Here is a 144,179-nt window from a genome sequence, read left to right on the forward strand (position 1 = left end):
TAATGCTGTTCAGGTTTGCACTAAGCACGCATAAGAAGAATACTATCAAAACCTATTCCACCATATAATGCCATAAGTATTTTCTCGAGGACAGAAGATTCTAGCATAGAATAGGAGACTGAGAAGGCTTTGGAAGTTGACTGCCCACTCAAAACTAATACTGACATGTCCTCCGAGTCCAGCCAACACAAAAACTCCAAAATGTAAAGTCAGATAAAGGCATAGAGGAAAAAGAGTGCACATTTGTAAAATTATAATCTTAAACCTTATTACATTTTAATCTTGTATTTATTACTGGCAATGCAGAACAGTTGTGGGATCCAATGAGAACTTGACTTCTCCATGTGGTTTGACATTCATAGAAGAAGCTCAGCTCTGAATTCCCAGTGGTCAAAAGCTAATGTGGGCTTTCCTGGCCTCAAAGATAGACCTGTATAAAATATTCTCACACCCCTCTTGGGCCGATAAATTAAAGCTGCAATTTCATAGCTAATCATATGCAAAGGGACTATATGAACACTAGAAGTGAAGGCCGCTGTAGATTAAGAAATACAGCAGGCCTAGATAGGGCAAGGGATGAGGGCAGGTAGGGGCCCGGAGGGCTTGCTGGGTATGTGTGTGTGTGTGGGGGGGGGGGGGGGGGGGTGGGGGGGGGGGTTTTTTTGAAGCCCAGGAGGGGGAAGAATTAATAGGTGAACATTGGAGGAACCACATGCGGGCAGGAAAGTGTGAAGAGAGTGGCAGAAAATGGGGGAGGAGAAAGGTGCCTGGAGTGCCTGGGATCCACCAAAACCTGGAATGGGCACTGGCTTCAGAGATACTAGGCCAGACCAAATGCTGATGTAATGCATGCACAACTTCTCCAGAGTCAGAAGTGCAATTTTATAAAGCACCAGCATACCAGCACCATCAAGCAATCACCATCAAGCAATCATATACCACCTCTCATAATTCTGCCACCACTCACCAGTCATGATGCTGAACGCTATTAACGTTCTGCATTAGTCATGTGGGGAAAGTATCAGTGATGGCCTAGTGCAGGGGTAGGGAACCTGCGGCTCTCCAGATGTTCAGGAACTACAATTCCCATCAGCCCCTACCAGCATGGCCAATTGGCCATGCTGGCAGGGGCTGATGGGAATTGTAGTTCCTGAACATCTGGAGAGCCGCAGGTTCCCTACCCCTGGCCTAGTGAATCCATGATGTAATGCCATTTAGTACTCACATGCCTTACACAAACTGCACGTAACCAGGCAGGCAGAAAAAGACTTACGTGTAGTCATGAAATTGCTGTGAGTCATGCCTAGGTGGGTGAAATAGCTAGTCTCCACCAACATGTACTTTATTACTGTTACTGTTTGTTATTGCTATATTGTTGAAGTGTATTGTTTATCATGTTGTTAGCCACTTCGGGGATAGGGCGAGGTACAAATATAATTGAAATGAAATGAAAAAACATAAATATCTATTGCTTTCACTAGTATACTGTGAGGGCTAATCTGTTTTGAGAGATTTGCTGCCCTCCATTTAGCACATTGCATCCTCTGAATAAGAAATGTGCTGTAACCTGTTGGACAATAAAGAACTGTTAATACATAGTTTTCCACATTGTAGTGTGTATAGGAGACACACTTTGTCATGAGTGTCTGAATGATCTGCATACTTTAAGAGTTTGGAAGTGAGAAATGGAGAGTCTGTTCAGGAGCATCTGATTTCCCTCTTGACTTAACTGTGCAGCTCTTTTTGCAACCCCAATAGTGCAGTTTGACTCCTCTCAAGTATTTGTTCCTGATGACCTGAGGCTGGGAAACTGTAAGTGTCCTGAGAACACAAACAGTTAGCAAACAGTTTCTTGGCTGTGTCTCATCCATCCATCCGCCCGCCCACCCGCCCACCCGCTGGGTGTCATGATTTTCTGCAGATTTAGTTGGGAATCCTTTCCTTCATTCTGGCTACTAAAGCAGGTAGCGGGGCAGTAATTTTGGCAGTCCATTAACTTTGGAGTGTGTGTATTAGCTGACATCATCTTTTTTGTAGGCATAATATTATAGTGTCCTAGGGACTGGAACAAGGCCTGAATAAGCATGGTAATTTTACTTTTCTTCATCATGCCTGTCTTTCCCTCATTTTCGTACTGGGAATGTGTTTGCCAATGTGTTCTATTAGTGTTCGGTGTTGCCCGAACAACAGTGGTGATAAATTGGCACAGGTTTTCATTGCTTGCATGACTCCTATTCTAACTTCTTCCAGGCAGCAGGAGCTATGCCAGTTCTCTGCATTGTGATCAGCTATGCAGCCAATGTGCCATCTTTACTAGGCTCATTTAACTTCATATCCCTTTTACAGAGTCATAGAAAGTGATGTCATCATAAACAGTGCCAACAATCTTGACATTGCATTTTGAATAGACAGCTGTAAAGTACTTGCTGGTTTATAAGAACTATGCAGCTTTCTCTAAGGAAGTTAGAACTGGAAATTTACACATAGTCTACTCTTGGCTGAATAATGAGAGAAATGCACAATGCTCCTCACGAGGGAGAAACACCCCCTCCCACACATCTGTGGCAAAAGACACAAAGAGTCATTAGGAATAGGAATAACAGGGAATGAGCATTGTAGATGGTAGAAGAAAACCTCTCTAGGACCTTCTGAATGTGAGAAAAAGTTCCAACGGTATCCAGACTACAAAGTATCCAGTGAGGAGAATCTTGTTCAAATCAGGTGGAAGATGAGTGTGATTTCAGGATCAATATTTGACCAAAGAGGTATATCTGTTTGACATTTTAGTATATGAGAAAAAGACAAGAGGCTCAGAAATAACACAAAAGACAAAGTGATTGACTGCATGAAGAACTGGGTAAAGAAAGAGAAGCATTTGAAGTGGGGAGGCTGAAGGTCTCTATAATTCGTCAAGTAGCAAGGGTGATAGCAATCACACTTGAAACAGGGTGAATGCAAAGTTCTACTTTTGTCCTGCTCATTTTTCATCACTGGTTCCAGGTTTTGTGGGGCCCCAGGCAGAGGATTCCCAGGATCCTTACCCCTCCCTTCCCTTGCCGGCCCAGGGTCTCCTCTTACACCTTCCTTCTCTCCATATGCCTCTCACTTGTCTGCATGTCCTTCCCACCCCCAATGCTCATGGCTGCCTATACTGCCTATAGCTGCTTCCCCAATAGCTCTAGCAATGAAAGCGTCTAGCTAGGTCTGCTAGGAGTATTGGTGGTAGAATGCTAGTCAGTGAGTAGGTGGATGGGGTGACACTACTGGGCCCTACTGATGCCTGCCCTGCCTGCCCTTATAAATGGCCTTCACAATTATTCCCTGACTTAAATGGTCTGTTTCAGCCAGGAGCAGGCAAACGGTGAAGGTGTAAGAACAATTACAGTGCAATCCTGATTTCACTGGGTTGAAGTAACTCTGCATAAGAGTGTACTTCTTTTAAAATATGGAAGAAAATAATGGATTTTGCTTGGACCACACTTCCTTTGTGACATGCAGATGTTAACTGGTGACTGGTATAAGCGAATCCATTAAATGAAATCTCCGCAGCTAACCCTAAAACCAGTGGTTAGTATAATTTGAACTATAAAATACTTCTTTATCTTATTGAAGAAGTACCAGTTATTCTCACTGGCATATTCCCCTGCATTAGGTTTACATGTACCATCTTAAAACTTGTAAGAATGGTGAGTCTCTACCACGATTGTTGACATATCACCTACATCATTGATGAATCCACCCCTGCCCCAGTAATATTTAACCTATTTTTTAAAAAAATTCTGTATGTTGTGTATTACTTGTCCTTGCTGTGTTCAATTTGAGGAAATTTAATCTAGGAGGAGGGTGTGAACTATCTCCAATATCTTGCCTTCCATTTACCAATTGTGTTGGAATTGCAGTTCTTAAGATGAGCAATTATTGCAGATTGGGGAGCAAAAAAGTAGGGCTACAAAAGAGATTCTTTCCTGCAGTGAAAGAAGAAAGTGGAAATAGTGATAACTTGATACAACTGAACTGGAACACAGTCATATGGGAAGGGACCCAAAAGGCCTTCCAATGAAGTTTTTAAAGGAGAAAGCCATCCTGGGCATGGAGTTTAAAAGCATCATTGCTCTGATGGCTTTTGCTTTTTATATATTCCCACTCTGCCATGGAAGCTCACTGGCTGTCCTTGGGTCAGTCATTATTCATCAGCCTAGCCTACCTTGCAGGGTTGTTGTTCTTTTAAGTTGTCAACTGCCTCAAACAGGTTTTGGAGAGTCAGCGTTCAAACTATGCAAATAAATAGCAAATTCTGAGGATATAATACAGGAAGGGAAACAAAGTTGTAAGTTGCTTAGGGCCTCCCACTGGAGAGAAAAGCATGATATGTAAATGAAGTAAATAAATAATAAAGCCCCAGTCTATAACTGATGCAGTTCCTGTTTTCCCATAGCAGCTCTTCATTTAGTTCATGCAGCCTCTTTGAGATTTAATTCATACAGCCTCTTTGCTGCCGCTCTCACACAGCCACTTTGAGATTTTTTGCTGTCAAGATGATGATTGGCTAGGAGTATGTGGTACCAATGCATTAGTAAAGAACTGCAAATAGGATCCAAAATGTTCACTGCTTCCTTGCCTGCTCTTATGAGTGGCTTCACACAGGTCCCTGGCTTTGAGGCCACTGAATCATGGAGGATGGATGTGAGAATCCTGGCTCCCCATCAGTGGTTGCTGATTGGCAAACTGACTTTCCCTCCAATCTGCAGCACCTTTATCCTCAGTATCTGGGAGCTCACCTCTAGCCGCCTCAACTCAGTCCCAGGGGCTGCATTAATGCAGCTGGGAGACTGAAAGAACGAAAGAGAGCTTGGGCAGGCTATTCAACTATATCATTGACATCAGTAAGAAAAATATGTGGCTTTTTTTTTTTAGAAGGAGGGGAGCAGAGGTGAAAATTAATTTGGGGAATAGATTAATTGAAGGGAAACTGATTTGTGGGGATCAAGATGGAAAATTGATCTGGGGTAAATTAATTGAAGGGGGATTGATTTGGGGGGATCTGGGTAGAAAATGAAGTGTGAGATAAATAAACTGAAGGGGAAACCTGTGCTGGAAATTAACAAGTTTGCCTTTGCTAAAATGGTGCTGTGTTACCTACTCAGTTTTGAACTCAGACTCCACCTCTGCCTTGTATGCAGTTAGTGGTCCTAAGGAAGTCATTCATTTCCATTTGGTTCAGCATTCTGTTTGCAGCAACAGTGGCTACAGATTACTGTGCTTGCAAGCTGGATTTGATAGCAATTGTATCCCTCAATTTTTTTTTGCCCCTAGCATGTGGTACCCAGTAAGAGATGTGGGGAAATATGCTTGTCATACATGATTTTGTGATAGTGTTAAGGAAGGTGATGTACATAGTCAACTCTCAGGGGCAAAACTACCACATAATCCTTTCTAGGGTACTTTTTCTTTTTTAGATAAATTGGAGCTACCTGGGTTGCAATGCAGGGGACAGAGGTATTTTGTTTTGTAAATATCCCTGAATCAAACTGTTGTCTCACTGAATACTGCCTTACTGTTTTTATGTTTGGGTTCACCACCAAGGGCAAAAGGAATTTGGTGGCAGTAATTTTCAGATGAAAAGTCACACAAGGGGGGAAATTTACCACCACTCCCATTGCCAGTCTCACTCTTAAAATCACAGCCCTATCAGCTAACTTTATTAAAAGAATCACAGATGGAACTACATATAATAGATTATTTCACCATCAGAACTGGGTGTCCTGCCCCATCCCTAAAATGTTTCAGCCCCCACCCCCCGAAAGTGTTCTTCCTGCTAATTCCTTGATGTTATAATGCATGCATACATCTGTCTTGCCTTGTGACCTCCATCTTGACTTACTTTTTGAGGTAACTTCTCTGTGTATCGATTATTTCTGCTTTCTGATTGCAGCACAGGTACAGTTTTACTATATTGATCTGTGAGGGCCTGATAGAAATGCCATAGCTGTACACTTGAGATGCACAAAACTCTCCTTGTGGGCTCCACCTTTTAACAAGTTAGTGTCATGTTCCATGACCTCCCAGAACTTGAACTGGAACACTCAGAAGATGAGGCCCTCTGCATTACAGCAGCAATACCCCATCCTACAGGATTCAGTACTAACAGGGGAGTCACCACCCTATAAGGAGGACATTAAACAACTTGCACCCATCTGTATTTATTTAAACATTTATATGCTACCTCTCCAGAGACCTAGTGACACAGATGACCATAACCATACATGGGATGAACATACAAATGGGAATCATGGTGGAGAGTTCTATCAAGGGCTACTAGCCATGGGGATGAAAGGGAATCCCCATATTCAGAGGCAGTAAACCTCTGAATATCAGCACTAGGAGACAACATCAAAATATATCCTTGGCCACGTTTTCTATGCTATAGTACCATGTAGTTCAGAAACAGGAAATGCACATAAAGTCCCAGTTCCGAGAGAAAGATGATAAATAACTGATATTTTAAAGAACTTCTTACCGTGAAAAAATATGATATCCCTCCACCTCCTTTTTAAAGGCCATAAATTGTACATGTTTGTGTTTGGTTAAACTCTGGAGTGAGCACCTATTTTACAAAAGTAAGTACTCACTAGGGCCTTTCTGGCTATAGTTGACGAAGCGACATTTGCCCGTTTGTTGGAGAGAGCCGATTAGATTTTCCGGCACCAGCAGGGGGGACTTAAAGGTCCTGTGGGCAGTGTGGATTCTCGTAGCATGGGAGCCACCTAGTGGTCAAACTGTTGAACAAAACACAAGCTGAAATAAGTTGGAAAGTGCAAAGCTGCTTGACAGAGAGCCTCAGTGACAATTTGGGGTCTGTTTCCACATAGGAGATCATGGTTGCTGTTATTTTTTTACTATTTTCTTCCATATTGCATCTATAAAACTTGCCTTAGACATAATGCTCATCATTACAAATGTCTTTTAGCTTCAACTTCAACCATACGTTCATATAAAGAGCACAGAAAAGGCTTAATAGCGACTGTAAACATTATGGCCCCGATCCAGTTGTAATCCCCTGCAGCAACTAGCAGCTTTGCCAATTTGTAAGGCCACTGTTCTCATGCCTTTATTTCTAGATTTCCAGTTAGGTGCAGAAGCCTGGGAAAATTTGTCTCACTTGCTTGCATGATCACAGTAAACGATCATGTGTACCTATCCTATTGCGTGCTTCCTAGGAGTGAATGTAAAAGAGATGGACTGGAGAAACTAGGGCTGGAGACAAGTGGTAGTTCCTCCCTCCCCTGCAATTTGAAGGTGATTTGAAAGAGAAATTGGTGTTCAAGGAGAGTGCTCTGGTGAACTGTTCTTCAGGTTTCTGAGTTGTTCCCTCCAAAATCGACAAATTCTGGAAACAGAATATGAACATGCAGTGTATGCCATGGGAAGCAAAGCTTCTCTGAAACCTCTTACAGCTGGGGGGGGGGGGAGCAGCAACAACAACAAAACACACGGGTTTGCCTGTCTGTGGCCTAGAATTTCCTTTGATCTATGATTCCCCACTAAGCCTTACTAGTTTGAACTCTTCTGCCCTACAACATCCTCTACTGAAGCTTTAAATAACTGACATCTCCCTACACACCAGAGGGGCTCAACCTATTTTATATACGGGATCAATCATCCAAGTCAGTTTACCCTCTGAAGCCACTGCATTACAGGACCAAGCTGGAGGAGGACCTAGGGCAGGATTAGGTAGCCAGCTTCAGATGACAGGTTTTGGGATGCCACTAAAGGGCAGCAAATTGCCAATTCCTGCATTCATTTGCATTGTTTATTTTCAGCCTCAAAACATCTTGACGCATGACTCAAATGTCTTGAGCAATACTGCAAAAGATCCTGAGATTCACCACCCATGCTACTTCAGGGTACTATCACCCCCTTGACCCCAAATAAAAACCCATTCCTAAACACACCTGTTAGACAACAAGCACTGTTGAGCTCAGTGAGATTTACTCCAGGGGGGGAAAATGCTTCAGCTCATTTGTATTTCCTAACAAAACACCAGCGGAGCCACATCGTGAGGGCACGAGAGGAACCGTCATGTTTATAAAGGTTAATGCAGACGCGTTCCCTTTTCCCGGGGAAGGGTCGTTTGCTTGCAGCCTCCACCCCGGCGGCTTCCTCGCTGTCCGCCCAGCGGAGTCATCAGAGGGTTAAGCTGTCAGAGCTATAATGTTAAACAGGTGTCAAAGGCGCCTCCATATATCTGCAGATTGAAATCAAATGCTTCGCCGTATAAAAAGATAAATTACCCAGGCGATTCCCGCCTCGTCCCACTCATCAGGGCAGCGCCAGACGGCGAGCCATTTTTTACAAAATGTGCTAACGACCTAATCAGGCAATCAAGCCGGAGAAGATTGCGGCGTGACCCCCCGAGCATCCATCTGCCCGCCAGCCGCTCCCCCCGCCAGCCATTTCCATTGCACCAGGGACCGCGGCTGCTTTCCCCGGAAAGGGAAAGGAGATAGCATAAGAGAAAGGGGGGGGGAGGGAGAAGGGGGGGGGGTTAGTGTTTTTTTTAAAGGATTCCTAAACAAATTAACACCCAATTTTGCAGCCTAATTAGTTAAATGAGAAAAAGCCGATGGCGGGAGTGTGCGGGGATATGTCGGGGCGGCTGCCTCGCGGAGCAACTCCACCACCACCCCGGCATTAATTAGCGCGGGTCAATGGCGCCGATCCCCTGGGAGCAGCCGCTTTAATTTCCCGTGATATTTCAGTGCCTGAGGCCCATCGATTCAAACTGAAATTAACTTATTTTTCAATCAGCCGCGGGCTGCCCCTGGGGCTGACTCTTCCTTTGCCTCCTCCTGAATAGACCGCCAGCAATTTTTCATCTCAAAGCTGATGCCTCTCTCCGAGGCGGGAAAAGAAAAAGGAGGGGAGGGGAGAGGCGAGAGGAATGGGGAATGGGAGGCTTGGGCCGAGCCAGCAAGCTAGCTAATAGATTTCTGCCAGGTAGGTTTGCACCGCCCGGGTGGAGTGGAAGTGGGGGGCAGGTGCTTCTTAAATAGGGGAGTCGGGGCTGGCGATGACACCCCCCCCGCCGCCTTTTTGTGACACTTTTGGAAAAGGCGGCCTGCCTTGTCTCTCCCCCACGCGAGCGATGCTCCCACACTAGCTTCCCTCTGGTTGTGACTTCCCATTAAATAATGAAAAGGACTCCAGGTAGGGAGAGCCAGAAGCCAATTGCACAGACACCAAGGAAATTAATTATATCCCTGTCCTGAGCTGTGAAATGGCAGTGTCTGCCAGGATTGTCAGAAAGGAGAGGCGAAACGTGCCAGGCTGGAGAAAGGGTGGGGGGTGGGGGGCGAAGTAGAGAGGTGCTGTGGTTTGTTTATGGTCTAAGTTAATTTATTTTAAAAACTACACTGATCAAAATTTGGTCATGGAATAGATAATGTTGATTATGGGGGCTAGAGATGACCTGTGCTCTAGGTTCTGATAGCTGATGTAGTAAACACCGGGGTACTCTTAAGGGTATGCATTAACGCTTGGCTTGATTTCTCCTCATGAGTCTTAAATAAAAGCTAGGTAGCTCAAAGCATGAATTGAATTCATTTTTTGAAGTGTTGTGGTAAGGATGTTAGAAACATCTACCTGTGAATTCAAATCTGTGGTCATTTACATGTTTAAGTATGACTACAACATCAAGTTATGAATGTTCATATGTATTATCCCATAATTTTATAAATGCATGTGACTAGAAGAAAGGTACACTAAGTTTTCACACTACAGGATGTGATGAGCATTAGAGAGAGAGAGGGAGGGGAAGTATTATTTTAAGAAATCAATAGGGCCTAGATTGTATTCGTAACAATATGAAGCTTTGGATCAGTCTTCAACTCTGGAACCCCTGGAGCCAAGACAACAAGAGATGTGTGAGTAGACAAGATGTCTCTCTTACTTCTCTTGTCATGTCAGAAGTAGCTCATTTCAATTTAGGGTCATGATGGAAGCCTTCCCTACATTTGCTTCAGTTATGTGGTTAGTGGCTACAGCATGTGAGCAAGGAATGAGGCGTTTTGGTAGAGAGGAGGTGGGACTATCTTCTTTTATCCATTTGTATAGCCCTCTAAGCTTTTGATCATTTGCTCATTTATTTAAAAAAAGTATACTCCACTTTATCTCCTGAGATTCCAGCAAGTAACAAGACAACAAAAGCTGCAAGGACACACATATTCAACCAGTAACAAGTTAAACATTAAAAGCATGCAATTTACCCTCCCCCAAATGTCCTCTGTAAAAATCACAGCTTCATTAAAATAGCAGGTGAAGGTTGTTTCTGTACCTGTACTGGTAGGCTTCTCACAGAGTAAAGCCTGCAGTCTCAGTGTTGCCAAATGAATACTTCTAGCCAAGAATATCAGGAAGGCTGGCTGAGGAATTAACTGGCACATGGGGATGTAGTGGGACATTTGCTTTCAGTTTGAGTGGTATGAAAGCCCCAGGCCATGAAGGCTTCATGCCCTGAGTGTAGCAAGAAATAAGATAGAGAGATGAAGAGTTGATTTTTATACCCTGCTTTTCTCTACCATAAGGAGTCTCAAAATGCCTTGCAACTTCATTCTCCCTCCCCAACCGGTACCTGGTGAGGTAGGTGAGGCAGAGAACTCTGAGAAAACTGGTGACTGGCCCAAGGTCACCCAACAGGCTTCATGTGGAGGAGTGGGGAATCGAGGAATCAAACTCAGTTCTCCAGATTAGAGTCCACTACTCTTAACCACTAAACCTAGGTTAAGTACTAGGTGTTAATATCGTATATTACAAGAAACCAGTCTTGGTTTGGCCTTTGATTCTTGTGTGCAAGCAAACATATCTGTTAATTTACGTGAAGGAAGAAGTTCCATTTCTAACAACTCATTTTAAATCCTGACTAAATTAATGTGTAGCAATTGTAGGGCGGTATAGTTCAGCCTGTACATAATTTACATGATTTACTTTGCAGGTCTGGTTTCAGAATCGAAGAGCCAAATGGCGGAAGAGGGAGAAATGCTGGGGCAGGAGCAGCGTAATGGCAGAATATGGGCTGTATGGTGCAATGGTACGTCACTCCATCCCACTGCCAGAGTCCATCCTCAAATCCGCCAAGGATGGCATAATGGAATCCTGTGCACCTTGGCTATTGGGTAAGAGACCAAACTTGGGCATGGGATTGATTTTGTCTAGCCAGTTTCCCCGTCAGGATCCTGGCAGATAGAGTGGAACAGGGGTAGGGAACCTGCGGCTCTCCAGATGTTCAGGAACTACAATTCCCATCAGCCCCTACCAGCATGGCCAATTGGCCACCATGCTGACGAAGAAACGGCTGATAGAGATTATAGTTCTGAACATCTGAGAGCCGCGAGGTTCCTACCCTGAGTGCGGAATTCCTGAGCTGTCTGAGCAGGATTCTGGAAGTGGAAGACAGAATTAGACCATGTAACTTAAGGGCACAGGAATTATTGCTGCAGGGACTGAAGTTTGCTGTTTTTTTCTTGGAATCCAGGGACTGGACTCAGCATTGCAATGCAATGCAATGCAATGCTAAGCAAAGGACTGAGAGAACTATTCTGAGCAGATCTGCTCAGAATCCTACTGGTGTACTCAATGGGGGTTACTCCCAAGAAAGTAATTGAAAGGTCCCAACTCTGCTTAGGATTGTAGACCAGTAGACTCTGACATTTGTTATTTAAAGGTAAAAAAGTGCGTTATTTCAGGGTTTAAAATATATTGGACTTATGCAACACAAGTTCCTAAATGCCTGTATTCTTATGCCTGGTGCTTGTGTCACACACCCATGGTGATGCTACTGCAGAAAACAGGCTCTCTGTGGTAACCCTGTGGTAACATCTTGAGTTAACTCTGCCATGCAGTTAACTGATACCATGTCAAGGGTCTTAGCGCACTTTTCAAGATATTTATACTGGTTACTAGCTGAGTGTACAGACTTCTGGAATGATAACAAAAATATTCCAACACTAGCACATTTCTCATTATATGATTTATGAAATGTTGTTGGAAGCTGTCTGTCATAGATAATGACCCAATATATTTGCTGTTCCGTAAAATACCACAGAACATTGATTCCTGTGCCCAGTTTTGGATACTAACTTAACCTGTCTTTCGGTGTATGGTTGCCACAACCAATATGACATGCTGCTCTCAATGTTATAGAAGGCATCGAGAACTCACCACAGAGAAGCTGCTCGCAGTTGCATTCCTGAAGTTAGTGTATAGTGCTGGAGCCCTTAGAAAAACAACTCTGGCAACTCCAGGGAGTGAATGGCTGCTTAGGTGACCAGAACCTTGAGGAAATCACATCACATCAGGCTGACAGTGTAGTAAGCAGAGTTACTCTCATCACCTTCCATGAATTTAGAAGGGTATAACTCTGCTTAGGACTGTGCTGCAGGAATCTCCGTTTCTCAGAGGATGCTGATCCTAAAAACAATTTGCCTGATATTTTTTGTTCGTGCTTGTGAGGGAAAAAAGTGGTTGCTGCTTCATGTTTGACAAAATTCCTAAACAGGAAGCACTTTTGCTTTGAAAACTGTGCAAGCTGTGGATAGAACATCAAGTGTATCAGTTGCAAAGGCAAGAATTTAAATCCAGGTACACATGATATGCATGTACTGAATACACTTCTGGCTCATAAGTGCTGGAATCATTATCTACAGGTGTAGTTGGTGTTCCCAGAGGCACTTCCCCTGAAAAATGTTGTCATGTTTTAAGCAGTTGTAAGCTTCTTGGTGTGGCTGTGATGTCTCAGGTGTTTTTAGCACATCTGAGAGAGCTGGTTCCAGAAGTTCACTTTACCCCTGACCTTTCTTGATTGAAGAATTTGTTCAGATGTAAGCAAATAAGGAAAAACTTCTCAGATAAAATAAGAGATCCAGCCTATTGTCTCTAGCAGTGACCAGCTACCTCTAGGGAGGTTACAAGCAGCTCATGAAGGCAACAGTTGTTTACCTTAAGTGTGTGATATGCAAAGGTATAATAGCTGTGCATATGGAGATCTTATTTATTTAGCAATCATGGTTAATAGACTTGCCCTTCTATGAATATGTCTAACTGTTTTTAAAAGATGCCTAAACTACTATGTGAAATTAGGAGAGTTCTCATGCTCCTGCTCTTTGCTTGGCTATTGTCTTCTGCTTTTTGTGACTAATATTACAGCAAAAGTTAACTTCTGGCTTCTTTACATGTGTTCTGCCTCATACTTCTGTCCATGTGAAATCCAAAGATGAGAGGGAGAGAGGCAGAGGAGTTGAGATGTGTGAGCAGAAAATTAGCCTTGGACTTAGATTTGTATTTAGATTTTCCTCACCCAGGCCTTGCTTATATAAGAGTTGCTCAATGAGGCATATATCCTCCACCATTTTGTATCTGAGAATTATAAAGCCCAGCAATGTTGTGTTCTTGCAACTCTAGGTTCTACTCTCTGAAGGTTGTGGTCTACTAAGTAGAGCGGCTCCGAAGGAGAGCACTTTTCTAAAAATACCTTAAAACTGTCGCTTTTTTAAAATTAGCCTTCTGTATACTTTTGAAAATTATATATTTAGATCTAATTTTAAGTGTGGATTAAGAAATCTACACAATGGGATCATGTACAGATAGGGTGATTTTTCCCTCCCTATAAACCCAGGGAAAATTCAAGGGTTGCAGAAAAATGCAAAAAGATTTTAAAACAAAACAAATAAACTAGAGAGGTGATATCTGCACTTGTAAGCAAAGATTCTCTTCCCAGCTCTGCTGTTATCTTCACTTGTAGAAATCCCTAAAAAGGGTTATGATTCAGGTATAGACTTACCTTAATGTATAGCACTGGTTCCTGTTTCTCACCCAGGTCTGACCTTTCTCTGTCAGAGAACTGGCCATGCAGGGCCCAGTACAACGGGCTCTCTGTGACTGCTGTTTGAAGCAAGGCTTTCTGCTTTTCCTTAATTCTGGCCTCTCTTTATCTTTACTGTTTTCAGTTCAAGATGGCTTTCCCATGCCCAGGCGCTTTTCTAAACCCGAATACCAACAATTCTTTTTAGGGATGCACAAAAAATCTCTGGAGGCGACTGAGGCGGGGAGGAAGCCAGAGGTGGGCATGAGCCTGCCCAACTTGACAAAGGTGACAAGGAAGGGCAGTTCCAAGCCACCATTTCCAGGAAGAACTGAGAGAGAACAGCGTGCCCCTCGAGGCCAAAGAAACAAGGAGCCACCGGCCTCCAAAGTCCTGGGGACCATTCCCGGAGATCCTGCTACCCCAATCAGGAAGTCAGAGAAAGAGGAAGAGGCGACCACTGCAGAGGACCAACAGCAAATGGAAAAATCAGATTCATCACAAGAGGAAGAGAAGCTGATTTAGAGCGAAGGGAACAATGGGAAATCAGCCATCTTCTCAAAGACTAACTCTTCTAGGAACTACAGTCTCCTCTCAGACCAACAGGATTCTTCCTGCAGCCCCTACTAAAACAGGGAGGTAGTTCCCCACTTGGTCTCTGTGGATTTCAGGAAGCCACAGGCTCAAGACCATTCACCAGGTGTGTCTAGAAATCTGATTTCCCCCTCTCAGGGAACGCGTTAGACTCTCTTACCCTATGGAGCACTTTTGCTCTACTTTATTCCCCTTTCCCCATTTTGGGGAGAGGAGGGTCATAAATCACCACAATATTTAGTCCCAGGAGGAAGATTAAGCTAGCGAGGACAATGATTTCCTCAATGCCAGTCACTAAGCCAATGTTGGGTCTTCTTTTTTTCCTCTTTTCACCTTATTCAGTCATTTTTTCCCATTCTCATCCCACTCTTAGAAGACGACTATCATTATCACCTCTCACTGTATCTCATTGAAAGAACACATCTGTCTCTCCCTGTCTCGGTCAGGTTATTATGACTTTTCCACAGAAGGAAAAATAAAACTACCCTGCTCATTTTTATATGTTAATTTATGTAAATATATAGTATTTTAAACTGTCCGTTGCCTAGCATTGAGGCTGAGTTTAAAAACAAAAGGAAGCCATTCCCTCCTTTAAAAGTTGGGCCAAATTTACAACTGGCCAGGTGACAACCCTACCTCAGAGATAGTCTCTTCCTCACTGCAAAATCAGCCAGCATTGCTGTTGATGAGAGAGTCCCAGCAGGCATCCTTCCAGTGCAATGGTGAATTTCCCTTGCAGAACATGCCTGTTTTGTGGCTTGTTTGTGGCACCCAATTCACAGCATCCCGAAATCTTGATCTAGTATCCTTGAATGTCTGTGTGAATTTCCCCTTTAGCTCACATAACTTTGTGGGGGGAATCCATGGAAATAGTTGCACATGACACTGAGCTCTTTCTAATAGCATTTGACACCTTCCACATGTGTCTTTCCTTATAGAGTCCTGGAATGTCATGAGATCAGAAAGGAACACTTAGCTACTAAACGGAGAGGTGCCAGTATGTAAGTCTGCTTGGGTGTCATGGCATCCAATCTGAAAGCTCTTTCCTAGAGAACTTGGGTCAAGCTAAGCCTGGGAGAGTCTTCTGAATTCAGGATGGATTGGTTCTGAAATGGAAGTGGAGAAAAATACTGTTGGCCCCTAAAAGCCAAATTTCAGGGATGGAGCTTAATTTTTTCATGATTTTTTCAATCCCAAGAATTAACGAGCTCGTTCACTTATGTACACATCACTGGGTTATTCAGCACTTGATTATTGTTGGATCATTGTATGAACTGACTACGTTGGTAAGAAGCTGCCTTTAAGGTGATATGGAAGCCTTGTCAGATTTGCAATTGCTCATTCACATGGAAAGCATCCTTTGATGCTGCTCAGATGATGAGGATGAATGTGTGAAATTGCCCATGTCATGCACATTATTTGTGTGCAACTTTAGCTGTCCTTATGTGCAGTAGTGCAATGTGAAATAAAGCACTTATGGACATCTTGGAGTCCACCAGTAAAAGAGGTATCAGGTGACTTTTATAACCAATTAAGTCAGAGGTTCTGACCTGAAGTCATGCCCACATAGTCATAAGAAACCTCAGTTTCATAGTAACCTTTTGTTTTTCTTCAGTGAAAGCCCCAGGTTAGCAAATCCCCATGTTCCCTTTCCTGTTCTTGTTTCCAACAAGAGGTGTTTTTACCGGGTTGCTGTTTTGTTTATGATTGATCTGCCAACATAATCCTTCTCTGTCTTTGTTCCCCAGTTCTTTGGCGTGTTAGATTATAGCCCATGGTGTGTAAATAATGTACATATGGTGGAAAAGTTGTTATTTGAGGTGTTTAAGATACAAAGTTGTAACAACTTCTAGTCATTTGAAACCTGTGATTTTTGTGCCATTTTCTGTAAAGGTATAAATCAAAATAAAACAGAACTAAAGATGGGCAGAACCATTCTGTTGAGACTTTTCTGGATGTAAGGTAGATGTGATATATTTGTATAAATAAATATGGTCTAGACTAGTGGACTTCCATCTTTTTAGACCTGAGACACACTGAGGGAAGTTACAAATATTTGTCCCCTGTCTTCAGACCATCAGTTCCATTTCAAAAAGAGTCTAAGTTCAGAGTTTTTATAGCATGATGAGATTGTGCCTGGTTGCAAAAGGACCTGTGCCAAACAGTGTGGAGGTACATGACTACCTTGAGGAGAAAGGAGGCTTGCTGGAAATATAAAAGCACAACAGCCTGGCATTCCTGTTGCAAGACATCTTGTTTCTCTATTGCCCTGGTCACCAACTAGATTTACAGAGTGGCAGCCAACTGTTGATTCTGTTCTTTAAGTATAGGGTGGATCTGATTATATACCGATCAACATAATGGAGACTACTTTGGTATAGGTATATATTGTTCTGGCACAATTATTTGAAGTCCCAGCATAGACCCATGCAAACATGTTAGGGCACAGAGAGAAAAGGAGAGGGCTTTATGCTTTAAAGTTTCGTTACATACTAGAAGTTGAGTATTTTAATATTTGTAAATTCTCTTATCTCCATCCAAATCCTGTGATTTTGAGTCAAGAAACTAGACTATCTGAGCAGCAGAGTCCTGTAGTATCTTAAAAGACTAACCAGGGCAGGAGCGAGGGGGAACTGCGCCCGGGGCACACCTGTCACTCCTCCATGCTGGCCTGGAATGCCCCACCGCTGCATTACCCTGGTCATCCGCCCCACCCTTGGCACCCCTACGCCCACAGAGACCTTAACATATGTATTTGGTAGTCCTGAAGATGTGACAGTTCTTTGAGGTTTTCACCATAACTGGCTTCTTGGCCAAAATTTACTTCTGCAGTTTGGTGCTGATAGCTCCTCCTTATTTATGTAATTCCCCATATTTGTAGTCCACCTTTCTCACTGATCCTTTCTGCATAGCAGAAATAAAATGTCCTGCAGACATTTTTAAAAGATCTGTTTTAGCTTTTTGTGTTCCTACAGAGTGGAGATCACAGACATAGCCAGCCAAAATCATTATTTTTTTCCCACCAGCTGGCTGACGGAACTCTGGTCAATTTCAGAGTTGTACCCAGCATTTTGTGTGCTGCTGCAGAGATTCTCCTGCCTCTGTCATTTGGTGAAGATTCCCCATGGAGGTTTCCTCTGCTTGCAGCTCATTTGCTTACAATTTCCATGTAAAGGTAGATGAATAACGTTTGTTTTGCCTAGCAACCATGTGATTCTTCCTTTTTTTTGTATTGAGGGGTATGCCTGCAAAACTACAACTATGCGCATATTGCAGCTTCTCTAATTGTGATGTAACTTCTGAGATATACACCTCAAAACAAAACTAAAAGGAAAAAATGACCGCGTCGCGGGGATTGTAGCAAAACTAACTGTTCATCTACTTTATGAAATGCATTATTACAAGAAATGAAGCTGCAAGCAAGAAATTCACAGAGAATCTCTGCTGCAGCACACAAAATGGTGGGCATGAGTGGTGAAAATGAAAATAAGAGTTTTGGGCAGGAGAAATAAAGCATTTCCTGCCTGCTTTTGTTTGCTCAGCAGGCAGGAAACGTCTTCAGTTCAGGTTGGGGGGGAAAGATGGCTTGCTTAGTGATGTTTGAAAAAATCCAGATTGAGAGAAATAAAACGTTCTGAAGACTTTTTTTGGGGAGAGAGCTGTGTGAACTTCTTCCCCAAAACTGTCTTTAAAACGTTCTCAAGATGTTTTATTTCTGATGTGTGGAAATCACCATTGAGACTCAAAGCTCAATATACAATGTGAATCGATGATAGTCCACACAGAGAGAGACATCTAATAAGCACAGGAGTAGGCTTATGCAATCAATATGAGGAGATATCAAATGACCAATGTACTAGGATTAGAATATTAGGCATGATATACAGAGTGGACATAATAAACAGAAGCAGTATTGCATCAGTAGAAAAAAATAAATGACAGCACGGTAATGTGCAGCAAACTGCAAATACAGCCAGGGCACAGTGGTCCCTTTCCTTTTACAAAGCATCTTACGGAACTATTCTGTTACAGTATAGCCCTATTTATGGTTTATGGCAGTTCACAATATATAATTAAGCACCTGAAGATAATAAAACCTCATCTTTCCCGCACCTACCTGCAATCTACACTCAAGTGAAAGTGCAGATATGTGCAGTATCTTACAGCACCTCCTAAAAGTTTACAAGGATGGTGCTCCTTTCACCATCCCATTTATTGCCCATTCCATAAAGTGGAAATGATCACAGAAAAGGCATGAGCACACGATGCTGCCAAATAGGCCGCCTTTAATGAAAGAACAACCAGAGGCTGGCCATTTCAAGACCATATTTGGTACTCAAGGATGTAGTGGGGAGATTAACAATACAGCAACCCACTCCCTGCCTCTAAAAATCACAGCTTTCTGCTCAGCAAAAAATTTTTTTCAGATGCATACTGGTGTCGGATCCCACCTGGTAGCTTGATTACCTATCAAGGAAGCATTCACATTTACTAACACAAATCCACAGCTAACAGAACAAGATGCTTCCTCATTTGACTTCAGACCATAGTATTTAATTTAGCTTACAAAGCTTAGCATTTATCTATCTCTTTAGAGCAGTGGTAGCGGAACCTTCTCTGACATGCTGGGTGCCAGGGGTGGCACTCAGAACCCTCTCTGTGGGCATGTGCAAACAGAGTCCCCCCCCCCCCCACATATCTAGGCTGACCTGGGCTGCTGGGCTTGATTATTAGCATTAAACCTAAGACCTAGTTTTGGGGAAGTAGTGTAGAAGTAACCCCTGTTAAAGCTGTTAAACCCCACACTGATTTTTTCATCACGAAGAACTGAAGCGCAGTCCTTTACCTGGGAATAAGCTTGGTTGCTGGCAATGGGGCTTGCTTTTGAGTAAACCCTCCTAGGGTCATGATTCACCTGTTGGAAGAGTTGCACGGTTGCTTCAAAGCAAAGCCACTGTCTATTACCAAGCTTACTCCCAAGTAACGCATACCTTGGAGCCGACCGTTTTTTCTAAACTAAAACCTCAGTATTCAAGTTAAATTGCCGTGTTGGCACTTTGCGATAAATAAGTGGGTTTTGAGTTGCAATTTGGACTCTCAGTCTCGAGAAGGTTCGCCATCACTGCTTTAGAGAGTTTGAAGTGCACATCACCTCAAGAGTCCTTGGAATAACCCTGTCGGGATAGGTCAGTATTATTGTTATTCTTGTATTGCAGATTGGAAAAAGATGAGCCTGAGAGAGAGAGTGGGTTGTTCAAGTTCCCTTGTTCCCTTTGTTGAACAGGTAAAGTTTGTAGACTTGGTTTCTTGGTTTGAAGACTCTTAATCACTAGGGCCGTTTCCGTATGGGCCAAAAACAGTGACCACAGAGGCCGATAGCGTAGCCACCCCCCGGGCGCCCGTTCGCTACAAGCGGCGCTGCTGAAAGCGCCTTGGCGCCGACCACAATGCCCTTCCCTCCCTCAGAGGCGGCGTCAAAAGGCAGCCCACAAAACAACCCTTTAAAGGGTTGTTTTGAGAACAGCGTCTTCAGCGATGCGGGAACCAGCACGCGGGGTGCCACGCTGTTCCCTCTCCCACTTACCTGCGTCCCTGTATGCGTCCTGCTGGCCTCCTAAGCTTCCTGGTCCTCCTGCGCTGTCCTCCGACCCTGGAGGTGGGAGGCAGCGTATGGGCCGAGGCAGCAGGACCAACAGGGACGAGGTAAGTGGGAGAGGGAAGAGGGAAGAGGCGGCTCCGTGCGGAGCCGCCTCTCCTGCGGCGGCCTCTGCTGGGCCCGCTCGCATGCTTGCGTGTGAACGGGCCTCCACCCCCACGCCAGCAGAATTCTTGCCGGCGTGGGGGCGCATAGAGGCCATGTGGAAACGGCCTAGCTTTTAGAACCTCCCTTAAAAAAAGCAAAGACTCTTCTAGGCATATAGCATTCAAGCATATAAAAATGTACAATGATCAATTACAAACAAAAGGAAATTATAATTACAAATAACAAATTAGCTAGAATTGCAGGTTGTCCACCTTGTCACACATTCCAGGTAGGTAAAGGTAGCAGGTTAACATAAGTACAAGAAAATGTGGAATTGGCTTTCACACGGTCAACTTTATACCAAATTGCTGCCACCATTGAGGTTAAGGTAGGTAATGTCAGCAAGGTGCTTTGGTCATGCATGAAATGTGTGTATCCTTTTTCATTTAAGATGGGATTTCCAAGCAATACTGTTCACCTTCTTAATAATTCTGAGGGGGTGCCAGGACCAAAGGTCCCTAACTAAAGTTAGGTCAAAGAGTCTGAACCTAAAAATGCAAAAGTGTGTTCAGAAAAAACAAAGGTGTCTAAGAAATAAGTCAAATAAGCAAAATAAGTCATATAAGCAAACCATAATGGCTGTTGTGGGTTTTCTGGGCTGTGTGGTTGTAGTCTGGTAGTTTTTTGCTCCTAATATTTTGCCAGCCATAGATGTGGGTGGAATGTTAGGAGCAAAAACTACCAGAACATGGCCACACAGCCTGGAAAACCTGCAACAGCCAGTTGATTCAGATTGTGAAAGACTCTGACACTACAAAACCCCAAATGCTAGCTAGTAATAGCTTGGCTTAGATGTTAAAGACTGAAAAAAGTCACAGTTTGCAGAAGTTATCAATCCTTCTCAGACATAAGTCATGCCAGCCTAAATAGGAAGCATACATTTTATACCATAGCAGAGATTATGAAAGATGCCCACAAATGGATGTGAATAACTGAAGGAGAATGAAGTGGGAGGTATAATGCCATGTAGTTAGGAGCCACTCAGATGGGTTTGGATATTACCTTTCAGTCAGACAAAGGCCTTTTATCTGAACTGCATGCAGAATAATTCCAGGTGGGAGTGAACTATCATTTATCAAGAACTTTTTTCAGGAATGGCTGGCACCAGGTCAGGGGAGGCTGGTCATTCACAATATTATTGGCAGACAGTGCAATCCTAAGAAGACTTTCTCCAGTCTAAGCTAATTCATTTTAGTGGGATCAGACTGGAGTAACTCTGCAATAAGACAGTGTTTATTGCTCACATAAGGTTAGACTCAGTACAGTTGGATTCACTGGGGAAGATGTTGCATATATATTTTTCAGGCAGAATGGTTTATTCCAGCATTCTTAAATTCTAGCAGCTATACTTGGATTCAGTATGTACATACTGCTTTCAAGCAGAAGTTAATTCCTGTTCAAACTTCTAATGGAGGCAAAAGTCTGAGCTACCCAAATAAGCTCTGTGTGTGTGTGAGAGAGAGAGAGAGAGAGAGCCAGAGATCGTAAAAGATTCTGTTGACTGTACTAGATTTTGTCCTGGATTTTTTCTACATCTAAGTAGACCTGCTCTCATAGTTGTACTGTATATACCGGCGTACAAGACGACTGGGGGTATAAGACGACCCCCCCCCCCCACTTGTCCAGTTAAAATATAGATTTCGGCACATACTCGCCATATAAGACTACCCCGTGGCAGAGGCAGCGGCGACACCCTGTGTGGCCTCGGCCTCAGGAGAGGCAGAGCCACGCATCGTCGCAGGGTGGGACAAGAGCCCTCGCGACTTGGCCTTGCACACCTCGGATGGCCCTTCCTTGGCCTCGCCGGGCGGAGAGCTAGCTGATGTGTCCTGGGGGGGTGCGGACCAGAGCAGAAGCTGGGCGGCACCCCAGGCGGCCTTCCTTGGCCTCGGGCGAGGAGGCCCGACCGATAAATGTGGCCGAGGCCGAGGACAGAGCAGCGGCTGCACCTGGTGGCGCTTCGCGCTTGGCCCTCGGTGGGAGGCCGGCCTTGATTGTTGCAAGGGATGGGACACAGGGCGTTTCCACAGGAGGCTGCCTGGCTGGCTGGGGAAGAGGAGATGTCTCCTTCTTCCCCATCAGCCAGGCAGCCTCCGTGGAAACGAGGGGTGCCCCAGCCTGCAGATCCTCGTGATGGGAAGCTGCTGCTAGCTGGGAGCTCCTCTCTCTTGCATGGGAGGCTGCCTGGCTGGATGGGGAAGAGGGAGATCTCCGCCAGTCTCTTCGGCTCCTGAATTTCTTAAAGGGGCAATTCCCCAAAGATTGCTTAAAGGGGAAACTTTCCCCTTTAAGCAGTCTTTGGGAATTGCCCTTTAAGAAAATCATAGACAAGAAGGCTCAGGCCTGACTGCGCCTGAAGAGCGGCAACCTGGAGCCAGCCTGAGCCTTGAGGGGCTAATGTGTGAGGAGCCGAGTGGCGGGCTGGCCGGGCAGGCGGGCAAGAGCCGCACAGCAAGCAGGAAAGAGCCTTGGGCTAGGCGGTGGCAAGTCCGAGCAGGGGGTGGGGGGTGCCTGGCCTATAAGAGCTGACCCCGGCTTTTTTTTGTTACTGCAAGATTTCCCTCTCTCGCGTTAAAGAGAGTCGTCTTTATAGGCGGTATATCTGATTTATATGGGAAACCTTTTATCAATAACATTAATTTGTGTAAAAAGCAAGGGGGGAGGGATATAATGAAAAACATACAATTAATTGCTCAATTACATTTATGTATTCGGAACTTGCTTTTATGTCATTAAAATTACACCAAGATGGTTCACTACATAGCAGTTTACAAGTTAAGACAAGGAATTGTACAAATAACAAATAAAAATATCAAACCAATAGCAGCAGTCAATAATAAATTCAGCAATAATAATCAGTCAGCAGTAAAACTAATTCTTTAGATGGAAATAATGTAAAATATGCCCAGAATTTAGGAACCATGTAAGAGTAATCATCAGTATATTGAGTTGAATGTAATGGCTGCTTTATTGACAATCAGACCTTCAGGTCTTAATAAATAGGGACAGTTGGAAGATACAGGTGGCTTTGGGTGGCATGTGTTTGCGTGTGGTTTCCCTAAATAAGGCTTAGAAGTGCCTACTTCCCAACAATATGGGATCATTATGAGATCAGAGTCTAATACTGTTAAAAGACATCTGGAATCCTTTCCCCAAACAAAATGAAGGACTAGTTGAGAAATTAAGGTATTTGAGGGTTTTTTTAAAGGTCATATTGAGGCCTTTACAGCAGATCCATGTTTAAGAACTTTATGGAATGGAATAATAAAACAGCATACTTTTAAAATAAACCAAATGTTCAAATATTTAACAAATAAAATGAATTGTTTTCTGATTCCTACGCATTACAGAGAACACTTACTCCATTAGCCTACTATAACGTAAAGCACTATATATATAGGAAGGATCCCCGGTAGTTGGTTTTAAGGAACCCTTCCTATTATTTCTGCTCATGTTGTCAGCAGCAGTCTCTTTTAGTTCTTTTAAGTTCTGTTGGAGCTCTTGAAGGTAGGTAACAACGTCCTGGCTCTCAACAGTCTCTCTCCTGGCCCACACTTCTTTTAAAATGTCCAAAGGACCTCGCGGTTGACGGCCAAAGAGTAGTTCGAACGGGCTGTAGCCGGTACTTTCTTGTGGTACTTCATGATAACCAAACAGGAAATGCTGGAGCTTCTGGTCCCAATCGTTGGGGTGATTAACAGCATACGTCTTGAGCATGTGGGTCAAGCAATGATGAAATTTTTCGACCAATCCATTAGTCTGGGGGTGATATGGAGTTGTCTTTAGATGTTTTATTCCACACGCCTTCAACAGTTATTTCATTAGGTTGGACATAAAGGCGGTTCCCAAATCTGTGAGGATTTCTTCTGGGAAACCTAGCCTTGCCAACACAGTTAGTAAAGCACTGGCAACAGTTTTAGCTTCAGTATCTTTCATAGGAATTGCTTCCGGATACTTTGTGGCATGGTCCATCACTGTTAATATGTATTTGTTCCCACTTCTAGTTACTTGTGAAATGGGACCGACTATGTCCACTCCAATTTTGGAAAAGGCTTCTGTCACGACAGGGATTGGTTGCAGCCTCCCCCTGGTCTTGTCTCGGGCTTTCCCCACAAGTTGACAAGCTTCACAGGACTGACAGAAAGCTTGGACGTCTTTTCCCATGCCTGGCCAATAAAATCGGGCCTGGATTCTATCTTTTGTTTTCTTTATGCCTAGATGTCCCGCAAACGATGTGTCATGGGCTACTTGCAAAATTTTCTGGCGGTATTGGTGGGGGACTACCACCTGCTTCTTTGTTTCCCAAATAGCAGCACCTTTCCTGCGCTTGGCTATTCTATAAAGTTTGTTGTCTAGGATCTTATAGATGCAGGGAACCTCAATGGTAACTTCTGTTTCATTTGAGGTTTCTGCCTGAGTCCAGAGTTCTTTCAAAGATTCATCCGCTCTTTGATTTGTTAGGAATTGGGACGCCTGACTGCCTAGACTTGGTATGTCAAATTCCTCAACTACAGTTTCAGCAAAGTTGGTCTGAGACTGAGATTCACTGGCTGGAATCTCACTCATAGGAGGTTCACTTCTGGTCACCAAGTTAATCTTTTTGCATTGCTTGGCAAGGTCATTGCCGATGATGACTGGAACCTCTATATTGTCCCACACCCCTAAAGTATAGGTCCCTGTATAGTTGAGGTATTCAATGGGGACTTCCACCAGTGGGACTTCAAATTCTGGGCCACTAATTCCCTTTATCCGATAATATCTGTTTGGCACATATTGCTCTTTGTGCACTAACGTGAATTTTATCAGGGTTACTTCAGCCCCCTTGTCCCTTAATCCAGTCAGCTTTTCCCCATTAATGTTAATGGTTTCTAAAAAGTCTTCATCAAGGTCTTCCTCAACCCTCCAGATCTGCAGGATTTGTGCAGGTTTCTCTGCTGGTTGAGCCTCTGCACCCCCAGTTGGGGTAACATCATGAGTGACGGTTTCACTCCTCTTAATGATTTTGACAGGTTTGGGAGCTGTGGTAATTTTAGGCTTTACTAGCTTAGAGCAATTGGTCCTGACATGGCCCTCTTCACGGCAGTAAAAACAAATCACTCCTCCCCCTTTTGTTTGGGCTGGAGTGGTCTGCCTCGCAGGGTTGTCGTACAGGCCAGCTTTCTCTTTAGGCCTCCATTCCTGCTGTCTCTTATAGGGATTTGGGAAAACAACGCCCCCTATGTCTCCCTCTATGTCATCCTACGCAGTTCAGCGACTTCTGCCACGGTTTTTAGCCGCTTGTCTTTTAGGAACCAACGTAATTGAGATGGAACTTGTTTGTAAAACTGTTCCAAACTAAAAAGATGTTTCAGCTCCTCAAAGGTTTTAACTTTACTCCCTTCCACCCACCTATCAAGGGCTTTGTCCATGCGACAACCTAACTGGGAGTACGTTTCTCCTGGCTTGCGCTTTATTTCCCTGAAGGCTTTTCTGCTTTGTTCAGGGGTTAAACCAAATCTCAGTTTTACTCTCTCTTTGAAGAGATTGTAGCTAGCAATCTCATCTCTGAGATCTGCATAGACCTCACTTAAAACTCCACACAGCAGTGGACGCAAAGTGGACATTCTCCTGTCCTCAGGGATTTGCAAGTTCAGACAAATCCTCTCAAAACCGGCTAAATAAGCCTCCACATTGCCCCCTTTCTGATATTTAGGGAATTTCTTATGTTCAGCTGAAATTAACTTCTCACACTTTGGCATGTTGATGGGGGGTTGGGGCAAGTGTAATGCTTCGCAACTGATACATTTCTTTTTCATGGGCCATTCTGGCCAACTCGGTTTCCCGCTCTTTTTCTCTCTGTGCCTGTTTTTCTCTACGTTCACTCTCTGCCTGTTTTTCTCTCTGTTCACTTTCTCTCAGTGCCTGTTTTTCTCTCAGTTCACTTTCTCTCAGGTCTTTTTCCCTCTCTCTCTCTGCCTGAAGCCTAGCCAGTTGTATTTCTTTTTCAAACGCCATTCTAGCTTTTTCATTCTCAGAAGCTATCCTGGCTTTCTCATTCTCTGAGGCAAGCTTTTTCATTTCCAGTTCTATCATCAACTTCTCTAACTCTAGAGAAGTTGTCTGTGTCCTGCACGGCTCTTCCTCCTGTGTCACCACAGAGTCACCAGTCTCCTGAGCCTTTCCCTCAGCTACGGCTTTTGCGCCTTTCGGTGGTGCCATTTGTGTGAGGAGAAAATTATGGTTTTACCTCACAAAAACCAGAAAAATAAAATAAAACGAAATGAAATGGGCTTTCCTCAGCGTGTTGGTACTGGATTTTGGATGTTACACGAATCCCGCCGCTTGCTGCCAATATAACATAAAGCACTATATATATATAGGAAGGATCCCCGGTAGTTGGTTTTAAGGAACCCTTCCTATTATTTCAGTTGTTTTGTTCTTCGCTGCCACCAATATAAATTAAAGCCCACAAAAACTGATTTTAAACGGTCACCACCCTTCTTGGGAAAACACAGACACAGACTGAAAAATAAAAGACTGGAACGGGTTTTAAAATGATCAAAACTCAAAACTTTTATTGCTGGCTTAACAGAGGCTTCTCAGGTAATTTTGAGAGGATGTAAGCGTATTGGTTTCAGAGAAAGTTTGCTTAAGCTTAACGGTTTCAGAGTAAGTTTGTTTTTAACGCTTAACGGTTGCAGAGAATGGTTGTTTTAAAGCTTAAAGGTTGCAGGCACTTCACTTCAGTTACACAATGAACACTCGCAGGTGTCACTTCACTCCAGATTTTACTTCAGAAAAAGATGTTTCTTTAAAGATGTTACTGTGGAGGTTTCACACTCCCTCATAAAATAAACTTCAGTCCGCTGTACCTCACCACAAAATAAAACACCCAGTCTACGCCCAGTGGGATTCAGGCATAACAGCCTCCCTCTCCCACACTCCCAAAATCTGGCTTCTCTGCCACAGGAACTGGGCCTCCCAAGACTGGTGTTCACTGTATTGGAGGACAGACCTATAGACTTTTAGAGGTTTCCCTCACAAACAAAACAAAACACCTGAGGGCAGACACTCTCCTCCAAATCTCAGGGTTTTAGCTGGCTTAATAGCTTCCTCAGCTATTACTCCACAACAGCCATGAGAGATCTGGCGGATTCTCCTCACGCTGCTACAAAAAGCACCCGAGGGCACACAAGCTCACACCGAGCCCAAAAAGTCAAAAGACTCAAAAAAGAAGAACCAAGATTCAAGAACCCTTCAGCACTCTCGCTGACAGTATTTATAGTATCTGCGTTTTTTCTCTGGCCAATCAGGGCTGGCCAGGGCTTAACTCTTTCAGGGGCAGCTCCACCCTGTAACCTGAATGCAGGATAAATGCATTCGTCACACCTACCGTTGCTCTCCCCAGTTTAAGATGGCCTGCTTTAATTAGGAAACATCAACAACGTAGACATAAAGCACAGAGGAAGTCTTTTCTGTTTCTCAGATCTGTGTCTGCTAATCATGGAACCGCAGAAAAGTGCAGCTCAAATGTTATTTCTTTGCTTTTAATTTTCAAAAGTGATTCTGAGAATTAGCACGGGTATTTCCTACAACTGTACACTGAAAAAAAGTATTGTATTGATTAAAATATACTTTCATGTATTAGCCTTTTATTGGCCTAATCACAAACCTGCATATAATCGTGTCTGGGTAGAAAGGCTGAGTGGGACTGGACTTGTTGCTTAAAGAAAACCTCATATGGGAACAAAGTGAACATTTTCCTTTACACTGCTGCCCTCATGTACACTATTGCTGGACAGAAATAGCATGTTTCTTGACAGAAATAGCATTGCTGGACAGAAATAGCAAGTTTCTGGGCAGAATTAGCATGTTTCTGGACAGAAATAGCATTGTTGGACAGAAATAGAAGAAATAGCACCTCCCACCAAGAGGAAAGGTAAACATTTTTTTTTAAATTGTAGAGATATTCAAAATGGCATGGTGGACCATTGCCTGTATGTTCCATCCCCCCATCAAATAGCTATGCAGCACTTGTAGTGTGAGAATGTTTCCTTTTTACTAACTTCAGTGAGTATAACATACAGCTGGTCCCCTTACAATGCATGCAGTTGCTAGAGACAAGTTAACAGTGGTTTTGCATCCAGTCTGAGAAAAGAATAGGACTTCTTAATATCACTTGTAAAAGTACATGAAATCTTATTCTCCATAACTACCCCAGTTGAAATCTCAGCAATTGGGCATTTTGTCGGATGAGAAATTTATAAGTGCTGTAATTTTACAGCCTCAAAGGTCACTGTTGCTCCAAACAAGAATGATCAAGGTCATAACGGCTGCAGATGGTTCCCACAGCTGGCTCTCACACACTACAGAGTCTCCCCAAATGCTTCCACTTGTGCCTGGCTTCCATATGCAGGTTGGAAGAAGGTAGACGAATGCAGTAGTGGTAGAATGGACTGGACAACTTCTGGTGGCAGAGGGAGAATCGTGGAGGTTCACATTTTGGAATCCTCCCCCATGTTTAAAAAAATCCCTGAAAAATAGCAGACCAGTGCAATAAGCAAAGAGGGTAACTTTCCCCCCCCTGCTGTGCTACTTTTGTATATGCAAAAGATTTTGTTCATGAAGGCACAGGAGAAGGAATCCATGATCCACAGTCTAAATTGATGAATTCTAGCCTGCCACTTCATTCTTTAATTTGTGTTAACTGGGCTTCAGTATTTGAATGACATCTTCTCACTCTTCCAACCCCCCAACAGTAGTGATTGGTCCTGGTGCACAAATGGCAGACTGGCAGCATCCTTCTGATTCCCTTGCATGCCACTCCTCTCCTCCCCCCACCAGGGTGGGTGGGCCATGTCCAGATGCCAGGCCCCCTTTCCCCTCTCCCTTGCATGCCACCCCTCCCCTCCCTCCTCTAGGGTGGGTGGGCCATGTCCAGATGCTGGGCCCCCTCCCCTCCCTTGCATGCCACCCCTCACTACTTCCCCTTCCCTTGCATGCCTTCCCTTGCATGCCATTCCCCTTCCCAGTGTCTACAAGGATACTGAAAAAACAATGTACTTTGCGATGCTGGGAGCAAATGAGAAAATGGCCATCACCTTCACGTCCTCCTTGTGAGCACACTGTTGCTGTTGGATACAGGATGTTGGATCACTAGACCAGGGGTCCCAAACATTTTTGAGCCTGTGGGCATATCTGAAATTCTGAGATAGCATGGTGGGTCCAGGAACAAAATGGCTGCTGCAGGAGGTAGGGCCAGCCACAAAAGGATTGCCACAGCTGAATTTCACTAACACAGTGCAGATTCTTGCATTGTGGTGGCAGCTGCTGCCAAAGCAATGTTTTTTAAAAAATCTGCACAGTCAATCAAATTTCCAGTAATCAATCAGAAGCCTTGCTCAACAAATGCCTACCTGGCCCCATCCACTTGCTAAAAATACTTGGCAGGAACCAGAAAAGTGGTTGGTGGGCACCATAGTGCCCACAGGCATTGCATTTGGGACCCCTGCACTAGACAACTGACGCAGCAAAGCAATATATTTGACAGGCAGAGACAGCTGAGGCCCTGTCCGTGCCCAACAAAACACCACACTGTAGTTACAATAGCAGTAATATTCATGCTATATTGAACACCAGTTAGCTCAGGAGCTTCAGGCAACAGTGGTGGTACTTGGTTGTGTAAGCTTTTCTCTATACAGATTTCTCATGGGAGTTCACAACACTGGTGTTTTGCCCATAAAATTGTACCTACAGAACTATGATTTGGGTTGCATTGCAGAGAGTAGTTTACTGAGAACAACTTGTTCATCTCTGAAATACCATGATGGGAGAAGAACTGCTTGTTGGATCTCACCCACTTGCATAGCTGCTGCTAACACAGGAAACTTTTTTTCACCTAATGGAAAATGTCATTCAGGGTAACTCATTTGTCCTTGCCTTGCTAGAAGTAGGGATGGTACTCACCCAAAAGTATGTGTGATCAGCATAGAAACTGGTCTGGCTGGTTTGATGATACTTGTAAAACAAACTGGAGCTGTGGAAAGTATGCAATTGACAGAGGCTGCCTGGCAATGCTTAACAGACAAAGGTAGGGTTGCCAGCTCTGTGCTGGGAAATATCTCAAGATTTTGAGGATGGAAAGCAGCCTTTTTCTCAAGGGGAAATGATCTCCATAGCCTGGGGTTCAATTGTAAAAGGAAGAGATCTCTAGGCCCCACTTGGAATTTGGCAGCACTAAACAAAGGATTTCATCGCACAACTTCTTGTCTTGAGACCACTGATCCTGATCTGTTCTACTCCATTGTTTGATGATGGTGAACAAAATGTCCTTGAGGGAAACTTGCCAGTCTTTATGGGGTTTGAGGAAACTGGCAAGCTTCCAGGAATCCCTGAGTGTTTCTGTTGGAAGTAATAATGTCTCGGGTGCAAAGAAACTGAGAAGAAAACCTAGCAGAGGGTAGGCAACAGGTCATCTGAATAGAGCTGCAAGGACTTTTCCATCCTTTTGTATCACCTCTTGTCTGTCCTGAGACTGATAAACTCAGGTCTAATTTCCTCCTTCTTTTCGGAAGTCTCTCTCCCTCCTTCCTTAGCTAGCAAAGTAGCTGAAGCTGTCCCTGTCTCTCAGCTTTCCTATTTGAAATTTAGTTCCTTAATAAACATTTAACTTTACCTTTAATTAGCGAGTCTGCCACTTCTTGGCTTGACAAGTGTTCTGCCAACAGTTTCCTGGAACACAGCATGAAAACTGTGGAGTTCGAGAAATAGTGTCCTTTGGAAACAACTGTGTCCTCTGTTAATTCACAGTGCCGGAAAATGAAACACATACATCTGATCTACTGAGCCAAACACTTTCTTGTTATCACAGGCTGCCACATGGCTGTCTATACACCCCACGTGACACAGAGCATGCCAACATTTATGAACAGTTTAACTTTATTTCACAATTGTATGGGCTGTATTTGAGATAAATGCAGTGCTCTTTCCTTCTTTGAAGTGGAGATTCAGACTGGCTACTTCTTTCCTCTGAGATAAAATAGTTACTGTGAATCTCCACTTCAAGGAAGCAAAGAACACCACAAGAATGTGAGCGAGCGCAGTTCGGTATGGATTGAACACAGCTATGCATATGAGCCACTGCAGAATCTGGCTTCAGTTCAGGAGCTGATTGAGATCAGCATGAAGTTTATTTCAGTTGGACATTCCTAAAACACACCCCCTACTCCTCCCATAAAAGGAATCAAATTTCCTTTGCGTATGCTCCTTAGGAAGAAGAATATACATGTTTGTGTTATCCAGAAAGAGAGTGCAACCTTCTTTCACTGTATTCACGCCGAATGTGGATGTACAATTTGGTGCTAAGGGAAACCATGAACACACATTTTGCACTGCCAGGAAAACAGGAACAGTGTTTCTACTAGGATGGGTGCTTAAAGAAGATTTCCTTGGCTCAGAGGTGGGGAGGGGCTGCTCTTGTACCCCAGGATTATGTCTTGGCTGCTTGCTAGAACTTGCTTTCCAAAAATTGCACCCAAAGACAGATTCTTATCTTGCAAAACCAGAGCATGGAGCCGGGGACCTCTGACTGCATACATGCCAGAAGCCGCAGCCTTTCCTGGACCAAGAGACCACCAAGGATTGTATCAGCTGTCTGTGGAACAGTCAGACACATTTTGGGGGACACTGGCGAGAAGCAGGCTCACATGGATCAACCCTTTTCACTGTGTCAGTTCCTGCAACCTACAGCAAGGACATCTGTCCTGGTTCCTTGGAGGGCAGCTGAATGTATCAGGTAAGTAAGAAACCAGCTGTTGTTTGCCTCTGTCTGCTTGGAGGAACATTTCCTTTCCAGGTGGATTTTTCATTTCCCCCCTTTTCCCTACAAAAATCCTATACTTTTCTCTCAAATTTGGCTAAATATATCAATCAGTGTTTTGACTACACAGATCTCTTCTGATGAACACAAAAGATCTGCTCGGGGAGCTGACAAAAACACTGGGAGGGAAAAAAGGAGAGAGAGAGAGAGAGAGAGAGAGAGAGAGAGAGAGAGCAAGTACAGAGTAGTCTGGAAATAATACAGCAATATTTCCCCCTTGATTATGAAATTAATATAATGCAGTAATCAGCCGTATCTCATTTGAAGTAATGTTTCTTGTACAAAACATTACCTTTATCAGATTATCAGCCCCGTCTGGGGTGGGGTGAGGGAATCCACTGGTGGGAGCAATGTAGGGTCAGGTTGGCAGATTTGCTCTCCCTGGGGAGGGGCAAATTTACTGGCAGCAGGTGGCCGTCTTGACCCTCCTTGTGGTGGGACATGGTACCGCCGGCATAGGAGGGGTGATCTGGGAGAGTGGCTCGGTCATTGGCCCCCTTGCACTGCACGCCAGGGCTTCAGATGTACGCCACCAAATCTATTAAGCCCAATGAGGGCTTTCCAGCAGCAGGGAGGCTTTTTTGCCCTTTAAGCCTCCCCACATTGCCAGGAAGCCTCCTTGGGGGCGGCGGGGGAACACAGCTACAGAACGTAGCTGGGTGCGTGACCCATTGGACGAGTCTGTAATGCTCACAATTCATTGTAGATATGTGTGAACCTTGAACGAAGTACACATGGAGCTGATGCCTGACTATTTATAATAATTTGATTCCCTCTCAGTGGCCCCGAGCAATTTTTCCTCAGCCAAGCTCCCTTTTAGTATCAGAGCCCAGTTGAGAAAAAATTAACAAATTACCCTTTCATGTCTTCTTTGACTATATGAACTGTGAAATGATAGACTCATATTTGGATGTGGCATCAAACCTGAAAACTTTCCTGGCAAGTCTTTTTGAAAAGTTATCAGCTGTGGTTCATGAAGTCTCTGGATGAGCAAGATTTCCAGGGCCAACAACAAATATGAAATCCTTCAATTACACTACAATGTGAACCAGCAATACATAAAATCAGTTAAAGCTAGGCAGTGGCTGGTTGCCAACCTATTTTAACTCCTGTGCCCCTTGGCAACTCATTTCCCTAAAATTGTCCCCCATGTTAACAAACTCATTATGTAATTTTTTTCACATATCCCCAAATGCTCTGGCGCATACTCCTGGGGTACGCATACCCCAGGTAGGGGACCATTGAGCTAGGCATCTGATAAAAAAGGGATATTAAAAATCCCACTGAAGCAAGAAAAGTAGGGTTTGTTTGCATAAAGGTATTCAAAGAGGGAAAAAACAGTTTACAACAGCAATACACAAAAACATGAAATCACTAAGATTTCAAGGTAAACGAATATGTTTGGTATTGGTGTCTGAAACATATTAGATTAGAAGAATGTCCAAGTAGAGGGCATTCTCCAGATGAGGAGCCCTCACAAAAAAGGTTCTGCATGTGGAAGGGGGTTACACAGAGACGAACAACAATGGATGACTAAGTTGATACATGTACAGAATAATCAGTTTTTCCAAGACTTAACTCCATCATCTTTATATTATTTCCCATATTTGTAATAGCAATTAATAATTTTATAGCATTTATATACTGGTCTGTCTGTTGCATTGGCCCCCAAAAAGACTTACAATGCACTGTAAGTGGTGTGTGCAACTGCCTGAGATATACAACTAATCTACTCCAGACAATGCGATTAATCTATCTGGGTTGTGCAACTGGTTCATTCTGGGGAGTTTCAAATGATTAACTTGGAATTGTACAACGTTACGTTGAGTACACTGGGTCAGGCTGTGCAACAGATCTTACAAAGTAGGGATGACCCTAGGGTACACAGTTTGGGCCACGTACTTTCAAGTTGTACTGTTTGCTGTTGTAGGCTTGTACAAACATGAAACAGAAAAGTTCAATAAGAAATGCCCATCTCAATAATTTAGACACTGTTGGAACTCCTGGTTATGATTACCAGCAGGACTAACTCATGAGGGGTAGGGCTATAACCCATTGATTTGGCTGCAGATAGAGATCAGCCACTAGAGCGGTGAGGACTTTTTGAACAATGGGTATACTATGACCTATTTCAGAGGCTTTGCAAAGACCCATTCTTATAGGGATCTACTACTGAGATCATTTTACCTATAGATACCAGGGACTGGACTCATTTTGACAGATACCAGGGAGCCGGTCATTTCCCCACTGATTAATATTATGGGAACAACACAAAAACTAGGAAAGAGACAGTGGTCTCTCCTCTTCCCATCTTTCAGACTGTGAGTGATCAAGAGGTTAGGGTGTCATGTGTGTATTTGGGAGTGCCTGAACTCTCTTTGCAGAGAAACCCTACCCCCCCCCCCCAATCTACTTTTCAAGGAATTACTGCTAACAGTCAGACAACGTTGCCCCTTCTTCCATTCCTCCAGTGATCTGACTCATTGAAAGAATCGGGTATGAGGAATGACTCTCTCTTCCTTCATCCCTAGCTATACCTCTAGCTTGACCAGATTTTGGGTGTATCTGTGTGGATAAGCAGCTGGGCCTGTGAGAAAAAACTGTGTGAGCAGCCTGAAATCTTTAAAAGGAAGAGATCTTCATTAACTAGCATGCATCCTAAACAAAGTAAAAACACATGGAAATATATCCGCACACGGTTACAGATGTTGCAGAATACTAGAAACAAAACACAAAAAGAGAAGGCTACATTTTACTCAGTATTGCCCTGCCCTGCATAGCCCCAGGCTAGTCTGATCTTGTCAGATCTCAGAAGCTACGCAGGGTCAGCCATGGCTAGTATTTGGATGGGAGACCAGACCTCCAAGGGTTACCAGGGTTGTGGTGGAGAGACAAGCATTGGCAAACGAACTCTGAATGTTTCTTGCCTTGAAAGCCCTATGGGGTGCCAGAAGTCAGCTGTGACATGACAGCACAAAAACAGCGCTACACTAGTCACTCCACTGCCTTGGCATTTCTCCCAGATGAATGGGTGCAAGGCAGCAGGAACTTTTTAAAAACATGGTCTCTTGCACACACAGAGGCACAGATTTCCACAGTGTTTCTCCCTTCCCTGCCCCTTGTTCTTGGCAGATTATTGCTGAGCAAGCTGAACATATAATCTGTTGCTTCCCAGTTGGGAGGAATTTTCTGGACTAATCCTTTAGTGGGGAGGGGGCAAGCTATCCAATTCCTGCTGGGCCTGCATATAACCATGTTAAACCATGCACTACTTCCCCCCTCAGTGACAGTATAACCAAATGATCTTCCTTCCACTTGTAACCATACAGTCTTCCTTCCACTTGTTGCCATACAGTGTACTTGCTTCCTTCCCTGAGTATAATATGAAGATTTTATGGCAGGGCTTACAGATGACTGTGTATTTCTATGAGGCAGCTGGTCATCGGTTCACTTCAGCCCATCCAATTACTAGCTGACCCTGCTTAGTTCTGAGAGCAGACAAGATCAGGCTATTCTGGTCAATCCAGGTCAGGGGTTGTCACAAATTAGTGTGCTGTTAGCATAAAATTATTCAGCTGAATATCTGGTTCCCTAACTAGAGAGATCTTCAATGGGAGAACTGTGTTGCTGAAATTTCGTCCCAGGGAGGAGTTATGAGAACATAAGAAGAACCCTGCTGGATCAGACCAGTGGTCCTTCCTGTTCAGTATTCTGTTTCACACAGTTGCCCTGGAAGGTCAACTAACAGGGTGTAGAGACCAAGGTCTTCTCCTGGTGTTGCTTTCTGATACTCAGTGGTTTACGACCTTTGAATATGATGTTCCATTGAATCCCCATGGCTAATAGCCATTGATGGACTTATCCTGCATGAATCTATCTAATCTCATCAGGAGAAGTGTAGAGGACAAAGTGGGGGTCTGAAGTGGGAAGAATTGGTGGAAATCACCCATGAACAGAAATTAAATTGTGTTGGAGGAATTGGTCTGACTGCAGATCAGGATGCTAGTGAAATCTTGCATAAATCAGAGAGAACATTAGGCTGAAAGCATAACTTGCTCTCTCTCTCTCTTTGATCCTGTATGTTTGGGCTATTAGATATAGTAAGCCATGAGCTGCACTTTGGTCAAGAGAAATATCAGAATTAATATACTGGGTAAGCCTTTGTCCAAGAGTTGTCTACAACAAAAAAGTACATGAGAGAGTCACCAATTTTACTAACAATTTGGGACTAGGCTCTCAGATGTGGCTTTGTGCTAAAGCAGAAAAAATGGCCCAGTCTGCAATAGTGAGAGTCTTCTTCTCTTCCAGTGAACTGTTTGGATCGACATGTTCACAGTGCCCCAAATAAAGTGGCCCTGATCTGGGAGAAAGATGAGCCTGGACAAGAGGACCAAATTACCTACAGGTAATTAGTTATTATTGTTAATTAGTATTATTATTGGAAGCGGGGTGGGGGAGGAGGAATTTTCACATTTGCTCATTATATTTGTAAGTAATGAAAAGATCGTGATCCAATAAGCTTATAATCCTCACATCATGGGAAAAATTATTTTGTACATCTCAGCATTCCCTATACTCTGCCAAGGAAAATCATTTGTGGAAACATCAGTGTGGGAAGTCCAAGAACAATTCAGAATCATATGATACTTGTTACTGGGACTAATAAAAATATCACCAAGAAGTGTACAATCTTTTAAGTTTTGTAGAACTCACAGCACACATCATTTAAAAGATTAAGGAGACAAAGAAAACATCTAAATCCTTATATTAGCAAACTGACAAATCAACAGAAGCCAAATTGGGTGTTATCCAGTTGTGGGGAGGGGGAATGAAACAGTGTGCAAACTTTTTTGAGTTCTCCAGAATTCTTAATCAGGCTCTACGTTAAAAGGGAGGAGGAGAGATGTTTCATTCTATGAAGTTAAAGGCCTCTGGTATGCATCTTGTGAACATTGCAGTGGAATAAATGATGTGTTTGTTGGTTCTAATAAAAGCATCTTTGTTTTTGGGGAATCAGATGAATCAATCTGACTCCTTTGAAATTTAGCCTTCAAATAAAGGTGTGGGGGTTTTGGTGGGAAGAAGGTGATATGGGATACTGTTTTGCTTCCGGGTTGTTTCTACCCACCTCTAGATATATTACCTAATTTGGCTTCTGTTCTCCAGTTCTGTTAATATAAGGACTTCCACATCTTCCTTCCTTCTGTTCTCATGTTCTAAAGGGACTTGTATATTCCATCTGGTGTTGAAGAGACCTTTACCATAGGCTTTTACAGTCTTAAATGGAAAGTGCCTTTTGATTTTCTTCTCAGCAAGTGTAGATGCAACTTGAAACCAGCTCTGCCAAATATCACATAACGTAATTTATTCTGTACAGTGTTCACAATATTCTGGCTTAACATCATGGCTAGGAACATCTTTTTCACTCTCTTCGCCGCCCCACATTTTTCCTAACATCAGCCAGATGGAGAGTTCTAGAACACCTGAAACCTTGAACCTTGTATGAGTTTTGATTGGTCCTAATAATATTGTGTGACTTTGTCTTTTGGATTTGTTGTGGCCCAACAGGGTAACCTAGGATCCTAGCACATAAAGTTTGATAAATACTGCATCCACCACAATACTGTCAATCCTGAGTGCCAGTCAGGTTCCAAGTCTCATATACACAACATTCCCATGAAGTTACTTTCAGTGGAAAGCTTCAGAACCTGAACATGAGTATTCAAACTGCATGCATAATATTTGCCATCTGTGAATATGATTGTAGCAAAACTATCAGGTGATTTCATTGGACAGAGAATTGCTGGAGATGACATGTCGCCTTGGAAACACCTTGAAACGAGAAGGAGTGAAGAAGGGGGACAGGGTTACCATCTACATGCCCCCCTGTCCAATGGCTGTGGCAAGTATGTTGGCCTGTGCCAGAATTGGAGCCATACACACGGTGGTATTTGCTGGGTTCAGCTCTGTTGCATTGGCGGAGAGGATCCAAGATGGTAAGTGCTTCCTATTTTGAGATGAGTCCAGTGCAAAGGAGCTATTTTTCTTCTTTGCATTCTTTTAGGAGCATTGGCAGTCTTGTCATAAGCTCTCAATGACCAATTAAGATGTCAAAAGTTGTGATTATACACAAGTCTTTCTATTGCTTACCACAACTGTCCTAGCACAATTTGGCGTACTTTGCACTGGACTCACAACTGTCCTAGCATAATTTGGTCATAAATTATGACCAACATTTGGAGCAGGGGTTAGAACTTTGGGCTTGTTCTGCAGTAGGAAGGGTTTTGGGTCTGTGATGTTGTATGACTTTTGCTTGGCTCTGCATAACAACCCCGAGTTACCATCCTCCACTGAGTTACCATCCTCCAGGTGGGGCATGGAGATTTCCCAGAATTATAACTCGTCTTCAGATTACAGAGATTAGTTTCACTGGAGAAATGGCAGATTTGGAAGGTGAACTCTATGACATATTACCCCACGGAAATCCCTCCTATCCCCAAACTCTGCTGTCTGAAGGATCCATCCCAAAATATCCAGGAAATTCCCAACTCCTATGAATGATACAGCCATTTGCCTCCCCTGCTGGAGGGCATTTTGTTTTCTCTAGTCAGCAATTGAACACTGTTATATTGTTGTAATGTTATAACACTTGGTCTATCATGTTCTGTGTTTGGTATGACTTTGGTTGCCAACTCTGGCCTGGACAGTTCTTGGAGTGTCAGAGTGGTACCTGTGGAGGAGAGAATTTAGAGAATTTTCACTTTGAATCTATGGTATATCATAGAGTTTGCCTTCTGAAAATGATGTTTCTCCAGGAGAACTGGTATCTGCAGGCTGGAGATCAATTGTAATCTCAGGAAAATACCAGGCCCTACCTGGATGTTGGCAACCTAGATGTGACACAGTTTAGGCCATTTGTGTGCCCTTCAGCAGCTGAAGACAAATACACTAGAAAATCTCTTTCTTTACTCAGCCTAAGATGCAGTGGAGAGTAGTTGGGTCGAAGGGGAAGTCTACAATGAATTGCTTGCATTTTCTTTTCTTTCAACTTTTCCAGCTCAGTCTGAAACAGTGATCACAGTGAACCAGGGCTTGCGAGGGGGTAAGGCTGTTGAACTAAAGCGGATGGTGGATGAGGCAGTGAAATTGTGTCCCATAGTGAAACGAGTTTTTGTTTCCAAGAGGACAGAAGGAAAGGTTCCAATGTCAGCCTTGGATATACCATTGGAAGAGGTGAGATCCGTGTCCCCAACGTGGGAAAGTGATCTTCTGAACTGTTTATAGAATCCCCACATTCCTTGTTCCATCAGCATTTCTCCCACCTGCATTATGATGAATGTAGTACAAGCACCAGAACTCCTGTCCTACCCATAAAACAGTCAGGTAGTGCACACTGGGAAATGGTGTCTTATCTTGGCACAGTGACAACAATGGAACAAGCATGACTTGGGCTGGTTCAAGAGCATCCTAATCCTGAGAAGGGAAACAAGGCTCAATGAATATATGATGATGAGGTGGGCATACAATTGCTCTCACATCTGTAAGCAGAACGATTCATAGGATTACACAAAATGAGACACATCTCCTCTGATGTATCTTGGTGCATTACTGCTGTACCACATCAACTGCAGGACTAGATCATTTGGCTGTCATAACTCTAAGGGCTGTGGTGGCATGCTAGTGGAGGAATGTTTGTGTCTGGTTTTATGTAATGCTATGCTGTTTGCAGTTTGGAGCCTTAAATAGTGACGCTCATCCTGCCAAGTTGGTTGCCCCATGTCCCTATAGGCAGTACGCCCCTGGGCCAGGGCAAGGGAGCAATGGTGGGCAGTTTTGAAAAGGAAATTCACTGTTACCTGAGTTCTGATATACGGGAATGCAGACAATATCCTGGGGCCCATGAAGAGGACCCACTGAGAGTGTTTCTCTGCTTCCTGTGATAGGCGATGATGAAAGAGGATGTGACCTGTGAGCCTGTTGCTATGGAGAGTGAAGATTTTCTGTTCCTCCTTTATACTTCAGGCAGCACTGGAAAACCCAAAGGCTTGGTCCACTCCCAGGCTGGCTATTTGCTGTATACTGCCATCACACACAAGGTAAAGGTGCTCAAATATATTACAACCGACATATTTGGAAACTTCACAGAGAACAAACAAGACTGTTAATCTGCCATGATGTGGCATTTCTTCATATACACCCTCTCCAAGAATCCTTGCTCCTCATGATCTGTTTCCCTTTCTGTGAAAGGGATCTGTTTAGTCACAAGCTTTAACAGTGGCTACAGCCATAACAGATGCAAGGCCTGGTAGGCAGCAATGAGCAGTTGGTTGCCCACATCCAGGTGGGGCATGGAATTATCTCAAAGTTACAACTGATCTGGTGTCTGCCTCTATCCTTAGACTGCTAGCCTCAGGCTGGCAACTTAACAGGAGACTCATGGGTGAGGGAGGGCTCATTGGCAACACAGGTGACATAGTCATGTTGCCAGCAGTACCCTAGCATTCTGCCAGAACTCTGTCGTTTAAACCAGTTTTGGACACATGCTAGAGCATTGCCTGACACAATATCAGTTTTTGGTCTCACCAGAAGTGATGAGATGGTATCAGGACACTACTGATCTTCCCCTCCCCCCAGCTGAGTGTTGTGGATCTGGCGGGTGGGGAGTGTGGTACTCCCACCAGAGCAGGAGTCCTAATAAGCCTACATCCTCTTCCCAAATCTCCAGAGAAGAACAAATCCACCATTTACTAGAAAACTTCCTTTTCCACATGCAGCCACTGAATCTACTTTTTGGACAGGAAGAATGGAATTGGGGGGGGGGGGAGTGTGTTTAACTCTTTCTTCCCCTACCATGCCCTTATATAAAGCAGTGGTGCGACCGCACTTGGAGTACTGTGTTCGGTTCTGGTCGCCACATCTCAAAAAGGACATCGAAGAGATAGAAAAAGTGCAGAGAAGGGCAACGAGGATGATTGAAGGATTGGAGCACCTTCCTTATGAGGAGAGGCTGCAGCGTTTGGGACTCTTTAGTTTGGAGAGGAGACGTCTGAGGGGGGATATGATTGAAGTCTATATGGGGGGGGGGGGTGGGGGGGGGGGGGGGTGGGGGGGGGGGGGGGTGGGGGGGGGGGGGGGTGGGGGGGGGGGGGGGTGGGGGGGGGGGGGGGTGGGGGGGGGGGGGGGTGGGGGGGGGGGGGGGTGGGGGGGGGGGGGGGTGGGGGGGGGGGGGGGTGGGGGGGGGGGGGGGTGGGGGGGGGGGGGGTGGGGGGGTGGGGGGGTGTGGGGGGGGGTGTGTGTGGGGGGGGGGGGGGGTGGGGGGGGGGGGGGGTGGGGGGGGGGGGGGGTGGGGGGGGTGGGGGGAGGGAGGGAGGGGTGGTGGGTGGGGGGGGGGGGTGGGGGGGTGGGGGGTGGGTGGGGGGGGGGGGGGGAGGGGTGGGGGGGGGTCGCGGGGGGGGGGGGGGGTGGGGGGGGGGGGGGGTGGGGAGAAAAATCACCCGGACAAAGCTGTTGTAGGCCGTGTCTGCAACTGGGTGTAAATGGGAAGTTCTCACAATGGAGAGATGTAGGGAGTGGTGTCCCCCAAGGATCCGTTTTGGGACCAGTGCTCTTTAACTTATTCATAAATGACCTGGAAGTAGGGGTGGGTAGTGTGGTGGCCAAGTTTGCAGATGATACCAAATTATGTAGGGTGGTGAGAACCACAAAGGATTGCGAAGAGCTCCAAGCGGACCTTGATAAATTAGGTGAGTGGGCTAAGAAATGGCAAATGCAGTTCAATGTAGCGAAATGTAAAGTGATGCACATAGGGGCAAAAAATCCAAACTTCACATACACGCTACAGGGGTCAGTGCTATCAGTCACAGACCAGGAAAGGGATTTGGGCGTCTTAGTTGATAGTTCCATGGGAATGTCAACTCAATGCATGGCAGCGGTGAAAAAGGCAAACTCTATGCTGGGGATAATTAGGAAAGGAATTGAGAATAAAACTGCAAAGATTGTCATGCCCTTATATAAAGCCGTGGTGCGACCGCACTTGGAGTACTGTGTTCAGTTCTGGTCGCCACATCTCAAAAAGGATATCGAAGAGATAGAAAAAGTGCAGAGAAGGGCAACGAGGATGGGGGGGGGGGGGAGTGGGGGGGGGGGGGGGTTGGGGGGGGAAGGGGGTGGTGAGGGTTGGGGGGGGTGGGGGTGGGGTGGGGTGGGGGGGGGGGGGGGTTGGAGTACTGTGTTCAGTTCTGGTCGCCACATCTCAAAAAGGATATCGAAGAGATAGAAAAAGTGCAGAGAAGGGCAACGAGGATGATTGAAGGATTGGAGCACCTTCCTTATGAGGAGAGGCTGCAGCGTTTGGGACTCTTTAGTTTGGAGAGGAGACGTCTGAGGGGGGATATGATTGAAGTCTATAAAATTATGCATGGGGTAGAAAATGTTGACAGAGAGAATTTTTTCTCTCTTTCTCACAATACTAGAACCAGGGGGCATTCATTGAAAATGCTGGGGGGAAGAATTAGGACTAATAAAAGGAAACACTTCTTCACGCAACGTGTGATTGGTGTTTGGAATATGCTGCCACAGGAGGTGGTGATGGCCACTAACCTGGATAGCTTTAAAAGGGGCTTGGACAGATTTATGAAGGAGAAGTCAATCTATAGCTACCAATCTTGATCCTCCTTGATCTCAGATTGCAAATGCCTTAGCAGACCAGGTGCTCAGGTGCAGCAGCAGCAGAAGGCCATTGCTTCCACATCCTGCATGTGAGCTCCCAAAGGCACCTGGTGGGCCACTGCGAGTAGCACAGTGCTGGACTAGATGGACTCCGGTCTGATCCAGCAGGCTATTTCTTATGTTCTTTTGTTCCTGCTGAAAGGCACTGTCCCTGAGCTGCTTTTGCTCCTGCCGAGGAACATTTACATGTACCCATAAACTTCAGTGAATTCCATGTACCTTTCATCTACAGCTGATTCTAAAAGAGTTTATCTGGATTGAAATCCATGTGTTCAGATTTATTTGTGAGTAAATTACAACCTTCCCTGGAATTGTTTGGCGCAGGTCAAACCCTAGAACTTAATGGAAAGTATTTCAGCAATATTACTATGACTGGGTTCTGATTTACCCTTCAGTCTATGCCAGATATGGACAAGACCCAGGAAGCCTAGCAGAACAAACAGACAATGCTTGCTGTACAATGGGCACTTTGTTAATTGCTGGTGGGGTTGTGGAAGACAGGTTCTGAGAGTACAGGAGCATATGTAAAGACATATGAACACAAAGAGCTTTCAAAATAGTAAAAATGCAGCACAGTTTGTTCCAATTACTTTTGGAAACTATGGAACAAGTTGTTGCTTCTTTCTCCCAGCTGGTAACAGCAGGCTGGCGGTGCCTGAAACAATTCAGGGAATGACATCTTTCTATTGCAAACCCTGTAATACTCCCTCCCCCACCTGCCCCCGGAATCCTCATCTGTCAACATCGGGAGATCATTGCTACAGCAACCTCTATAATGGACTCGAAAGTCAATGACAGCTCCAAATGCAACAACTAGAAAACTGGAGAAAGGCTGTGGGAGAGCACTCTGGCATTAAAACAGGCAGGGAGTGAACTACAAAGGATGGCCCCAAGAAAAGCAGAGGACTTGCTAATGAGTTCAGATATATAATCCAGTCATTATTGAACACGCTGTAATGGTTTTGACTTGAAGGCAGGACTAGAAGACTGACAGCAGCTACAGTCAGAAAAGTGAAACTGTGAAAGATCACACTGCCTGGCCAGGGGAATGTTTGTGGAATTTTTAAACGTAATGACAGGCAATGTAAGAGTTGGAAGGGTGGCAGAAGTCTGAATAACGTACTGAGTAATGTACTGAAAACTGATCTGGAGAACAGAGTGATGAGAATAATAGATTAATTGTACGTTATATTACATTTTATTCAACATTTTCAGGTTTTCTGCTTCTCTCTTAGACCTTCAGACAGTGGTGGGATTCAACAGGTTTGCACCACTTCGGCAAAACCGGTTGTTAAAATGGTGCTTGTAAACAGCCAGTTGTTAAATTATTTGAATCTCACCACCGGAACCGGTTGTTAAATTATCTGAGTCCCACCACTGTCTTCAGACATACTTTTTTTTTTTAAAGGGGGGTATTCATTCACTGTTCAGATCATATTATTATTTATTTATAATTTGATTGATATGCTACCCTCCCCTGTAACGGATTCAGGGTAGCTTACAGCAATAGGTCTACAATTAAACTGAAGCTGTCAATACTACAGCATACTGTAGTATTGTGGCATCACAAGATCAGTCCCTAAGGTGAATGAATTAAAGGGAAAGGGGAGAAAGGGGGAAAGGAAAGGAAAAGGGGAAAGTGAGGCCAGCTATGTTGAATGTTGCTGCTCTTAACTGTCTTTTTGAGAGATTTTTGCACAAGCTTCATCTTTCATGAGTGTTAGCGATTACTACCATCAAGATGAGTTCAAATCAACAGAGGATAAGAAAAGCACAACCTAAGCCATGAATGAGATTCTTGCCTTGTCCCAGCACTTTCTGAGAAATATGAACGAAGCTGTATTTATGGCACCACTTGAGAGAACAGCAGTGGACAGCATGAATGACATTTTTACTCATTAACCAGCTGTGTTGGCTGCAGGTTACAAAAGCAAAATAACTCATAAGTGACTGGCAAGACTCTCATGCTATCCTATAAAAAGAGATATATGTGATGTTCTGTGTCTTTTTTCCAAGAGAGGGAAAGAAGTCATGTGAATATTAGTGAGCTTCCCAGTAGCAGAAATACTATTATTTATTTTAAAATTTTCTATGCTATCTTTCCAACTGAATAGGATCCTCAAGGCACCAAACATTACAACATTCAAACAGCAGTTGATATATAAAATTATTCAGTAAAAAACATACAAACACACATTATAAATAAATAAATAAAACCAGGACAGAGACCACTACAGGATACTCCAGCTCTAAATGGCATTTTCTCAAGATGTGAAGCTGTTGGGATTGGTGGAGAAGGCTAAACTTACTTCTTTGATTAGAGAAAAGAATATAACTAAATTTATTGATGATTGGATTTTTTCGTAAATCAGGAAAAAAATGAATGATTTGTGGTTTTGAAGGGTAGATTTAAGGATTCAGTCATATTAGAAAAAGGTACGAATCTTTTCATGGTTAGCATTTAAGATTTAATGTTTCATTTGGTTATAATTAAGGAGCAAGTGGTAAAATTTAACTATATTCAGTGCAAAAAGCTGGAAGTTTTTTATTTTATTCTTTTATATTGTGCCTGTCTAGCATTGGATGCTGTTGTTATGGGGCATTTAAAAGGTCATAGTAAATAAAAAATAATGACAAAAAGAGTTATTCTGTACTGAGTCCAGAAGAAAGCTGTTATTACCTTCTCTCCTGCAGTATGTGTTTGACTACCATGATGGAGATGTCTTTGGGTGCGTTGCAGACATTGGTTGGATCACAGGACACAGCTATGTGGTATATGGACCTTTGTGCAATGGAGGAACTACAGTCCTTTTTGAGAGCACTCCAATATACCCCAATCCAGGTAAATCATGTGCATGGCTAGCCTGACTAACTGGTCACCTGTGACTGGATCCAGCCCCTAGACCAGTTTAGTCTTTTCCCAATGTACACTGTCCAATTTTAATCATGGTGTAGTTAAAAACAAACACGCTCCCATTGCTCACTGTTCCACTTGTAAGGAACCTTCTGGTGAAGCAAAGGGCAATTATTAATCCACCTCCAGAGAAGATCTTGCCAGTATAGGGGAGCTTTCTTCAAAATTCATGCTACATTCTCAGTCTGAAATGAGAATGGACAATTCAAACATTACAGTCCTTGGCTCGCTCGCAATTTTGCCATGGTCCTGTTGATCAAATGTGGCTTGGGAGTTCTGTGCTTGCAGCATAATTTGTAGGGATGCACAGACCCAGTTTGGATCAAGACCACGGTGCACAAGGAAGGGAGGCTTAAGCTTTCCCCCTACACTGTTTTCTCAACCAGGAATGGTTGAGCTACAATTTGTCCTTTCGGCTACAATTCGTCTTTTTGAGGAAACCTGCTTGTTGATGTTAGTGCTTGCAAATTTCCTCCAAAAGACAAAAAGTGTCTCCCAGGTGAAGTTTTCGATTGATAATATAATATAATGTTAGGAGAAGGAGGTAAAACTACCAGATCATGGTCACGCAGCCCAGAAAACCCACAACACCAAGTTGATTCCAGCTTTCAAAACAAAACAACACAAAAAACAAAGGCACTGAACAATTGTGCAAGTGAAGGTATCATCAGGCAGAGGTGGTTTAAAAAAAAGATAAGGTAGGTGGCTTGAAGCAGGAGGGAAGGGCATGACTAATTTGAATTACCCCGAGGTAACTGGAGCTGTTTCACATTACAGGACGTTACTGGGAAACTGTGGAAAGATTGCGAATAAATCAGTTCTATGGAGCCCCTACTGCTATTCGCCTGCTACTCAGATATGGGAATGATTGGGTGAAGAAATATGACAGATCTTCACTCAAGATCCTTGGATCAGGTCTGTACCAAGCCAAGCAACTGGTCTTGGCTAGTGTATTTACAGCTAGATCATATCAGAATCACTATTTACTCTGGACCAGGGCTTCTCAGGAAATGGGATGGTGGAATCCAGAATTGAAGTTTCAGATGAATCAGAAATATTAATACAACACTACTTCATGGAGAACATGCGGAAGACTGAAAAGGCTAGTAGCCACATATTTCTATGAGGGTCAATTCCAAGGCTAAAGATGGAAGGTTTATATGTTGCTTGCCTTTTTTTCTCCCTCTTTAGTGGGAGAGCCTATCAACACAGAAGCTTGGGAATGGTACTTCAGTGTGGTTGGAGATGGACGGTGCCCTGTAGTTGATACCTGGTGGCAAACCGGTAGGAAAATAAGAGTAATATTCAAGTCCTTAAGAAAGCAATTCTCATTTAGACAGGGATCATGTACACAATTCCGCAAGCTTGGTACTTTCAAACAAGTGCCTGAAAAACACAGTTTGTTATTACAATGAGTTCAGATGTTTAAATGTGGGAATCTTGTATGATACAATATCATTCCCAGTTCTTGAAGTATTTGATCTATGAGTTTCCAAGACTTTGTTGACTACAGGAGCTTAGGAGAGGAATGTTTCCTTTTCCCAAAGTCAAAGATCATATAAAAGAGGCTTTTTTCCAGAGGTGGAGCTACCAGGGGGCCAGGCTCTGTGTTTTCCACCCCCGTCCCCTGCGGCACCCCCCCTGTCCCCACACTTACCTTATTAAAACAGTGCAGGCTGGAGAAGCGGCCTGTTCCCTTCAGGATGAAACCGGCCTGGTGGGAACTACATTTCCCAGGAGACCTTGTGAGTCTCAATGTCTCATGGGAAGTGTAGTTCTCACCAGGCCGTTTTCAGGTTGAAGGGAACCGGCCGCTTTTCCAGGCTGAAGTAAGGCAAGTGTGGGGATGTCGGGGGCTGGATAGGGTGCTGTGGAGGGGGGACGGGGCGGAAAACACAGAGTATGTACCTGGTGCACTCTGGCCCAGCTATGCCTCTGCTTTTTTCTCTAGTTAAGAACCTGCTCTTGTCCAGATTTTAAGAGTATCACTATTTTGTTTTGCCTTATTTAGAAACAGGAGGCATCTGTATTGCGCCTCGCCCTTCAAACCCAGGAGCTGAGATTGTTCCAGCAATGGCCATGAGACCCTTGTTTGGCATCAGTCCATCTCTTATGGATGACCAGGTACAGTTTATTTGAGGCCTTATAATGCACTTTTCGGCTCATATGACTTCTTTAAAGTGGAGAAAAATGTTTAAAATCTTTTTCTCCCTCACACACATACATATTAATCAGAGCAAACAGTTGAAATGTGACTTCTAAAACAGAATTATCTGATAGAATCAAGTAGAATCATACAGATGAAGTCTTCCAGACTGCATGAAGCAACCTTATACCAAGCTAAAACACTGGTAGATGTAGTTCATTGTTGTCTAGTCTGCCTGGCAACAGCAATCCATTGTCTCAGATAGAGGAAGATCTTTCCAAACATCTGTTGAGAGATCTGGATAGCCTAGGCTAGCTCAGTCTCATCAGATCTCGAAAGCTAAGCAGTGCCAGTCCTGGTCAGTATTTGAATTGGAGATGACCAAGGCACACTGGGTCATAATGAGGAATCACTGGCATATTTAGGGTGAGGCAAGCCAGGGCGTGTGCCCTGGGCACCACTTGTCTGGGGGTGCCCTGGCAGCCCCTGGATAAGGCAGGAAGCTGCCACATCCCTTCTTCCAGGCAGCACCCCACCAGCATTTAGCTTCTGCTATCACTTAGAGAGTTAGTCTACCTGTCAGTCAGAAGATCTAGTAGACCTGGCCTCCAGCAGTCAGGATTACCCATTACTGTCTACCACAGGTAGAACAGCTCTCCGGAGGCCAGCTCTCAGTGGTTTGCCCTGGGCACCATTTTCTGTAGATAAGCTCCTGTAAGGATCCAGGAAATGGCAACCCCCTTCTGAACATCTCTTGCTTTAAAACCCCATGGGGTTGCTGTAAGTCAGCTGTGACTTAATTTTAAAAAGTTACCAGAAGTAATTTAAATTCTGATGCCAGAGATTGAACCTGAGTCCTTCAGCATGCAGAGTGTGCACTCTCCCACTCAGCCATACTGCCTCCTGATTAGACTTTTATTAGTTCCCTAAAGATCTTCCAACTCCATGGGGTGACTGTTATGGTGCTATGTTTCTTACATTGCTGCCTGTGGTCCTAGTTTTGCATATGAAGATACGCTCATTGTACCACTCTTGTTTCCACCTGGACGCACAGAGGAGGAGGAGATGGGCGTGACTGGTGCCTGGGTAGTTGCTTATGCTTTCTCCTGTGTTGGGAGGACTTACAAAGTGTAGCAATTCTTCTTTCCAACCACTCTCTGCTCTCTGAAAAAGAATTACCGCTCTCCAGCTTTGCAGGAAGATAAGGTGTAAAGTAGGATAAAAAAAAGTGGAGGAAAAGAAACAGACAGCCACGCACCAAATATAAATCAAGAGCATGTAAAGGGATGCAGAGTAAAGGGCATATACGCAAAAACTAACACTGCAATTTTAAAGACACCCTGCGCCTACCACAAAGACTTTTTAAAAAAGATATAGCAGAATAGTACACAGCTCCCAAATGGCTGTTTTAACTGGGGAAAATGAAATGGTGGCGTAGGAGGCAGGAGTTCCTCCTCTTCACATGCCACAGCCCCAATCTGCATTGGTCCCATGGGGACCTTTAAAATGCTACTTCACACAGCTGTGTCGAGCTTGCTAACCTCCAGGTGAGGCCTGGAGTGAGAGGTTACAACTGATCTCCAGATGACATAGATCACTTCCTCTGGAGACAATGGCTGCTTTGGAGGGTGGGCGGCAGCAGCACTATATCTTGGTTAGCTTCCTCTCCAAGCCTCACCCTCCACAGGCTGCAGCCCAAAACTCCCAGGAATTTCTCAACCCAGAGTGGGCAATCCCAGCACTACCTGTGGGGAATGCATGCTGAGTCTGGGGAATTCGCAACTGACTCATTACATGTAATGTGTAAAGTTTTCAGAATTCAAATAAAATTCCTCAGTCAGCACAAAAGTGGAATGGCTGTGCAGTGAGGAACAAGAATGTTAGGCTGTTGCTAAGTTTGATAGAGAATCGAACTATCAAAGAAGGAATTGTCACTTTTTTGAGTTTTTTTTAAATTTTTATCCCACCCTTCCCAAAAAGGGCTCAGGGCGGCTCAACAGTAAATTTAACACAGATAAAACAGCCAGTAAAATAATTGTTAAAAACAGCTACAGTTGGCGAAAATCCCCCCCTCCCCCCCCCCACCCATGGCAGGCCAATGTTAGTACTGATTAGGCCAGCTGGCTAGATGGAAATGCCTGGTGGAAAAGCTCCGTCTTGCAGGCCCTGCAAAACTGATTCAAAGTCCAGAAGCATATAGCTTTGTGGAGTGAGTAGAATGGACTAGGCTAAGTGCCTAGACTGCAGTCCTGTGGACATTTACTTAGGAGTTATCTTTACTTAACACCTAAGCAAATTTGTTCAGGACTCGCTAAGAGCTTTTTTCAACCTTATTGAACTATTATGTATTTCTCCATCAGGGAAAAGTCTTAAGACAGAATGATGTCTCTGGTGCTCTCTGCATCTCTCAGGCGTGGCCAGGTATGGCAAGGACCATTTTCAATGACCACCAGAGATTCCTGGAGACCTACCTGATGCCTTATCCAGGTACAGTCTTGATGGGAAAAGGGAGGGATGAGAACAGTGTGTTGCTGTGGATGTGGGTTTGTAGGCAAGGGCTTGTGGTGTCAGAGAAAGGGCTCATGACACTCAGCTACTTATTGTACTGCAGACCTTTTCTGAACTATTTATGCTCCCCCTTTTCTATATGTACACAATTGCCCTAGTTAGACATTCAGGTGTTGGAGGCCTCTGATGCTCCATAATGGAAATACTTTTTTATTAGCATGGCTCCTTTAATGTGCACAGTGCTTGACAGACAAGAAGTCAGATCCCTGCCCTGAGGAGTGTGCAATCTAAAATTGTGGTAAAAGGAAGGGATTTGAAGGTGGGAAGAAACACGGTGAACATTTTTAAGCTTAGGATTCCTTTCAGAAGGGAAGGAGCAGAGAACTTAAACTGTGAACTTTGAAAAAAAAATGAAGGAGATAAGATGGCACAAACATCCTGAGGAAAAGTTCAGGCATTAAAGACAGCAAGGGAGAGAGGGGAAGCAGGTGAGATCCTGAGACAGATGATGGTGGTAGAGCTGGAAGAATGACGGTCAGATGTGACAGCAGAGGGTCAAGGGGGTATGCAGGCATCTCAAGACATTCTTCTGGAATGAGGAAGGATTGCAACAATTATCAGAATGATGAGGTGAATGATTTGAGTGGTGAAATGAAATGGGGGTGAGATGCATGACAGAAGACCAGAGAGAAGGAAGTTGCTGTAGCAAAGACAAAAAAAAAAGTTTTTTAAAAAAATAACAAATGATCAGAATGCAAGACAGTTTTCAATAAGGAGAAAAGGGAGGAAGGGGCGTAGTTTCCCAGTTTTGGAAAGAGGGAAGTGATATGATTTGGCAACAGCCTGGAAATTGGGAGCAAAAGAGAAAAGATAAAACCAAAATGTTTTGCCTGGTCTATTGGGTGGATGAAGGTAGAATCAGGTGTCATTAACATGAAAGTCTTATAGACTGATGAGGTCACCCAGGAAATGTAGGACAGGTGCATATTTGGGGAACATTTTCCAACTGGCTTGATTGTTTTAGGGGAGTGGACCATGTGAGCTCCCACTAGGAATCTGAAGTGGTATACTCATGACACAGGTTTACCAGTTCATCTACTCATGAAAATTGAGGAAGCCAGATTGGATCTGGAATATTCAGGTTCAAACCCCTGTTGGGTGACCTTGGGCCACTCACACACACACACAGCCTAACCAACTTCACAGGATTTTGTGAGGATTTTAAAGTAAAAAAAACACAATGTAAATTTGGGTCCACCTTGAGGAGAATGGTGGGGTATAAATGAAATAAGTAACTATATGCTAATATGCTTCAAAGAGTTGTTCTGAAGATAAAATGGAGGCAGGGAGATTGATGTGGTAAGCTGTTTTGAATCCCTACTGAAGATAAAGCATAAAGATAAACATACAAATAAACAAATCCTGGCTAACACGCAGAGAACAGATATGTCTACTAGCCCCCTGTAATTACAGACTGCACAGGAACTTCCACCTGAAGGACAGGCTGTTTCTTAGTGAAGCTTATCTCTTCTTTAAAGACCTCTGATAAACATCTGAGAAATGCTGAGGTACCACAGAACAAGTTGAAAAACACAGTAAAACACTAAAGTACAACCATTGGCTTTGTTTTGATCACTCTAGGATATTTCTTTACTGGGGATGGAGCGTATCGGACAAGCAAAGGGTATTACCAGTTGACAGGCCGCCTGGATGATGTCATCAATGTCAGCGGGCACAGACTGGGCACTGCTGAGATAGAAGATGCTGTGGTAAGGCTGGGGCAGACCCACAGAATTTATTACAAGACACAGAATCTTTTGATGTCATAGAAGTCCATGCAGAACCCCAGGACTTGCTAAATCAAATGAGCAAATGTTATTACTTTGCAGCTACCAATAGCTGGGTTGGTGTTCTGTTGTGGTTGCATGCCATTTCTATCTCAATGCTCCTTTTTCACTGATTTGGGAAAGAAGAGCCCCTTAGCCACTGAAAAACCATTGCAAACCCAGAAGAATGTAATTAACATTTGCATTTTAAAAATAATTAAATAGTGAATTCTGATTTGCGATTTCCACTCACATAATTTTTTTTGATGTGGAATCAGGAATACTTTGATGTGGAACTAGAAATGCAAAACTCTGACAGGGATAGCTCCAGGCTAGCCTGATCGTTTCTGATCTCAGAAGCTAAGCAGGGTAGGCCCTGGTAAGTATTTGGATGGGCAACCTCCAAGGAATAATGGCAAACCACCCCTGAACATCTTTTGCCTTAAAAACACTACAGGGTTGTCATTTGTGACTTGACACCGCAAAACAAACAAACAAAACATCTTTCTCTCCTTGGATAAAATGTACCTGTGATACTTTTGCAGATATGGAAGTACAGGAACCTCAGAGAATCAACTAAGAATCTACTTTAGTCGGTTTAGGGAGTTCTTGGGGTTACACCATAAGGCATAGGTTTCAAACTCTTGGCCCTCCAGATGTTATGGACTACATCATGCTGGCAGGGGATGATGGGAACTGTAGTCCATAACATCTGGAAGGCCGCGAGTTTGACACCTGTGCCATAAGGCAAAGAATGGACGGATGGATGGACCTCTGTTCAATTTTTTGAGGGAGACCCAACAGCACTGAAGAATAGCATGGCAAACAATCATGGTTTCTTCCTGCAATTATCCCACACTGCTTTTCCAAAGAGGTCACCTCATCTATCACGAAGTCACTTCAAGCAGCCATTGCTTAAGTGTCTCCTCCCTCCTCTTTTCTGGGTTGTGTAGCTTCAATGTGGAAACTTCGCTCACACAGTTGTCCTACAGCATAAGACACCATGACATGTTTTGGTTTATGTCTGCTGTTATTTACTAATGCATAATAGTAAAGGAAGGGTTTAACCATTAGGGTCTTTCTATGCTGTTCCTTTTATTTTGACTTCACTAAAGTTAGTAAGCTACATGTTCCTGCCAGCCTATCAGTATATCTGAAGTAAAACAACAAGCATGTTTGTGTTCCAGAATACCCATGGTGCCGTGGCAGAGTCAGCTGTGATTGGATTTCCTCATGAAATCAAAGGAGAAGGTGAGCCTGACTTCTAAGCATATTTACCAGGGATACGCCATTTGAGTTCAAGGGTGACTTTCTTCAAAGTAAATATGCTTTGAGTGGACCTGTCAGCCTAGTTTCACTACTTCTTGTGTCCGCCCCCTTCCACTGAGAGAGCGAGTGAGCATTCCAGTGGAATATTGGCTAGTATGTTCTACATTTACTGCAGATACAGAAGGGAAGGAACAACTCATCCCATTCAGCAAGCAGGCATTTTTTGGAATGGGTGCTGGAGTGACTGTTTATGCCCATGACTAGTTGAAGCTGAAGAAACTGGCTGTTTTAAAATGAAGAGAGAGGCAGGCAGATCTGTAAAGCCCATTTTGAGTCAGAACAGTGGGGTAGGGGTGAAGCCAGCGTGGTGTAGTGGTTAAGAGCAGGTGCACTCTAATCTGGAGAATCGGGTTTGATTCCCCGCTCTGCCATTTGAGCTGTGGAGGCTTATCTGGGGAACCAGATTAGCCTGTGCACTCCCACACATGCCAGCTGGGTGACCTTGGGCTAGTCAAAGTTCTTCAGAGCTCTCTAAGCCCCACCCACCTCAAAGGGTGTTTGTTGTGGGGGCAGGGAGATAAAGGAGATTGTAAGCCCCTTTGAGTCTCCTTACAGGAGAGAAAAGGGGGATATAAATCCAAACTCCTCTTCTTCTCCTCCATACCATGGTTCCAATCCAAATTGGACACTGGAAGTGCTTGGGAATTTAGTTAACTGCTCTACTTCTGAAGAGAATAAGCAAAAATTGAGCCTACCTTTTTTTAAAAAAAGTAATGTTTAGCATGGGTCTTACTGTTCCAGGAAACCAGGGCAATATTTTTGCACGTGGAAAGCTCAACAGAGGCTGCACATGCATGGCTTGGATAGCTCAAAGCAATCTTAACAAATTACAGTTCCTTGGGGAGATTTTATGCAGAACTGCACATTTCTGCCATTTTCTCTGATGATCTAATTGCTGGATGTTGGAAACTTATGATAAAATCTGATGAATTCTTTATTGCATGAGAAGAGGGCTCTTGTAACAGGTAACAACAGAAGTGGCCCTAATTGTGAGCAGTGTAGTCTCTCCTATGATATTCCACATGCCCAGCTGTTCACTCCGTTCTTGGCTTCACTTTTTGCAGGCGCCTACGCATTTATTGTTCTGAAGAAAGGCTCTACTCTGTCCCATGAAAAGTTAGCTTCCGAGCTTCGAGAGCTGGTCTCCAAAAAGATAGCAAAATATGCTGCTCCTGAATATATTCAGGTAATAACCTGAAGACTGTTTCTCTTTCCATTGCATTCTTTTAGCACATCATTGGATATTCATTGAGGGCAGGAGACAAGTTAAAAACCGATCATGTCTGCTGAGCAGCTAAATACAAACTTAAGTCAAAGGTTGGGAAAGGTTGGGAAGAGAGTAGAGACGGTTTTTGCCTGAGACACAGAGTCACTGCTAGATAGGCCAACGGTTTAATTTTGTTTATGGCAGCTTCGTATGTTCTATGATCAAAATACAGAATTCTAAACACAAAACAATACATTATGTGAAGGGTAGTGATAGGCCAAAAAAAGCAAAATGCAGAAGATTGGGGAGTGAATTCTCACTGCCCTGAGTAATGAGCTACCACCAGCCCCTCTCAGGTAACCCTCAACTGACAGACTGAGGGACCACGTCTCCAGACTTACCCGATATTAATCAAGAAGTCAGTCCTGCAAGGTAGGATACTTGTAAGTTGTAACCAAAATAGGGCAAGGTCCTGGGTTTATACTGAAGCCCCAAAATCCAAGTAACACCACCGAATACGATTAATAAAGTGTATTAAACGAAACATAGAAGAATATACAACTATATAAACAATGCAGAAACAGCAAAGAAAACAATAAAATTATATAACAAATGTAGGATACTCAGTCCAGAGAGCTTTAGTTCTCTGACTTAGGCCCCTTCCGCACACGCAAAATAATGCATTTTCAAACCACTTTCACAACTGTTTGCAAGTGAATTTTGCCATTCCACACAGCTTCAAAGAGCACTGAACGCAGTTTGAAAGTGCATTATTCTGCATATGCAGAATGAGCCTTTGATAGCACCTGGTCCGCCAGGAAGGTACAGAATCCAGATAATAGTTTCACAGTCCAAAAGCAGGTATTTTGGTTAAAGTACAAACCAGAATGAATGTACAAATATACAAACCAGAATGAATGCTCTTGTTTTATGTCACACTGCCTGCAGCTGGCCTGAACCTATTTGACCAATTAGGTGTGATTCTAGGGCCCCTTCCGCACAGGCTAAATAATGCACTTTTAGTCCACTTTCACTTTGCAAGTGGATTTTGCTATTCTGCACAGTAAAATCCAGGTGCAAAGTGGATTGAAAGTGCATTATTCTGCATGTGCAGAAGGGATCTAAGAGACGTGACCGTGAACTTCGGCAGTCAGTATGTGCTCAAGCAAGCACTTGCCTTCTGCCCAATGCTCTTTGCTCTAATGAGGTGGAGTGTGAGTGCAAAACTTGCTCCTGGTCTCAACCTGCTGTAACCCTTCCTATTTTTCTGGCTCAGGTGGCTCGGCGGCTGCCTAAGACTCGTTCAGGAAAGATTATGCGGCGGGTTCTGAAGAAGATTGTAGAAAACAAAGCCAACGAGCTGGGGGATCTAACAACCCTGGATGATCATGAGGCGGTGAAGGACATCATTGAGGGACACAGGAAACTTCTGCCGGAAAAGGAGGGCCAGTAGCCCAGATACCTCAAGTGGCTCCCAAGTGTCCTGCAAACAGCAACAGTTTGTCCTGCTTCAAAAATCCCTTACTGAAGAGGATGGTGGCTTATTAGCTAGGAATGATAAACCACTGAAAAAGCCACAAAAACGTATTTCCCCAAGAGTTGTGGGAGCATACTATAGGAAGTGGCAACATCTAGCCTGCAAAGGAACTAAGAAGATGCAGCAGGGGGCAGGCAAGTGGTCAACTAGATAGGCTGTAAAGCTAGAGACCCCTCTGTCCTTTTGTATCACCTTTTGTCGGTTTTTAGACTGATACTCTTTGGTCTAATCTCCTCCTTCTTAGAAGTTAAATGTCCTCCTTCTTCCCTAGCTAGCAAGGTAGTGGCAGGTAATGGCTCTCTCTGCTCCTCCTCTTTCCTATCTGAAATGTAGTTCCCCTAATAAACATTAACCTTTTAATTCTTTGGTCAGTATGCCTGACACTTCTCTGCACAGTAGTCTGCCAACACATACTGTGGAAAAGCAAGTGTGGACTACTTAATACTGGATATCAGATTCCTTCTCCCACCCCCTCCCCACCCCCCCAGAAAACAAAGCCATTCTAGTTTTGGTGTAAGGCATTATAACAGAAATGCAGAGTTCTGTATTGTCTACCTCTAAATTCCAACTCAAAAACCTTTACTTGTCAAAATAAGACTGGCTGGTATTTGTCTCTACGCCATCCCACATTCACACTCATTTCCGGATTTTACCTCTTGATGTTTTTAAGATGTGATGAAAAGGAGAACAGGGAAAGCGCTACAACTGTACTAATGGAGGAAACATTAGAATAGGATGCTGTGTGGAAGTTTGATCTAATAACTGTCAGAAGCTTCAAACCATACTGGGGCTGGAGATAGAAACGTTTGGATTCTGAACTTTTAAACCAGTATATAAAAAACATACATTTTCAAGCTTTAATTCTAATTTTAACCCAAATAAGGACCAGAAAGCCATTTTAAAAAGCAAACAGAATAAGAAAAAAGACAAAACACCAAGAATCCTCTCTCAGCAGTATGCACGAGTTCCACAGGTTCTCCATTATGAAGCTATACTCTGCAACCTGCATGCCGCCCTCATCCTGGGCAGTCACAGGGCAGGAATGTCCATCTGCCTCAAAAAAGAGGACTTTCAATTATCACATCAAATCTGCTGCATCTGCAGGAGTCTGGCAACGCACACCCATCTCCCTGGCTGCGGAGTGTGCATGCATATCACCAGCTCTGAGATTTCCAGCAGCCCTGAGAATTGAGATTCTGTCCCTCCATGGAAAACACATAATTAAACCTACTGCTGTAATACAAAGAGCTGGCAGGCATGCAACACTTACAACCTAGAATACTTTCCTTAGTCCCCCCCACCCCCTCTACTGGTGAACTCCTTGAGAAAGAAGAGGTTGCTGTAGTATCAAGGGAGTCAAGACACTGCACCAAGAGCAGACAGGGTCCTGTGCAGAGTAGAGATATTGTCATTGCCGTTCAGATGTTCCTATCCAGGCAGCAAGGCCTTAGCCTGAAGCCTAACACACACACACCCTCTTTCAGGCACAGATGAGAACGGTTCATGTTCACATTGTGGAATGTTCAGAACAAGTCTTCACTGCTTCATTCTGTTCTCTCCAACACCAATTAGTTATTCTATCTGAAAGGAGGTGCAAGCAGAAGTGTCTTGTTCCTTCTAAGTAATTCCTTCTGATTGAATACCTACGTAATACCTTCTTTCTGAAGAGGCTGGAGGAAATTTTCTATACAAGGCAATGATTTGCCCTTCTGGCCCTATTGTTTCAGCAGAAGAGGACTGTCTTTAGTTAACGGAAACCTCATTAGCACCTGTTGATTCTGAAGGTACGCCTCTTTCAACCCCAAAGGCACACCGATTCCAAGGCACTTTGGCAACTGTCCCGTCTGAACTTTTCATTCCGCTTTCTGTCATCCACGACTGCCTCAGTCTTTCTTGATTCTTGTCAGTTCCCATTTTCCTCCTCCACACAGTCTCAATATCCAGCTATGGAACTGAAATGCAGAAGTCAGTACAAACTGAGAACCATGGCTTTCAGAGGATATTCCCTTTCAATCCATTCCCCCTTCAGTCCCCAATAATCTCTTCTCTATGAAGGAGAACTCAGTTGCAAGAGAGCCTCCTTGTCAGAGCTGGCAAACCTGTCTGCCATTTCTTACAGCAGCAATTTTGCTTGGACAGACAGATCAACTGGCTTTTCATCCTCTTTCCTACCTTTTCTAGGCTGCTGCGGTGGCCCACGCTAACCAGAGTCATTCCCAGCTGTGCACAGATCCTGTACAGCTCGTTCTCAGCGTCCTCAGTCAGTGCACTGGTTGCTTCGTCCAACACTACAAGCAAAACAACAACAGCTGGCTCCTCAATATGAATCATCTGAGGAAACCCATGAGTTCCAGTCTCTTCCTCTTGAGTGTAGTTTGGCAGTGGGTGAGGAAATGCACTGCATCCATTACCTTGTCAAATCATACACCAGAGCTGGTGAACTATTCCCATTCCCCACACAATTAGTGTCCATTTTCAGGGCCTCCTCCAAAGAAGCTAGTCCACTGCTGCAATCAAACCAAACTTTCCACTAGCTGACAATGAAATTCGGGATACAATTTGGTACTGTTCATCCCAAACTCAGTTGATTGGCTGCAATGTCAGAATGAGATGCAAAGAGCTGATCAACAGCTTTTGCTGGTTGCTTATTGGTTAGAGCATTGCAGCATAGCAAGGAGACAGGAAGGACAGACACTCCAGGAGCTCAACAAAGTAATCCTTTATATTTTGCTGCTGGGAAAAGGTGAACAAAAGCAAGATTAGCCCCTCATATCCCAGGAATCAGTACTGATGTTGCAAATTGCTGTTGTCACGCAAAAGATGGCCAGGGACACCAATACCCTTGCTGCAGGGGGACCAGCCGATCAGATGTTTTAATAAAACATTTTTTTTAGGCTATCAATTCTCAACAGCTGAGCCAGTGGCAAACTAGATGCCTTCTTTGTGTCCCCCTCCAAGTCAGCCAATCAGTGCCAAAGGCTTCACCATCATCACAGTTCTCATAAAAGTCTGAGATTGTTACAGTACGGATACTGCACTATCCCATTCCCTTGCTCACCTGCGTACTGGGGCTGGAGATAGAAAAGACGGGCAAACGACAGCCTCTGCATCTCCCCTGGGGACAGGACATCATACCTGTAGCAAGAGGAAAAAAAAAACAGCAGTTGGTGATTAAGCCCATCTTGTGGGCTAGTTGAACTTTAGATTAAAGGGCAGCATTTGTTATTCCACAAGGAACCTCTCACTGCCGTTAACAGAATTAACCAGCCATTCTCCCGAGTCCTTCAACATGCAGCAGGACCTCCTGCTTGCTCTGTTCAGCATCTGCCTCAGGACTCTGCATCCTGCCCAGGGAAATCTTAAGAGGATCTTGGCAAGTGGTGCCATGGGGGAAGGGAGGATATCTATTCTTGGAACTTAACATAGTTATACTCAGGACTGGGGCTCTCCCATTACTGACTAGGGCAAGCGTTCAAAGCTATCATAACCAGCAGTGGAAGAGTGTTTGCACGGTTCTGAATTGCAGCTGTCGCATGTGACTTCCCTTCCCCCTTTCAGCAGCTATCAAATCCCTGTGTGAATGGGCCCCATCCCACCCACTGCAGAGCCTTACCAGTTCCAGTCCACTGGCTGGTCCAAGCCTCCTGTCCTCGCGAGCAAATCAGACTGCATCAGACAGAAAACAGATGAAAAGCAAAACTTATTCCAGAATTCTTCAACTAAGGTGAATACAGCCAACAAAAGCATTGTCTATTTTCCTGCTCCAGTCCTGCCCCAGCATTCGCAGTCCACAACCAACACCAACCCTGCTTTGTGCTCCGTTCCTGTTGCTCTCTTGAACTATGCCTTTGCTCTAATTGCCATCAGCAGAGTTTTCTCTGGTTTTGTTCATATGATGGACATTAATTTGAGCCAGGGCTCAGTCTTGAGACCAGTTTCACGTATCCATGCCCAATCATGAAATAGAGAAGGGTGTACCTCTGAGAATGTACCAAGCTAATTTCTCTAACTCCAGCCTACCTAATGTATTTGGAACGAAAAGGAAGGATTCCCTAATCAGAGCGTGCTTTCTTGGCAGACAGAAGCACCCTCTTCCAAGCCAGCACCTCTTTCTAGGAACTGACCACTGACATTAACATCATACCTGGATAAGGATTTCTAGCTGCTTTCTTCCTTCAGTGTCCCACAAAAGTAGGGCACGAAAGTCCACACATTATGCATTTTAGTCTCTCGCTAACTTACCAAGCCAGCCAGCTCCAAGAATCTCAGTATCCTTTCAACATCTGCAGACCCTGTTATGCAAGAAATCACACTCAATAAAAAACAGTAAAGGTTGCACCATCTGAGGAACTGTAGCTCTGAACACAGCTCAGCAAAGGTTCAAAGCCTCTCAGCTTTTCAGGGCTGCTGGGTCAGACTAAAGGTCCACATAGTCTTGCATTCCAGTGGCTAATCCGATGCTTCCAGGGAGCCAGAAGTGGGGCAGAAAGACAGTACCTCTCCCTCCACCACCAGCAAAAGGATTCAGATATATTGTTGAAGGCTTTTCATGGCAAGAATCAAGTGGGGGTTTTCTGGCCTGTACAGCTATGGTCTGGTGGCTTTAGTTCCTAATATTTCACTCACATCTGTTGCTGGCATCTTCAGAGGCATGAGAGCCAGCATGCAGTGGTTAAGAGCAGGTGCACTCTAATCTGGGGAACCGGGTTTGATGCCCCACTCTGCCACTTGAACTGTGGAGGCTTATCTGGTGAACTAGATTAGCTTGCCAGATGGGTGACTTTGAGCTAGTCACAGTTCTTTGGAGCTCTCTCAGTCCCACCCACCTCACAGGGTGTTTGTTGTGGGGCAGGGGGAAGGGAAAGGAGATTGTAAGCCCCTTTGAGTCTCCTTACAGGAGAGAAAGGGGAGGAGATAAATCCATCCATCCTCCTCCTCCTCCAGCCAACTAAGCCAGTGCCCATCACCATTTCTTTTGACCGTAAATTCCAAAAACTGACAAGTTACATGAGAAAGACTGTGTGTCTTAGCCTATATTAAAAGTTGCACCATCCAGGAAGAGCTTAACATTCAGGAATAGTGCTTATAGTGGAATAGGTTGGCCACTGCTGTCTACAGGCCTCAGATCTGGAACTACAGGGCAAATCATAAGGATAAGAAATGGAGGAGCAGGATGGGGGAATCACTGCTGCCTACATGGCACAGAAGCAAACCTTATGACCAGATATCAGCAAATTAAAATCTCTACATTTCAGACCTATGAAAACAAGACACAGACAATGGCTTATCCCCAGTTATGCAGTTGGCAGCAGACCACAGCTATCTTTCCCCATCCCTCACTCCTGGTGTTTGAATTCCTGCCGCAGAGCTTAACTACACTTAAATATTTTGTCAGCACAAACGTTAACTGCAGTTAGGGTTAACCCAGGTTCTTACTTTATCTAGCATCTGAACAACAGTGGATGAGCATTTGGTACTGTTCCATCTATAGCAGCTCTTTCATTTGGCACTCACAAACATGAACTCCCAGGCAAAGGCAGAACAAGAGTCAGCCCAGCAACTGAGGCAAGTTCAATAGGCTGGTATCTGAGGAAAAGCTCAGGAGGGCCCTGGGAGCCAATAATGATTGCGACAGGAGCAAAGTATAACCAGGTAACAGCTGGCTTCCATTTACCATAAATGAATTAGATTTGTATTAGAATGATCTTCCAGACAATTTGAAAGCACAGCACAGCTGCCTGCTTATAAAGCATCATTTTATTTCAGTGATAATTTTCTCTGATTCCTGATTAGATTAAACTTCATTTTCACCAACAGGAGCACTGGTTGGTCATTTCTCTCTCTCACACACATATACACACTTAATCACTTGATTTTTTTTGCCACATCCAGCAGCAATCTGCACGTGTCAAGGAACTACTGCAAATCGGACACAGTATATTTGTGTGACCTCATGTTGCATCAAATACAATGCCTTTTCCATGGTATCGATCCCATATTTATTCTCTGATGCCTGGCAGCTAATCAAGTGATGTTCAAGCACAAGTGAAGCAACCCTTGGAAGCATGTGAAGAGATACCCTCTCTATTCCTTTTTATGAGGCTGATTTATTAAAACCAAGTGCCTTGCATATCAATTATGCTGTTTTGTAAGCTCCTTAATAATCCATGGTACATAATTATCAAGACCTTTTCTCTTTTGTGTCTCCTACATATGTAAAGCCCTTCCCTGAACACATACTTTGTACCATCTCTTACTTTTCCCTCCAAATCCCTCCTCAAAACCCACTTTTCCCCATGAGGCCTCTGGCTCAGTCTATTATGTCCTCACCACCACCCATCACAACACTTAAGTATGTGTAACAGTTTGAGCTTTTGTCTCTTCTATTACCTTTCCTATACTCTTTTTAAAACTGTAAGCTCTGTAAAGTATTATGTACAGCAATGGTGCTATTCAAATACTAATTAAAAACACCCCCAGCAACCTAAAAATAACAATTTCAAGGATGCCAAGTGCTCAGAGGTGTCGTACCTCTGAGGTGTTGTTTTGCTCTGCTAGGCCTGACTTTTTAAAATTAAAAACTATGGCAAGCCACATTGCTTCATGTGCATGTAACTTTATTTACAACATCTGTATTCTAAATTCGAGTTAACATGCAATTCTGCTTGAATAATTTTACCATAGACTCTTTCTAAGAAAAGTAGCAAATGGATAAAAAGGTAAAAGGAATATGAAAAGGGCACAGAAAGTCAGCAAAATTACTTCAGTCTATTGAAGACAGCTATTTCAATGAATTCCCACTCACCTGAAACTGGATAGATCTCCTTCAGAGGGTAAATCACCTAATCGAATAAATCAAACACAAACTCAACTTTGGAGGCTCCCAATCATATTACGCAGGCTGAAAAGAATAAGAAGTCCCAGCCCCCACTCTTCCTGTCAGCTCCCACTGGGCCACTAGCCCTAAGTGGAATTTGCTACAGCAGAACGGCCATACTAGCTTGAAGGCAGGAAGACGACCTGGAGAGTCCAGTGCCTAAGCAGCTCACCTGTTCGCGCAGTGTCCCATCTGTGAAGAAAGGCCGTTGTGGCAAGATCACCAGCCCATGGGGGCCAAAGCAGGTTAGCATGTGGACATCCCCTGAAAAGATCCAACAGAAAGAATCCAACAGGACCATGGGCCCAACACTTCCCTATCAATGCAACATACTCAGGAGTTATGTAAGAACTTGGGTGTTAAAAGCATGTTATTTTATTGGTCTGTACTACAGCCGCACAAGAGGCCAATGCTATCCACCCGCTGTTGTAAATGGGAGGAAAGGGAGAGAACAGTCCGAGAAGCAACAGTTTGCCAAATGCCAAACATGAGGGCAAGAGTAAGGAGGACTTCTTGGCTCATGCTCAAAGCTACTATTGTTCAAAGCAGATGTCACGACTGGTTTTTCCTAGAATTTTTAAAATGCTAACAAAAGCTATGTGAGAACCTAACCTGGAGTGAAGCCACATGTGGGGGTGAAGGGGAGACGACTCCCCCATGCAGTTTTGCCAGTTGAAATCACCCCTCCTGAGCAATTATTTATATATCAGATTTAATATACCGCCCCATCCCCAAAGGGCTCTAGGTGGTGGACAACCAATAAAACTACACATTAAATCATGATCACTAAAACAACATTTTCAGTTAAACGCAATTAACAATCAGCTTCAACCTCCATCTTAAATCAGACGATGACATAAACAATGGACTTTTTGCTCACAAAAGGAATTAGCCCTCAAAGGGAAGGTTGGAAGCAAAAGAAAAGGACTTGCCTTCTCTCTCCCCTTCTGGGTCTAAAAGCAGTTTTGGTAGGAGTGGATCAAGCTCCTTTTCGCGGCTCTGCACGGCTAAAATCTGCACTGGGGCTATATATGTACATGAAACTTACAATTAAAGAAGCCGAGAGGTTCTAGCTCTCCATCTTGCCTAGTTTGATCCTACGCTTCTCCATCTCACTAAGAAGGTGTTAATAATAGTGGATTGATATAACGAGTCTGCAACCTGTGGAGTTTCAGTAGATACTCATGAACTACAATTCCCATCAGCCCCTGCCACCATGGCCAATTGGAATTTATGGGAATTGTAGCCCATGAACATCTGGAGAGCCGCAGGTTGCAGACCCCTGATCTAGATCAATGTAAAAATAATGCACACACCAGCTTGGCGCTCTGATGCCACTTGATATTTTGCTCACAAAAGGAAACGAACAACCCATTTACTACACCAGTTGCTGTAAACAAATCCCCCAGAGCAGCTCCAACTGCATGGGGAAGCTAAGCATTTGCAGAGTCGAATCACACAGCCAGACAAGCCTGAACTCACATTCTTGTAAGCAAGGTCATGTGTAGTAAACGGCAATTCTCAATGCACCCTGTGGATGGGGCTTTACAGATTGCTGGCTACCCATTTGCTCAGAGACACCTGGTGGGATGATGTTAAGCAAATAAATGGACATTTCTTAATACCCCCACGTTTAAATGGGTCAAGAGTGGGACCAGTATCCAGAAACAAAGCAGTACAAACTGAAGCACAACAAGGGCTGATTTGCATTCCTGAGCCACTCAAATTCAGTCTTTGCCCCACCCAATGGCCTCTGTATAGAGAACCCCATTCCCCTTGTTGACAGGGCAGGTGTTCATCACAGTAACACTTAAATTAAGCTGACATACTCACCCTGCTTGCTTTCCCAGAGGCCAGCAAGGACACGCAGCAACGTCGTCTTCCCTGTGCCTGTGTTCCCTGTAATCAGCAGACTGTTCCCTTGTGTGACTCTCAAGTTTAGGTCTTTGATAAGCAGCTTCTCAGAAGAAGGAACAGAGAGAGAGACCTGGTCCAGGAAAAACGCTGCGTCGCTTGGTGCTGCTTGTTCCTTAGAAACAGAAACACTGGTGGAACGGTCGTTTATCAAAGACCTAAAAAGAGAAAGAGAAAAGCAAGTAAAAGCTGATAAGCCTGTGAGTACATTCAGTCACATTCAAAAGGGAAGACAGCAGGTTATCCATCAACTGGACTCTGACATGCCACTTAGGGAGTCGCTCAGGATGTGTGGGATTAGTCTTTGTGGCAAACACATTTCTCAGCAGTGATTCCCTCTGGCTGCTGTTGCTGGAGTCTGCAGACGCCTTCAAATAATTTGGGGCAGGAAAGAGGGAAATCCAAAAGCTGCCTGGAAAAAAACAAGCTGTCCTTTCCCCTTCAGAAAGCCTGAAATATATGAGGAAATCATTACCAGGAGAACCAGACCCATTGCACAGTGTTGCTCTCTGTTCAGGCCTCCAAGATGTTCATTTACAACCAGGTCAGCCCAGAATCACTCCCAGAATCAACGTGACTTGTACCACTTCAGCCTTTCTGAGTTGCAAGTTTGGGGCAAACTGTTAAGCAGAAGATTCAGAGTGCGTTCTTCTTTGACAAATGCTTTAAGTCAGGTCTTCTTCAGCTCCCAAGATTTCTCTTCACAATGGATCTGGGCTGGGTGTCACCTGACAATCATTCACATTCTAACTTGACAATTCAATCTGGCACTTTCCAGGTGGGCTTCAAGTGCTCAGCAATTCTCTTGGTTCTTCCCAAGCCAAGAGAAAATCCTGGCTTTCCTCCACCGCACTAGAGTGAGAGGTTGTTTCAGAAGATCCCTTCAATTTTGTATCTGCATAGAGCACCCACTCAGAAACAGCTGCCTCAGTCACTTGCCTTGGGACTTCTCAATGTCTTATAACTGCCCCCCATGGCAACTATTTTGTTATTTTTCTCAAAATTTCAAAACTATTCAATGGCTCAATAGGTTTGAGGACCCATGCCCTAGTATATGTGAGCTGTACCTGGAGTATTGTGTGCAGTTCTGGAGGCCTCCCTCCAAAACGGATGTGGATAGAATGAGCAAGTGCTGAGGAGAGTGACGAGGGTGATCAAGGGCCATGGGACCAAACCCTATGAGGAAAGGTTGAGGGACTCAGAAGAGGAGGTTGAGGGGGGACATGGTTGCTCTCTTTAAGTATCTGAAGGGCTGTCACTTAGAGGAGGGCAGGGAGCTGTTCCTGTTAACAGCAAAGGATAGAACTTGCAATAATTAGGTTAAACTATGGGAAGAGAGGAATTAGTTGGATATTAAGAAAAAAATTATAGTTAGAGTTGTTCAATAGTGGAATTGGCTGTCTAGGGATATGGTAATCTCCCCTTTACTGGCAGTCTTCAAGCAGCAGCTGGACAAACACTTGGCAGGAATGCTCTAGGCCAGGGGTCTGCAACCTGCGGCTCTCCAGATGTTCATGGACCACAATTCCCATCAGATGTTCATGGACTACAATTCCCATCAGCCAATTGGCCATGCTGGCAGGGGCTGATTAGATTTGTAGTCCATGAACATCTGGAGAGCCACAGGTTGCAGACCCCTGCTCTAGGCTGATCCTGTTTTGAGAAGGGAGTTGGACTAGATGGCCTGTATGGCCCCTTCCAACTCTATGATTCTAGGATTGGCTTAGCCCTCCACAATCAGCTGCCTTTCCCCCGTAACAGCTGTGTAGTCAAGAAACTGCTGACTTACAATAAGTATAGTGACTCACTTGTTGAGGTTCCATTTCGCTTCCAATTCACAGTCACTTTGTTTCTTGGAGAGTTTCACAAGTGTTTCCTGAAGTTCTCCAATTCTAGAATAACCCAGACTGAACATTAATGGGGGTGGGGATCAGAAACAGTTTTGCTCAAAACAGCTCCTACCCTGACCAGCAAAAGCAAAAAAAGACCAGATATTTTAGAAAGAATGAAGCAGTAACTACATATATTACTGTAAACCTTTGAGGTGGACATGGTTTCTGGATTCTTCTGAAAAGCACTGGGTTGGATCCAACCAACTATCTTTCTAGGACCTCTTCTCTGACAAGTAGTTCTTCCTCTAATAGAAGATACACTTAAGTTGAATGAAGGCTTCAAATATGAGACAGAAGGAAGTTGGGACATAAATATTTTAATAATTTGTTCCAGGGAATGGCAGGACAGGGGTAGGTTCCACCCCATGGTTCAAATATAAGTGACATCTAAGGATCAATGATGGAATAGATGCCCACCAGCTAAAGCTATCCTGTCTGAAGAACAAATTAAGGTTCTCTTCACTGTCTCTTCGGCTGCAGCTGTGTGGATTCAAATTACAGATGCTAAGAAATTTATGCCAGGGAAGCAGGGAGGGCAAGATGATCCCCAGTTCATTTCTTCTCAGAGAGCTCACCTTGATAAAGCTCAATTTGGATACCCGCTGTATTCAAGAGTCAAACAAAACAAACCTCAGTTTTTGGGGTCCTTTGAGTGCAACCAGTTTCTCATACTCTATGGCCATGGTGGCATACCTTTGGCACTCCAGATGTTATGGACTACAATTCCCATCAGCCCCTGCCAGCATGGTCAATTGACCATGCTGGCAGGGCTGATAGGAATTGTAGTCCATAACATCTGGAGTGCCAAAGGTTCACCACCACTGCCCTATGGAGTATGTATTCCAAAAACAATCTTTGATGGACCTTAAGGAGTGAAAGCTTCTTTCTTTAGCTCCTAGTGGAGACATCCTTTGAAGGCTTATACTGTATTAGACATCCTCTCCATTCGCCCACAGACAAGGAGACTCACCTATGTGTATAGCCTGCCACGTCAGTCACAGTGGTGGAAAGGTCAATGAGCTGGCTAAAACACCCAATCAGGTACAGGGAGACAAAGGCATTCTACAAGACAAAGCACATGCAGAACCCACACTTAGCAAAATCTGAAAAACAATGCATAGGACAAGAGTTCCCTGCCACTGACACATTAGCAACATTTGCTTCTGTCTCATTGACTGCCAGCATAGCTAACTGGTTATAGTAATGGGGTTATAGTAATGGACTAGGATATGCAATGTCCAGTTTCATCTCCCCACTCAACCATAAATCTCTCTTGGGTCCATTGCTCTTTCGCTGCCTAAACCTTTCAGAGTTGTTTTGAAATAACATGCACAATGCCCAGTGACGAAGGGAGGGGGAACTGTGCCTGTGGCATGAACTGCCTGCATGTGCCCTCCCCTCCCCGGCCCCGCCTCCTCATGTGACTGCAATGGCGGCGCCCGGGACAAGCCACCCTGGATGTCCCCATTGCAGCTACGCACCTGACAATACCATGAGATTCTTGGAAGATGTGCATGATAAAAACATGACACAGACAAGTAGGTAACTGTTAACGATCTGGACCTGATATACAACCAAACCAGAAAGAATGGAAACCAATACAAGGGTTGTATATCAATGCTGCATTGGCATTTGGTTTACTAATAAATATGAAGTTCTTACATATATATAATGGCCCCTAAATGTTTGGGCTTCACTGAATTTTGGAATGGACTGTACTGGCAATGGTCAAGGTAGCAAGAAAGAATAAGTGAGGCATCAGAGAGCAAATCACGAGACGGGCAGACAAAAACTACTCAGACATTTTTCACCTCGTCTTTGAGAGCTAGCAGCTTGTTTTTGAAGGGAAAAGGTGAAATGTGATTTGAGCCATAATGTAGCCAAGTCCGTAAAGGGCAAGAACTAAAAGGACCATTTGACCTCGTGCTGATTCCAGCAGTGTTATCTGTGCATTCAGTTGAAGTGTCCAAAAGTCTGCATTCCTTGCATCATAGGGCAAACTAACCTTTGACACACATTGCTTTTTTAAACATAGCAGTCAGCAATACTTCTTAAGCCAGCAGAGTGAAGTAAATTAACAGTATTCTTAAAAGTACGTTAAGAAGAAAGTACAGATTGCTTTTCTACTGGTTACAATTTGGTATGGTATTGAGTTGCCACTGTGTAACTGGTGTAAAATTCTTCAAGATCCTGATGTCAATTTGCCTATTTATTCTTATGCTTTTGCCTGAAAAGTTGCCAGTAACCTGAACTTCCTTGGGAATAGATGCTTCCCTTGATCATAATCAATCAATAAAGAAAAGTTTCTACTCCAGTTGTTAGCAGTGATTTGGACACTTTATTTGAAACCAGCTAACATTTGTAATTACTCTGTCCCTTTCTTATAAAAGGAACCTGAGATTTTTAGGATGTTGAATAGGACATTCAAGTATTCTTCCCACCCGCCCTTTAAAAAAAAATAAAAATATCCATTCAGCCCTATATACCTTGTACATGCTCCTCCCCTCCAGAAAGTTATCACTGTTGAGAATAGAAAATGCTGGAATTAGTGAGGGTGATCTTCCTGGGTACTAAGAGAGGGTGGGCCTGGTTGGTCAAAAGATGGACTGAATAAACACCTACACACAGCTCAGAAACTCCCTCACAATCAAACTATGCTCCTGTTTCAACAAGGAGGAGTATAGGTGGGACTAAACAATTTCAGAGACCCACCTCTGAGCCTGCAAGAGTTCCGCTAGAATGGTTTGGTTGAGTAAGACATTTAAGAACAAGCTCCTGAGTCAGGGACAAAGCCATCACAGAGCATGAATTTACACTCTCTTCTCAGCTCTTTTCCCTCTGGACTTTGTAGGAGAAATCTGTCTGCCTCCAGATACATTGGCATTTGGCACACAGAGTCTCTGCTGACTAGGATACAAAGCAGGACACAGTACTCATACAAAAAGCTTCACACAGTAATTCCTGCACAGCAAAATGACATGCTAAAATCAAAGGCCTCTTGATGTCAGAAGCTTAAAACACAAGGCTGTATACCAGATGGCATTTGAAATGTTGAGGCAAGTTAAGTCTTCAGACAATAAAAAGAAGCAACCATGAAAGAAGATCCAGACACCTCCAAAAATAGCAGCCTTCTTTCCAGCCAGCATCTGCAGCAATTCTAGGTAGCAAGGGGTCAGTGTTCACTCCACGGGGTCATGACAACCAACCAACCAACCAGCCAGTCAGCCTTGATCCATCATGCCCCAAAGGTACCTCCCACCGCAAAGCAAAGAATGCAGGTCAGACTAACTTTAATACCATCTGACTAGCCTCAGATTAGTTTATTTTTAAAAACAGACTCACATTCAAGACAGCCCACAATACTAACAAAAATAAATGAACACCAATTATAAGAAAAATGAAAACAGATGCAGATACACACACAGAGAGAAAAGTTGTAGCAGCATAAAGGAAAAACAAGCCACACCATAGTCCAGATCACAAGGGGAAGGAAGGGGAATTAACGAGCAAAACATGCCTGCCTGCACACACACGCACACACACACAATGGCATCTAAAAGGTAACAAAGATGCACCAGGTGATGCACCTTGGATGAGAGTCACACAAGCAGGTCACCAACACAGAAAAGGTACTCCTCTAGCAGATGCTTGCTTTACTGCTAAATGTGGTGGGAAAGGGGATTTCGGGGAGGATCTATGCAGATTTATATGAATGGGAGGCAGCAAACTTTCAAGAATCCTAGTCCCAAAGGCAACTTCATGAACAACAAAATTCAGGTCAGATGTTACTAAGATGTGGCTCACTGTAGCAAAAATCATGGTACCCAAGAGGTTTGCTGAGGGGGTACTACAGCTGTCAAGAGTGCTCTCTAGACTGACTGACTGGAGCTCTGGAGTTTTCTGCCAAAATCTTTTAGCTGTCATTCCTATCTCTTCATTCATCCCATCTGCCTTCTTGTGTGCCATGAAGGTGAACTGGCTCTAGACAGCGACCAATTGCACTGCCCAGGTGCTCTTTATGTCCCAAAAATCAACCAAGGCAGCAACAGATCTGCCATCTGGAAAACATGTCCAGACACTCAGGAAACCCAAACCTACTACCCTTTGAAGGAGGACCAACCACCTCTGTTGGAAGTTCAAAGTACAGTGGAACCTCGGTTTTTGTTGGTAATCCGTCCGAAAAGAACTGATGAAAACCGAAACCGATGAAAACCGAGGCAAACTTTTCCATAGGAATCAATGTAAATACAATTAATCTGTTCTAGGCACTTCAAAAAACATACCAAAAACACATTTTTGGGTGAATAAACATAGCGTTTAATGCTGGAAACAGTAACAAACAATAATGCTAGGACCAGCTTCAGAGCCAGTGGACCAATGTCGCACCAGAAAACTGTCCAAAGAGGTCTGTTTCTGATGCCTCTTTAAGATTTGTCTGAAATGGGGCAAGACATTGCCATTATACAAGTTGCAGACACGGCCTACAACAGCTTTGTCCGGGTGATTTTTCTCCACAAACCCCAGGACCTTACTGCAAATTGATGAAAACCGAGACAATTTTTTCACTGAAAAAATAGATGAAAACCGAAACAGATGAAAACCGAAACAGATGAAAACCGAGATTCCACTGTAACTGATAGCCAAAAACAGATCGAGTTGTAATTTAACTATGAAAAAGCACTGTTCCTATTTCCCCCACTCTCAGATCCCCATTAGCCTGCCTAGCCCAGAACAGTGAAATGTGATCTGCTATGTGCGTGGGAAGTCCAGAAGTTTTGCAAAGAGCCTCATGCTGTGAAGTCCTGTACTGAAACAGCATTTCCCCTGGACTTAAAAACCACAGAGAGCTCCACTCCAAGATCACTTCCATGAGCTCAAGCAGAGTCTATTAGAAAGTAGGATGGGCAATACAGTGAATAGAGTCCTCAAACTATCCTGGTCACTGAGCTCTAGATACAAATTTCCAACTTTTGGGCTCCGCTAGAAAGGATACCTGGAGATGATAAAAAATAATTTTTAAAAACCCACAGCAAATCCACTTCCTTGGCCTTCGAACTTATGATGGTACTGCACCAAAACTCTCTCCTGGGAACAACCAATATGTAGAAATATTTGTTTCCCAAGCTGGTCTCATGAGACCACTTCAGTCCCTGCATCAACACCTGATTTAGCAGTTTTAATGAGCTGCTTTATAGCAACCCGTCTCTATCCACTCCTCACTTAACAAGGGAAGGATCTCATTCCAAGACAGGTGAAGCAAATAAATGTCTTATTGACTGCTGACTTGACAGGTCAGCTGGCTGGTCCTTGCATAGTATGTGGAAGTGGCAGAATTATGTGCTTATTCCAGGTTCTAGTCTCATGGAGCTTATTCCACTCGACATGGAACAAGAGCACCTCTATGTGGCATAGTTCTACAGTAGACCTGTTCTCTGATTGTGGCATGATATGGATTGTATTAAGAGCCCTGTAGTGCAGGATTATAAACTGCAATATTGCAGTCAAACCTCATCTAATGATTAAGTTCGATCCCGACAGAAGTCTGTTTCGGGTAGCTGGTTCAAGGTTGACTCAGCCTTCTAAGCTTCCCAGTTCAGTAAAATCAGTACCCAGCTTGCTGGGGATAAAGTGCAGGCGACTGGGGAAGACAATGGCAAAGTACCCTGTAAACGTAGTCTGCCTAGTAAATGCTGTGTGATGTGACATCACCCCACTGATCAGTAATTACCTGGTTCTTCCGTACGGGACTACCTTTACCTTTAATGGATTGTATCATATAAGACAGCTTGTACCATATAAGATAGCTGATGAGAACAGGCTTAATTATTATAAACCACTTCCAACTTGGAAGAACCATGTCATGAATACCTGGTTATTTACAGTTAGGCAGAACATCAGCAGCAACTTTCCAAACAAGTGAAGTCATTTCCTCCTAATATCTAAAGCAAAATCATAGATACCACAATAGATGCAGCTAGATTGCAGAGAGTTCATGCTGAGATTACTCCTGACTAAATTTAGAACAATCCTTAAATTCACACAGCATTCGCACAATCCTTAAATTCACGCACAGGATTATTCAGGTCCCCACAAGACTTCCTTTGGCAATCAGGTTGTCTTCTGCCTGCCTGCAAATGATAAGGGCTCTGTTTGTTTGCTATACTCATTGCACATTTACTGTTGTAAAATGGCTGGACCCCATTACAATCATGAAAACAGCAATGCCTGTTATTCACAGACAAGCCAAAGATTTCTACACACTCAGAAAGTTCCCTCAGGAATGCAGAAAATATGCTGATATAAATGAATGCAATACAACCAACAACAGATACAGCTTGATGAAGAAAATAGAAGATGGTTCATAAAGCACAGAATATTGAGAACAAGTGTGTGTCTGTTACAGGGAAAAGATTAGGGGAAAGATTCAGCCTGCTCCAAGCCCTAACCACTTCAAGAATCCTCAAGGAGGATATCGGGGGCAGTAAGATCTCAAAATTGTTCTCCCTGTCTCAGTTCCTCAGAGGTTCCCAGATGGGCCTGGCTGTTTATGGCTACATAAAGCAATAATCTGTACATTTCTACTGACACTGTCACTGCCAGCATCACCCTCTCTCTCCAGCACAGGTTGTCTTTACTGCCCTTTTGACACAGCAGTCTCCTCAGGCTATGACCCAAAGATCAGAAAATCCCAGAAGACTGGGAGGTCAAGGAAATGTTCTGGAGAATACAAATCACCAGGTTTCTATCTGCAGGAATAACAAGCACTCACCTTGCTGACCAGTGAGCTCAGTTCCGCTGGATCCAGATCTCCGTAGACGCCACCAAAGATGGGAATTGCAATCACCACATAACTCAGAATGCTGCCCAGGTAGTCAAAAGTGTTGATCCCAACTGAACAGAAACACATCTGTATAAGCCAGTCAGAAATGTAGATTATTTGCCCAAGTAATGCAGCCAAAATTACCTCAGACCACATTGTGTTATCAGTCAAACGTTATCATACTTTGTGATCAGCTCACTGATTGACCAAACAATTCTACCATACTTGCAATATGCCTTGAGTCCTGGAGAGAAAGGCAGGTTATAAATAAGCTAAATAATTTTATTTACCAGGACTGAATGCAAAAATGTAATTTTCTCCAACAGACTGGGTTGGATTTCATCTAAATTCTGCGCACAGAAGCACCACTCGCGCCCTCCCAAGGCAATCCAAATACTTCCTGAGATATAGGGGAACCACAGGAGCAACATGGGGGGAGGGTTTGAAGGGCTGATTCAGGAGCTTTGCCCCTCTTGTGTGCATGCGGAACTTTTTGACAGAAACGAGGAATCCTGACTGCCATAACCAGAAAAGGATACGAACCTTCAAAGCAATGCCTGCCATTTTCTGTTCATCTATCATTTCAAACTGTAACTAAATTAAAGCAGATGGTTTATTTTTAATGGTCTTGCTTTATTGTGAAACGCCTTGAACAGGCCTGTGGAGATGTGGTGTATACAGTGTTTAAATAAACAAAAGCAATCCTTGAATTCACAGAGCAGTGGATTATCCAGGCCCTCAACAGCCATGGAGTTCTTTACACCCACCTCAGTGGTGAGGACCTTGCTATCTTCATTATGTGTGTCTCTCTCTCTCTCCAACCTTAAAATAACATGGAAATGTGTCATTTGCTATGTACAAACTATGGGCTCTGTGAGGAATTCCAGGGGTGGACGAGAGAGCTTTAGAGGCTTGTGGTAAGTACTAGCACATCCAAGTCTCTTGTAAGAGAAATTCTTCTAGTTTGTCCCAAGCCTCAGAGAGAGACAAAACCAGCTTTAATCATCCCAGACTGCGATCTGCTGTAGCTTCTCTAAGCTGCCACAAAGACATCCACTAAAAGTATTTCCTGCAAGAATCCAATCTGAAGCCACTCCCTGGGTGATGTGCCCTCCATAAGCCTTGTGAATGAAGACAAATGGGTCTGCTTACTGTACAGCCACAGCTCCTTGCCTATCAGCTCCCTCTGGGTCTGCAGGAGATTCTGTAGTTTGCGGTTGGTTCGCATGTGCTCCACTGGGCCAGCTCTGCAAAGCAACACGGAAGCCTGCCATCAGTCCACCCGAAAAGCAATCGTTTTCACAAGTCAGCTGCTTGTGAAGGCAAACTGTGCGTATGTGACTAGGGCAAATGGATGATGGGCATAAACAACAGACCCATTTCTCCAGGAAAAAAGTTGCAGTAGGAGTAATGAAGACGACTCAAGCTTTGACTAGTCCCGGCCGGCAAGGGCCCAGTTCCAATGTTACTGGGCAGCCATAGATGCAGAAGAACTCGCTGTGTCTTTGTAGTCTGATTTAGTGCCACAAGAAGGCTCTCAGTCTACTGCAGCATAATGAGTTTCAGGGGGGGGGGGTAGCTGGGTTGGTCTACCATAGAAGAACTAGATTAAAGTCCACTAGCACCTTAAAGACCAACCAAATGTTCAGGATATAGACTTTCGAGGGACAAAATTCCCTTTGTCAGATGTGGATCTGATGAAGCTTATGCCAGGAAAAACTTGTCAGTCTCTAAGGTGCTGATACTAGACTTGAATCTAGCTCATAAACTAAGAGCTGATCTTTCAATTATGCTGGGTGAAGGCAAACCCATTAATGATCTGCAAAACCAACACAGAAAGCTGGAATTCTATTGGAAAAGAAACAGGATGCCAGAACTGTGGTTGCCTTCTTCTGGACGCACAGGGATAACCAGGCACATGAATTCATGAAACTGCTGAACACAGAGTCAGGCAACTGGCCTATCAAAGTGAGCAGTCTACTCAAGACTGGCAGCAGCACTCCACGGTCTCTGGAAGAGGTCTTGCACATTGCCACTTATCAGATTTTTTTAAACTGGAGAGTCTGGGGATTGAACCTAGGACCTTCTGCACCACATGCTCCACCACTGAGCACTAGTCGCTTCAAATGAATTCTCAATGTTACGCTGCACTGCAACCTCAAGAACACCTCTGAAGTGCAGCTCAACTGCCAGGGCTGCTCCCCACTCAAAACTGACCCAGAGAGGGCACAAAGGGATGGAAGGAGAGATGCAGAGTAGGGCTTTGACTTCTGAAGTGCTTTCACTATCAGGGACACAGTAACAGATATCAAAGTCTACTCCCCTAACAAGGAAAAGGAACACACTGAACAATTCAAACCATACTCTACTATAGAGTAGACAACATTTGGCTGCAATAAAAGATCCTAATTTCCTTCTCTGCTTAAGATATTCAAGGCTGTCCAAAGGAAGTTTGCATCTAGCAAGGTTCCTGGTAATACTGGTGACCTCGTGTGGTAAGAAAGTGGAACAACAGAAAGGATGTCTGTTCTGAACTAGGAGAGCAAAATAGGAATGGGGGCAACTGAAACCCATCTAATTATTTTTGGTGCCAGTATTCCTATTTTGTTTACCAAGATCATAAAGGGTGCCACAGAAGATGCCATGCAAAGCTCTCCTGGAGACACCTTAGAGAAAACACTGCTACCAGTACAAGGTTTTGTATAGAAGAGATTGCAGGAAGTCTAGGGAAGCAAGCAGCCACCCCCCCACCCCTATTTATTTTCTGCTTTTGCTTTCAGGAGCTAAAGTTTTCACAAGAAGGAAGAACAAAAAGAGGAGCACACCTCTTACCTGTAGAAAGCTGCAGATTCAGCATTCACTCTCAGCTGCATATGCTTAAATCTGTTAAAGACAAAAAATAATTAGAATCTTTGAGGACCACTTTTGGGATAGATCAGGGGTCTGCAACCTGCGGCTCTCCAGATGTTCATGGACTACAATTCCCATCAGCTCCTGCCAGCATGGCCAACTGCAGACCCCCGGGGATAAATGATCTGCACCTTTGCAAACCATTCCTGCTTTTGCCATGGGATAAACATCTCTAGGTTGGTAAACAAAAACGGGTACAGGCATAAAACAAAATCGTAGCATCAGAAGTCAGAAGATTTGGGTCAGAACACACACCGCTCAGAGCCCTTTGGGGGTTGGGCGGTATAGGAAAATCAATCAATCAATCAATCAATCAATCAATCAATCAATCAATCAATCAATCAATCAATCAATCAATGCTAAAGATCTGACAGCTGTGAAATCTACAATGATGATGATGATGATGCAGTTGAAGTTATGCAGGTCTGAGTCTGAGCACTGGATAGATGGGAGACCTTCTGGGGCTGTCAGATATATTGCCTTGAGCAACAGGATGAAAGAAAAGGGGAATAAAAATAAACAGTTAGGTACACTTTACTTGGAGCTGGGTCTCCCACAAGTATTCCATCTGAATTAGTCCATCTCCAAAGCTGGTCTATTTCAGCATAAAGCAAGGTTGGGATACCAATCATACGAGAAAGGGTCGTGGCTATCACATTATTTTACTTATTTCCAAATTATAACTCTACTGAATTACCTGAAATCACCTTCCAACTTCTCCTGCTGAACCAGTGTTGAAACAATGGGACTCATTAGGACCTTGTTGACGACTGTCCCAATCATGAAATAACCAAAGATACTGACAGGCCCCATCCATCCAGTGCTAAAAAGAGAAATCAGGGACAGGTTAGGAAAAAACATTGATGGAACGCCACATAACGATCTGTCAGCAGTTCATCTGAACAGTGTCTAACTAAGAAGCCGGTTCTTGTTTTTAACAGTCCAATCAGCCCAGTTTGGCCTGAGCTTGTCAGGATACGTGAGCTAAGCAGGGATGGCCATTGTCAGTATTTGGAAGATGGGGATTGGCATGTGGAAGCTTGCAATGGCAAACCACCTCTGCTCATCTCGTTTCTGAAATGCACTGTGGAAATGGTTGCCATGAATCGGTTGCGACCCAACGGCACTTTCATGTTCTTCTATTGACAGCAATATTAGTAAGTTACCTATAGCTTTGCTAAAATTATGTAAGCTTTTAAACAACTGCCAGTATCAAACAAAATTTTGCTTCTCAGCATGGAGACATTCTTGGTAGCCGCTCTTTAACTTTGGGGGTCTCTTTCCCTCAGGTCTTGTCAAAGCTGCTTCCTCAGAAGTATCAAAAAGTTACCTTGTTTGGGCTGGCATTAGGCAGTTTAATGCTAAAAGGAGCTAGACGCAATGCTTCTAGAATTAAACACGCTCACTTGCTCTTCCAAGATGATAACATATATGCCATCAAGTCACACATTACTTCATAGCAACCCCTTGGGGATTTTGAGGCAAAAGACATTCAGATGTGTTTTGCCATTATCTGCCTCCGCGTCATGATCTTGGTATTCCTTGGAGGTCCTTGGTATTCCTTGGAGGAGCAGCAATGGCTTGGGAGGTTAAGAGCTTGTGTATCTAATCTGGAGGAACTGGGTTTGATTCCCAGCTCTGCAGCCTGAGCTGTGGAGGCTTATCTGGGGAATTCAGATTAGCCTGTACACTCCCACTCACGCCAGCTGGGTGACCTTGGGCTAGTCACAGCTTCTCGGAGCTCTCTCAGCCCCACCTACCTCACAGGGTGTTTGTTGTGGGGAGAGGAAAAGAAAGGAGTTTGTAAGCCCCTTTGAGTCTCCTGCAGGAGAGAAAGGGGGGATAAAAATGCAAACTCTTCTTCTTCTTCTCCCATCCAAGTACTTGCCAAGGTCAGCAGTGCTTAGCTTCTGAGATCTGATGAGACCTGGGTTATCCAAAAGGCTAAAACAACTCAAACTTTGGTTGTGGTGGGCTTTCCGGGCTGTGTGGCCGTGGTCTGGTAGATCTTGTTCCTAATGTTTCTCATGCATCTGTGGCTGCCATCTTCAGAGGTGTATCACAGAGAGAAGCATGTTACACACTGTGTCCAGCCTTCAACAATACAAACTCAAACTTTATCTCTGTGCAGCTGTGTGTAAGCTATGGGCACCGGAAGGGCTGTGGAACATCCTCAATCCAAAATGGGAGTGATCTTGACAGACGCTAGGGCAAGATGACACAGAGATTGCTAGTCTCCCTGAAATCACAAAGCAGCTAAGCTTCCTGAAAAGCAGGAAAGGCCAAGCCACTTGCTGGAATCTCAGATGCACCCATTAGTAATCAATACATCACCCAAGGCATCGGAATATCATGCTTCGTATTCAAACCATCACATGCTGTTTGGGCAAACTCCACGCTGCTCAACAGTATGCAAGGACAGGTTCTATCCCTGGCAAGTTCTATGAAAGAGTTGTAAGAAGCCTTTACCTGCGAAAGCACTGATAGGTGTAGTACGCAAGAGTGAAGGGAGCCACGATCACCTTACTGGCCATGGAGCTCAGTTGTTTGCAGAACCTCTCCACATCCTGGCTGATTCTCTGGTCTCTGCACAAGAAAGAGAAAAACCTAAATCACACCCACTGCTATGACTGCAAAGCTAAACTCAAGTTAGCTTGAGGTTGATCAACTAGGGATTCTACAAAGCTGTATGAAAGCACTGCTAAGTGACATCATTTTTCACCCACTCCCTAAAGGAGACTTGAGTGGCTATCAATAGTTTATAGAGGGGCTGAAATGAGGCAAGATAATAGGAAAAACACAGCCCTTCCCATTAAGATTAATCTTAGATCTAGTAGAAATGATGAGTCTTGATGAAAACTTGCAAAGGAACAAGGAAGAGCACAGGAAGCAGGAAAGGACTTCTGAACCACAGCCTCTTTAGAGCATTCCTCCCACTGCTCTTTCGAAGCATCCTTTTGTTATTGGTTTATTGTCCAACCAGTGCCAAATTCATGCTGATTTAGCCAGTGGCTCAGTTATACTAATTCTCAGGTGTTTGCAGACACAAAGCTGTCTTCAAAACTCAGGCCACACTGCTCCAAAAACCTGGAACTGTTTATTTTTATTTATTTATTTATTGTTTGGCTTTCTATACCACCCTATCCCCGAAGGGGTCTGGGTGGTGCACAACAGAAATTAAATCACAATACAACCAGACAACAAAATCGAAGCTCAGAAAATAAATTTCAATACAAATATACTACTAAATCCCTTTAAAAACAGCAGTTAATACAAAGAATAAAAATTAAAGGCGTCCAGTGAAGGCCAAATTTAAAAGGCCAAATTTAAAACCCTCCCCTGAAGGGAAAACGGCAGGTCCCATTAATAAAGAGAGACCCAGATATAAAAAGGCAGGAGCTCAACAGAAGGGGACCAAATACCTAGCCCCCAGAGAAAAACAAACGAGAGAAACCTAGACCAGGGGTAGGGAACCTGCGGCTCTCCAGATGTTCAGGAACTACAATTCCCATCAGCCCCTACCAGCATGGCCAATTGGCTGGCATCTTCAGAAGATCCTCTGAAGATGCCAGCCACAAATGCAGGCGAAACGTCAAGAGAAAATGCTACTCAAACACGGCCATACAGCCAGGAAACCACACAACACCCCATGAATATAGATTAATATTTTCTTAAGGAGCTTCCTTGCATTTTACATTTTCATTTTAGATCACAGTGCTTTAAGCAAAGAGTGCAGTGTGATAAAATTCTACTAAATTACCGCCCTGTGACTCAATGCAAGAGCCCATGGGCATTTACTCCTACAGAAAAAAAGTGTAGCACCACCTCTCATACAAAGGTATGGATCCAACAAAGGAGTCCCAAGGATGGAAAGATTTACTCCTATAGAGCTCAATTTTCTTGCTTCCACTGCTCTAGCTGCAGCACAAAATGATTCCCTAAGATCTCCAGAAGGAGCATTTAAGGGGGGGGGGGGGATTTTTGAATCAAGTTGACGAAAGTTGACCTCCACAAGTATAAACTCTTTTTCTTGCAAAAATGCTCTGTCGGATTCAAGCACAAGCCACTCAAAAGCACCAGGAATAGTGGAGAAGACAGCCATCCACCTACGGGTTATCGATATCCTCATGTAGCATGTTCAAGGTATAATACACCTGGCCCTGAAAGTAGTAGCCATGCAGATATTCAGTGAGCACCTTTCTCCAGCTCACGTACATCAAGTTGCAGATGAATTGGTCAAAGCTCTTCAGCTGGGAAGGAAGAGAGAGTGACAGGATGTGCAAAGGTAGAGTAGGTAATCATGCAAGTATGTGGTTACAACATTATCTAGCAAGAGTATTGGACACTGCTGATTCTGTGGTCAACTAACCACATTTTATGAAGGAGTCCCAGATCCTCCTGCTATTAGTCATTAGATGTAGCTAGAGTGAATATGTCACAATGAATCTTTGCTCAATCACTTAACACAACACCATATATAACATAAGAACCATGCCACACTAACATGCATTGAAGAATACATTTTTCTCCTAATTTTACTTAAGTTTTTTTTCTCCTTTCTCCTAATTTTTCTTAAGTTTTACTTATGTGATTTTACTTAAGTTTTTTGTGCTGGCATACTCCTCAGATGCCAGCGAGGGGGAGGGGTGGGCCGGGGTGTTCCTGGGGGTGGAGTCAATATTAGTTTGCTCCCACCTGGGATTGAGGGACAGGAGTGCATTGCTCAGGTCCTTGGAAGTCCTGTATGTCCTATGAGGCTTTCCAGTGGCAGGGGAGTTTTGGCAGGACTTTTCCTGCTCCCCACACCACTGGGAAACATGCTTGGAGGCAGCAGGGTGGCGCCACATCGGCGCAGTGTGCCACTGCTTCTGGGTTTGGATGGGGCTGGCCTGGATGTTAGTGTTACTTTGTGTAGCTGTTGTCTTGCCTGCTCCTTAACCAAAACAAGGTACCATCCTAATGTAAGAAAATAAACGTGTCTTACCACAGAGTTCAACACAATGAGAATCAGAGCAACAGCGGTGACATTCTGGAACCCAGAAAGATCCTTGCTCCCCAGAACTCCATAATATTGGCTGGGGATCACACCCACCTGGTAAATGATCAGCTGCTCTGGGGAAAGGGAAAGAAATAAAGTCAGTGGTATGTCAGTATTTTTAAAAGCCAAGTAATGGAACACGGGCCAAGGGAAAGGCTCAGTAATATTAACTTACCTAAGAGGGCAACCACAAGCAAGGTAAGGAACATCAGCACATTCTGAGAAGAGAATCTAGGAAATAAAATTGCTTGGATCTTTAGAAAGCGCCAAAGGAACTGCTTGTCCAGCTGGGGCCTAAAAGAGCACAAGGAAACCAGGGTTATAAAGTCAGCAAGCAAGAAATCAGCGCTCCACAAAATGCACAGATCTGCCCAGTAACTCAGCTACCTGCTGGCTGTGCTATCCACTGCCCTAACAACTTCCATATCTGCTGAAATCAATGGGTTTAGAGGGGTGTAAATCTGTTCAGAACTACATTATAAATGAAGTTCTGCCTTAATCATGATAGAGCAGTTATGGGAGCCAAGACTCCATTTAGTAACATAGATAAGATCATTACTGAGATAGTGTCTAGCAGCTTCAGTCTAAGACATCAATATAATCATCAATACACCTATTACTGTCATGACAAACCTTCCCCATATTTGCTACATGTCGTTCCTTCAAAGAACTAAGATGATTCCAACAATATATATATTGCTGTGTTACAGAAAAGGAGGAAGATGAACAAGAGCAAGGGTTAGTATATGGTCCCATAGCGCAAGTCAGAAGGTAGATTCAGAGAAGCAGTGACCATTTTCACAATTGAGCTTATACCCAACCCTTCTATGCAGGAGACTAGGGGGCAGGGATTGACTGAAGTCTCAAATCCATCGGATAATCTGCTAACCATATGGGCCACAACTGCTTCATAGCTCACCATGTGGGAAGGTAGCCATCTAAAGATTTCAACAGAGAAAAGGAAAGAAGGTAGCAGTGAGTTTAATCAGGTAAATGATTATGCTTCCTGCCTTTCCATTGAGCTACTGAATGCCATGCAGTAGGTTCCCAAGAAGTTGCCACAATGAACATGTCATGGTATAATGGAAAAGCAGACCTCTTGTACCACAGTCACTGAACAACCATTCTCTCACAGCAATTATTTAGCCACTGTGGTGCAAACAAAAGAGTGTGCTAAAATGTAGCTGCCAAATAAGCCACCTTGAACCATAAACATTTCAATAAATAAATGAACGAATCAATAAATAAATGTTGCCTTAAAAACAACACAAGTTAAACCCATTTTTATCCAAACTGCAAATATTCTCCAAAGGTTCCCTATTTTCTAATTTCTTTTCCGCCATCTGAGTAATAAGGAGGTACAAAATTTGTTGTTGGTGTTTGCTTTAGAAACCTTGTCCACCTTGATTATGTTCAGGGTGTCAGGAAACATGGCTGTCATATGGCATGGTTCAGGAGGGTGCTTTTATGAAGGAAACAGTACAGTAGTCTATTGAACTGTTAAATGTATACGATAATTGGCTACTGCTTCCTTGTTTTCCTTCTGAAATTCTTTTTCAGAACTGTCTATGGTATATCATGTGATAATGTAACTGTTTTTGGTCTGCATTGTCTTCTAACTTCGTCATCCTAGTCCTAGTATATTGTTCACCGAATAGCTTATCCTATTTGATTGCATTGCTTTTATATTTCACAACCTGTCTTCAGTTTCAGCAAGAAAGGAAGGCACCATCATGAACAGTCTTTAGGATGCCCAATGATGTCCATCATCTGAAAGGTTACATTCAGAGGTGCTCCTGAAATCACTAAGCAGGTCAGGGGTAGAAATCAAGGTGGATAAAATTCAATGTTTTTTTTAGAAGAAGAATTTAAATTGGGTTTTCTAATAAAATGTTATTTGAGGGGAAATCTATCTAAAGACAGTTTAAATAGTTTTGTTTAAGACATATTATAGTCCAAATGTTGTTCACCATGAAATAAGAATTAGGTTTTAATTATGTAGCAAAAAACTGTATATTCATGAAATGTTTAATATTTTTGGAAATAAATTCTATTAATCCATTCACAACATCATGCTCTTCCAGAGGTTTCCGTAAGATTATTTGGGGAGCTTTGTCTATTCTAGAGAATATCACAAATACTTGGTTTTACAGTTCTCAAAACTGTGAGAACTCTTCATCTTCATCACAGTGAAACAGAGTTGAGAAAAAGATCTAATCTCTTTGTTCCTTTGCAAATCTATGTACACAGAATCAACCCCTTACCTTTTAAGAGCTAAATTTCAAGATTGAATAGAAGATTGTTTGGAGTGGAACGCATCTGCACAAGGAGCTAAGTTGGAGGAGGGAGAGCAATAAAAATGAAAGTGAAACCTTTTGAGCAGAATACTCCGAAAGTCTTGGGATCCTTGTGTGTATAGCCTGAGGTTTATCATATTATTCTCTCCCTAGAGAACAAAATCTATAATGGCAGCAGGCCATAAAAGAGACCCAGTTTGGGAATATTTTAATGAAGTTCCTCTACCCCGCATAAGGCAGGCAGACATGCAAAATGCAAACACTGCAAATAAATGCAAGGCCTAGTGGCCTGAATAAATCAGATCTCAGAAGTTAAGAAGGACCAGTCCTGGTTAGCATCTGGATGGGAGATCACCAGGAAAGTCCAGAGTCCTGATGTAGAAGTAGGAAATGGCAAACCACCTGTTTCTCACTTGCCTTGAAACCCCTAAGGGCATAAGTCAGTTGCAACTTGGTGACACTTTCCAACATAGAACATCCAGTGTTCAAAGCACTCCATACCAAATAGGAGACTGTTGTAATGTGGATGATTATGGTCTCAAATGGAAAGCAGGACAGGGAACAAGAGGCAGAGAAAAGGAGAGAGAGAGCTGCTTGTCCAGGGCTATCAAGGCAGTATGTGGCACAGGCAAGGCATGAACCAGGGGTCTCACAGATCACAACTCATTTATTTTAGCACGTGTCTCTCATTCTTCCTTAGCAGTCAAAAATACAATACAATACAAAATCTTAGATAAGAAATCTTAGACATCGCTTATATTATAGAATTTGTAAACACTTCAGCATTGATCTTGCAGGGCATCTTTTTGCTCAACCAAAGGGTTTCAGTGGGCAAAACGGGTGTAAACTCTTCATTACAGGAGTAAAAAGAGAGCGATGACCCTGCGGACCGCCCCCCCCCCCCCCGCTCTCCGCCCCCAGCGTTTCTTGCACCTCCATGCAAAACACTTTCCTCCACCCAGCAACCTCATGATGTCCACCCATTCCTTCCTCCTCTCAAACCACAGCGGGTCAGTGGTCACCCCCAATTCCACTTACCGGGCTCTGCTCAGCCCGGCTGTTCCGGGAGCCATGCAGGAGGTCGAGGAAGCCCCGCGCGCCGGAGTCCGGCCAGGCCGAGACGGACTTGCAGACCGCCCCGCCCACACTCAGTTAATACATATTCATTAACACTTTTGATTATTCATAAGGCTCGTGGAAACCCCGGCAGCGACGATAGAGCCTGCTAAACAGCAGAGGCAAGAGCGGTCACTGGTGAAAGCATAGAGTTGGGAATGTGCGGCTAGAGCTGCTCGGAGGAGCAGAAGGAAGAGCTTGGTTTGAGGGAGGGTGGGGTGCGTGTTTCCTTAACGTGGGAAATGAACAGACAGCAATAAATCAAATTGCTCATGGTATCCCCACTGTCTTTGTAAGAAATCTTGTAGCTTGATTACTTCTGGGTAGTGGGGTTACGTGCGTATTTGTTGGTTTTCAATCGGTATTTGTAAACTGCCTTGAATCACGAGGAATGGTTGAATGTAAAATTCCTGCTTGTCAAATGTTGCCTTCTGAAAAGCGATTGAAGTTCTACCTTACAGTCCCCTTCTGCACATGCAGAATAATGCACTTTCAATTCATTTTGCAGCTGGATTTTACTGTGTGGAATAGCAAAATCCACTTTTCGCTTTCAAACAATTGTGAAAGTGGATTGAAAAGTGCATTATTGCGCATTTACGGAAGGGGCCAATCTGCCTGTTAGAAAGAATTTCTTGAAGTAAGAATAGATAGCAATATTGAGTTTAAAAAACAACCTCTAATATAAACAAAATTAAACTTATTGACTAAATTCCTTTTAAGTTTTCCAGTCTCTAGCATGTTCTTTTGTGGACTTACCAATAACCCAACCAGCATTACTTTTAAAATTTCTTTTAAAACTCTTAACAGCTGATCCATATACCAGTGATAGAGCAAGTTCCTCCAGTCAGCAACAAAACTGTTCTCAGGAAAAGCATGTGACAATTTCAAAGCATGGCACTTCTTGTGTATTCTTATTCTGATGTTTGTGTATCTGTATTGTGCACCATTCCTTATGCATGAGAGATTCTACAAGATGTTAAAAAAACAACCCAATATGACTCGTAACAAGTAGAACTCAGCATTTGGTTATCAGTTTTTTTCTGGACATGTAAGATTTGGCAAACTCAGAAGACACAAAGGCTTAGAAATCAGTCCCTTTAATGCGGGCTACAATTTCAGTTGATTTGATGTCCTGTATCTCATAGAGTTGCCACCTTAAAATGGCTGCAATAGAGGATGCACTCTATAACATTATACCCTGCTGAAGTTCCTCCCCAAGCTTCCCCTCCCTGGACTCGACTTCAGAATTGCCAGGAATTTCTCAAGCCAAAGTTAGCAATTCCCTGTTTTAATTCATAGGATCTGCCAGGGGTACATGAATGAATGTAAAGATTCAAAATAAAACAAGTGACCTTAGAAGATCTCCTTTATTGTGTTGAAATAATCACACTGACACAAAAAAAGTAGAGAAGCTCGCCAAGGATAACTTTTTTTGGTATATTGGCAGGTAGAAATTCAGCAGGTACAGACACAGTGATTAGAAAAGTTTATCTGTTGAATTTTGTTGATGTATTTTAAAAACGGACTCCTGAACATTTTTTTTAAAGTACATATGATAAGAAAAAAATGGCAGGTGCCTTCAAAGGCAGTGTAGAAATCTAACACGTGCAACTGTTCCCCAGCCTTAAGTATGTGTGTATCTGTCTTTTTTCTGCCTTTGGACTGAGTCCTTTTGACTATGACTGGAATTCTTTCATCTTTTTTCCAAAGGGAATGAAGGATTTTTTAAAGGGCATATAGTCTCATAATAATTTTATTTATTTCTATCCCACCTTTCTCCTTAAGCAGGTTTTATTGTTCTCCTCAATTTCATCCTCACAACAACCCTGTAAGGTAAGTTAGGCAGAGATTGTGTGACTGGCCCAAAGTTATACAGAAAGCTTCCATGGCAGAGTAGGGAGTTAAACCTGGGTTTCCCAGATCCTAGTCCAACATTTTAATCACTATGTCGTTGTGAAGGAAATGCTTCCTTGTTAGTACAAAATTTCCTGGCTATGTTGTGGAACCTGTGGTTTTGCACTTCACATTCCTGCCTGCTGATGATGGCTCCACAGGAGCTGAGAGTTAGAATAAGATGGTAGGCACTCCTTTGGTAGAGAGGATAGAGATCTGAGCTGAGATCTGGACAGCAGCTCGTAGACCGACAACATATATATGTCTTTATGTATCTTATTTAATGCATTTTGTAAACTGAGCCAGCCATTTTGGTGATCATGAATAATATCAGGCTACAATTGAACCAGATGTGCAGCATCTTACCATCCAGATGTGGAAGGCATATGAAGCTTTCCCACATCTGTACTGTTGTAGCTCTTTCTGACCCCTTCAAAGATTATTCACGGGGTTGCAGGATCTGTGCAGAGGAACAGCCAGGAGAGTTGGTAGCAAGGAGGAACAACAGAATGAAATTGCCCCATCCCCTCAGCAGAGCTGTGTTTGTTCACCCAATAGGGTCCTGTGATCCTGGGATTGATTCCTCCAGGGTCAGAAAGGGCAATGAAAAAAAGGTTGGAAAAACTAATTCCAGATATATGATGAGGATAAAGCATTTTACAAATTAGAAGTGAAACTTCCTAATATTACTTCACATATTTACAAACGAAACGCTTGCGTTCTGAACACGTTCTGAGACCAAACCTTCAGAAGTCTTGACTCAAATTAAACTATAAAACCAATTTAATAAAGTCAAAGATACGATCTTAAAAGTTTTCAAGAAGGCATTTTGTCATGTACCATCTTAAAGTTTAAAAAACGGTATGCTGTGTTGAAAACTTTTAACTTGATTCTGTGCGCTTGTTACTGTGAGATCAAAAAAATCCAGGTGTGGATTTTAGAGGCTGCATGTGAAAGATTTTCTTTCTGATCACTTCTAAACAGAATGGACAATTTATGATTGATAACACAGCTCCAGACACCATACCCAGAAACCCATGATGAGATAAGGTATATTTCAAAGGAGACAAATATTGCCTATGAAAAAAGCATTTCTTATTTGCTCCTTCTTTTACTCAGTAAGTAACTTGTGGTATACTGCCTTGGGAGTATATCACACAGTAAGTTGCTACTTACAACATTCTGAGTTTACTTTGAGTTCCACTGTCTATTTTTCCAGAAGCCCTTAACTGCTGGAAGTACAAGTTAAACCAAATTTCCACGGAACAGTGTTATAATTTTGTCAGGTTTAATCGTGTATATGGGGACCCAGAGTAGCAACTTCTTTGGCCTCATTCTCTGTGTTTTCCATTAAAGGGTTATATTCCCAAGTACTTTGTGCAGTTACGGGCACCCAGTGAGGTGCTCAATGGATAATAAGTCCTCACAACAAGCAGAAAGTAACAGCTGATTGATTCTTGCATTTTTCACAGCTGACTCACTACAGCAATTACACAGCTCTAACCCCCACTTCTTTTTACATAGGTATGTCAACATGATAAAGTCGCACAACAGCAGTCTTGTTGCATCTGATTGTACTTAAACCTTTATGTACTTCCTGTACATGATATCTTTTTTTTCCTCCTGAAAGTGCAAGATTGGGAGTCTTCTAAAATAAATACGTTTTAGAAACTTGTATATCTCCCAGAATATTTTTTTGCCCCAATAGTTTACAGAAAGTCAGGCCTAAATCTCATTCAAATTAAGTAGAACTGACATTTTTCTGGACTGGAACCTTTGTGTAATATGCTTTAAAAAACAGGTACTTGAGATGACAGAATAAAATAGATTTAGTTTCTCCTTTATTAAAAAGAACAGGTAAAGGTGGACAAATACAGTACTGTAAATTTGGTATCATTTGAGTATAAAAAGTGGAACAATGCAGCCAAAAAGAAGAAAGGTGTGAGACTGTTTGGAGATTTCTATCTGTTTAATGACATATATGCCTTTCACCAACAAAGAAATAAATCAAAAAGTGGAGCAGATCACAGATGATGAAACTCAGCACAGACTTTGCCACTTCCTCATGTGGCATTAATAATAAATAAAAAAGAAGTCAGTACGTGGCTTAATGGGTCCAATAATATTTTTAAATTTTGCAATTACAGGGTGTTTGTAATGGCTAAAAATCTGGTAATGTAATAAACATTTCTGTTCCCATTTTTCAAAAAGATAATTGGGTATTTAATCTGAGATGCCTCTTCCCTGTTTTTGGAACTGGAAATAAATTTTACTGTGTACTTTCAGTTAAATTACTCCCATTTGTCAACCCATTGTAACTAGGGAATTAAAGGGAGATATACTTTAGAAATTTCAGATTTTGCTGTTGTACCATTGAACGAGGAATATTTCCCTGGTGCCCATGAAAATTAATGTTATTCTGATTATATAGGTTGAGATGCAAAAAATTGTAGATCAGGAATTTTCTATTTGTAATTCTTGTGCAAAATCCATTATCAAACATTCAGTCATTGACTCTTAAAATATACCATTTAGAATGTGGAACCATGTGCCGGAGGTGTTTTAATCAAAGTCCAACAAACATCTATAAATGTTTGTTGTTTTATCATATTGGTCAGCAACAAGTTTTGACAGTTGGCCATTGAAAAGTCAGTCCTAGTCTGCTTGGATGTGGTGGGCAAAAATAACTCCCACCCTAATTTGACTACACTCTTCATAGTTGCCTTCTACCTTTAGTTGGGCAATAAGCGTGAGCTGGTTTCCTAAGAGGCTGGATTTGGCCGGCAGCCAACCCCTGCTTTAACATCTAGACTATCTATTGACCGAACTGCCCTATGAAACTTGCTCAAGAGCAACATTTTAGAGAACACAATACTATCTGTGAAAGGCCCCGGTCTAGTTTTCCCAGAATCCAAGTCTAATCTTGTATTCATCAACATTTGGCAGATGAAAAATTGCATGCTTGTTTTCTGTTAAGTGGGAAAGTAGTTTATTGTTAGAGGTTATCAAGGAAACAGCATGAGCAACACACCACAGAGCAAGATCTCATTACAGAAGGTTCAATATCTTAAAGTTAGGAACATGTTCCATAATGGCTTCCTTGTCATGCCTTGCGGGGCAGGTGGTAGCATTTGATTGGTGTAAACTGGGAAAATTTAAAGGGGGCCTATGGAGGAAACAAGACTTTGCACACTATTAGCACTGAAACTCTCAGGCAGCTAGCATCAGGAGTCTCTGCTGAACAGCAAACTTAGCATGATGATTAATTTAATTGCCAAACGATTTGCAATGGAGTTGATTCAGGAGTCTCAAGAGAAACATCCATGCTAATAAAGCATTCTGTGAAGTCTTATCATTGCTTTTTTAAATAACCGCTCATTTCTAGATCACAAAACAGTGGCTAAGAGGCCCTTGGCAGTAATCAGGAAGATCAATGGACATCGAACATCAGGCTCTGAATTTCTTTTCCTTCTTGTCTTGGCTGACTAGCACTTCCCTCGCTTTATGATCCCCCCCCCCCCATCAAAACTTGTGTGTGGAGCTAAATTCTTACATACAAAGTAGTTTCATCAAAATGCTCTTCTGAACTTGCTTCTTTTAATTTTTGAATTGGCCTTATACATTGTTTCTCTGTTCCTCATCATTTTAAAACCAACTAATTTGAATGCCCCCTATGACTTCAGGCTATTTTCCCTGTTATGGTGAAGTGCTACCGGTACAGTACGTATTGCTCCTCTGGATCTACATTACAACACACAAAGGATTTCTATCTGTATATGTGATCTGGGAGTGTCTTAGTATCCATAGGCTTTTTTCATAAATATACTTTATTTCCTGCCAATAAAATCTCCCTGTTTGCTTTCATTTGGGTGTTTCCCACACCACAGGACGGGCTTCTGTGTTTTCCCACTGTTACAGTTGCCAGTCGGTACAGTACAGTGGTACTGGGGGCTCCTCAGGGCTGCTTTTCCTGCCCCAGTCACTTGTGGTGGTCAATCCTGCCCCCCTCCTCCCCTGCATTACCAGAGGGTTTTTTAAAGTTTTTAAATAAATAATCTATCAACATACTGTTACAGTGGCGTATATTATAACAACCTGTCTGTCTGTCATGCTCACTGAATTCCTAGTTTTCTTTCTTTTTCTTTTTTTTATGCAAGTCCTCAGCCACTTCTGCTGTGGAAATATATCTCTACAATGGGAAAGCATATCTTTACAATGAACACGGCCAGCAAGACTAGAGGGTTACCTTTTAAAAAAAAAAGCTCAGAAGTCAGAGCATTTGATAATTTTATATTGCTATAAAGCAGTAGTACTCAGTGGCTTAGGAGCCACATGTAGGTCTTCTAAGTACTGTTTCTCAATGTGGCACCTGCCCCATGTTTCAAGGAAGTGGGCAAAATCCATGTCTAGTGGGGTTTATAGATGGCAGTTTGTTCCAAAGCAACACATAAGCTGCAGACCTCTCTGAGGTGCAGCCCTGGTGCCAGGGATGGAAGTAAATACAACTGTTTTGGTTGAAAGTAATTGCAAATGCAGCTTTCTAGGAGTTAGTACCACTGCTATAATGATATGCCAATTGTTGGTTTAAAAAAATCCTTCAGAGGTTGGAATGTGAGGGACTGGGGCAGATAAAATGGTGTAGATGTGGGCAGGTGTGGGAAGGTTTGGATTCTCCCAACAGCATGGGTACCACAATGATAGCTTTGCCAACCTTCAGGTAGGACCTAGTGATTTCCCAGAATTACAGTGGCTCTCCGGACTACATGGATCAGTTCCACTGGAGAAAATGGCTGCTTTGGAGGGTGGAGTCTATGACATTATATCCTGCTGAGGTGCCCCCCTCCAAACCCCAGTCTCTCCAGGCTATACCCCCAAACCTCCAGAAATCCCCAACCTGCAGTTAGCAATCATATACCCTGGTTTTGCTGAGATCTTTTTCAAAATGGTACAGCAAAGACAATTTGGGAAGGATTACAGGAGAGACGGGATCGTGGAAGTGCACTGAAATACCAGGATGCTGTGAGATAGTTGCAGGAGGGGTTGCTTTCCAACAACCTCCAGGCCAAGAAAGACAATCCATATGTAAGTGACCTTGGTATCTCTTGTCTCTGCTCAAGAATTTATCTCTGATACTTTTAATTGCAATTATTCACATTTTTCAGAGGTTATGCTGTAAGGAACTGCTATGTGAACAATTGCTTTTACATAAACAGGAGTGATGTTTGAATCAGAGAAATCCCTGGTTCAGATCTGACATTTGCCACAACCCACTCTATCTCTTAGCCTCAGTCAGCAATCCACAACATGGGGATAATTATACTAACCTGTGTTGCAGAGTTGTTGTAAGGATTAATGAATGAAGAGTTGCTCTTTCAACATTCTAGAAAACTGGAGAAGTGCAAAGTATTAGAATAATTTATTTTTCTATGAAACATGGACTCAAGACAACCAATATATGATATTTGGGCAAATGCATAAGAATCAAATAGATTCCCAGCTGCAAACCCAATATGAACTCAATTTAGGACCAATTTAGGACCAATTGTATACCACTTTCATTCAACATCTCACCCTCTAAACACCGAATGATTTGTATGCAAAAATTTAGAGAGACTTTTAACTGTTGCATATAGTCTTGGTGGCTTACGGATATGTATTTACATATCTACTGTATGTTAACAAATGCACTTTGGACACAAATGATTCTGGAATATTCCCATGCATTGGAATCTGGTGACAATTTTGGCCCTTTGCAAATATCCTTTGAAGGTTGTGGGAACATCTGAGCCCCCTGCTTAGTCATTAACTTCCGCAATTGTACAGAGTACCATTTGAGCTTCCAAGTCTGCCCCAATTTATTTTGAATTCCCCATCCCTTTAGGAGATCAGGCCCCTTTGATATTCACAACACGGTTGTGAAAAAACTGGACTTCACTTTGGGTGAAGCATCAGCTCCTTGGAAGCTGAGGGATTTGACACACTCAGGACATGCTGAGATGCAATTGTCCATTCCAAACACTTCCCCACCGGCCCTTTTGTCCTCTCCAGGCCAGATTCAACACCTGCTGTGAACTTCATTTAGTGTCTAAGTTCCAAAAATTTCCATGGCCCCTCCTGACACATCCAAATCCAAGAACAAAGGCGAAGAGCATTTTCTGGGCCTCTCTATCAGCTGCCTCCCCTCCCCCAAGAGCTCGTGTCCTAGACCTCTGGAGCCAAGCACAGTACTGAAACATTTACATATTTTACAACACACCAAGCTCCCTCCCTTTCTCACACTTCTGTATCAGCAAAGGGACTGTCCGAGTCAGGACTGTCCCTCACACAGCCAAGGCTGGAGAATTAAATCTTTGTAGTGTGCAGTTCTGTTTACACCCCAGGGAGCTTTTTGGGCTACAGTCAGACTAGAGAGGCACTTGTATTTTTATTTGTGTATCATCTTGAAAATATTTGTAAAGCTTTACAAATCATATTAACTATGTCTCACAAGGGAGCCACATATTCTGATTAGTGCTAAGAGATTAGCGTTAAATGATTCCTGGCTTTAATTGTGTGATCTAGGCTTTTGTGTGTGTGTATATGGGTGGGTGTGTGGGTGAGTGTGGGGTTCTGCATTATTCATTGTACATGTCTATGATGCATTGTTTTCAAAAGTCTATATAATCCATTTTCAGTGAGAAAAGCAGATAATAAACAAAGTAATTAAATAAATAAATAAATTTTGGAAGGGCGAGTGGCTAGCGCTACTTTCATGAAAAATCGAGATGGGTAGCCATGTTAGTAGAAGCAAAATAAAACAGGAGCCTTAGAAACTAAACAAATGCATTCCAACCTCAGATTTTTTGATTCAGAGCTCACTTCACCAGATGCTTCTGGAGTACATGTCCATTACGTCCAGTCCTGTACATTTGAAGAAGTGAGTGCTGAGTGTTAAAAGCTTATGCTAGAAAAAACATGGTTAGTTTTAAGCTGCCACTGAAGTCTTGCTTTATTGCATTGCTTATGTTTCAGTACATTTTTGGTACAATCTCACACCTTTTGCACTGAGTACAAACCATCCTAATTAGTGTGAAACAGTTCCTTGATCAGTGCCTTAAAATATGTTGCAGACAGGATTTCTACCATCCCTTGCACCAATATATTTTTATCCTTTTCCCTTTTAACTTTATGCTAAACAAAGAGTTCTTTGAAACTTAAAACCTAGTTTATTGTCTTGTGATTTTGATTGTGCAATACGCTGCAGAAATCAAATGGGTTTAGACTTTAGTAACTCTATAGGTTTGCACTGTTACTTGTCCCTAACAATTGGACCACTATTTCTGTCTGGATTTATCACATTTGTATCCCAAGTTTCCTTCAAGATTTAGGTGGTGTAAGTATGGGCTATGTATTGGCGAAGGCTTTTACGGCTGGATTCAACTGGTTCTGGTGGATTTTCCGGGTTGTGTGGTCGTGGTCTGGTAAATCTTGTTCCTAACGTTTCGCCTGCATCTGTGGCTGGCATCTTCAGAGGCGTATCACAGAGGGAAGTCTGTCTGTCTGGACACAGTGTGTAACAGACTTCCCTCTGTGATACACCTCAGAAGATGCCAGCCACAGATGCAGGCGAAACATTAGGAACAAGATCCACCAGACCACGGCCACACAGCCCAGAAAACCCACCAGAACCAATGGGCTATGTAGTTTATCGTCACAATTGTTCCATGAGGTAGGGTAGGCTGTCAAATAATATCTGAACTCTTCAGTGAACTTCACAGCTGAGCAGGTATTAGGATGCACAATTGCCAGATCCACTACACATGCGGTAATGTAATGCTGTGGTAATGGTGGATTCTGCACAGGGCAAATATAACAGGTGTAGGACCTTATGTAAACCATTTTTTTTGCCAGGGGGACTTTGCACAAATCCCGTCCCTAAAATAAGTCTGCCTCGTTTTATTTCCCTCAACTCGGGATTTTTGAAAATTGCTGAACCTTTTTCAAAATCCTGGGTTAGAGATGTTCCCGCACGACTAACCAGGCAGGAGTCGCTTTATTGCCCTCCATTCCACTCCACCACCCACAGTCAGGGAAAATCCACCTGCCAAAGCAATACATTCATCATTGCCCTGCCGTTGTAGAGAGGGACCTCCTTAATTTTTTGCATGTTGCACCTGTGCAGCTACGCAGGTGCAGCTGATTATATTGTGGAACAATTGGCATGGCTCCAAGGGTTCATTTCTGTATGCCTGTGCAGCTACTCATGTGTTGCAGAACATTTTTTTAAAAGAAGCGTCTCCTTGTGAAGGTGCAAAAGCAATTTGGATGTTTCCATGGGCTCCAATAGCTGCCTGTATGTTAGCCATATGAAGGGGAAAAAGGAAAACTGGTTCCTTTATAACAGGGGTCTGCAACCTGCAGCATGGCCAATTGGTCATACTGGCAGGGCCTGATGGGATTTGTAGTCCATGAACATCTGGAGAGCCGCAGGTTGCAGACCCCTGCTTTATAACAACTGCAACCCATTAAACATTAGCTGTGCAGAGTCAACCCATATTTCCGATGTCTCAGGGAGTTGATCTCAAATCCCCAGATAAATGATATGATCCCAGTAGCAAAGAATAATATCCTCTGCAATAGTCAGAGCAATAATTCACCACACATGAAGTGAATATGAGTTTCTACTGCATTTTCCCATTGACTAACATTTCTTGTTGGCCAGTTGTTGGTCAGAAGGGCGCTAGAAGGGCTGAAAAATATGCAAAGGTTAGGAGTTAAATAACCATTTTGAAATTTTCTGTGTAAGTTACTAACAAGTGGAGATAGAGGGTACAGAGAAGTAAGGGAAACTGTGCTCTGGTTACCGTGTCTTTGAAACATGAAGGTTTCACTGCCAATTCACACCTTACAAAGTTCCCATTTCCCATGTGGATTTTTTACTACTTTATTATGGTAGAAGTTTTACCAAAGGCCAAGTGTAGTATAGTGGATACACTGTTTGTCAGAATCTGGGATATCCAGGTTTGAATCCCCACTCTAACTGTGGCCAGTCACATACATTCAGTCTAACCCACTTCACAGGGTTGTTATAAGGATAAAGAAGTGAACAATGTTGGGGAGAAAGGCGTGACATAAATTAAGTAAATAAATAAGCAGTCTACTGGGACCAGGCATTTAAAATTTCTTTGGTTCACTAAAATAAATTATCTGAATTCTTTGGTTCACTAAAATAAATTATCTGAATGCTAGACTCTCTCTGAGGCATTTGGGACCACCACTTTTGGTGGCGAGATACGTGCTAGAACAATGTTCCCAGGTTTCTGTTGCATCTTGGGACAGAGTTGCCAATAACACAGGAAAGGCAAAAGGCGAGTAGGAGTGCTCGCCCTCTTCCAGGGCTGAGAGCCTGCTGAGGGATGTAAGCTTTTATGGGGAAGTGGGAGGGCAAAACAACATGAGGAATTCAGAAGGAAAGCACTTTGATCTTGACTTTGAACCACTGACAATTACCAGCAATAGCTTTTGCTTCCCACATACCCTAGGATTCCACTTCCCATCTAAGGAGGAAAAGCAGAGGCAAGGAGCTGATCTTTCTGCTTTGCGATGCCCTTTGGCTTTAGTTAGTTGATTTAATTTATATTCCACTTTGCTTCCAAAACAGGGGCCCAAAGCAAGCTGTATTAGTAAAGCACATTTTTCATGAATTGGCATACTCTCCAACATTTAACTGAAGAGGCAGTCTTTTGTAATTGTATGTAAACACTGTGTAAGTTTTGTAAGTAAACCTTATTTGGATTAGCTTCTGCCTCACTTGCCTGTCATGACAATTTGTCTTATTGTCACACCAAGGCCTGTCGCTCTACAGTAATCTCTCCCCCCTCCCCCATTGTTATACGTTGCTGAAGGCTCTTCTGCTTGCACTAGGCTTATTTAATCTGCACTAGCTTTGTCTTGCACTGCCTTCTGAGCAGGTATTTCATTTTTGCTCTGCCTTTCTTCCTAAGGTGAATCCAAAGCAGTGTACACTGTTCCCCTATCCTATCTTTTATTCTCACAACAGCCCTGTGAGGTGGCTTAAGCAGAGAGTGTGTGACTGGCCCAAGGTTACCCAGCAAGCTTCTATGGAAGATGGGGATTCAATCACAGGTCTCTCGGATCTAGTCCACAAGACTACAATGACCACAGGATTGTGCTGGTAAACTGTTATAATTTCCCTTTCAAAAAACCGAAACCAAACTAAGAATGTTTAATTTAAATAATGGATTTGGCTGTAGGAATTATAGAACACATGAAATTGAAAACACACTCTGCAACATTTGCTACCTGGAATCATAATGATTTTTGAAAAGGCACTGCTGAATTTCACAAAAGGGCAATGCGGGATCAAAACAGGAAAAGGTAATTTGCAAAGGACCAGTATCAAACAACAGTACTGGCCATAGCCAGTGAGGACCACTGGAATGCCTGCACTGGCACACCTCTATCACCTTTGCTAAGGCTTCGTTTCATTAAGTCACCTGGCTGTTCTCAATCTCTGGTCTGCAATCTGGTGGAACTGTCTGCCTAATTAGACTCAGGTCTTGTGGGACCTAGCTCAGTTCCACAGGGCCTGTAAGATGAAGATGTTCTGCCAGGCCTAAGCTTCTTCCTCCTGTTAATAAATGAGCTGTTCTTTGCCGGGTGGGAATAGCTTAGCGTTTTTGTTCATCCTGATAAATCTGTGAATGGCCATGTGTGTCTTTATAATTTACTCCTAAACTCACAAGTGTATGTAAAATCTGAAAAAGGGGAGGGGAGAGGTTAAAAATATGTCCCTGTGCTACTGTCAAACAGGCCATTTTTTTTTTAAAAAGCTCCATTGGGCTTTTGTAAGATCCCTGAATATGCTGACATATGTACTGTCAGATTTTAAAAAGAACCACTGCCAATGAATGAGAAATGCTGGACGAAGGCCTGGAAGTGCTTACGAAATGTTTGTCCCAAAACCACTGCAAAAGATAGGCTGCAAACCTACGACTATTTAACTGAGTGAAAGCCTTCTTGGGCAGTGTAGGGTTTACTTCCAAGTAGAATTGTTCCCATAAAGGTCACTATAGTTAGTTTAGTATGTAATCTGTCTGATAATAATGTTTATTTTTTTTTAAATACAAGCTATGACATTACTGGGCGCACATTTAAAGACACTAGTGATTTACATCAGAACAAGCCCTTGGGACAGAAATCTACAAGGAAGTGCAGAAAGAGTAGAAACAGAATTTTATAATAAAATATATGCACAATTGGTTCAGGATGATGGAATCCACAATACTAAAATATGATCCACCCTCTCCTTGCAATGTCTAGAATCAAACACTCCAGGGGTAGGTACCCTCTTTTTTTTAGCCCAAGTGTCAACCTCCTATCTACCTGTAAACAAGTTGATGTGCTGGCAAATAAATTATGGGTAGGGGTTGTCATTGGCCAGACAGATTGGAAGCAAAAGAAGCTCCAGAGACTCACCCCAGTCCTTTGGGCAAAGAACCTGGTTTGCACACTAAGCCAAATGATCTAGCATGCTATTTTCAGCACATGGGCTGGGAGTTGGCTACGCTTGCTTCAGGTGATGCCATTATTAATGCATCTTCTGGAAACAGACTGAAAAATCTTAACTCCAAGGATGATTCACCTATGTTGCTTGCATGTAATTTTCTTTAATTATCTACAAAATTGGTATGTTGCTTTGCAATATGAATTTTCAAACTGCTTTAGAGCTTCAAGCACATACACATTTTAATAAGTTGGAATTAGATTTTAAATTAATAAAACAAACCAAATAGAACAAGGCACAACAAACAGCAGATTTAAAAGCCGCAATCAAAGAGAATCCTTCCACTCAGAAGTATCAGATGCCATGGTTGGCTGAGTCTAGAACCTGTGGCCAGTGAGCCATTCAAGCTGCCTGCTTGCAGGAAACGGTCTAGAATAGATTGTTTGGTTCCCTATTACCCTCCTCACATTGTTTACTAGAAAAACTACATCCCTCCCAGAATTTTTTGAACAGTTCTGCACATTATAGTTATTCAGTCTGAAAGTTACCAAATCACAAATGACAATGACTTGCAGCATAATCCCATGCCAGTGTACTGTAGTGGTTAGTGGGTCTAACTAGGATCTGGGAGACTCAGATTTAACTCCCTGTTCCGCCCCAAAAGCTTGCTTGGTGCAGGAACGTATTTGCCTAGGGACATGAGTACCCCTAGGTTCCCCCTGCCCCCTATTTGTATTTTTAGTGTTTTTTCAGTTTTTGGCCTGCAGGGGGCGCAGTTTTTAGGCTAGCAGCACCAAAATTGCAGGGATTTTTCAGGAGACCCTCCTGATGATACCACCCAAGTTAGGTGAGGTTTGGTTCAAGGGGGCCAAAGTTATGGACTCCCCAAAGGGGTACCCCCTTCCCCTATTGTTTCCAATGGGAGCTAATAGGAGACGGGGGCTACACGTTTGAGGGTCCATAACTTTGGACCCCCTAAATCAAACTTCACCAAGCCTGGGTGGTGTCATCAGGAGAGTCTCCCAAAGATACCCTGAAAGTTTGGTGCTGCTAGCTTAACAATTGACAGCAGGCACCCTCCAAATTTCCCCAGATTCTCCTTTCAAATCCACCCCCTTCAGAATGGACTTAAAGGGAGAATGTGAGGTCCCCAGTTTAAACATTGAAAATGATGAAGTTTCAGGGTGGGGGAGAATTCACTCCAAAACAACATCACTTTCAATGTTGTTTTAACCGGGGACCTCACATTCTCCCTTTAAGGTGGATTTCAAAGAAGAATCTGGGCACCCTAGTTTAAACACCATTGAAAGTGATGCTGTTTGGGGGTGGATTCCACTGGAGGTGTTTAGTGAGAGATGATGCTGACATTTGTTTGGTAAATGTTTTGCTGGGGTGATTTGTGAGAGATTTACATGCTTAATACCCACTTGCACTGGCTTGGAGCTGTTTCTCAGGCTAATAACCTACCTCATAGGGTTGGTGTAGGCACAAAATTAGGAAAGAGAGTTGGTGGGGAGAGAGCCATGTATGTTTTGCTGGGTGTGGGAGGTGTTTTGTGAGCTGGTGCAAAAATAATTATTTGGTTGTGCTGGGGGAGGGTGGCCGCCCATGCTGGGGGAGGGTGGCCACCCATAGGGGGGCAGGGGGCGCCAAACTCAGGTTTTGTCTCCAGGCTCCAGTTTGCCTAGATACAGCTCTGGCTGGGTGACTTTGCTTCAGTCACACACACTCAGCCTAACCTACTTCACAGGTAGTTGTGTGGATAAAAAAGAGGAAAAGAGAATAGATGAGACCCTTCTATGTCCGCTGAAGTTAATTACACGGACAGGTCTGTAACTCCTTAGGGTAACACTGTAGTTGCTTATGGGATACTTCAGACTTGTACCCATTTAAATCCATTTAGACCAATGCATTTAGAAGTGTTCACCTCTGTTTAGGACTGCATTATTAATTTGTGGTACTTTTATGCATAACTTTTTATACAATTGTATTGATATATAATTCATAAGCTATTTATTTATGGAGGAGGCATTTAGGAAAACGTTGATATTAGGATTTATAAAATGAGTATTGGTGGAAAACAATACTATTATCAACAATATTTGTCATCTTATTTTCAAACAGTTCTCTGCAATGTATGGGCTAAATGTTTACTGTTTAAAATAAAGTATGGGGTTTTTAGGCCTTTAAATATTAGCCCATGAACACACAAAGGAGTTTTGGAAGTTGATAAACCACCACTTTCTTTTTTTTAGTGCGTCTTACAGTCTAGTTTTAAATGCAGTTGAGTTCTTCTTCCTTCTCCATTTCCCAAGGGATAATTGATTCCTCAACTCAAGCTGTCTTTATTGTCAGAAAAGATTTTCTGAAATGCAGTCACTGTTTTTCTTTTTTCTGTTATACTCCATAAGCCGTTCTTTGTTGGTGCCTAATAAATACAGCTTCTCTTTTTTAAGGATATGAACTGCCTAGAAATCTGCCTTCTCTTGCTCTAAGCACAAATAGACAGAATAAACTCATTTTATCTTTCACCACAAATCACTCACTTCAGCTTTTGAGCAGTTTCATCCAGAGTGTGAGCCCCCTGATAGTATCTTCTTGGGTAACAATGTGGTAGAACCTCACACAATTTCTCAGCTCTTCAAATGGGAAGCTTCTTTGCCTTTCTTGAATCCTGAGTCATTAAGACACTCCACTGACACACTGTCGTTCATGGTGATGGTATTCCAAAAATGAATGTGCTGAATGAACTATTTAGTCAGTCCTCCCCCACTTTGGTATATCTTTTTATAAATATATTAAAAACAGGAGAGAAGAAACTGAACTTTTTGGTACTCCATTGCACATTCAGTTATGCAAGGTGCCAAGCATTCTGAAGAGATCCAATAATTTATTTATTTTATTCATTTTTATTTACTTGATATATATGCCACCTTTCTTCCAAAGGGAATCCAAAGCAACCTACATCATTCTTTCCTTCAAATCTCCTTTGGGATTTGACTCAGTTCCACAGGGATGGAAATGTTCCACCATGCCTACGATTGAGGCAGTGACGGTTACATCTTTGCTGGCCTCCCGACCCCTACCTCTAACCTTACGTTTATTTATCTTGGTTTCTGTTATTTATTGTTTATTTTACTAATAAGTCTGGCTTTTGGGGTTGATTTTTTCCTTTGTTCTTCTATTTGATTGGTGGAGAGAGAAACTGGAACTGAAATTGGGCACTGATTGGGCACTGTTAATTGTTGTGATTTTAAATTGTGTATGAATTATTTAATGTATATACACTGTTAAGTAGTGAGCCACCCTGAGCTTGAGCTGGGTTGGGAAAGGGCAGGATTAAAATCCAATAAATAATAATACAGTACAGTAAACCTTTATTAGGCATAAAAAATAATAATACTATAATAATACTTAATCCTCACAGCAACCCTATGAGTAGGTTAGGCTGAGAGTATGTGACCATCCCATAGTTACCCAGCAAGCATTAATGACAGACAAGGGAACTGAATCTGGGTCTCTCAGATCCTAGTTCAGCATTCTAACCATTACTTCATATTGGCTTTAGCATTGGATGGGGGGATATTTAAGGACAAAGTTAGATGTGATATTGAAATTCTATTATGGCATTCCCGGTGTGTTATTTGTTATTTATTTGGCTTTTGCAGCTGTAGGGCCACCTGAATATGGAGGTGGGGACTGTGGCAGTGCAGAAGGGAAGTTAGCATTTTCCATCTTCCTAATTGAAATGCCTCTCTCCTCCCAGCTACTTTTAGCCCCAATGAAGGGAGGGGGGATCAGGCACAGGGACCTCTTTTTATTTCTTCCTAAACAGGTTGAGGGAGGCGTTTTTGATCATGAAAATGGCATGGAGGAAAGCATGAAGACCCTCCTTCTCTATTAGTGTGGCCCTGATGCATAGTTCCCTCCAGCTGATGCCTTTTTAAATGCCAATTATATGTCTGGAGGTCTACAAATATAAACCAGCTCTCAGCAGCCAGCCTTCTAGAGATGTGCTGAGAACAGAGACGGGCAGTCTACAGTTTATCTAGGTGCAAACTTCTATCTTACTTGGCCATATTCCAGCATGTAATCTACTAGTTTCCAAACAAGCTTTTGACCTGTGTGCTGCACTGAACAATTGCGCTGAAGTAAATCAATGACTCTGATTTAATTACCCTATCAGCGTAAAAGTATCCTATTTAAGGTGAAAGCACTAATTCAATTTACAGTTTGAGTCTGTGCATATTTATTCAGTAGTAAGTAGTAAGTCTTATGCTGTTCAGTGGGCCTCACTCACATGCAACTGTGCATAGCGCTGTAATTTTCTTCATGTCAGATTAATGACAGTAGCTTTTTCTCAGTGTACTGAGGTGAGCAAATTACTATTGGTATTCTGTGTGTGCTGTCAAGTCACAGAAGACTCATGGTGACCTTTTAGACTAGAGCTTTCAAGGCAAGAGAAGCCAGAGCTGCCTCCAAATGGGCTGAGAGAGCTCTGAGAGAACTGTGACTGGCCCAAGGTCACCCAGCAGGCTTCATGTGGAGAGGAATCAAACTCAGTTCATCATATTAGAATCCACCACTCGTAATCACTACTCCACAATAGCTCTCACCACTATTGGAATTACTTATGCATGTAAAGTTGTGTTCATGTGAAAACAAACTTTTTACACAACAATGTTGTTTTGAAACCTTCCTGTATATGAGTCTTAAAGTTCTGATATGAACTTGGGGGGGGGGGGGGGATGCAATAGAAGGAAGCAACAATTTGCTAATTTATGAAGAAGTCCCACACCCCTCACTTTGTCAGATGTCACATTCCACAGATGGACAACCACAAATGGTCTATCTTTGCTTACAATCTCAAAATGTTTTGTAATGGAATGTCAAGGTCCCAAACCAAATCTCTTGCCTCACCACACCCTTCCAGATAAAAGGAGATTCTCCCACCTATTTCTATGTGCCTCAGTTCAATCCTAAACAGAGTGACACCCTTCTAAGCCTGTTGATTTAAGTGGGTTTAAGAAGGTGACTCTGTTTAGGATTGTACTTTGAACATACTCAATATTTCCAGGCTAACCTGTTCCCACTTTCTCTCCTTGCAGTTGTACTTTGGGGTCAGCTTCTATAAATATGGGCATATAATTATTTATCTAGAAGTTCTTATTGAGAAATTGATATTAGCTCAGGCTTCACCTCATACATCTGATGAAGTGCCACAAGAATCTGGTTTGTTTGTAGTTTCAAAATGGTATAGACTAATTCCTGTTGTTTCCAGTTTGCAAAAGGGTTTTAATGCTGGCTAGTGCATCACTGTTTGAACAATCAATTCTGCACACGTGCATAAAAAATTGGAAAATGTGATATCAAAACATGGCAAAAAAGAAAAAAGTAACAAAAGCAAGTGTCTAGTCCTTATGACTCCACAGATTTGCTTGAAACTGTGGATGATAGTTGATAAAAAGCATTGATGCCGGAGCTGCTCTTAGTAAAATTTCCTGTGGTCAAGAAGTGAACTCCAGTGTCCTGTTCAGGTGCCTGAACTACTACAAACAGAAGAAAGAGGTCAAATATGATGAAACTGTCCCAAGAATATTTTTTATTACAAATATCCACACAGAGATATGCTTTCTTAATAGCCTTCATTGACTGGCCTACCCAAATCCTTTGGGTCTGTAATTAGAATGCTTGGCTTCAATGGATTTTAAAATGCTATGCTCTTAAATTTCAAAGGGTTTTATTTTGTTCATTTTAGAGTTTCACACTTACTAGTTGCTCTTCAATGGTTTACCTATCTGGAATTTAAGCAGACTTGATCAAGCTTACCCAGTAAGGGATCATGGCTGAGTAAAGTTTTGAACCCAGACCCAAGTCCAATGTTTTACGCACTGTACCACATTATCATTAACCACGTGGAGATTGTGCACTCCTACGGCTTGGTAAGATTGCTCAGTGAAGCCTCCCTTTTGGCCACACCTTTTGAACAAAGGTCCAGCAAAAGGAAGTAAAAAAATAAAAAGTTGACATTTCATCATGACTTGCTGAAGAAACTGTCTTCTTGCAGCAATTTCTCTAGTGCTTAGTCTCTTGAATTTTAAGTGTCAGTTATTTACTTAGGTATTTATAACAACAGCCCTGAGAAGTAGTCTAGGCTGAGAGAGAGAGAGGTAACTGAGTGAGTGGCTAGCTCAAAGTTGTATGGAAGAGGGACATTCTGTTTCTCCCATCTTTTGGTACAATCAGTGTTCATAGATTATGTTTTATATTTGATTGCTGGTATTTTTGCTAGATTTAAAATCTCTTTTTTGCATTTTCAAATTTATTGTTTATTATGGAAGTGTACTGGATTTCTATTCTTGATTTATTTATTGACTTTAGTTCAGAGGGTCTAGAAATATTTTCAATAGGCAAAACGTGCTTATATTTTAACTGAAAGTAGATCAAAAAGGTCTCTATACTGACATTTGTTTAGCTTTGTAGTTTAGAAAATTGGTGTAATCACAGACAAAGATGACTTTGGTGGAACCTTTGCTTACACTTCATGCTCAACACAAAACTTAAGTTATAATTTGCCACTTTTGTGTCCCGATAAGAAAGTTCTAATATTCCAGGTCCCACCCTATTGTACCAACCAGTTTATCACCAGCTCAAGCAGCAACATAAAGTGCCAAGGAAAATAAACATATGGCTGGATGTGTTGGTGTGTTGGCTTAAGTACATAAGGAGATTCCAGTCTTTTGTTTCCCTTTTCTAGGTAGCTGTAGAACAACAGGAGCAGATGAAGGGCACAGCCACCATTACTGAGTCCCAATTAATCGTCCCCTTCAGGCACCATTTCTTTTCTAGCAAAGGCCTTTTCTGTCGTTGCATCATGGCTTTCGCCCCCACGCCCTCCTTACCGAATTTCCTGACCAGCCTCTGGAAAGTGGGATAGTAGGGAAGGTGCTTGTCTCTTTAAGAAGTCCTGACCTGGGACAATAGTCAGGATCACTGTAGCTTTGGAAGTGACCCCTGCCTGCATTTGCACTTCTATCATCCTGAATACAAGCTCACTTGGGGATGGACTATTTCCTGGTGAGGGGTGTGGGAGGAGCCAGACCCTTCCACACACACAAGTCAAGTCACTCAATTTGGCTCACTCCAGATCTGAAACCAGTTCCAGTCTGAATGTGGCACACAGCTGAGAAGGGGCGCTCGCTTGCGCTTCCCGTCTCAAGGATTTAAATGTCCAGCAAACTTCCTTGCAAACAGCCCCAGGCCTGGCTAGGGTGAGCTCCAGCACAATTAAGGTGAGTTTGAGGGAACTTCCTAAATCTACCGGTCGGTTTCTTAAGACTGTGAAGTCTTAGGACTCCAAAAGCTGAGCTTGACTTCGGAAAAACACTGTTCAGTGCAAACCTAAACCCAAGAAACGCTGGAGCAGGAACGAGGGAGAGTAGTTTACAGCGCAGCCCTGTGTACTCACTCCAGTATAAACTCAATGGGCGTAGGGTTAGAGTAACTCTGCACAGGATTGTCCTGGAATTGGTCGCTGCACGCGGCGCGTTTACAGGGAAGCACCGACGGGCAGTTCTAGTTACTCCAGATCTCTACCTGGAATTCTCCTTTTCTTTTGGTTCTTTGGTTCAAGTATGCCCATGAGGCTCGGAAGTCTTTGTGTCAAGAATTTCTCCTAACCATGGAGTTTCTAGTTGCTCTGCTATAGACTGGAAACTCCTACACACGCTCCGGAGTCGAGCGGGGTAGTCTTGTATTGTCTTCTTCTGAGCAATTTTAATTGGGCCAGGTTTAGATCTAGCAAACGCTCTTCTACTTTAAAACTTTGGCACGTTTCCACCTATGCATGACCTCTACCGAAACTACGGACCAATCCTGTATATTTTTAAAGTTAAGAGGCTCCAAACTCCCTCAAGCTCATTCCCAAATTGACTTCAGTTACTCCCACTCCCATCGTTTTTGGATGGTTTCTAGTTTTCCTTGTTGCGGCTAGATTTGGTGTCGCCGCTAGAGGGAGCACAACTCCATATCTGTAGAGGCGGCTGTCGTTCAAGACCGCGTACAGGGGCTGGCCTTGCCTTTGGATCTTCCAAGAGATTGGCATAGTCTTTGTTTTTTGATGCCGGTGAAGAACTTGCTAGATCCAGGCTCAATTTTTGTTTGTATTCTTTACGGATTTCAGTTTTAGGTTTCTGTATTTGCTTCTGAACGTCTCTTGCCTTAAAAAAACACCTATGACTTGTAGTCAAAGCAATCTACTTTGTTTATGAAGAGACTAGGAAATCTTTGTAATTCAAGGTGTTATCTCCACTTTAATATTAAATTTGTGCATTTGTGCATTTAATTTGAATGCCCTCTTCTCCAAAATGGAACCATTTCTAGTGTTGCTGTTTAAATGATTAGGAAAATAATAAGCTGGCCCACTCAAATTCCTGAAGTACTGCTAAAATGAAAAGAACTCTTATTGTACTTTATGACATGAATTGTTGTCCAGTCAATTAGTTGCAGTCTTATGCACATTTGCAAGTAAGTCAATTTGAACCGTGGTATTTGAATAAACCCAGATATAAATAAATATGTGTGAAAAGGTGACCAGGTGTTCTTTAGAAAATTAATGAGTCCTCTAAAAATAACAGTCCTGTTGTGAAATTACACTACACCTTAATTACTAACAAAATGTATTTCTAAGAAAATGTTCAAGAGTCATCTGAGGAAGCAAGCTCTCAAAATCTGATGCTGGCATAGATTGTGTTGGACTCTTGTTTAATTTTTCTATCCCAGATTAATTATGGCTACCCTTCTTGCCTACTGTGGTATTCTACCACAAATGTCAGCTTGCTTCATCAGATATATGGACTGAGAAAGGTGCTGGTTTGTATCTGTGCACTTGAGTGGAGGTACTACAGGCATCAAAATAAATTAATGTATTAATATTATACTTTACTTGGTTTTTTTCATGCATCTGATGAGTAAATCACTCTTCAACTTGCTAGACAGCTTTTGTCTCTTTGCTGAGATAGATTACTAGGGTTACTCTCATCAACACCCAATGCACTTCAGCTGTTGGGAGTTGGGACCTTGAAATATAACAGAATAAGAGCAGGAGGCAGCATAATCCAGCTTCTTGTATTGGCTTGCCTGGCCATAGGGTTCCATTTCAGTAGGGAGGAGGATGCAGCAGAGATCTTAACTGGCAGCTGAAGCAAGATTTACAACAAAGGTCTGTTTTGGATATTCAAGAGGCAACTGTTTTTTTTAAAAGATGTAAACTATCTCCAAGTATACCTGCAGAGAAACAAATATAATTTCAATTTCTGTTTGAAAGAAATGTCTAGTAGATACTAACAGATAACAAAAATTGAAAAAAAAAGAAAAAAATTACTGGTCTTACCTAATGTTAGAGCAGCTATGATTTTTGAATTGATGTTATCCACAAAATAACATGTTATTCAGAACTTGGGCCTGAATTATGAATAGGTTCTAGGCTTCCCTGTGCTTTGGCCTAATTCTTAGGGTTTATCTCCACACGACAATATTTTTTTCCCTTGGGAAATAACCTCTACTAAAGGATTGTTATAATACTTACCATCTAGAGGACATTTGAGAACTGCTGCTGCTGTCTGAATATGGACTGTAATCCTCTCCAAGCTCTGTTCCAAATATAAACAAACAAAAAAAGGTTTTTATATCTTCCAAGAGCCCAGTTCTGTTACCATTATTTTCAACAGAACAAAATAGCAATTTTTTTTGTTCATCTGGATTTTCTTTCTTGGTCAGCCTTAAGAGTACCCTGTTAAAGACACTTGGAAATAGATGGTGAATTATAGCAGTATGTGGAAGGAAGGTGTGTGTGTGTGTGTTACAGATTGTACATAGTCTGTCATTGAAATAAAATATTTATTTGTATAAAATGCCAATGAAGGATGAAGAAGATTTATTGGTATATATTGGGGTTGTCTCTTAAAAGGGGTAAGTTTTATTTTTCTAAATTACTCAGCAATTTTCACAAATTCGGAGATGAAGCACTGAGGCCTACTTTTGTTAACTAGGTTAGTAACTACTGCACGAAAGGCCTGAGCAGAGATAACCATCTTCAAGAACTTTTTTTAAAATGTAAGGATATTATTATTATTATTACAACAACATATAGACACAATTAGTAAATTTAATATCTGTATATTGCCGTTTTGGGGTCAGGAAGGATTTTTCCTTCAGGCTAAATGAGAGGGGTTTTTTTTGCCATCTTCTGAACATGGAGAAGCGGGGTCACTGTGGAGGTGGGGGTGGGAGGTATTTATAGATTTTTGGCATTGTACAGGGAGGGGGTTGGTCTAGATGATCCTTGACATCCCTTTCAACTCTATGTTTCTGTGGTTCTATGAAATAGTGCACTGTGTACAAATAAAATCTGGACATGTTTGATAAGTGGGGGAAAGCCTGTTGAAGAATTCAAAGAGAATGTAGATTGGCAAAATTATGAGTTTTAAAGAAAAATGAGTTAGCAGGTCAGGAAAGAAGACATTTTGTATAAGGAGGCTAGAGTGGCACTAGCAAAAGACATGAAGTCTACAAATTGAAGGCTAGATCCCATGGATGCCAGGAGAATCTGGATATGCTTAGAGATATGGGTTTTAAAGGACCTTCTATAACAGTGTCTCTCTCATACACATGAAATTCCACCACAGCTAGAGCGGCAACTAGAGTTGGCTGGTAACCCCTGGAAGCTTTTGGGAGTGGGCCACAGTGACATCACAGCACTCAGCATCACTTCCAACATCCCTTCCACGTCTGTCCCCAAAAGCAATCTCATGGCATACCAGTCATATCTCTGTGGTAGATTCTGCTTATGTCCCTATTACTGTATCTGCATAGAACTGTGATAGTGCCTTCTTCTTGTAACTTTCACTGGATTTTTGAAAAAGATAGTTTCAGCCACCTGTACCTGAACTGGCATCTTACTGATGTTAACGAATATGATGATCTCTAGGGAACACTGCAGCAAGGCTGTTCAGACCTTCCATGACAGAATATAGTTAGAACTAAGCAAGGCCTATCTAGGAAATCCTCAATTGGATTAACTTTAAAGTAGCAGAGCGAGAGCAGCTACCGTTACTTTGACATTGTGAACAATACTAAGCATCTTGTTAGGAAAATACCCTTTTCACCGAGAAAGATAAGCCCCTGTAGGCCTTGCTTGGGTTTTGCTGGTATATTTCTGTCTGTCTTGGAATGTCTTCAGTGCTCTGATCTTGTACTGTCTCTTTGTTTCCTTTTAAACACTGGCATCTCCTGTTAAAACTATTTCTAGATACCAATAATGCAAGAAGTCTCTTCAGCCGGAAGAAGTCTCTTAAGAGTCTTACAGGATCCAATCCAGTGGTGGGATTCAGCAGGTTCGCACCACTTCTGCAGAACCGGTGGTTAAAATGGTGCTTGTAAACAACCAGTTGTTAAATTATTTGAATCCCATCACTGGTCCGAGCCTTTGATTCACTAATTACAAAAAACAGTCAAGGTGCAGCTGATGTTCTAGGTCCACTTTGAACCTTGTAGTCAATGTAGTCTTGTAAAGAATTGACTACCACGTATAATATTAACAGTCATTCTACTGTATTATGATTATGGGATTCACCCCTCCCCTTCCATCCATTCTTTCCAAATTTGCATTGTGAAAATGTATGGAAAGGTTTAAGATTTGAGTTGTTTATATCAAAGTGATAGTCTGGTAGGTTTGAGCTCACTTATTATATTTTCCGGGCCCATTTGGGACAAACTCAACATAAATCTGGAGTATGACTGAAAAATATGAGAAACTAACTTTAGAATGTGCATTTCCCTATTCACCCATCTTCATTTAGCTACAGTGCACCTTTGCATATTTCAGCATGTCTCACAAATCTAGTTCCCAAATACTAGAACTGTCACTATCAGAACTCGGTTGTCATAGCAAAATGATTCAAAAAATCTGTTTTTATCAGATGCATACAGCTGAATATTATGGTTGAGTATTAGGTGCAAATTACTGTGCATAAAAAGGTGACAGATGATATATCCACTGAAATACCTACATTAAGCTTTTTGTATCTCTTGCGATACAATCAAAGATTGCAGTCCTGTACCTAAATAAGACATACAAGGGTTTGACCAGACTAAAGTTCTTACTTATTTGAGAGTAGGTCCAGCTGAATTCAGGATAAATAAATGCATAGGGCTGGGCTTTTGAACATGCAATCTAAACTTATGTTTTTATGAATTCATTCCTCATCCAGGTGTCACAAAAAGCCTCTGCTGACTGAAAGGCCTGTGGGATATTATTATGGGCACTGTATTGTGACACTAAAAAAGAACAGCCTGACTGTGGTGCTCTAGTTGTGGACTAGGCTGTGTCTGCATGGCCTGTGCTGGATGTGTGAAATCTCATGGTCTGATGTCTTCTGTGTTCCAGGATGATCCCACGCCACCAGCTGGTGCAGTCTGTGCTTCAGGAACTACAGGAGGCTACGGAATGCTTTGGGCTGGAGGGGCTCACGAGCGCAGCCCTGGAGGCCGAGAGGACGTTGTCTTCTTTCTCTTTGCCGAGCTACTGTGGGAGGCAGTTCCAGGAAGAGCTGGAAGTCGATCAGGTAGCCAAAAGCCTCTATCCGGAAGATGCGCCCAGCAACATGCTGCCTTTGGTTTGCAAAGGTGAGGGAAACCACTTGTTTGAGGCTGCCAGCGTGCTGCTGTGGGGGAACACTAGCCTCAGCCTGGAACTGCAGGTGCGCACAGCTGTGGAGATGCTGCTTCACAAGCAATACTACCTGAATGGCATGATCGACTCAAAGGTGATGCTGCAGGCTGCCCGTTACTCGCTTTGCACTGAAGAGTCCCCTGAGATGACAAGCTTACCTCTGGCCATCCTAGAGGCCATTTTTGATGCTGATGTTAAAGCCACCTGCTTCCCTGGTACCTATGCCAACATGTGGCACGTGTATGCCCTGGCGTCGGTGCTGCAGTGCAACATCTACTCCATCTACCCAATGAGCAACCTGAAGATCCGACCGTACTTCAACCGATTGATTCGACCCAGGAAATGTGGCTTGCAGGTCTCCATGCTCCACATCATGTGGTCAGGGCAGCAGGTCTCCTCCCAGGTTTTCAAAGCTCAATATTTTGTGGCTGTTGTAGGTCTGGAAGAGCTGGAACCAACGAGCCCTCAGCCAGAGCCTCAAGCTCAACCAGTGAAGACCCTGGAGCTGCTGAACAACGATCCCCAGGTGACTTACTCTAACCTACGTGAAAGATACAGCATTACCAAAAGCACCTTCTATCGCTGGAAGCGCCAGTCACGAGAGCACCGGCAGAAAGCGGCGACTAGGTTTGCAGCCAAACACTTTCTGCAGTCCTGCTTCCAAGAGGGGAACATAGTTCCTCTCCAGCACTTCCGACAAATGTTCCCAGAAATATCTCGCTCCACTTACTATGCCTGGAAGCATGAGCTGCAAAGCACGACCGACAGTAAGGCTTCTTCACCTGCCGAAGTTGTGTCCTCCAAGGAACCGCACACATCCAAACCTGCGAAACCTCAGGTGGGTGCATCTGGGGCAGAACCATTGGAGGTAGGCCAGGATTTCAAAAGCTCTCTCCTGAATTCTGGCCAAAATGGGATCTCCATGCAAGGAGCCAAGTCTTACTTGGAGAAATGCATTTCCATGAACACTCTTGTTCCCTACAGAAGCTTTAAGCGCAGCTTTCCCGGCATTTCCAGGTCCACTTACTACAACTGGAGGAGAAAGGCCATCAAGGGGAACCCAAACTTTGAACATTCTCAACCTCTTCCTGGCAACCAGAAACCCCATGTGAACAGCAACCCGTACCTGCTCCTCAAGCCAGAAAGCCTGCCTAGTAAGAAGGTGCTCAATGGGCACAAGGCGGGTCCCCGAATTCTCTTGCACATCAAGCCATCTCTGCACTACTGGCAGAAGCAACTTCGTGACTTGGCCAAGAAGCGTGTCCGCCAGTGGCACATGCCCTTCTGCAAGTTCCGCCTGCGCTACCCAGGTGTCTCTTCCACAGCCTACTGGTTCTGGAAGAGAAGAAGCATCCAGAAGAAAAAGCATCACCCTTCCTCTAACAAGGTTTTCAAACACTTGCAGAAAGCTGTCTCAGAGTCTGATAAGAAGACCGAGCTTGGAGTCCCTCCACCGCAGCAAAGGGAGACCGTTCCAATGCATCTGGGCCAGGCAGTGCCTAAACCCAACAACCTGAGGATCCCAAGCTATTCAGTGTCAGAAAGTGTCAACAGCCGCATGTTTGTGATGGATGTGATTGCCACGGCTCAGTTCAAAGCCCAGGCCAAGCTGTTCCTTCAGCAACGCTTCGAATCGAAGACCTTCCCAACATACAAAGAGTTCCGAGCTCGTTTCCCCTTAACAGCACGCTCCACTTATTACATGTGGAAACGTGCTTTGCATGACGGCCTGACCCTAGTGGATGCCTGAATCTACCCCTGGTTTCCATCTCCTATCAGATCTTGGGTCATCTCTTCTACAAGTTGTATTTGTTTTGATCCCCTCCCCTTATTTCCAAACTTCAGAATCAATTCTTCAGGTCTTGGAGAGGTGGACAGAATCAGGTATATACATATATATGGTGCTGGGCAAGCAAGGTGCTTGTTATGAAGCGGGAAATTTTTATTTTGTTTTTCTTAGTGAATAGGCCAGAACATTAAAGGTGGTAGTGAGCAAAAGGGGTCTTGGGGTCTTTTTTTGAAGTGCTTCTGTATCTTTCCCACTGATTTAAATGCTTTTCCTTTCTTAATTTGACATTGGGCCACAACCTTCAGAAGAGAGTTTAGGTGCTGCTGTTTGCAAAATACAGTATTGATTTCATGTTAAGTTAGTTCATAAACATAAACCTCAGCATGCAGTTGCAAAATCTCTCTTACATGATGTAGTGCAAACAGGAAGAGTTTGGTAGTCAAATGAATTTGAATTTTAACAATGGCCCAGTTTGGAAAGATAGACTCTTTGGAAATTGTAGTGATTTTTTTTGGAAAGGGGGCGAAGAAGAATCTTCTTTGCAATGGCGTATCTCCTTCAGAAAAGTTGTGGAAGGGCCTTCTGGTAGGCCAGTTCAGGTTAGGGAACTGTTTTCCTTGAGACCGATAGAGGTGATAGCAACCAAGACCAACTGGGCAGGAATGCAGATTTTTGGCACACCCAGGCCACTGGAAAGGAGAAGAGAAGGAGAAGAAAGGAGTTCAGATGATAAAGCTGTAGTTCTCACACTTTTTACTATCTAATGTCTGTGCTTTTGTTTAGCTGTCCCTGTTCAGTCCCATCCTATAACCCAGAAACCAGTCCTCTTTCTTAAATTATATAGTCCATCAGGGTTCTGCATCTACTGACAGCCATCTGAGCAACCTGTAAAGTCACCGGTTATGTGGGATCACCTGCAGGTGCATTTGTGAGCATCTTACAGTCACAGTGGCACGTACAGCTTTACTGTCTTCCAGTAGGAAGGTAAGCTGTGTCTTCCTGACTTAAATTTGCAGAAAGACACACATAAAAATCTGTAAGTGTGCTTCCCACTGTGGAGTGCTTGGACAGGTTAGATTAAACCCACCGATACGCCTACAAATGTAGTTGTGAGGCTTATAAGGTTCCATTTTTATATGTAGTCATGACTAATAACTACAAAATGGGTGATTGCAGTTTGGAAAAGAGGCAGAATTGGGTTGAATACTGTGGTGTAAACTTTACTGTAGATTTAACAAGTCGAATCTGTTCAGGCCCAGCAGGTGGTGCTCTTGTAATGTAGAACTGAGAGACACTTCTGTCTCTCTTTAAAGTGCAGTTCTCTGTCCTCTCACCTTCTTTATCCATTTTACTAGGAGGAGAGGCAAATGTCCTGAATCTTAGTTCTCTTTGGGCACTTCCATGTATACTCTCCATGCTGCCAGTTGTATGATATAGCTGTCATAGCCAGAAGCATAGAAAACCTGCTGTCTTTGCATACTCCAAGATGGAAAGCTGTAAAAGGCCTTGCTTGGAACTCAGTCACTTTCAGGTTTTTCTGTCGATCCCACTGTGCTTTGGCTATAGCAAACCAAAAGAACATAGAACATTTGTGAGGTTTTTGCTAACAGTAGTATTAAAAATGGACCTGTGATCCCAAATTAAATTCCTTTTATGTTTTCTTTGCCCTAAAATCATGAAAACTGTGTTAGAAAAACTGTACATCTTGGTCCTCTGTAACAATTTGCTCAGAAACTAGTCCTTATGGATTCAGTAGGCTTATCTTCATAGATTAAATGTGCATAAGACTACAGTTTTATTTTTGTGACCAATAAAAGAATGCAATTAAAAATGGTTGTTTGCCTATTCATTATACTTTTGCTAGTCACATGGTAGCACAGAGCTAAGGGAAGGATGCCTCATCCCCATACCTCTGGAATTTGTTTTCAAATTCCAGCTATTGTTTTCAAATTCCAGCTATTTCAGTGGGCATTGACCAAGAGTTTCCCAGCAAAGATATGAAGTCTAGTAGCTTACTATTTTTAAACAAAAGCCAAGGTTTCCAAGGATTCTGAATTCTGTACCGATTTTGCACAGTTGCAGACTGGAATCATTAATATATACATATGCAGCAGTGCTCATTTTATTTCATTAACTTTCATTTGTATCCTGCTTTTTTCCCCAATGGGGACCCAAGTCAGTGTACATCAATCTACTCTCCATTGCATCCTCGCAACAACCATTTGAGTTAGGTTAGGCTGAGAGAGGGTTACTGACCCAAGGTCACCCGTCAGGCTTCCAAGGCAGAGAAAGGAGTCGTAGATCCTAGATCTTCATATGACACTCTAACCACTACACTACACTGATTACATGATGGTTGGGGCAAGATTCTAACTGCCAGCTGCTACATGGCTCTGCCTACTCTGCTTGTTCCTGAGACTTGCACCTCCGTTTGCCGTATGCTGGCTTTGGTTTGGAAGGAAGAGTAAATTATTTTTCTCATGGCACTCAGTTTCTCAGTCATTGTGCCTTGCTGCTAATGATTTTCTCCCTTGGTCTGGGCCACGAAGGCAGGGGCAGGTCTGCCCTTCTGGTGACTGCAATGCTAAACCCTAGACAGCAGTCTTCCATATTAAAAATGTTAACTGGCTACTCTGAAGTGCTTAAAAATCTATTGGATCTTTTCTGGGGAGCAAAAGGTAAAATGAACAAGAGCAGTTCAAGGACAGTTATTTGCCCCATAGCTGTTTGGAGTGTGTCACATCTTGGTCCTTCCTGCTGTCATCTTCTGTGATAGTCTCATTGGGATGATATAGGCTGCACTGTCAGGCTGTGGTAAGATCTGTCTCAGGACATTCTCCTCACCTCTTGCCTGACTGCATTCGACTTCTTGTTTCCAGGTATTTTGTCATTTGTAGTGTGATGACTTCATTCCTCTCCTGGCTTAATGCAGGGATTATGGCCTCAAATTTGCATGCCTGGCAACCCAGAAAGGGGAAGAATTACAAGTGTGTTTCCCCCCAGTGTTAGATTTCCTCGTGCCACTACTCTGCAGTGATAGGGCAGTAGGTAGTATCTGTGCAAGCATATTTAAATTGGAAGCACATTCAGGCTAATTAAGCTGTACTGTACAAACCTGACAGCCATAGTGCGGATATAGGTTCCACCACACACAGTCAGGTGATACTGTTAGCCCAGTATGTTTAAAGTCTGGTTACTATCTGTTGAGAATTGACTATTTTCTTTTGAAAACACAAGATGCTAACAATGCAATCCTAAACTGAGCTGTACTTTCTAAAGAGATTGACTTCAGTGGGCTAGTAGGACAAGACTCTACTTAGGAAGGAGTTACTTGTGACTTTCAGCAAGAATTCAGAGTAAAGAGGATTAGAGATGGGCTATTTCCCCTTGCCTGGTGTGTTTTCCCTATGACTTTCCTTGGCAGTCTATTACTGGCAATTAGAAACCTTCTTCCCAGGGGTGTATTACCCAGGGGTCAAATGTCCCTGGGCTGCAGCTATTTAGTCATGTGTGTGGGGGAGAAAATCGCCACCCACACCCCTCCTCCTTCCCCCAGGGCCATACACTGACTTCAAGACCTGGGGCAAAACAAAGTTTGTTTGGTTGTGGTGGGGGAGGGCGGCCATCCATATGGGGCAGGCGGGGGTGGTGGTGGAATACTCAGATTTTGCACCGGGCTACATTTTCCCTAGATATGCCTTTGCTTCTTCCCCTCAACGTTTCCCCCTGTCATTCCAGATACATGGTTAGCAGCTTCCTCTTTGGAGTTGTCAGTCAGCCTTGTGGAGGTATGCACAATGTTGCTTGACTTATCCTCAGTGCAGAAAACAGCTCTGGAGAACAACTGGAAAACCTTGGAAAAATGGCTAGAAGTTGGTGCATTAAGCCTTGCTCAGGGCTATGACCCACTGAAGGAGGGATGGAAAGCTCTGTAGTACTTTAGCAGATGGGCAGAGGTCTCGGATTCAGCAGGAAGGAGTATATTACAGTGCCTGGAGGAAGGATGACCCGAGCTATTAGGAAGAGCACTGCTTGCTCTAGTCGCTGAGGCTGCATGCGTCTAGGGAGTAATTGGAGTAATTACCTCCCAGTGACTTCTTGCAGGTGAATTCCTGTGGCGGAGCAAACTGGTAATTACTCTAGAATGATTATCCATGTCTGTAAACTCTGTGCCGGAGGCTGTTAAGTTCATCTGTTTGCCACAGCAGCAGAACAGCTGCTATAAAATTGACAACAGGACTCCCAAGTAGACTGAATCTATTTCTGTATTTTATTTCACTAGTACGAAGAAGGGGGGTGAAGAGAACGATCTGAAATTTGGCAACTGACCAGCCCTCCCTCCACATGGCGGGCCCTAGCCCTCTTTTGGGAAGACACAGGTGCATACAAATGTAATTTTGACAGGGCAGTGTGTGAATCTCTTTTTCAAGGAAGGTGTGCTTTTTCCAGATCGGCTTGTAAGTTTTTGTGCCTCCTGTGAATAAGAAATCATTTTTCCCCCTGAAACTAGCTTACAGTTTTACATATTCTCTAAAACAGTCCAGTCGTCAATTCAGTGGAGACGCAGGCCCTAAGTCAACAGTTAGCCCATCCCCACTTTATCAAAAGCCAGAGGAAAAAGGCTTCCTTTTTCAGCTACACCAGTGTATTTTGTGGCAAAACATAAAAAGATGGACATCAGAGTCTCTTCTCAAAAACACCTACGTACAGCCATCCAGGAACACAGTTCCTGTAGGTGGTAGCTGGAGATCTCCTTGAATTACAACTGATCTCCAGGCAACATAGATCAGTTCATATGGAGAAAATGGCTGCTTCAGAAAGTGGCTTTCCATCCTATTGGAGACCCTCCCCAAACCCTACCCAGGCTCCATCTCCCAAATCTCCATGTATATTTAACCTAGATCCTACAAAGCAGCTGTAATTAATTAAGGATCTAATTAAGGACATTGTCCAAAGAAAGATTAGTGTTGCACCTGCTATGTACATACAGCAAACAGAACAGCTGCATAAAATACCAATTTTGTTTGTGTGGTTAAAAAATGGGTTAGTGAACCAAGGTTGAGTGTGATAGTTGTAAGGAAGGTGCCTCCAGTTGCTTCACCACACGAGCAGGGTTGTGTGCAGGATAATGGAGACATCCTGAACTCCTTGGAGGAAGGGAGGGATAAAAGGATAGATGAATGCAGACGACTGGTAAATCCTATGTACAACATATTCCAGTTAAGGTTCAGGGGCTTATGTTGTAATGGCCTTGCCAAAGCTAGCTTGGTTTGGGTCTGGGCAATAATGAGCTGGGATAAAAGAAAGGTGGGGTTCTAAATAAGACAGTTTTGTTTTCCTACATATTTTGTAACACTTCTGCAAGCTTGGTAAACTCTTTATGACTTGGAAAAAGAGTACAGATGCCCAAGGAACTCCAGGTGACAGTTTGGCCTTGGCATGGTGTCTTTAATGTCTGGCTCATTGTTCCCTCCCACTTTCAGATGGTCTGTGCTGGGAAGATGAACATCTGTCTCCCTTGGCCATAAATTTTGCCCTCATCATAATGTACACCTCAGCATACTTACAGAGGTTATGGAAATTGATCTTTAGGGCCCTGATTAGCTATCTCCAAGGCGCTGCCCTTTCCACTGCACACTAGAGATGCAGAGTATAATGTCATGTATGTCACCGTGCTCCAAATCGTTCTTCTAACAATGGCCTGGTATTGCAGAGGAAGCTCCAAGAAATCTGTTGAGAGATAATTATAGAATACCTTGGCTTGGAGTTGGGGGGACTTTGGGTTGTTGTTAATCCGCATCAGTGAATGTTACATGACCAACTATTGCAAGCACTGTTCATTTTCCCCCCTTTTTTACACATAGGCACTGAAAGGTACCACTCTTGTCGATCATGTTTACTCACACCTTTTCCATACCCTAATCCCTTTGGGGATGGCCCATGGCTCAGTTGCCAAGCATCTACTTTACATGCAAAAGGTCCAAGGTCCAATCTAAACCATCTCCAGTAAAAAAAAGTATCAAGTAGACCTTTACTTGAGACCCTGGAGAGCTGCTGTCAGTTAGAATAGATATTACTGACCTTGACAGACCAGCTTCATGTATTCCATGATAATGAGTTCCCTGAATTATTAATCTATTTGCTTTCAAAATCTTTTTTTCAGTTGCTGCATTATGTGCTGTTGATAGAAGCAGTTGTAGCAAGCAAGTGTCACGAACACTTTTGGTTGCTTTACCCAGCTTTACAATAGCTCCTTAAGGTAGGGTGACATTGTTTGAGTTTTTATAGAAGAAACGGAGGCTGAAAGAAAGAGTGTCTCTGTCAGTACATTGTGAAGCTATACTTGATCTGGGATTTGAATCAGGACTAGGTTCGGTGGTCAGTCAAATCGATTGAACTTGCTGTTGGGCCTTTGCAATTCTGTTCTTTCATGCTTTTTTTTCCTAGGCTGGTTTCTTGTATTGGAAGAACGGGGTTTGGAAATGGCTGAGGAATGGAGGGGTTTTTGTGTGTGTGTGTGGGATGTGTTTGATGAGTGTATGTTGGGCTTAATATAAAAAGACTATGTGTTTCCAGGTTGAGAGTCCCCTGATGTACAGGCACAAGCAAGACTTGCTTGGGAGGAAAAGGTCTGCTTAGATCAACCACTCACTCCTCCTTTGGGGAAGGGCCAGGTCAAAGAGCATATTTTTGCTGTGGACACCTTTCTATTCCAGTCTGCGCTTTCTGAATGTGTACCTCTCTGTCACCTGTGCCAGCCCATGAAATATGGAGTTTCTGAAATGGAACAAGCAGTTTTGGTGACCCTGATACAGTTTCGATTCAGCTTACTTGAAACCATTCTTCCTTTTATTTGTTCCAGAAATGTGAAGTCTGAAACCATCAGAGAAAGATCAATATAAAGAATAAGCTATTAGTTCACTGCTTCCAGATCATACCTTCAGCTTTTGATTTCTCTGAATCAGTTTAATCTAAAGCAGTACAAAGTCTTTATTTTTTCATTGAGCTTTCCTAAGCAATGTTATTTGCAATTAGGAGGAACAAAAAAGTCTTTACAAGAACTGAGCTGCCTGGTCATTGGAAAGCTCAGGAATCCCTTAAGCGACATTGGCTGTATAAATAGAATAGAAATCCAGTTCATATAAAATTCCTGTGAGGTGGTAGCTGACTACCAAAGACCCAAATAATATGGTTGCTGCTGTACGAGTTTATTATATGCCTTCCCCATTTACAGCTTACAACAGTGTTATCTCCCTCCTTCAGATTATCCTAAACAACCATGTGAGGTAGGCAACGGTTCCTTGATACTTTCAGAAAAGGAATCAGGATCCCTGCTCCCCTCCTGCCCCCACAAATGTTGTTTTTCTTTACCAAAACAACTCTGGGAGGATTTATCTGTTCCATTTTGGAGCTGCTGTGTGTGAAGAAAATGAGTTTAGGTTCTCTGTAGAACAAACCATGTAGTTGGCCCTAACTGATCAGCTAACAACATACCTTCCATTTCCATTCTCTAAATATCTTTTCCCCTTCAGGCTCTTTTCAAGGGGCCTTCCTCCTGTAACCTTTATCCAGTCTGCAGTTTCATGTACTTGCTCTATTATTCCCTTCCATTTCTTTAGCAACCAGAATATTGTCTTCCTGTCCTAAATGCTGTTCAACCCGTCTGCAACATCAAGGCTGCTTTGACTAACATACTGGAGACCAATCACTTGGCTCATTGCAGTGGCTCATGGTCGGAGCATGCCTAGTTGGAGACATTTGTTAGCCTTATATGCTTGATCTCTGCAGGTCAATTATGCCTTATTTGCAGGTGGGATGCCAGAAGTAGTCACTTGTGTGTGTGTGTTCTTGTGGACCCACATTCTGGGTTTAATTGTTAACAATATGAGATAGCAATGGAGTTTCCATATTAGAATGTAGGTAGTACTAACATTGTACAAAAGCAGGCCAGACAGTTTACTACGCTGAAGATTTGGGCCTCCCCAGATGCTTTTATCCCGGTGATACTTGTTTTATAAAAGAAAAATGACTGGGGGTAGGAGGATGAAAGCAAGAGTGCAGTTCTTCTTATTGGTTAAACCAAAAAGTTTTAACCACATATAGTGACAATATTAATTGCAATATAGAAATAATAAAACGTAATACTGATGACTAATTTGGCAGTAGATCTCAGGACTCTACAAGCATTTCTTCCTGAGTTGCTGGAACTGTACAGCAAATCTGGCTACTCTGTACATATTAAATGAGCAACAATTTTTTAAAAAGCAGTTTAATACGCGCAGCTGGCAGAGGAGGATCCAGCCCACTTTTTATCTACTTTAAATAGAGTTCACCCTCTACTCTCTGTTTTATGTGAATGGGATATTAAGTCTCCAAACACAGTCTTGCACAGGTAGCCATTCATTTCAGAGTGAATGGGTTAAAACGCCAGCACAACGTGTAACTATGCCACTGAATCTGTGGATAAGGTTGCCAGATTAACATTTAACTAATTCAGTGTACTCTGGACCTGTTGTTGTTTAAAACAAGGGGCGGCTCTCTGTTATGCTCCATGGGACTGTGAAATAAGAAGCTAAGTGTTACATTGTATGGGAATTCGATGTCTTGGAACAAAGGTTGGCATTTTTATGACCAGTGTTCCTCATAACAAGGAACACTGTGCAATTTGAGAGAGCAGAAATGGCTCCTATGTATGATCAGCTGTAGCTGGGTGGAAAATGTTTCCAATTGTCTCCTGCCTTAGGCTTTGTATATCCTACTGCCTCTAGGGAGATACAACTCCACGCTTTATGACCTAGGCTTGTGGTTGAACTGTATCATATCTCTAGGCAGAAGAGAAAGAGTCTTCTGGCTTGGTCAGTGGTCTCTTAATGATTTGATCCATTACTGACAGGTGCCTGTGGGTTGCTTGAAGGCTCCAATCAAATGTAGTTTTATTTATATGCTGCAGTCCTGTTCCACCAACTGGGAATTCAGACACTGTGTAATATGGACAGTGATAGGTAAAGCATCATTCCTGTCTCTTTTCTCAATCATCCTTATCAGCTCAGAAATGCATGCCTCAGTTTTACAAGTGTTCACACGCATACTGCCTCCTGTACTACATCAATTGGGAGGCAGGAATGGGCTTCCTGTGTCCTGACCTAACTGAAAGCAAGTTTCTGGCTTTGCTTGCAACTGGCTGTGTCTTCTTACCATGAAACTTCTGTCTCCCATTTTCAGAAATGATGCTGCAATCAGTACTGAATTCCAAAACACTGCTTTTCCTGTTGGGTGGACACTGTTTGAACAGTAGATTTTTTATTACTGAGACACATTTAAACCTCACAAGTATGAAACTGATTTCACTAGAAGGACCTGTTTCAGACTTCATAGTGAGGACCTTTGTGGGGCATTACTATGCCCATATGTTAAAAAAAAATTCTGCAAATAGAAAATTTCTATTTCAAAGAACAGTCTATAATCTGTTTATAATCTGCTCTCCCCCATCAGGCAGGGCTCAGAGTGGTGAATATCAGCGTATATACTATTAAAATTGTATAATTAAAACATCTGTTCTGAAAACAATATTTCCTACAGTATGGTACCCTTCCTTTTATATCCATGAGAGTAGCGTTGACAACAAACATAAAAGAAATAAAGAAGAGAGGCCATCTTAGATGGACTACTGTTATTGTTCTCAACCATGAGCCCAGCAGAACAACTGTCTTACAGGTCCTGTGGAATTGTGATAGGTTCTGCAGAGCCCTGGTCTCATCAGACAGGGCATTCCATCAGGCTGGAAAGGCTCTAGCCCTGGTTGAGGACATCTGGACTACTTTCAGGCCAGGAATCTCCTGTAGAACCCTGGTGTAGTAGATATTTTCTTAAATTTGTAAGGAGTTTTAACAGGGATTTTTTAAAAAATGCCTGTTTCTACCCAGAAGTTGAATTGGTATAGTTAGCATTCTACATCCAGTGTCACTTGAAGACTTGACCATGGAGTTAATTCCTCATTTGATCATGGGCTGTTGCGTGAGTGCTCTTCCATGTTTCAATGTGCCATCACAGTTCAGCAAGGGCAAAGCTTCTATACATCCAGCATGATGTTTTTCATTTAGTTCACATACGAGTCCTTGAATTAGAAGAAATCAAGCATATGTGATTTATTCCTTCAAATTTCCAGTGCCCCTTCATTGAACTACAGTCCTCAGGGTTTCTTGGAGGAATCCACAATGGATAAAGCAGTTTGAGGTTAGTTCAGAGTAGACAATAGATACCTAACCCAAATCTGTTTGAGTGTGTATGCTGTGACTCAGGAAGAGCCTTTGGAAAAGGTAGGATAGTCACGGTGGGTGGATAAAGTATCTTGTGGCACTGAAAGCAGCAAATAAGTACATCAGAACCCTTAAGTGAGAGCCATTGTCTGGATGTGCCCTGACCAACCTGTCTTTTCCATCTTCTTGACCCTAGCCATCATGTATCTTCTTCCCTATTCTACTTATAACGTGACAATATTTTATTGCACAGACTGTTCAGGAAGACATGGACAGAGATGGCTTCCTGGTGTTAATGCTCACTTGTGGGTGTTTTTTATTTATTGAGGTAGTTTGTGGCTGAGTGGAGTCTAATTGGGGGGAAAACATAACATACAATTTATCCCCATCACACCAAACTCTCATTGAGCTGACTGGGGAAAGAGATGAATTTCAAACAGTCCCAGCTGCTCTGCACATTGCTGTCAAACTTGGCCCAATAAATCTTTCCCTTCATATGTATGGAGTAAGATTTAGTTCAAGTGTCACCTGTGAAATCCCTCACAGGATGGTGCTTAAAACACAAACCCTAGCAAAAGAGGAAATGAAAACAGTAAAAAGAGATTAAAATGTGGATGCTTTTTTGGGGGTGGGGGCGGGGGAGATACGGCGTGAAGGGGGTGGGTGGATATAAAACCCACACCCAGAAGCTTTCCTGCCAGTGATTTAGCAGCTGTTCTCAACAGTAGCTTACCAATTCACATTCATCCACATTTGTCATGCTACTCAAACTAGCCAGACTGGGTGCAGGACGGAGAGATAAGAGCCTCCTAATCCAATCCATAGCTCCACATTTCCTCTGGACATGAAGGGACCAATCCATCCGCCACACACAAATACAGCATGTGTGGGCGAGATGCATAAGGAATGTGCTTTCCTGCAGGCCTATCTAGTACTTCAGTCCCTGGTTATCAATTGCAGCATGAAGCTAAAAGTTACTAGCCTGCAGCTGGGCATTTAATTTACATTTAGCAGGCATGTCACCCAATTCAATAAATCATTGTTGATTAATTTTATAAGTTTTAGTTGATTAATCAATAGCTTAAATCTGCATACATTTGAATATAACTAAAACAGTGCTACAGAAGAGGGAGGAAGTATATTTGTGTCAAAACAAACATGCTCTTTAAAAAAGGTATCCCCTTTCATGTGATAGAAATTACCTGAAAGGCAGAAAAGGTTATGGCAGCTGACTTTCATATAATTGTGATATTTGGCATTATTTATTTATATTTATTTATATGACTTCTGGGCTGCCCTTCATCATATGGGCTCAGGGCAGCATACAGCATCCATATAAACATTTAAACCAATAAGCATTGAAATAATCCATGCAAATATTAATTCTGACAACATCTTGATGCCGTTCAATTCAACTTAGGGGATGCACCATCAGATATTCAGGTAGCATTCAAATAGAAGGGAGGAGAGGAAAGAAAATGATGAGAAAGCAAGGAAATGGATGGAAAAGAAGGCAGTGGAAAGAAGGAAGAAAGGGGAAGGGAGAAAAAAAAGGAGGTCAGCTAGTTCATAAACCATTCCAGTCCTCAACCATAAGCCTGATGGAAAACTTCTTACAGGGCCTGTGAAATTGCAATAAGTCCCATAGGGCCCAGGTCTAATTTGCTAGAGAGTTCCACCAGAGTGGGGCAAGAGTTAGAGAAGCCCTTGCCCTGGTTGAGGATAGCCGGTCATCTGTCGGGTTGGGCACCGGCAGTAAGTGATACTCACTAAATGAAGGATTCTTTGGGAAATGCATGAGGAGAAGCAGGTCTGCAGATATGAAGGTCCCAGACTTTTTAGGGCTTTGAAAGTTAATATCAAGACCTTGAGCCTGATCCAGTCTGCCACCTGAAGCCATTGCAGTTGGTAGAGCACTGGCTGAATGTGTCCCACCACCATGGAGTCCCTAAGGACTTGCACAGCTGCATTTTGCACCAGCTGGAGTTTCTGCAACAGCCTCACAAGTAGTCCTGCAAAGAGCAAGTTTCAGCAGTGTAATTTGATGGTGACCATTGCAGAGATCACCATAGCTGAGTCAGGTTGGGACAGATAGGGTGTTAGCTGCCCAGCTTGATGAAGATGGTAAAACGCCAGGTTGGGCTCTGTGTGTGGTTTGTGCCTTCATAGATAAGACGGCATCCAGGTTCACTCCCAAACTCTTGATGGACGACAAAGGTGTTAATTACATATCATCAAGAGTTGGGAGGTAGTTATTCCACACTGCACAACTCCCAACCCAGCCAGAGGGCCTGTGTGTTTGATGTATTTAGTTTTATCCAACTCTGTGTCAGCCATTTCACAGTGGCCTCCAGACAACTGGCCATTATGTCTGGGGAAGAGCCCAGTAGGCCACCCATCAACACCTATAGCTGGATGTCATCAGCGTACTGGTGACAACTGTCAAGACCCCATCCCTAGGGTCTTGCCATGCTCACCCCGGGGGAGTCTGGGAGACAGTGGCACCAAAGGATCCCTGCTTGTGATACAGCTTGGCATGTTTAGAGGCTTGTAGTAATGGTTTTTCCTCCCTAGCCCTTATCAGATTCTGACCTTGGAGGAAGTGCATGGCCCGTGAACACGTTTGCTTTTGGGAAAACTGTTAGGGGGAGGAGGTTAATAGTGGGGGGATTCAGCTTGCTGCTAAGTGTGAGTGTATTAGATCCAGCAACCCTCTGGAGCGTACCTGTTTGTTTACTCTGATGCAATATACTGATTTCAGTAAACCTGAATCTGGTTATTGGAAGGAGCTTGACAAGAACAACAACCACCACCCTCAAAACTCTGGACAGATTTGGAAGAGGGCTCATGTAAAGGAAGAGGGCTGCCCCTTGCAGGACTCCACACACTGACAAGTGGCATGTTGAGGTCCTCTTCCTTCGAGTTACTCTCTGACCCCTACCCTGGAGAAATGAGAATAGCCACCGTAAGGCTGCCCTACCTATCCCAGTCTCTGCAAGGTGATAAACCAACAGTTGGTGGTTGACTGTTGTCTGATTGAATAGCAACAGCATGTTGGGATTTTGCAGGTGTCTGCCACAACTCCGTTATAAAAGGGTTAACTGTTTGTATGTGAACAAGTTGCTGAGGTCACTGTTTATGACCTGATCTATTGATTAGCTGTTTGTCTGTGAGATAGCCATTGCTTACATGTTAGTGAGCACGTACGTCTGAAGTTATGAAGTTAATTCTGTCTCTTTCTTTGAGCAGACATGACACCACCACCACCACTAGCACAAGACAGCAGATAGTACCAAGATGTAACCAAACTTTCAGTAATGCGGATGTGTAAAGGAAATAAAGGATCTCTTATCTCCATGTAACCCTCCTTTTATAGTTATATAAAAAGCAACTGAGAGTCTGTCTCTTCTGTTCTACACAGCAGCACTGACTCGCTCTGGTCCAATTGTCCGTGAGGGCGACAAGAATGGTCTCCATCCCGTAGCCTGGCCAGAAGCTTCCATGCGATAAGACTTCTACAAGGTAATTAGGGTTGGCCAGGTCCCTCCTGGCCACCAGCAGGGAAAGAAGGGTAGGATTGCCAGATCCAGGTTGGGAAACTCCTAGAAATTTGGGGATGGGGCCAGGGTCTTGAGTGGGGTACAATGCCATAGAATCCACTCTCCAAGGAGTTCATTTCTCCAGATGAACTGGTCTCTGCAGTCTGGAGATGAGCATAATATAAGTCATGTGGGCAAGCAGGCAGGCAGGAACTCCAGTTTTGGGCAACCAGTCATGTTGTTGTGATATTACATTCTGCTCATGAATCCTCCATACATTTAGAAGAAGAAGAAGAGTTTGGATTTATATCCCTCTTTCTCTCCTGTAAAAAGACTCAAAGGGGCTTACAATCTCCTTTCCCCCCCCCCCCCATAAACACCCTTTGAGGTGAGTGAGGCGGAGAGCTCCGAAGAACTGTGACTAGCCCAAGGTCACCCAGCTGGCATGTGTTGGAGTGCAGAAGCTAATCTGGTTCACCAGATAAGCCTCCACAGCTCAAGTAGTAGAGTGGGGAACCAAACCCAGTTCTCCAGATTAGAGGGCACTTACTCTTAACCACTACACCACGCTGGCTCTGGACCTTGAGTAGGGGTATAATGTATCACAGTTTATTTATCCAGATCACTTATATGCCATCTTTCCATACGACAAGGCAGTTCACAGAAAAGAGTACAAAATACAGTCATGAGAATCACTTAAACTAAGTCAGTTAAAAGGCCCTCCAGAAGGTCTGTTCCCTTACCTGGAGAGATCCAGGCTAGCCTGAATTGTCCGATCTCAGAAGCTAAGCAGGGTCAGCCTCCAAAGAACACCAGAGTCACGACATGCAGGCGGGCAATGGCAAGCTACCTCTGAATGTCTCGTCCCTTGAAAACCCTATAGGGTTGCCATAAATCAGCTGTGACTTGATGGCACCAAAGGGGGAAAAAAAGAGTTCTGTGCTGTGGCCCTTGGATACATTCTCATTAAATGTACCTCAGATAATGTGTGTTCTTGCTGTAACACCGCTTACAGCTGATTTCACAGCACAAGCAATCAGTGTAGAAGTGGTTCTTCATCTACTTTGGACTCAAGCTGTGCAGAGCTTAAAGTTCAAAACCAGAGCTTTGAATTGTGGCCAAAAATAAACAAGAGAGAAACCTACTTGTAACAGGATTTGTGTCACTTGTTCATTACAGCAACCCACTCCTTCCATAAACATTCTAAGTCACTTAAAATGTCCGGTTCCTCTTCACATGCAGTTTCTGAATACTTATTCACAAATTACTTAGCAAACAAATCCTGTTTATTTATTTCAATATTTACACCCTGTTTTTCTCCACGACGGTGTTCTCCTCTCATCCATTTTGTCATCAGAACAACCATTCTGTGAGGTAGGTTAGGCTGACAGAATGAGAGTGACTGGGCCAAGATCACCCGGCGCACTTCCATGGCAGAATGGGGATTTGAACCTGGTTCTCCCCAGTCCTAGCTGATGCTCTCACCACTACACCAAACTCTGCATATACAAGAAATCCTATAGACATTTTTTTTGCTGTAAAGTCACATAATTTTTCAAGGCAGGAGATAATCAAATGTAGTTTGTCATTGCCTCTCTGTAGCAAAACCCTGGACCTCCTTGTCTCCCATCCAGGGCTAACTCTAAGTTTCTTAAGATCTGACAAGGTTGGACTAGTCTAGACGATCCAGGTCAGCACTGTGCAGCTCCACTTAAATATGGGGATGCAAACCGGTCACATGCCCAGAGCACAGCGCTGCATATTAATGCATTCGAACAAGTCTGACATCAAGAAATAATTCCTTTATGCCTGTGCTGTTCAGCACTTTCTGTCCTTCCTTACAGTCCCCACCCCCTCCTGAAGTGAGCATGCTTCTGATATTTTCTGATTGGTAATAATATTTTGATTAACCTGGGCAGAATACAAAGCCACCCACGGCTCATTCACTGGAAGTCTCCAGTTGGGATAAATGAGCAGAGCCAGACTTTCAGTGAATTAATAGGTGGGAAAATGCACAGAGAATGCAGTAACAAGCAGCTGCTCATATATAAGCAAGAATTTAGTGCTATAGCAATTACTGGTTTGTTTTTTTAAAAAAGCCCTTCAGTAACATGGGGATAAAATGGCATCCGTGGCGTGCTGAGGCAAGGAAAATTGAGGGAAAACCACCATGTGGATGCTCCATTTCTGCTGCAATTGCTTCTGAATGACAGCAGCAATGAGAGAGGAACCTTGTAGAAGCAACCCGGGTCTACTACGAGCAATCCTACCAGCAAGACAAATCATATTGGCTCGAACTGGGAAATCTTAAAGAAAGAAAGTTCCTTCTTTTAACTAAATTAGTTATCTGCCATCTCAGCACTTGTGGCTATGCAGCTCTGGGGGTAGAGGGATGACTAACTGTAATTAAAAACAAATTCCAAATACTAATAAAGCTACCCTTTTTCATGCCCCATTGCTTCTGCAGCTTAAAACGTAAAAATCAGGACTTCAGCTCTCGTATGCAGAGAAACTAGACATATATTTAATTTTTATTATTTTTAATTTTTCAAGGCTACCATTGAAATGAGGGATTTGGCCCAAAACATGCTTTGTGTTTTAAATGGTTCATCATTGGAATTATTACAATAAAGACCTGGACTTCTTATTTACACTGATTTTTGTGCTAGTTGTGCAATTGAACAGAATTTCTCTTCCTTATGGGTGGGCCATAAATTTAGCACACTTTTCAGCCTTGAAACATGACAACATGAAGCACTACCTATAATTTTGTTTTGGTTTGACTATACATGCAGAGATGTGATTTGAATGGACATAAATAATGAAACGTTTTCCCCCATATTGTTGCTTTGTTGTGGATGGAGCTTCAGATACTGCAGTTGTGCTGAAGATTTGACAATCAAAAGGAAGAGATATACATTCAGTTCACGCTTTACTGGGTCATTGGGGGAAGGTCCAATTTCTTCCATGTAAACCATCTGTTGATATGAGAATATGCAGAGAAAGACCTGTATGTGCTAGAAGGATACGTTTGTACTTTGTAGCTATTTCTGTGAATAGCTGCTGCTATTGTGGAGATAATTGCAAATCTGTCCTCATAAAACATTGGTCCATGTAGACAGCACTTGGGATCAAAGGTGGATACAATTTGGGCATGCGGTGAGGGGGTGGAAATAGTGACAAAATTCAGTGTATGAATCTGTTATTTTGAATAGCTTGAGAATATCACTGATCAAGTAGCCTGCTGAACACAAGAGTGGCCCTTTCTGCACAAATCTTCTAAAATGTTTGTAAACATTTACAATCCCCCCCTTTTGTTTGCAATCATCCCCTTGAAATGATTCCTGGACATCATTACGTTTTCCCTGACCCTGTTTTTCTGAGTTCTGTGTTGAATCGATGCTTCAGTGCTTCACAGCTCTGTGCTGCGTGCGTTCTATACTCTTCATATACTTGATTCCCCCTCTCCAAATAAAAGAACAAGCAGAGAAATGCTGCAAATAAACAGGTGGGCAGAACTGAGTGAACTCAGAAAATGGTGCAGAGGAGGAAGTTCAGGGAAGCAGAGAAACAATGGACCGTAGTAAATAGATCGCACAAGCAACTGAAGACGTTTTCAAAACATTTCAGCCAGAGAATCGTTTTCAAAGGAGATTCATTTAAAACATTTTGAGACTGGAAATAAAATGTTTTGGGGTGAAAACAGTGCAGAATCCCAAGGAGGCCTTTATTTCCCGCCTCAAAACATTTTAAATGAATTGGGCGGAAAAGCCCAGTGTTGTGTGGAGATTAATAAAATACGCACAGCTGGTATGGCAGTAAGAAAAACTACTAGTGCTCAATAGTTCAAAAAGCATAAACTTTTAACAATAACATCCTCTTAGCTAATGGGAATCCTTCATTTGAGAGGGTATCTTTTAGAAGACTGCGTGAGTGTCTCTCTTCACCACTATCCTTGTAGGGTAGGCTGGAGCCTGGTGAACTACCCACAAAGCAAAGAAGCACACAGAGGTCAGCTATTTCCAGCAGGCCAACTTCAATGGCAAGCAGTTTATGGCACTCTAGCGTCCTGGTCAACTCTCTCATGCCTTCCTTCCTGGCCTCCTCCTCTGTGTTCCTTTTCTCTCTCCCAAAAGGGTTCCTCCCCCAGTTGGGGCTCCCTATGCCATCCTACTAGTGTTAGGTGGGCTGTCTGTGAAGCCCTGCTGGCTCAGGATTGGCCCATCAGGGTTCTAGACCCTCTTCTCTGACTTCAGACTGTTTTGGGCTGTGCTAGCCATGTTCCACTCTGTGGAAATGCTGAGGCCTGTTAATTGCAATTGGGTTACCTGCTCCTGCTGCCCAGGTAATTCAGCCAGTTCCCTTCAGCTTCTTCTGGTTTCCAGGAAGTTCTGGTGTTTGCTGGTAAGTCCAGGGGCAGGGTTGCCAGTTACAGGGTGTCCTTCAGTCCTTGGGCAACTGTCTGGGTAAGGAAGGGGTGGGGGGTGGGAGTGGGAAACATGCAGAGAAATGGAAGGCGGCCCAGTCCCTGGACAGATTGTCTCTGTATGCATGGAGGTAGAGTTAATGGATGCTTGTACTTCATCAATTCATCAGCCAGGCACAGAGACACACCAGCAATAGTGCAGTGGATCTTGTACAGCTCAGTTCAAATGACCCAGTAATAATGAAATAAAGTGATCTTAGGCTCGAATGCAGAAATTGTCTTTCTTGGCTTGTGGATGATGTGTAACCTTACAAGTGAAGTAAAAGATTCCAGAGCAGCACACACAGCAATAAAATTAAGGATGCAGACTTATCTTCAGAAAAGATACCTGAAAGAGGATTGTTTTGAAGATGAATTTCCAAGGCATGGTTATGATGAAAATTATTCACTCCTGCAAGCAAAGTGGTTTTTCATTTCTTTTCATTTCTGCATATTTCAGTTTAGTGAATGCCATAATTCTTGAATTGCTAGAAATATGTGGTAACTTACAGTTCCAAACTCATACAGTGAAGCATCCAGTGTAAAGAGAAATGGCAGGGTGGCTTAGCTATGGCAACCAGGGCATCTGCCCATATCCTGCTATGGGGGCACCCTGACCTCTGAACTGGCCTGTTTGGGACTCCAAACATGTACTCATACTGTTTGAGACTCCATATTACCCATCCTGTTATTCTGTTCAAGTCTCTAACACAGAGAACTATACTTGGTTTGATACAGGTCTCTCTTTGCTCAGCTTCTCTCCCCACCCCCTTCAGTATTTTTTTGCATAAAAATGGGAGAGTGATTTTCTTTCTTTTGTTGCATCTAAGGAAGTGAGCTGGGATTCATAAAAACTTGTGCTAGAATAAATGCTGTTTGCCTTTAAGGTGACACTGGAGTTCTGATTTCCTTTGGTAAGAGCTATGCTGGCAAGATCGGTGTTCTATCCACTGTGATCACAAAGGATGCATAGTGAGCTCAATTACTTTAAGAAAAATTCTTGTGATAAAATATGGTGGAAGCAACCTTAACTGGTTATTGATAACTCAGAACGAAAGTCAGTGTCCATTTGGTACATCATCATTGTTATCATCATCATTACCATCATTAATTGTATGCCACCAAGTTGCAGCAGACTCATGGCATCCCCAGCACCATGGAGTTTTCGAGGCAAGAGATGAGCACGAGCAGAGGTGATTTGCCCCTACCTTCCTCTGCATAGCAATGCCAGTCTTCCTTGGTGGTCTCTCATCCAAGTACTAACCATGACCAACTCTGTCAAGCTTCCAATTTCTGGTGAGATCTGGCTAATCAGAGTTATTCAAACTGCTGTGAGATAGTTAAGGCTATTGACTACTGTCATTTGGTAGTACTTAAGACTATTCATTACTGTTGCAAACTTTTTAGAGTCCAGAGATGGCTTATATGGATATTATGAATATGAATATACCACAGATTCCTATCGTAGTTTTTTGGCTTAATATCAAGGACTTCTTTTTTTGCAAAATGTACACTCAGCATCCTTGAGTCTGCAAGCAAGACATTGATACACCCTCCACAGCCTGAGCAATAATTTGTATGCTTGGACTCATCTTCAGACATTGCAGAATGCTGGTAGTGAGGGGCACTTCCTATGAATACATATCTTTATGACCTTGTTGCCAAGAGCTGTCTTCCTGTGGGTTGTTTACATTTACTTTACTAGCTGCCTCTGTAATTATTGTGTCATGGGTTGATACAGTTCGCTGGCCAAAGCCTTTTCTTGAGTTGCTGTTGAACTGTGCTTCATTACAAACTCCCCACACAAGAGTCACTTAGGAAATCCCCCAAATTACAGTGCTCAGAAAAATGAAGTAATTCTGCAATAGAAGCATCCGTCTCCTCGAAGATGTTGTTTTCATTGGCAAAATTTAAGTGATGATGTTGGTGAGAAGTGTGTCTTTCCTATAACCCCGCAAATTCAACAGATATTCTTGGCTGAATCGGGTGGGTGAGTGAGCATATTGCAATAAATGTATGGGCACCACAGATTATCAGAATAGCTCACCTACTTTCAGGGCTATCTGTCTTGCTTGTGCCCCCAACATATTTATTTATTATTTCACATTATTAAATTATATCCCACCCATTCCTAACCAGGGTTGGGCTCAAGGCTCAAAAATTTAAAACATCAATAATACAATAAAACAGTATAATAAATTAACACTACTAAAACCTAAGCATTGAATCTACTGAGGGGGAATAAAAAACATCTCAGCAGTTCTTCTGCGCTATCCAAGGATAGGGGAGAGCAAAGAAAGGGGAGAGGATATACCATTCGTTGTTAGTGGATGATAGATGGTAGGTGGGAGCCCAGCAAGATGGAATAGCGGACAACAGATGGCCTCAACACCAAAAGCCCAGTGGAACGTGTCTGTCTTGCAGGTCCTGTGGAACTGTTGAATATAATTTCAGGGACCAGCAGCTGAAACTGAGGTCTTCAATAGACTCCAGTACAGCTAATTTTAGGTACAGTATCAGGTTACACCCCAAGGTGGAGAAATTTGGACTGCTTTTTTCTAATACTTGAGAGTGGATTTGCATTTTGGTTGGTCTTATCTTTGATGGGGTTCAGCTAACCCTAACTGAGTCAGATAGCAGTCTAGGGGTTACACACTGGACCCAACAAGTGAAAGCCAGCATGTAGTGGTTAAGAGCAGCGGAGATCAGGCATTAATTCCCCACTCCTCCACATAAGCGTCAAACTCTAATCTGGAGAACCAGGTTTGATTCCTGCTGGATGGGCTAGTCACAGCTTTCTCGGGCTAGTCACAGCTTTCTCAGAACTCTCTCAGCCCCACCTACCTCACAAAGTGCCTGTTTGTGTGTGTGTGTGTGTGGGGAGGTGATTGTAAGGCACTTTGAGACTCTCTACAGTAGAGAAAAGTAGGGTATAAAAACAAACTCAACTCATTATTTCTGGAGAACAAGCAAGTTCAGCTGTGAACAATGCTTTCTTCTGTCTTCATCTAGCCTGAAGGACAGCTTTCTACTTTGATCCAGTTGGTCTGGCCACGTGGAGCCATGCCACAATAACCACAAAGCTAGACAGTTGTAATTTTCTCTACATTGAAGACAACTCAGAAATTCCAGCTAGAGCAGAATGCTGATGCTAGAACTAGGCAGAGGAGGTGCTTTCAGAGGTCTTACATTCTTACAGGTTTTCTGAAAATCTCACATTAAGTACTGGACCGGAAAAGATTCATAATGTGGTTAGGGCTGTTGTCTGTTACAAGAAAATCTTATACAAGGTTATATATGCTGTGAGAGAGGAGTGGGTGGGAGATACTTTGTGAAATTCTTAAGCAAGATCTGAGAGTGTCACACAAAATATTATCCCAACTATTTCCCACTAGGATTCTAGGTCAGTTTCCTATTATTTATGCAGGAGAGGTAAAAGGCTTCAGGCTGTTTAGTAAGTTAATGGAGGGATGGTGAATACAGACAGACAGTGTCTTTTAGAGGAGTTGCTATTCAGAAGGTTTTGGGGTTTTTTTAATAATAAGATTCCCTTGTTTTTTTCAGCAGAGGCTTTTCTTCTTTTTATTGAATTTGACGTGCAGCAAATAAATAAAAATGAATTATGCTTGCAGCCTCCTTTCTGCCTGATTCCTTTTGGCAGGAGTGTCCCATGGAGTATGGGGCAATGGACACCACTTTTCCACACAGATCTATTGGCACAATGCACAGTATGTGACAGATGTCTGTTTAGATTAGCGTTCAGGCCCTACTCCAGTCTTCTTTTCCTTTGCACAGGCCCTGGCACTGAGAGCAGGGAAAAGAAGGGGGAAGACAGAGCTGAATATTTTTTGCATCTGTTTTCCCAGAGGTTTCTCTGCCAACTCAGGTGAGGCTTTGAAAATATAAAGGGCTCTGTAACCTGAACAGCTGCCATAAACTTGATTATACTGGATATAAAACCATGAAGAATCACAGGGCTGGAAGTAATCTCAAAGGACATCTCAACCAAGTCTCCCTGCCCCGCCCCCCCAGAGGAAAATTTCCCCATTTCCTATGAATTGTGAATTACCTTAGCTTATTGAAGAGGAATTTTTTTATCTCAATATATGGATGCAAGCATATATTTACATTCTCTCTAGTTTATAGTGTGCCCCAAGCAATGGATAGGTGGAACTGATGAAATAATTATGTGATAACCATTTGGTTATTTATTTTATTTTTTACGGTTTTACCCTCAGCCTCAGAGGTTCTAAGTATAAAACAGGAGACACAACTCAGCTGATGAAGCTGTACCACTGAGTATAGTGTAATGTAGTTGCAGAGGAGTGGGCTGTCACTTCTGCTGAAATCAGTGAAACCAGACTTAGCTTACATTTAACCATAATTACTCACAAAGACACTTTCATCTACTCAGGTACATGTAGGATTACACCCATGCAGCTTAGTTCTATGCATGTTTATTCCACTGTAGCGTCATATTGCCATCCTAAATAACGTAACACCCTTCTAAGTCCATTGAAGACAAAGAGCTTAGACAGGTGTTGCTGAGGATAGTTGCAGGCTTCTAGTTCCACTGAACAGTTTCCCTTGGACTGTGCAAATATTTTTTAGAATTCACAAAGTATTTTATTTGAAACGTGTATATCGTCTGCCTTTTCCCTGGGCAATTGGGACCGAAGGCAAATAAGCACAAAATATTTTATTCTAAAAACCACAGAATAAAAATAACTAGTAGAAAAGCTTTAAAAATTAACCAGACTGAGATAAGCTTGTCTTTCAAAACAGTCACATGACTATTTATTTATTTATTTATCACTGGATTTATTCGCGGCCCTTCCCCGGAGGCTTTTCTGAAAAGCCTATTTTGTGTGAGCGTGTGTAAAAGTGCTGTCAAGTCACATCCAACTTATGGTGATCACAGCAAGGGGCTTTCAAGGCAAGTGAGAAGCAGAGGAGGTTTGCCATCACCTTCCTCCGTAGTGTCTTCCTTGGAAGTTTCTCTTCCAAGTTTCGATGCTGCTTAACTTCCCAGATCTAACAAGACTGGGCTATACCACACCGCCTTCTCTCCCCTTGTTCTGATGTACTAGGGAGTAAGTCTTACTGAATCCAGTGAGGCTTACTTCTGAGTAAGCATGCTTAGGTTTACACTGTACAAGTAATAAAACATTTTCCAATAATTAACGATCTAAGCAGGCTCAGTGATGAAGTGACAAATGACAGCCTAAATAAAAAGAATTAAGCTGCTTCAAGATCTGACAGATGTTCTTATGTTAAGCTTTCTGGATGGCAGCTGCAGAAATAGACTTCCAAGTGGTAGTTCACTCTACAGGGCAACACAACATTTGTTTTGGACTGACTCATCCAATATAAAACCAAATACAAACATAGTGTCCTGCTGGGATGAGCACCACCAGAAGGTAGCATTTTTGTCATTGCTGTTTGTCTAGGGGAGTGCTATAATTTGAACTGGTTCTAATGCTGTAACTTCTTGCACTGGAAAGAAGCCACCAAGAGAATATATTTTCACCTAAGAATACTTCGTATTTGTATAGTTCTAAGTGCTCCACATATATTATCACATTTGACTAAGGTAATTCATATTTTTCAGCTGTTTTATGGTCTACACCACACCAGCAGAGCGTTTTATCATTTTACCATTTACCATTTACCATTTTAGATCACTGTTCGTTTTATCCTGCCATGTTTTTATTGCCCTGTTTTTACTGGCTTTTTATGTTTATTTGTTTTTGTTTACTTGTTGATGAGGCTTTAATATTGCAGTTGTGAGCTGCCCCGGTTGAAGAAATATACAAGGTGGTCATGTGGTTTTTCACCGTGACCTTTGTCAGGCACTACAAGATAACTTCATTCTCTTCATCTGACTTGACCTTTGGACGGCGAGTTCTCAAGCGTGTGGTGGACAAGTCATAATTCCCAACAGAAGTTTGAGGGATGGCACTATTGAAGGCCCTAGATCTAAGATGCCCTCCTCCTCAGAGCAAGAAGACAGCCTTGGAAACTTACCACGAGGGTTCTTTCTGCTCTGAGGTAAGGAGGGCATTTTACCCATCCAAAGAAAAGAAGTCAAGAATGTGACAAGTTGTGAATGGATGCAAAAATCAGAAGAGCAAGATTAATTTGTACTCATCAACCAATAAGTTTTAAATTCCCATACATAGGGGGAAAGGATTTGGTTTGTTCTGTTCACCAACTGCAGTTTCCTTTCATTGCTACAGTAGTGTTCTTTAAGCTGTTCCTAGTTTCTGTTCTACTTTTTGTGTGTTTTTTCTTGCTGTTCTACTTATCCGCTTGGAAAGTACTTAAACGGAACCATGAGGTCCTGGCCAGGGGATAGGAAATGGAAGTTTTGGTCCTGCCTCCCTGAGCAGCTATGGAAATAACCCTAGTTCTAAGATGACCCCGTTACCTCAGAGCAGAAGGAACCCTCATGGTAAGTTTCCAAGATTCTGCTCTCCTTTCCACTGTACTATACCAATGGTTCCTGGGGTGTAATCAGTGGTGGAATTCAAATAATTTAACAACTGGTTGTTTACAAGCACCATTTTAACCACCGGTTCTGCTGAAGTGGTGCGAACCTGCTGAATACCGTCACTGGGCATAATATTCCACTTTGGACATTAATGATCTTATTAGAGGGCATCTTTCCTCAGTTTCAGAGGATTCAGCAGCACTCATGAGATGACAAGCATTGACACGTGTACATTGAAATTAGTGTATGTGCAAGGGGCGCAGAAATAAGTACACTACCCGTGCTTCCATTCATGTGCAATTGTTAAACCATAAGCATAGTGTCTACATGAGTACATGTGTACCTGACATACAGCAGTAGGAATATGTCTGCAGATACATTCCATTATTGTTGTATAATAGCTTTACTGTCTTTACTATGATCTTATATTCTAATAGTCAACTGTGGACCAATCTGCAGACCCTTAAATCCATGACTCGGGCCCACACTGACTGAAAACAGATAGATCTGAAAACTTGGGGGAATCAGGTTTGCAAAAAAATCTGAAAAGATTTAAAAAATACTCGGGGAGGAGGTTAAATCCCCCCAAACAAAAACATTGTCTGTGAAAGGGCAGACAACGTTCCTACCTCCTCCTCTGTCAGACAGCAGGGACAGCAACTTTGGGTGGCCCGGCATCAGAGTGCGATAGCGGATAACCATTCATAGCTTACTTCTGCTGTGAGGGCTGGTGGCGGAATAAAGATCTAATCCCTATAAGTATCACTCGCCCCTATTTGTACTGGCTTAATTATCTTTCTAATGGGCTAATTCCTAATTATATTAACAATTGCAGGTCTCTTCAGACATTGTTTTCTCTGGAGTTTCTCCCCTTCCCTCACAGATATTTTGACCCCTTCCGCACATGCAGAATAATGCACATTCAATCCACTTTCACAATTGTCTGAAAGTGGATTTTGCTATTTCGCACAGTAAAATCCAGCTTCAAAGTGCATTATTCTGCATGTGCAGAAGGGGCCTTAGACTTTCTAAATATTCCCACTTTTGGTTTGTTTTGCATTTGGCAGACATAATTAGAGAAACAGGATAGGCATGGCTGTGATTATTCACTGGCTACAGAAAGAAAGGTATGTCCACAGAAGCAGTAAATAACACACGTGTACATGTGCGTGCAAATGATAACATACATGTGCATTGCAGTTGCACTCATGCTATAGCCCCATCAAGTCTAAAATATCCCCATCCACCAGCTGGAGTTTTGAAGGAGTGATTGTACAAATGGTAAAAACAAAGCTGTCAGTAAATGCAATGACTATGTATTGGCGAAGGCTTTCATGGCTGGAATCACTGGGGTGCTGTGTGGTTTCCGGGCTGTATGGCTGTGTTCTAGCAGCATTCTCTTGTGATGTTTCGCCTGCATTTGTGGCTGGCATCTTCAGAGGATCTACAGAGATCTACAGGGATCTACTCCAGTGCAATGACTATTAACACAATCTTTGAACTGCATTTTTCTTTTTCTTTCTGTAAGGGAGGAGGTGCCCCATAGCTCTCTTGGAGTGTCCTCCCTTGAAGTGTATTTTACTTGTGGAATTTCTTTAAAAATGCTTTGGCCCTGGAAGGTGGCCATCTATAGCCCCCCATGTAGTTTAGCCTAATGTTACTCCTCAGTCTCCTCAAGTGACTCCCATTTTCAAGTGACTGGAAAAGAAGAGGAAATACTCCGTGAAGTTTATTGTCACCTGGTAGAAAGCTTTTAAGCAAACACTAGGTAGTTCTTGCTTGTTTGAATCCCCTCTTCACATATTCTGTACAAAAGCAGGAATTCTGCTCTTTTTTTCCTCATTTCTTCTTCAAGTCGGCTGAAGCTCCTGTGGAAACTGCACATTCTGTGGAAACTGCAAATCTGTGGAATTAACTGGCTCTCGCTAACTTGCAAACAAAAAGCCACAATTATTGCCAACTCCCCATCGGCCTTACCTAACTCTTTACCCTCTCAGCCAGTTATGCAAGCTTCTAAAAGAGATGGGGAGTGTTCTGCCCCCCCCCCCCCCCCCCCAAGTAACTCTGTTGGAGGTGCCCTGTTCTCAGCTGGGACAGAAAGGTCGAGACACAAGCAAGTCTTAACAGTTCTAATAATGGCTTTATTAACACAGAGAGACAAGACTCTAACTGCTCCCTGGCTCTAACTAATGGGAGTACTTGTTGGTCTTCAAGATGATAGGAGCTGTAGACTGGGTCCTTTTCTGGCTGCTTTCAGATGGATCACGGTCTCTGGCTTCCTCATGGCTCTGTTGGTCTTGGTCTTTGCTCTAGCTGCTGATTAACTTGGCTTGCTTTCTTTAGACCACCATATAGACATATGGACTCCTCTGTAGACCACCATATGAACATAAGGACGTCACGAATATTAAGGGACCCCAGCTTCCCTTAGCACCTCTTTGAGACTGACTGCCTAACTAAAAACAGAGGATGCTGGGTAAGGAGAGGAAATTGCCTACTGGGAAAAGTCTTAAAGGGGACAGGGACTAACTAAAATACCCTCCCAAGGAAAACTTAACAATAAGCAAAACCATACTGACTGTGGGGAAACTAAATCTTAAAGGGGAAATAACCAAAGGCTCTGTGGGGGCATGACAGGGGCCCTTTCCCCACTTACTGTTTGCTGCGCGCTACTCTCCTCAAATAGCGCGGGGTCCAGCGGCGCTCCCCAATTTAGTCCGAGTCGAGCGACAAAGCGCCAAAGAGTCCGCCTCTGGACTTTCTCTGCCGCTCAGCTCGCGATCCCCTCGAAAGCGCCGCGCGTCATTTCTGGCGCTTGAAAAAAATGGCACCTTTCACTAGGTGACCTGCGGCTGCCAAGAAATGACTCACGCTGAGAGTAGCGCGCCGCAAACAGTAAGTGGGGAAAGGGCCATGGAGAATGGAAGAAATCTTTGGCTGAGAATGCAGATTCTGTGCAGGGTGCCTCTTCCTGCTCAGAGATGCGGTTACTTTGCAACGTGTGATCTCAGGGGCTGTACGCTGGTACCTGATGTGCTAAAATAAGAACAGCAGGCAATGTAGAGCTAAGGATGACCAAGGTCTGGTTGGAAGTCACATTATAACATAACCTTGTTGCTGTAAATATAGACTTGGACCCAGTGATGCATGAGCAGAAAGGAAAATGTATTTAATACAGTTCCATTTGCTCCTAAGCTGTAACATAAGGACTGCAGCAACGTATAGCACACATGCACAGGCACACACAATATTTTAAATAATGATGTACATATGGAGTAATGGAATGTATGACAGATGGTTTACATGATCTTGTGCTGCATCTTATACACACAGAAAATACAGCCAGGGTATAGCCACTTTCATGCACAGCAGGAACTAATTTTAGCACTGGGATGCAAGGACTGTTGCATATTTTAACCTATGCGTGTTGGGATGTACATGCATTGCTTTATGTGATTTAATTTATTTGGGATGCACAGTCTTTTAACTGGAACTGGAAGGAGGATTTCTTCTAACTGGAAGGGTATGGGGTTCATAAAAGATCACGGAAAACTATCATCAGAGTTTTAAACTTCTTGGGGTAGGATTACAATGACCTATATTTTGATTGGTTTTTTCTGCAACTATGAAGGGCTATTCCTTTTTTACAAACAAATGCACGGCATAGGGATTTTGCATTTGGAATCTTGTGTAGATGGCAGAGGTTCAGTCTGTTTGCCCAGCCCTAGCAGTGGAGTTTCAGTCTGTTTGCCCAATCCTAGCCGCCGTACATGCAGCTACTGGAAGTCTTTATGCAGGAAGATCATGGCCCTGCTCCTATGGGAAAGGGGTGATAACGACTCTCCTGGTTTTACAGCAGCTGAGGCTTGAATGACGGCTGGTAATTGGCTTCTCTCTGTGTAAATCTGCTCCCTCCCGTCTCCAGAGAGATGGCAGAACCACTGCCTGAGCCTTTTGGCTGCAGGCTGTGGTGGAGAGAGGAGAGGGGAGGAAAGAAGAAAGGGAGAGGGCAGGTGGTTGTGTTTTTGAAAGGCTCTGTTTTGCTACAGCAATGGGGAAAAAATCGTCCTATGATAATGAGACACTTCCACTCTGGATATCTGTGAAAGGAAAATATTGATTGTGCAGTCAAGGGAGGAGAAAGTGTCTCTCATGCTGCTTTCTCTCCATTTGACTCTCACACAAGCTCTGAAATTAAGACAGGAGGTTCTGAGGTTCTGTTGTGATAGAAGCAATCAACAACCGCAGCTTTGTTCCTTAAGTTCCATTATGTTTGCAGAGAGAATAGGATGCATGCAGCTAGATCCTCGAAGCTCTTATTGGAGCAAGTTTCATTCGTTTAAATAGGGTTTACTGTGGCCATGTACCTTGAGGATCAGAAGTGTTTGGTGTGAACATTTCACTTTCCCACCTTTGTGTCTTTTGGATATAAATGACATTCAAAGCAACACCAGTTGTTTTCCACTGACAGGTGTCATATCTAAGTGTGTGGAATTAATGTCATGCCAAAAGACAAGATTTGTTTCACCACACAATTGCAATACAGCAGAAAGGGTTTAGTCTCTAGATATTATGCAGTAGGTCATGGTTAAATGTGCCAGATTTTACTAGATTGGCGAAATGTGCTCTGTGACTATCTGTTCACTGGAGAGCAGGCATTGCAAATCAAATGATGATAATTATGTGACTCAGTATGGCGAAAGCATTATTTGATTAATCGGTATGCTTAGCTAATTAACAGTAATACTGCTGATTAAAATATAGCTTCAATTATCAGAAACATTGCTGCTCTCTCGCTCTCTTGCTATGCACTTTGGAACCCCCATAGGTTCACAGTGTAGCTGAATGTCAAGACATATAGATGGAAGGTCCAGTTATCAGGGCAAAATTAGCCCAGGCCCGGTGCAGATGACCTGAAAAGGTGATCATACCTCTGTGCCAACCCAGTCTAATACAGCTTGGCTTTTCCCCATAGATGAGGCAAGGAGATAGGGGTGTCTTCCAGACTGCAGCCCTGATCTTGTTTTTCCTCACCTTTGGGGCAACTCTGATCATAGTGTGGTTGTCGTGATCTTTCCACACTGCTGCTTTTACGTGGAACTTCCCTGTGTGCATGTGTGGTACTTGTGTTTGCAGTGTACAATTTTTAGCATTTACTATTTTTATTATTAGTTTTGTTTTTTCACGTATGTTGGAGCAATGGGGCTGTTTAGTGCCCCAATTCGACCCTACTGGCTTATGCAGTTATTTCTCCCAAAACCCACGGATGATGTATCTAGCCTACCTGTCTGTTCTTTTGACTGGTTCACTGTTAGACTGGTTGTTTTGATTGACTGTGCTACGCTTCCTTTCTCTTTTGAATTGCAAACAGTAGCTAAAGAATTCAGTTGAAATGTAGTGTTGGACAAGAGTTTTACAGATACCATGGACCGACAAAAAGACAAATATGTGGGTTCTAGATTAAATCAAACCATAATTCTCCCTAGAAGCTAAAATGACTTAACTGAGGCTATTGTACTTTGTACATGTAATAAGACAAGACTCACTGGAAAAGACTGTAATGGTAGAAAAAATTGAAGGCAACAGGAAAAGAGGAAGGCCCAACGTGAGATGGATTGACTCAATCAAAGAAGCCCTCAGTTTGCAAGATATGAGCAAGGTTGTCCTGGCTAGGATGTTTTGGTGGTCATTAATTCATAGCTTTGCCGTAATTGGAAGCAACTTCAAAGCTAGTGTTGCCAATTTCAAGGTGGGGCCTAAAGATCTCCTGGTAATATAGTTCATCTCCAGCCTACAGAGATCAGGAGAAAATGGTTGCTTTGGAGGGTACACTCTGTGGTATTGTTCCCTGCTGAGGTCCCTCCCCACCCCAAAGCCTGTCCACTCCAGGCTCCATCCGCAGATTCTCCAGGTATCTCCCAACACAGATCTGGCAATCATATAAACTCTTAACACACACATAACACACCATTATGATTGATCGCAGGGTTAAAGGAATATTGTTTGAAAGGTTATTGTTGAAGTACTTCAGATCACCCTTACACTGGTCCTGTTTTGTTCATTAATTAATAATTTTGCTATGTTTATCTGCATTCATTGTTACCACACACCAGTGGCATAGATATAATGGGGACATCTGGGGACAAATGTCTGGGCGACCCCGGTAAGTTACTTGGGGGGGGGGGCAAAATCACCCCACACCCCTCCTCCTGCCCCACCAGAAACTTTTCAGACGGCTGCTCTTTGCAGCTGGCTGAACTAAGGTAAGTGGGTGGGGCAGGAGGTGGGGCACCCCCACACCTCCCTCACCCTGCCCTGCCAGGTCATTTTGCCCCAGGCA

The 144,179-nt window shown here is 43.1% G+C and overlaps 4 protein-coding genes across 7 annotated transcripts in view; 3 read left to right on the top strand and 1 right to left on the bottom strand.

Annotated features, from left to right (window-relative positions):
- VSX2 (visual system homeobox 2) overlaps window positions 1-16,381 on the top strand; it is a 26,084-nt gene extending 9,703 nt beyond the window's left edge. The window contains exons 4-5 of one of the 2 annotated variants that reach the window (XM_048484893.1): window positions 10,991-11,171; window positions 14,001-16,381. In XM_048484893.1, the coding sequence (XP_048340850.1) occupies window positions 10,991-11,171; window positions 14,001-14,380 (561 nt within the window). In that variant the 3' untranslated portion in view covers window positions 14,381-16,381. The remainder of the gene's footprint in view (window positions 1-10,990; window positions 11,172-14,000) is intronic. The other variant, XM_048484894.1, reaches the window with a different exon arrangement.
- A 15,121-nt stretch (window positions 16,382-31,502) lies between these two features.
- Window positions 31,503-56,664, top strand: LOC125426522 (acetyl-coenzyme A synthetase 2-like, mitochondrial). Its single transcript, XM_048484896.1, has 14 exons — window positions 31,503-32,025; window positions 36,418-36,514; window positions 37,906-38,105; window positions 39,167-39,342; window positions 40,053-40,205; window positions 45,532-45,679; window positions 46,529-46,666; window positions 46,943-47,035; window positions 47,763-47,875; window positions 50,258-50,384; window positions 52,047-52,174; window positions 53,419-53,482; window positions 54,625-54,746; window positions 56,044-56,664. The coding sequence occupies exons 1-14, from the start codon at window positions 31,722-31,724 to the stop codon at window positions 56,218-56,220; spliced, it is 2,040 nt and encodes a 679-aa protein (XP_048340853.1). The 5' UTR covers window positions 31,503-31,721; the 3' UTR covers window positions 56,221-56,664.
- ABCD4 (ATP binding cassette subfamily D member 4) lies at window positions 54,937-85,229 on the bottom strand. Of its 3 annotated transcripts, none has more exons than XM_048484897.1 (19): window positions 85,091-85,229; window positions 81,931-82,049; window positions 81,702-81,829; window positions 80,828-80,967; window positions 79,187-79,303; window positions 77,415-77,540; window positions 76,640-76,690; window positions 74,960-75,054; window positions 73,757-73,878; window positions 67,958-68,049; window positions 66,904-66,987; window positions 65,015-65,253; window positions 63,354-63,445; window positions 63,110-63,146; window positions 60,547-60,596; window positions 59,918-59,970; window positions 59,363-59,439; window positions 58,477-58,592; window positions 54,937-58,256 (listed from the first exon to the last, which is right to left on the bottom strand). In XM_048484897.1, exons 1-19 carry the CDS (start codon window positions 85,123-85,125, stop codon window positions 58,188-58,190), a joined length of 1,842 nt encoding a protein of 613 aa, XP_048340854.1. In that variant the 5' UTR covers window positions 85,126-85,229; the 3' UTR covers window positions 54,937-58,187. The 3 variants fall into 3 exon arrangements, with proteins under 3 accessions (XP_048340854.1, XP_048340855.1, XP_048340856.1); XM_048484898.1 differs by having other exon boundaries at window positions 81,702-81,824; window positions 85,091-85,109; XM_048484899.1 differs by lacking the exons at window positions 77,415-77,540; window positions 79,187-79,303; window positions 80,828-80,967; ... (1 more) ...; window positions 81,931-82,049; window positions 85,091-85,229 and having other exon boundaries at window positions 73,757-73,894; window positions 76,640-76,667.
- Window positions 85,230-111,013: 25,784 nt separating this feature from the next.
- Window positions 111,014-113,047, top strand: VRTN (vertebrae development associated). The gene has a single exon (XM_048486425.1). The coding sequence runs from the start codon at window positions 111,014-111,016 to the stop codon at window positions 113,045-113,047; it is 2,034 nt and encodes a 677-aa protein (XP_048342382.1).
- The last annotated feature ends 31,132 nt before the right edge of the window (window positions 113,048-144,179 follow it).

The sequence above is a fragment of the Sphaerodactylus townsendi genome, linkage group LG02 (assembly GCF_021028975.2).
Source record: "Sphaerodactylus townsendi isolate TG3544 linkage group LG02, MPM_Stown_v2.3, whole genome shotgun sequence".
Taxonomy (NCBI): Eukaryota; Metazoa; Chordata; class Lepidosauria; order Squamata; family Sphaerodactylidae; genus Sphaerodactylus; species Sphaerodactylus townsendi.

Excerpts from the sequence above, each read along its gene's own strand:
- VRTN (XM_048486425.1), top strand. The coding sequence starts at position 111,014 with ATGATCCCACGCCACCAGCTGGTGCAGTCTGTGCTTCAGGAACTACAG.
- LOC125426522 (XM_048484896.1), top strand. The coding sequence starts at position 31,722 with ATGTCTTGGCTGCTTGCTAGAACTTGCTTTCCAAAAATTGCACCCAAA. Across the intron at positions 39,343-40,052 it reads TGGATATACCATTGGAAGAG|GCGATGATGAAAGAGGATGT; the intron begins GTGAGATCCGTG and ends TTCCTGTGATAG. Across the intron at positions 54,747-56,043 it reads CTGCTCCTGAATATATTCAG|GTGGCTCGGCGGCTGCCTAA; the intron begins GTAATAACCTGA and ends TTTCTGGCTCAG.
- ABCD4 (XM_048484897.1), bottom strand. The coding sequence starts at position 85,125 with ATGGCTCCCGGAACAGCCGGGCTGAGCAGAGCCCG. Across the intron at positions 81,830-81,930 it reads GCTTGTGGTTGCCCTCTTAG|AGCAGCTGATCATTTACCAG; the intron begins GTAAGTTAATAT and ends CCCTTTCCCCAG. Across the intron at positions 79,304-80,827 it reads CATGAGGATATCGATAACCC|AGACCAGAGAATCAGCCAGG; the intron begins GTAGGTGGATGG and ends TTTCTTGTGCAG.